Here is a 144,179-nt window from a genome sequence, read left to right as displayed (position 1 = left end):
TCTTCTTTTCTTTCTTTTGGAGAAATGCTTTGAATGGCAGGAAGAGTGGATTGAGGGAACCCAATCGTATTAGGAACCCATTGACCCACTGTATGTGTGTTTACGTGTGTGTGTGTGTGTATCTCTGTCCCAGTTTAGCTGGAACAGGCCTCACTTACACCTACTTCGCATTTGTTCAGAACTTTTTATTTTTCTTAAAGTATTACTATTTATATTAAAATAATCAGGGATGAGTTTGTTAGATCTACTCTTTGTGTTTCCAGGTCTGTCATTGTCTGTCAGGAACACGGTTATACCTTTAAAATAAGCTTTAATAACCACCTACCTTTTCCTGAGTCTGTTCAGATTCAGTATAACAAGCCCCTCCCTTTCAAGAAGAGCATACAGTATGCATACCGATAAAACCAAGTACACTTGGACATGAAAGGCTAGGGATAGTTAACTTTGCAGTTTCAGGTGCTGACAGGAGATGGTTTTGAAGTTGCAGCCTCTGCCAGACATTTGGTGAACTAGTCAACTGTTTGGTGGCACGTGTCACAGTCTGGCAGATGCATGAAGCCACCAGTCAATAGGGTCAATGGGAAATATGGAATATCAAAGGTTAGATGCATACGGTACTTCTGCAGTATAGTGTACTTTAAAATCTCTTGATGTAGTAGTTTGGTCATTTATTAAATGCTGTAAATTACAAATATTTATTTTATTGTTTGGTAAAGCTTTTTAAATTTTGCAATAGACTCTGGGCAACAATGAACTCAAAATATGAAAAGCATGTTTAATGAAAAGTTTAGTACTAAACATCTACTTTTCAAACAAGTAGATATAATGTGAACTTGCACGGAAAGCTTATCAATGGGTACCATTCATCCCAGGAGCCAGAGTAAATCTAATACTCACTACAAAGCGAGAAAACACAATCTCTGAAGAAACATCATCTATTTGAAAAGTTAATACTCATTTTAAGAAGAATGTTCCCAAAGACAACAATTTAATATATACAGCTGATACATTTCGTTCCTGAGAAGCATGAGTTTTCATTTGGATCAAATGAGTGTCCTTCTAAATAGCTGAATTTATTTTCAATCCCAATTCTTCTTGGACACATGTGTAAAGTGAAGCAGTAGCTCTGATGTCAGTTTTATATGTGTCATTATATGCTTCAAATAAGAATTCATTTAAGTTGATTCCAGTAATGCTTCAGATTTTTTCCACCAGCTCACGCAAGCAAAGGAACAATTTTGGAGGTGAAACATCTGACATTTACAACATTACATAAAAGTTGTAAATTCAATTAAAAAGTTCAACATTTAAGATACAATTATTTATTTGTACAATGATAAAATGAATACAAATTTTGGTGGAGCAAGCATTGTGATAGAAACAATGTTGTGGCTAATTTAAGAAACCTATTTTATCAACTGGCTATTGCCACATTAATGCTGCTTAATAAATCATCCCAAAATGCAGTGGCTTAAAACAAAAATTATTTGCATGGATATATGATTAGCTGACTGTAAGAAGACCAGCTAATGGATGAATTCAGAATCAAGAGTGAGATGATGGGCTTCCCTGGTGGCGCAGTGGTTGAGAGTCCGCCAGCCGATACAGGGGACACGGGTTCATGCCCCGGTCCGGGAAGATCCCACATGCCGCAGAGCGGCTGGGCCCGTGAGCCATGGCCGCTGAGCCTGCGCGTCCAGAGCCTGTGCTCCGCAACGGGAGGGGCCGCAGCAGTGAGAGGCCCGTGTACCGCAAAAAAAAGAGTGAGATGACGGTGACTCAGGCTAGGACTTGGGGAGTGATAAGAAGTGACTGAATTTAAATACATGGGTCAGCTTTGCGTCAACTGATCTGGGCTATATTCAACTGCCACTTTATTCTATGTCTGTTTCATCCTTCTTGTGGACCCAATGGAATAGACAAGGACCTGTTCTTCCCATGGTTATGGCAAAGGCTCTGGAGAGCAAGCAGAAATGCTGCAGACTTCTTAAAGCCAGAGGTCAGAACTAGCACACTATCAAATCTATCCACATGCCGCTGGCCAAAATAAGCCAAGGGGTGGGAAGTAGATTCTGCTCAGGATGACAAGGGTGTGGATGCAAAAATTTGGGCCAGTCACTCAATCTACAAACCCTTTTGGAAGCAATAAGCTCTTAAACAGATAAGCTTGGAGTTGGCTGTGCTTATACATAATTGACTGCATCCCATAAAGTACTGCGCTCTATAGTCAAAACAGAGGATGTAGATGTCAAAATTTACACTTTTTAATTTTTTTAAATTTATTTTATTTTTTAATTTTTTTTCTTGCGGTACACGGGCCTCTCACTGCCGCGGCCTCTCCCGTTGCGGAGCAACAGGCTCCGGACGCGTAGGCTCAGCGGCCATGGCTCACGGGCCCAGCCGCTCCACGGCACGTGGGATCCTCCCGGACCTGGGCACGAACCCGCGTCCCCTGCATCAGCAGGCGGACTCCCAACCACTGCGCCACCAGGGAAGCCCTAAATTTACACTTTTTAATATGTTCACAGAGTAAACTACAAAATTTGGAGGAATAAAGCTGATGTTAAATAAACATAAACACACTTCGGCTTTGAAGTATGTGCTTTCTCTTTGCTGCTCATCATCAGTTTGATTTTTTAAAGCATCTGAGACTTGGAAGACACAATTTTGTAAAACAACCTAAAAGGCCTACAGTAGAATTGAATTTCTTAAAAAAAAATAAAAGGCTTCTAAATTGTGGTTGCGTTTTGTTGAAACAAAAAATTTTTTTTTAATTTATGTATTTTAGGCTGTGTTGGGTCTTTGTTGCTGCGTGCCGGCTTTCTCTAGTTGCGGTGAGCGGGGGCTATTCTTCATTACAGTGCGTGGGCTTCTCATTGCGGTGGCTTCTCTTGTTGTGGAGCACGGGCTCTAGGCTCGCGGACTTCAGTAGTTGCGGTACGCAGGCTCAGTAGTTGTGGCTCACGGGCTCTAGAACGCAGGCTCAGTAGTTGTGGCACATGGGCTTAGTTGCTTCGCGGCATGTGGGATCTTCCCAGACCAGGGATCGAACCCGTGTCTTCAGCATTAGCAGGCAGATTCTTAACCGCTGCGCCACCAGGGAAACCCTTGTTCAAAATTAAAGTTGAAAATGTTTAACCAAAATTTTCTGCAAATGAAACAATAAAAAACTTACTTTTAGAAAAGAAAAATTATTTAAAACAATGCTAAAATCAGGAAGGCATTAAAATATATCTGTTTAAAAGCAAAGGAGAAATTGAATAAAGGATGAGAGCTCCAACGGGGTACACAATCTAATTTTTGAATTCTAAAATTGCACTTTGGAATATCGCAAGTTGTGGGATGAATCTTTTGACAGAGGCCTTATTTTTAATGGATAAATTTATAATTTCCACAAAAATTGAATAAAAGACCTACAATTATAAATATGGTAAAACATCAAAAAATAATAGAAAGAGATAACTGACAAGTTTTTTTCTTATAAAATATACATCAAAAAAAGGTTTCCTGAACGGAGGCAAAAAGAAAGCCTGTCAAAATATTTAGGTGAAATATTTGCACAGCTGAATGGCAAAAAGAAGAACTGACAAAATCCTCCATTTAGCAAAATTTGCTCAGATCTTACCAGGCATCTTAACATCTATAGAGAGACTGTTTATTTAATTAAAAATACAATGGTCCACAGAGAAATATTTATATAAATTGTCAACAATTTCAAATTTAGTAAACATAAAATACAACCTCAAAGAATATTGCAGGTAATTGTATGAAAACAAAATAATTAAGACATTTTTAAGAAAAAATGTTGAAAAAATACATTCTTAAGAAAACCACCAGTGACATTATGTAAAAAACCGATTAAAGAACATGAATATGTGCCAAAATTAATTATTCTGCTTATATTTTTTAACGTTTATATAATCAATATAAATAATTGTTAAAATTTTTGCTTTGATGAACATGAATGTATGCTATTTTTTTTTTTTTTTTTTGCGATATGCGGGCCTCTCACTGTTGTGGCCCCTCCCGTTGCGGAGCACAGGCTCCGGACGCGCAGGCTCAGCGGCCATGGCTCACGGGTCCAGCCGCTCTGTGGCTTGTGGGATCTTCCTGGACCGGGGCACGAACCCGTGTCCCCTGTATCGGCAGGCAGACTCTCAACCACTGCACCACCAGGGAAGCCCGGATATATGCTATTTTTATTTTTAGAAATCTTTGCATAGTGTCAGCATTATAATAAAATAATTGGGGGAGTAAGGAGATAAACATTTCAAAAAACAAGGTAATTTTTTTTCATATCTTTAGTTAAATTCTTTTTTTTAAATTTTATTGGTATATAGTTGATTTACAATGTTACATTAGTTTCAGGTTTTTATAGCAAAGTGATTCAGTTATACATCTACATATATTCATTCTCTTTCAGATTTTTTTTTCTCATATAAGTTATTTTGGAGTATTGAATAGTGTTCCCTGTGCTATACAGTAGGTCCTTGTTGGTTATCTATTTTATATATTGTAGTGTGTGTGTGTTAATCCCGAACTCCTGATTTATCCCTCCCTGCCATGTTTCCCCTTTGTTAACCATAAGTTTGTTTTTGATATCTGTGAGTCTGTTTCTGTTTTGTAAATAAGTCTATTTTTATCATTTTTAAAAATTAGATTCCACATATGAGTGATATTGTATGATATTTGTCTTTGACTTACTTCACTTAGTATGATCATCTCCAGGTCCATCCATGTTGCTACAAATGGCATTACTTCATTCTTTTTTATGGCTGACTAATATTCCATTGTATATATGTACCACATCTTCTTTATCCATTCCGGGGTTGATAGACATTTAGGTTGCTTCCATGTCTTGGCTACTGTAAATAGTGCTGCAAGGAACATTGGGGTCCATGTATCTTTTCAAATTATGGTTTTCTCCAGATATATGCCTAGGAGTAGCATTGCTGGATCATATGGTAGCTCTCTTCTTAGTTTTTTAAGGGACTTCCCTACTCTTCTCCATAGTGGCTGTTACCAATTTACATTCCCACCAACAAGAATGTAAGAGGGTTCCCTTTTCTCCACACCCGCTCCAGTATTTATTGTTTGTAGACTTTTTGATGGTGGCCATTCTGACCCTTGTAAGGTGATACCTCATTGTAGTCTTGATTTGCATTTCTCTGATAATTAGTGATGTTGAGCATCTTTTCACGTGCTTTTTGGCCGTCTGTATGTCTTCTTTGGAGAAATGTCTATTTAGACCTTCTGCCTGTTTTTTGATTGAGTTGTTTGTTTTTCTGACATAGCTGCATGAGCTCTTTGTATATTTTGGAAATTAATCCCTTGTCAGTCACTTCATTTGCAAATATTTTCTCCCATTCTGTTGGTTGTCTTCTCATTTTAAAACTATGCAATGTAATTTTTACCCTTTCATTCTCAAAATTATCCCAGACTGAAATTTAAAGTAAATAGTCAAAACTATATGTCAGTAGTATAGGCATGACATGATAGTTGTCTGAACTATGTAGATGGTAGTTGTCAGAGAGAAATGTTGATAGGGTTTAATTATATTTAATTAAAATTAATAGGAGCTGAAGTAGACATCTCTAGATTGTATATTGTGATTAGTGGAACTAGTTAGTATAGTTAGTTGGTTAGTGGAAGTAATCTGTTAATAGTTGGTATTGACCTTCATGGGATTAAAAGAAAGAAAAGATAAAGATACAGTTTGGTAGGAGACTGTTTTCAAGTGGGGAGGATCAAGAGACATTGGGTCTCTTGATGGTGGGCTGAAGCCTCGGAGATGAGGTTTTGATACAAACTGAAGGGCAACATCTTTGCTAATGACCATATCAAAGGCATGTCTCCTACCAAAGGTACTGAGTTTTGTTCATTTGAAGCCTCTGAATGTAGTTATTTTAGGTGTTTTAAAACAGTATTAGGATAAAAAAATACATTTTCTGTATTTATGTTGGTATGACAGACTACTAACAAGTTAATAAACATGAAAGAAAAAAATACTGTTGTTACATGTTAATTTTGTGTGAGACCTAGTCAAATCAACTGAGCCCAGTAAGATAACATAGAGAAAGGTAATTTTATATTTTCATTTACTCAGTAAACATAATGCATAATTCAACAAAAAATAAATCTATTGGAGTTCCGTGCACTAAGGAAATTAAAAATTAACATATTTACATTCTCTATTGATTTATTTTACTACTCGTGAAAAAAATAGTTTTGCTATGTACAAATGTACACGCACATACATATACTGAATCACAGCTCATATACTACCCCAGTTGAAAATGTACAGATACATAAAAAGATGGGGCAATTTGGTGTTTTAAAGTGTTTTACAAAAGACTATTTTAGATTTTAATCTGATCAATTTGTCTGATTATTAAGACACTAGATATTGCTTTAGTTTGTATTAGATTTTTTATTTATGTAATCTTATTATGGTTACTAAAATCCATGTTTTTGTGATTTCTGTCCTTTAGGATCTCCGATTATTTTATAGTTTATCTTATTTATTTGAATATTTTTAAAGGAATTTTCCTGTGTGTGCATATGTACATATTTTAGAAAATCCTTGTGGAAAATAGGATATGGAATTCTTCAATAATATAAAATATGATGTAAATCCTTCAATAATACTACACTAAATAGTAGTTCTAAGACTTGTCATTACATCTCCGGGACTCTGTTTAAACATCACTCTATTGAAGACAGACGTTTAGTCTGGTCAGGTGTCAGTAAATACAGATAATCAAGTGCTTCCCAGATCACTAAAAATGGAACAGAAAATAAGTGACCTAAATGGAAACAGAATTAATTGATTCTAACAAATATTAGAAAGCTAATGCTAAAATTTACATGGGACCTTATTTTCCTGAACCTTTAAAAATATGTCAGTCATATTACTTGATGCACTCATCCTTCATGTCTTGAAAAGTAACCCATTCATTATGACATTAAAACGCAACAGAAACATCCCCTCCTTCTTAGTGAGAATGCTGCCTCCCCACCCACTCCCAGTTCACTGTTCCTCGCATTGTCCATTTCCTTGGTACTTGCCTTCCCTCTCCCACAGCCTTTAACTCTCAGCTGATGCACACCCCACCCCGTCATTCACTGAGAAAAGTTACTGCAGGGGAACTCCCTCACATTCCCAGCAACAAATCTATTCATTTTCTCTGCACTCTTACTTAGAGTAGGAACGAGTGTCCTATCAAGTCTATTCTTGCATGCACTGGCCTCCATGCCCTCTTGCCTTATCAAGAACTTCACTCCTCAGCCATGCCTCCTCTCCCCTACCTCCTCAATCTGTTCATCTCTCCATCAGCAGTCTCTTCCTATGTATTGGCATAATTCTATCAGCATACAGATATTCTCCACTAGTTCTATTTTAAAATCCCTTCCATAACCCCTCATTTCCTCCTGTTACTGTTCTATTTTTCTACTCCTCTTCCCAGAAAACATTCTTTATTTAGCGGCTTTACTTACTCTCCCCGACTTCATTTCTGCAACTCATACATCAAACTACACATATATGACTTCATTCTCCTTTCAACTGACTCTATTCTTTTCAAGGTCACCAACTACTTCCAAGCTGCCAATTCCAAGAGGAATTTCTCTGTGTTTAACCTACTTGGCCTCTTGACAGTATTCAACATGTTGGAAATGCTGTTCCTCTGGAAACCTTCCCTCCTGGATTCCTTGACCTAATAGTTTCAGGCTTTTCCTCCTACCTCACAGTCTCCTCAAAGTCTGTTTCTGATTTAGATCTTCCTAAATGCCTTCCTAGTGTGCCTCCTTCTCTTTTTTAGCCACATCTTCTTCCTAGGTTGCCTTTTCTTTCTCATAGCTTTAGATACTATTCCTGTTCTCCCACATTCCATGTCTATTTTTCCATGTCATACCTATCCTCTAGATCTGAATCCTGGCTCACGAAGTCGAGACTCATGTATTCACCTGCCTATCTAACATCATCTCTTAGATACCTAATTGGTAAGAAATGTTCAAACGTAGCTGATGATTCTCTCCACTAACCTATTTCTTTCTCTATTTTCCCATGTTACGCAATGGCTCTGCCAGTTACTCAAGACAAAAACAAACAAACAAATCTAAAAATCATACTTGATTCCTTTCTGTTCTACACCATCATCCCTAAATCCAATTGATCATCAAGTCCTCCTGGTCCAATTAATTCTAAAATATGGCTTGAATTTATCTAAAAGATGTCAATTGTGATTCTGAACTGCACCAGCCCTGTTCTAAGTTATCTTCCCTGTGTTGCCTAAAATATTACAAAAACTTCTTAATTATAATCCCTGCTCTCATGAACAATTCTTCCATTCTCCAAACTGTATTAAGAGTGATGTTCTAAAATAAATAAGATCATATCACTTATCTGTTTATTCTCCTCTAATTTTTCCCCACGGAGTCTTTCCATGATCAAGCTCCTATGTACCTCTGCAAATACAGGTCCTCTGTGTCACCTCTTGCTTACATTCCATTCTTCAGCCACCTGGCCTTCATACTGCCCTTCCAGTATCCATGTTGCCTTTCTCTGCTTGAAATGATCTTCCTCCCAGTCCTAACCTTCATCTGGCTCATTCTCATCCTTTATATTTCAGCTCAAATGTCTCCTTTTTGCAGAGTCCTCCTCTCTACCCAAACCATTTAAAGTACCTTCTGCCTACTACTCTTTATCTTCTCACTCTGTTTACTTTGCCCTACACCTATCTCACACCACCTGAAAACATCCGACTTTTTGGCCGCCCTGTACAGCATGCGGGATCTTAGTTCCCTGACTAGGGATCAGATCTGTGGCCCCTGCATTGGGAGTGCGGAGTCTTAACCACTGGACCAACCAGGGAAGTCCCCTGATTTGGTTTCTCGTTCACTCTTTATCCATTTGAATGTTCACTTGAATGGAAGCTTCTGGAGAACAGGGACATTATCTCTCTGGATCAGTTTTTGTTTTTTTTTTAAGCCCAGGCCAATGTCTGCCCCGTATAGCGCTTGATAGGTAATTGTTGAATAATATATGACTAAATGAATAGATTATTTATAAAGTATGTTTATTATATGAAAAAGGTCAAGGAGTGTGAAATTGGATGACATCACAATCTAACGCAAACTAAGTGGTCTATACCCTCAATTGTCTAGAAAATTCAGAGAATGTAAATAATGCAAGTACATATGGAACAACAGTACAGCTGAGAGAAAAAAAATAAACATACTAAGTTTAAAGGGACACATTATTCCTTTTTGAAAAGTTACAAAGAAATGTATACATAATTGCAGAAATCTTAGAAAATATTATAAGGAAAAATAATCTAGGAATACCTGCTATCGTATCAACTGGTCAAAACCTCAATTAATGTTTTATTACATAATTTCCAGATTTTTCCCATGGAGATCTACATATGGTCATTGAGCACTTGAAACATGGCTAGTGCAAATGAGGAACTGAATTTTTAGTTTACTTATTTACTTATTTATTTTTAATAAAACTAAAATTCAAATTAAGGCAGTATAAAATATTTTTTTTCCAAACACCACTTTATTATTTGGCATGACTACATTTTGCTTTATTGAAAATACAATGTCTGAATTGAGATGTGCTGTAAATGTGAAATATACATTGCATTTTAAAGACAATATAAAAACTCCAAAAAGTCTTAGTAATAACTCTTCTATGGATTACATGTTCAAATATTAATATTTTGGATATAATAGATTAAGTAGAATTTTTTTTTTTTTTTTTTTTTTGCGGTACGCGGGCCTCTCACTGTTGTGGCCTCTCCCGTTGCGGAGCACAGGCTCAGCGGCCATGGCTCACGGGCCGAGCCGCTCCGCGGCATGTGGGATCTTCCTGTACCGGAGCACGAACCCGTGTCCCCTGCATCGGCAGGCGGACTCTCAACCACTGCGCCACCAGGGAAGCCCCTAAGTAGAATATTTTTAATCTAATCTATTTTTATTTTTTCTGAAGTGGCTACCACAAAATTTCAATTACATATGTGGCTTACGTTATACTTCTCTTGAATATCACTTTATACATATACATCTATATTTATATATACATATACTTACACATATATAGGTTTTTATAAAACATATTCTTTTATAAACTACTTCCTTGACTTAATGATATTGTACAAACATCCTTTGAAGTCAATAAATACAGATCTATATTTAGCTTATTTGAATGATTGTTTAGTATTTCATTGTGTGGAATATTAGATATATTCTTTATTACTGAACATTTAGATGATTTCTAAATTTTCACTTTAAATACAATGCTAGGGACATAATTTAAGGGATGTTTATGCATAAGCGATGGTTATAAAGGCCAAACACCTTCAATGCTAAATTTTAAAGCAATTAAAGAAGGCAAGGAGAAATTTTTCAATAATCATTGAAGTAATGAAAGTAATGGAAAGCAAAAGTAGTGGATTACTATGCATAATGGTGAAAGAATGGATGGAGAATCAGTCACAGTGGGCTCCAGGAGGAACACAAGTGGTGGCAAGAAGAGTTTTCAATGACAATGGGAGCAGTAACAAGCAGAAGACCGAAGTGGCTAAAATCAAGGGCATCAAGGTTATCTGAAGACATTTGGTCCAAATGACCTTACCCAACTCCTACACATATTGTTCTAATAGACTCATGTCCCTACGAATAAAAATTAAGAGATTTTAGGGCTTCCCTGGTGGCGCAGTGGTTGAGTGTCTGCCTGCCAATGCAGGGGACATGGGTTCGTGCCCTGGTCTGGGAAGATCCCACATGCCGCGGAGCGGCTGGGCCTGTGAGCCATGGCTGCTGAGCCTGCGCATCCGGAGCCTGTGCTCCGCAATGGGAGAGGCCCCAACAGTGAGAGGCTCGCGTACTGAAAAAAAAAAAAGAGATTTTATATGTTTCATACCTTCTGCTTATTAAGACAGAAAGTAAATAACATATTATGAAGATTTCTATCAACAACAGTTAAATTCTTTTTTAAAATTCTATTTAAGACAGTTCTAATTTTCTGGAAAAATATGTTATATGATGATTTCATCTCTCTGAGAACACTTTAAAAATAATTTTAGATAAATGAAATACTGCTATTTTTAAAAACAGAATATAAGCTCATGGATATAAGAGGCTGAATGCTCTGGCTGATATCTGTCATTTTTGCCTGACTCTAGAAGATGCTGTGAGTACAACGTCAGAAGACAAAGAGCCTGTGTGGACAGGTACTCTGGTCCAGCCCCACTGAGAACAGATCAGAATTTACCCACCTAGGCCAACCTCAGGGGTTTGCCAAGGGATGTGGAATGGAATGGTTCTCAGACCAGTTCAGGGAGGCCTTTATCCTTTGTGCTCCAAAATGTCAGATCTGCTCCAGGTGTCCAGAATAGGTAACAATATTGTCTCCAGAGAACTTCTAATACTTTCCACATTAGGGGAGAGAAACAGAGTAGAACTGTCTTGATTTTCCAAGAGGTTTGAGTCCAGTATATGCTCAGTGTTTCAGTATTGTGTGAATTACAAATTCCAGTGTTGTCAGGCCACTGGTAGGTTCCTAGACAGAAAAGATTGAAATTTAATATAGAGAAAATTACAGATACAGAAGAAAAAATATTTTATGGTATTATATGGAAATAAAATATAATACCATATTTAGCATTGCTAGAAAAAGTCTCTTAAAATTTGAACCAGTTATGCTACTTACCCCATAAATAAAATCATATGACTTTCTTGGTTAAGAGCAGTACAGTTGAATCTTTTTCATCCATTTATTTCAGCAGTAAGGGTTTTGCCTCCTATGTCCCACATTTCACTCAAGTTAAATAGATAATAAGTAGGACCTAGGCATTGTTAAATTTCTAACAGTTACACCTTTTATATAAACACATTGTAATTCAGTTAGAAGCCATTCATCTCTGCATCATTCCTACAGTGTCATAGAAGCACCAGAAAGAAGGTCTGTCCTCTATTTCTGGCTCTGCCAGTTACTGATTTTTAGCAAGGGTATGTCGGTTAATCTCTGAAAGTTAATTTCCTCATATATAATATGGGGACAGTACATCTTGTGCTACCTACTTCACAGGGTTGTCATGAGAATCAAATGAGGTAAAACATATAAATACATTTTGTAAACAAAAAGAGAGATTATTCTTGGAAGCTTAGAAAAATTTCATTAGTAATAACAATGACAAGTCCTCATTTTGTAAGTATTTCTTTTTTTTTTTTTTTTTTCTGGTACGCAAGCCTCTCACTGTCGTGGCCTCTCCCATTGCGGAGCACAGGCTCCGGACGCGCAGGCTCAGCGGCCATGGCTCACGGGCCCAGCCGCTCCGCGGCAAGTGGGATCTTCCCGGACCGGGGCACGAACCCATGTCCCCTGCATTGGCAGGCGGACTCTCAACAACTGCGCCACCAGGAAAGCCCTGTAAGTATTTCTTTTATTAGGAATCTTCTGATTGCAAGCAAAAGAAATGAACTCAAAGAAGCTTCAGGGGGGCAAAACATGGAGAGAGGTTTGTAATATAAGGATGCAAAATCATCTCTTGGTATATGAAATCAGGAGCACATCAAGATCTTAGGGAAAAAACTGAAACCAGTTACTTCTCTCTTCTCTTCTATTTGCCTGAAGCTTTTTTTTTTTTAATCTAAAGATAGATTTCTTCTGCTTTTCCATGAATGAAAATGCGGCTACCCACAGATCCAGAGCATATATTTTACAGATCCAGCCACCTAAAGACACTGATCTCTTTCATTTCCAACTACAAATTCACGGGGAATCTGGTTATGCTTGGATCACGTGCCCACCCATGCCCTATATTGTGAGCAATGATCAAGGACAAGACAAACGAAACGGCTGTTCAGTGAATACTGCTCTTCTCCAATAGACTGGAAGGATAGACCCTTTCTCCTTCCCTAGAAAAGGGGCTGTCAGACATCAAATCCCTTAGGTATCCACTATTCCCCTTTACTTTCGAAAGCATTTTCGCATGTGAGTGAGGTGAAAAAATGTTTTAATAAACAACATATAGAATTCTCTGAGGGATGAAACTATTTTTGTTGAGGAGAAAAAAATACTTTGGCAAGATATTCGAAAGAAATGTGAGATCTTGAGGGTGTGGGTACCACCTGAGTCCCAAGAACAAAAGAGTGCTTGAGGGTTCTCCGTTCCAGAAAATGAAAGGCATTGGATTCAGCTCTTAAGACAACTGGGGAGGAAAAAGAAGAAAGGAGACAGGGAGGCCAAGAGTCCAAGAAATGCTGTGCATCAAAGCAGCATGGAGTAAAGAAGTTGTAAAAATCTCCCTGGTGGTAGAATAAGCCTCAGCTTCCATCTAACCCAAAAAAGTCCTTTAAGGAGGAAAATAACTCAATGTGGTTTTTAATTGATTCTGTGTAATTTGGGTTATATGACTGCTCTGTAGACATTATGTAAATGAGGGAAGTATGTGTGTGTGTGTGTTGTGTGTGTGTGTGTGTGTGTATGTGTAACTTAAGTTCGTCTGGACCAGATCAGTAAGGAAGAGAAGAAATGTATGCAGAAACGAAAAAGCCCCTTGCTTATGAGAGGCAGAGCATACACCACCCAGGATCTCAAGGGCAGCGAGGCAGCAGCTGAGTCAGGGCTATACATATATTATTCCCTATGATCTGCCCAACAACTTGTCAAGTAATTAAAACACATCATTAGTGTTTGACAGATGAGGAAACTAAAAATCATTTACCCAGTGTCTTATGGGCAATTAGTCTCAGAGCAGGACCGAAGCCTATATGTTTCCTGACTCCTGGGCTCATGTTACTGCACTGAATTTTCTTTATTTCCTTCAAATGTTATGACACTAACAGAACAGGGGTAGCATACCTTAGTGGCAAGAATCAAGAAGACATTGCTTTTCACAAAATGCTTTTAATGTTTTTTAAACGCTTTTAATGAAACCACTAAGATTACCTCTTATTCATTCATCTACTCATTTAATATATATTTGTTGAATTCCTGTTCTGTGACCAGCACTGTAGTAGGTGACAACCCCTTGCTTCTGAGCAAGAATAGTTTGACCAAAGTGAATCTTACAATTGTAAAATGAAAAAGACTAAATAGTAATGGAGGACCATGCAGTTCACAGTGTTTGTGATTTTTTTAAGTACTCTTTGAAATCGCAGTGTCACACAAAGCCTGATCCGGTTTCAGCAGCAGAACTGAATAGTTAAGATTCTGAAACTAACCTCATCAACCCTCATACATTGCTGGTGGGAATGTAATGGTGCAGACACTTTGGAAAACAGCTTGGCACATCCTCAAAAAATTAAACATAGAGTTACCATATGACCCAGCAATTCCCCTCCTAGTATATGCCCAAGATAAATGAAAACATGTATTCAAACAAATACTTATGCACAAATGTTCATATCAGCACTATTCACAAAAGCCCCAAAGTGGAAACAACCCAAATGTCTACCAACTGATGAATGGAAAAACAAAATGTGGCATATCCATACAGTGGGATAATATTATCAGCAATAAAAAGAAATGAAGACTCATACAGGCTACACCATGGAGGAAACTTAGAAACAATATGCTAAATAAAAGAAGCCAGACACAAAGGGCCACATATAGTATGATTCCATTTACATGAAATGTCTAGAATAGGCAACTCCATAGAGTCAAAAAGTAGATTAGTAGTTGCCAAGGGCTGGGGTGGGTAGGGAATTGGGAATGATTGCTAAAGGGCATGAGATCTCTTTTTCGGAGTGATAAAAGTGTCTTGGATTTAGTGGTAATGGTTGCACAATCTTATAAATTTATTAAAAATCATTGAATTGTACACTTTAAAATGGTGAATTGTATACATGGATTATATCCCAATTTAAAAAAAACTAACAACATCACATTTCAAATTGTGTATAAATTCAGAATAATAAAATCATTCTGAAAATGAACACTGACTCCACTGCAATCGCTACTTCCATTGCTACATTTTCCTTTTCATTGTTTTCCTATGCTTGCCGAAATTCCCTCAACCACTATACGTTAAAAAGGAGTAATAATCTGATGAACTTCTAAAGAAGAGCCAATGCCCTTTTTTACCTTACCTTTCTCAATATTCTGGCTCTGTTTTGTGATTTTTAGATACTTTTCTCAGCATAAACTTCTTCTTGTTGTTGAAAAAGCAATTGCTAGTGACTCAACATAGGATAGATCAGTTGTCTCTCTGCTTTGACAATTTTAGAAGCTAAGGGTAAAGCTTTGATAATTATTTAAAATTTTACTTTCTAGGACCAAGAAGGGCTTGGAAGGTGCTCCACCAACGTAGACACTCTCGCTCACCCAGGTGTCCGAAAGGAGCTGTTTAGGAAAGGAACAGGAGCGCGTTGTGAATCAGAGCCCCACTCTGTCAGCAGCTGTGCAGCACCAGGTGTCTGAAGCAGAGCTTTGGTAAAACGATGAGGGTGAACTTGTGGCTGAAGCCTGAGGGCTAAGCAGCACTTCCCAGTCAACACACATTAAACATTTGTGGGCCAACGCACTCAGCATGCTTGTGAAAAACAGTGTACTCCAGGCAGGCCTTGAGCCCACGCACCTACCCAGAGCGCATCAAAGGGCAGAGAGCAGCTCTGCCGAGGCCAGGCCTCCATCTGCCCAGCCCACGGGAATTAGAAGCAGGATATGCAAGGAGAGCGTGGATCCCAGGTGGAAACCAATGTACGTACCAGCACCCATGCCATGTTCCTGAGTTACTGAATTTCTCTTCCTGGGTGTTAAGCGTAGAGTAACAGTGAGCTGGGAATAGAGGGCGCAAGGACAGGCCAGGCCCAGGGTGGGGTGACCAGAGATTTTCTGCCAACACATAAATTTTACCCCCAGTCGCTATTCTCATAGAAGATTTAAGGTCTGATCTTCAGCATTTGACTGACTCTCTATTTTCCTGTGGTTGAGTAAAATAGTCAATTAGTGGTTGAGTACTGTGGTTCTTTTTCAAGGAAAACCTTGAAAATTTCATGCCTTGAAGTTGCTCATACGTTTTTTTTTTCCCCATTCAGTGACCCTGAACTCTTACAAAGAACTCATTTCTTAATAACTTAATATAAAACATATTTTTGTCCCTTTTAGCCCCTAATCCATACATAGCCTAATAAGGTGTTGATAGTCAACGAATGCTAAACTCCTTACTACCGTGATTTGGAATAATATTGCCAATACTGGTAATTAGGACAGAAAAGCAGTAAGTGCTTCCCTGAATTCCCTTGGCCTGGCTCCTAATTCCAGTCCTTATAAACCCTTCTGTTGCAGTTCCTGCTGAGCTGAACAAGAGACACACATGCCAGTTTCACAGTTTAAAGAGAGAGCTACAGAAGAACAGCTGAGCCAGCAGGAAGCATAAACCGCGGGGAAGGTGTCAACATACCTATTTTTTTTTAAATCCAGTGTAGTAAATAAACACATAAACTTTAATAAAGCCAGGTAGCTCTTTCCTTGAGAAGTTAGCTTATGCTTCAAGCTCGGCCCAAGGTTTGCTTGATCCTTTTTTAGAACCGCGTTTTGAAATTTTGGCAAGGTCAAACAAATAAATGGGAGGAAAAAAAAAAAAAAGACATGACCTTATTCTTAGGCTTATTCTCTCACAAAGAGAAGCAGAACCAGGAATAGAGAAGACAAATAGGAATCCCAACAACATTCAAACTTTTTAGCATTGTCCATCACGATACAAATAGATAGTATATCATGAATTTGACTATTATATAATTTCTCCTCTCTGGATCTTACCCAAACCCTTCATCTTGGCCCTCAATGCTCTTAGTTGTCCTCTTCACCTTAATCTCTTCTCTCTCCTATTTTGTGTAAAAGTAAAATACTTAAACTCTTGGATCTGACAAAGCAGAAAGAAAAAGTACTATAATTAGGAGCACATGATGTGCCAGGAACTGTGTTACACTTGATGTTATTTAATCATGAAAACACATCTGCTGATGTATCCAGTTTTGTGGAAGAAACTGAGGCTTACAGCTTCCAATTTAGAATAAAGTTAGAAGAAATTCTGAGCACCTGAGAATGGCCTGCCCAGCTCTACGGGATCTGCCCCACCTCCCTTGCAGCCCTCTCCGTTCTCATTCCCACCACTCTCTGCTTCACTATTACGCTTCCGCCAAACTGACCTGTGGGTTCCTTGATTAGGCCAACCTCAGTTCTATCCTGGGGACTTGGCACTGGTACTTTGCAATGAGAGAGATTGGAATCCTCTTCCCCCTCATCTGGTTCCTTCTTCTCCTCCAATTCTCAGTTCAAAAGTGTCACCTCCTCAGACTGATCTCCCTGAACCCTCAGTTGAAAGCAGTTCTTCCCTCAGAGTAACTCCCTGCTGTAGCCATGAAAGCGTCTCACTAAGATCCCACTTTAGGGGAGTGTAGTTGGCTGACCACCTCCGACTGCCCCGTCTTTAGATCCACTGCAGTGTTCGTATCTGAGGCTGCCCAGAGTCCATCCCTGAGCATCACAGGGATACTAGACCCAGGCCGTTTCTGCCCAAGGCAGGACCCCTCTAATGAGCAGTATTTCCTCAGGAGTCAGGGAAGGGAGCCCGCTTGGCCTGGCCAAGACTTTCTCAGAGTCGTACCATAGTCTGAGACTCTTCCTACCCAATTCTTCTTTCCTTCTCTCCTTCCCCAGATGTCAGAGCTGCATCCCATTTGAAGGTCCTCCCCATCTCTCCCTGCTCTCATTTATCCTTCACAGGCATTTCCCCCAATAAACCTCTTGCATGTCTAATTCTGTCTTGGAGTTTGCTTCTCAGAAGACGTGAACTGGTATACTCTTTTTGTAAAACTCTTTATCTTCATAGCACTTACAACTATTTTTAATTGTGTCCTGTTTAATTGATCCACTTACCTACCTATTTAACATCTCTCTTCTACCATTGCTCCATCCCAACAAAGTAAGTCTTATTCACCCCCTCATTTCCAGTGCTAAGAGCATTGCCTGACTCATGTCAGGTCTTTAATTAATATTGTTGAACGAATGAATGAATGGTATAGAAGACTAGATTTATATTCTAAATCCAGCTCCTTCCCTTTATTTATTTAATATGGGTATTTACTGTGCTAGTGATTGGAGATAAAACAGTAAACAAAAGAGACAAATTTTTTTTGTCTTTTGAATTTATGTTCAAGTGAGCAAAGACAGGCAGCAAACAAATCACAAAAATAAGTTGTGATATGATAAGAGTTATAAAGAAATGGCAGTGCATAGTAAGGGAATGAAGAGTGACATGTGGGCGGTTAAGCAATATATCTCCCTGATAAGGTGGCATTTAACTGAGATGTTGTAAGAGAGTCATCCAAGCAGCTATCTGGAGGAAGAGTGTTCCAGGCAGGGAGAACATAAGTACAAAGGTCCCATGACAAGCATGTTTGGCAAGTTCAAAGAATAGCGTGCAGGTCAGTGAGGCTGAACCACTGAGAGCGAGGAGAATGGTAGGAAGTAATATTTAGGGTGAAAGACGTGAACTTGATAAACCAGGTAAATCCTTGTATGTCATCATAAGAACTTTAGGTGGGATTTTTCTCTAAGTAAGATGGAAAGTAAATGGATGTGTAGTTCTTAGTAAAGGAGTGACAATTCTAAAAGGATGACTCTGGTTGCTAGATAGTAAATAGGAGGGGATAATGGTGGAGACAGAGGGCCAAGAAAGCAGGCTATTGTGATATGCCATCAATATCTCAAACTAGGATATATCAATGGATGGTGATGTTTGGCCAAATTCTGAATATATCTGAAGGCAGAGTAAACAGGATTTCCTCCGGGGGTTGAGGGAAAGGGAGGAATCAAAGATGATGCCAGCTTTTTGGCCTGAGCAAATGGAAGGATAGAACTGCTGAGTACTGTGTTTTCTACCAGTCAAGCTCAGTTGTACAGGTACAGACACAGATAGGCCAAGAGTTGATTTAACCAAATTTGAGGTTTTTCTGTTGAATACAACGGTGGGGATGTTTTGAGGGTATCTGCAAAAGAATGATTATCCTGGCACAAGATGCATAAGTTGCTTAAGGAGAGAAATTATCACATGACAGGGCATGAGGGACAGGGAAAAGGCATATGGTCAATGGATGGAAGGTCTCTGTGGATTGAAGAATTGATGGTGATGAGGTTTCAGAGGGCGTGAGATGGAAAAATCAGAGGTAGAGGTCAGAGAGTGGGGCAGCCATGTTGTTTCCTTAGCATAGTAACAATTTCCTTTTCTACCCCTGCCTAATACTTGGGAAGAGGAGTCATGGCTTAAATGAAACAACAACAAATCCCATACCTACTTCTCCTTCTACCATCCCATGTGTCTACCACTTTCCATGGTTAAAAATTCTGGAAAATTTCCTCATTAATCTCTGCATTCTCAGCACTTACTTACTCCTTAATTTTACATGGTATGGCTTCCACTCACAGCAGTACATCAAAGTACTTTGTTATATTTGCCAACCATCTACTGTTTTTTTTTTTTCCCAAAGTTCTTAATATATACATAGAGCAAAGTGGGGTTTTTTTTGTTGTTGTTGTTTTTGTTTTTGCGGTACGCGGGCCTCACACTGTTGTGGCCTCTCCCGTTGCGGAGCACAGGCTCCAGACGCGCAGGCTCAGCGGCCATGGCTCACGGGCCCAGCCGCTCCGCGGCATGTGGGATCTTCCCGGACCGGGGCACGAACCCGTGTCCCCTGCATCGGCAGGCGGACTCTCAACCACTGCGCCACCAGGGAAGCCCGCAAAGTGGTTTTTAAAAAATTTTTTTATTTTAAACATTTTATCAAGAAGGCACATTTTTTTTTATACAGCAGGTTCTTATTAGTGATCAATTTTATACACATCAGTGTACACATGTCAATCCCAATCGCCCAATTCATCACACCACGGCCCCCCCCCCCCCGCGGCTTTCCCCCTTTGGTGTCCATACGTTTGTTCTCTACATCTGTGTCTCAATTTCTGCCCTGCAAACCGGTTCATCTGTACCAGCCATCTACTGTTGAAATGACAGACTCAAAGGAATTCAGAATTATTGGGATCTTGCCGATGATCTAATTCAACACACGTTTATAGGTAGGGATATTGCAGTTTATATAAGTTAAGGGACTTTCAAAGATAGATATGCAGTTGAAAATAGAGCTTTGAATTGCTCCAAGGTTATTTGATTACCTGCTTAGAGCTTCTTCTACCATAATACTATTTCCAGTTCTCTTTTGTTTATACTTGTCCCTGGGAGTTTTTTGATGCGTTTGAAATAATATATTACCTTTTTTTTTTTCTTAAACCTCTCCCTCCTTTACTTATGAACTGTTATATTCCTCAGTGCCCCCTGGCCTCATGGGCAGTGACTTCAAGATCTACCTGCTTCAGCAGGAAATTGGCATCATATTCACATGTGCTCGCAAACCAGTCTGATGGTTGAAGTCACTGCCTAATACCTTATATGTTTTTCCTCTTCTTTTCCAGTTCTCTTCTGTCATGGCTGCTGTCTGTGAGGCTAAATGAGGGAGACTGAGCATTGCCAGTGGTGCAGTGCCCATCAGGAGCATGTAAATGTCCATACTCAAGGGCTGTCTCTGTGTGCTTTCAGTCCACCGACGTGCTGGTGCCTGGGTGGTGATATGCTCCATGCAGAGACGATGGCCTTTATGTTATCTCTGCCCCACAGTGTTGTAACTTGCAAACCGAAGGGTGCTGCTTGTCTTTTAAAGTCTTTCAGTAATAATTCAATGAGCTTTTGTATTTCAACCTTTGCCCAGAATCTCACAACATCTCTAACAAAAATGGTTTTGGTTTGGGGCCTTTCTAACTATAGACAGGTACGGATGCCATGCTAGCCCCGCTATTCTCCAGTTATTTATAGCCTCTCCCCAAACCAGACTCTCTCCTTACTTAGAGAGCAAAACCCTCAATGTAGACAATGGAAAGGTGTCCACATATTACATCTGCTCCCAACTTAGCCAAAGACACACACTGCCCTTCGGTTGTCTGTGTGTGTGTGTGTGTGTGTGTGTGTGTGTGTACACATCCGGTTGTCCTGACTCTCTCTTCTCTGGTTCGTCCTCATCCCCACATTAATCCATCAATACACCAAGCCAACATGTCTCACGCAAACTCTCCTTTCCCCCTTCTGCTTGTATATCTCATGGCAGGATGAGTAAGAAAACGGTTGAAGAACAGAAGGAGTTTCTGGATTTTAATATCATTTCTCACACTAATCCCATTTGGCTTCTGACTGATACAGAATCTCAAGGTTGTAAGGGATCCCAAAAGTTCATCGATCTCTAGATCTTTCCCAATATATGATCATCCAGTCTAGAGTTTTACATCTTAGTCAAGAATAAACGAGTTTCTGAGGTTCCCTATTTCCTTCAGCGGCAATTGTACACTTTTTTTTTTCACTTCAAGGTAAAATTTGTTGCCTATAGCTTTCTTCCAATAGGTCTTAAATCCACCACCTTGAACCCAGACGGAAGATGTCTATTCTCTCTGATTTATGATATCTCTTCAACCATTTATAAATAGCTATCATGTCACTTTGTATCTTCTCATTCCTGCATTAAATGTCCCTAGTTTCTTCAATTATTCCTTATGACACGGTTTGGGACTTTAAGACCTAGATGCTCTCAGCTGAATGTGTCTCAATTTGTCTTTTAACATATGTCTCTTTCTTAACATATGATGCTCAGTGTTATTCAGCAACAAAAAGAAATGAAGTACTATACATGCCACAACATGGATGAACCTTGAAAATTTTACACTAAGTGAAAGAAGGCATAGACAAAAGACCACATACATGGTTCCTTTTATATAAAATGTCCAGAATGCGTAAATCTATAGAGACAGAAAGTAGATTATTGGTTGCCTAGGACTGGGCGTAGCAGGGAAGGTGGAAAGATTAGGGGAATAATGGCTATAGGGTATGGGGTTTCTTTTGCAGGTAATGAAAATGTTTGAGAAATGATTGTTGTGATGGTCACACAACTCTGTGAATATACTAGAAACCATTGAATGTTATACTTTCAATGGATAAATAATATGGTATGTGAATTATATCTCAATATAGTTGCTTAAAACATATGATGTCCATAAGGGAAAACAGTACTCTGAGGTAGATTGCTTCAACATCTGTATATCAATTTCACTCTCTATAAAATAGATGAGTTAATAGTATTTTTTCCAGCTGCTTGACAAGGTTGTTGAATCATATCTTTCAACATCATAATTATGTAAATTGTTAATTTGAATGATTCTCACCACCTCATATCTGGACTATTAACACAATCCACTTGCTGGTAACACCACTTGTTTTGTTGGGTAAAAGCTTTTTTTTTTTTTTTTTTTTTACACCTATTACCCAGCTCAGGAGAATGTAGGGAACACTTTGTGCCCGTTGTGAAAAAGTCCACCTCTTCACCTTAACATTTAAAGCTCTCTTTCAACTTTGTGCCATACTTCCTATCATTCTTTACAACCAAACTACATTTTGATTATAAAACAACTGTTATTTCCATCATGTACTTTGCACTTAACCCTTTTAGCTGATTATTCCTCTTAAAATATACCCTGTTATGAAGTGAATGTTTGTGCCCCCCTCCCAACCCCATTCATTTGTTGAAGCCCTCACTCCAGTATGATGGAATTTGGAGGTGGGGCCTTTGGTAGGTAATTAGGTTTGGATGAGGTTATGACGGTGGGGCCCCCATGATGGGATTAGTGTCCTTATAAGAAGAGTGAGAGAGCATAGAGCTCTTTCTCTCCACACAGTGAGAGCACAGCGAGAAGGTAGCCATCTGAAAGCTAGGAGGAGAGTCCTCGCTGGGAAACTAAATTGGCTCGTACTTTGATCTTGGACTTCTCAGCATCCAGAACTGTGAGAAATAAATTCCTCTTGTTTAAGTCACCCAGCCTATGGTATTTTGTTATGGCAGCCTGAGTTGACCAACACAAAGCCCTGGAAACTCCCCCTCAATTCCCAGTCATGTCTTCCTTATAAAGTTTTTTCAAAACTTTCTCCTCTTGGAATTTCCCCTCATACTGCTCACTCCATTTTTCTGCATCCTCTCAGAAGTTTAGCTTCATAATAAAGCTAATTTTCAGTTCTTATTCATCCATATGTTGTATTTTAACTCCTCACCAACTTGACAAATCAGAGGGGTAACGTGTATCATTCTGTTCAGCTTTCTTTTGTCCAAAACACAAGTTTTGTAGTCATTTCCACTAGTACTCAGTCGTGATTGCTTCCTCTTTTCTTGCAGTTGGTGGTCCCATACTCCATATGGCGTGAAAGCTTATAGGAAAGACTCACAGATAATCCCGAGTGGTAATATGTAAACACTATGTTGAAAGCTCACTCTGTCAAGTTTAATTCCAGACTCTCTGATGAACATCAGCATTTAGACTGCCAAGAAATACAAAGAGGGTAGGAGGTGATTAAACACAATTTAAAGCTTGTTCCTTTTTGTTGGTATATTACAAAAGGCCATAGGAAAAGTTGAGGCAGTTCTTGAAATTGCAGCTCTTGAGCCCAGCAGGGTTGACTATTGCAGGAGAACAGGAGAGGGCATGTCCAATAAGGAGGAAACTGGCAACCTCTGCTAGCCCACAGGCCTTGCTTAGGAGACCCACTCTAAGGCTGTTCTTCCTGTAGCATCAGCTCAGCCTTACCTTCTTGGAAAACTCAAGCCCAGTTTTTACGAATGTTTTTTAGAAAATAAGACTTCCAGATGGTTGCTCTTTGGTTTCCATCAGAGCAATTTCCTAATTTTTGAACACATCAAAGATGATTTTCTTTGCTACCAACCCCATCTTATAATCAGTTAACATTTCCTGCGATGTCTATAAGGGAAAAGTGTAGTCATACAAGTGACCGGGAGAGACCGGACCTTAAACCTATGCTCATTCATACCGTGCTGGGTGAAATGCCTCCAAGGGCCACAGAAGCTATTTCCCCCAGACCAGGTAGAGCTGGAAGGATGGAGGATGGTCTGGATCAGCTCCATCTCATTTCATGGGTGAGGAAGCCAAGGCCTGCAATAAGGAATGACATGCCCAGTGGCTTATGATTTACTAACATGGTCATAAATATTGGTTCAGAACTTGGCCTGGAAGCTTCCATGTCGCCCCAGAGGAGGTCAGTTAAGGTGTGGAGCTTTGTTTGTGTGGGTGTGTTGTTTGGTCTTATTTAAAAATATGCTCCTTTTTAAAGCTTATCCATTCGAAAATATAATTACCCTGGTACTGTAGAGAAAATAAAACGTTTCTATTGTTTCAATCCTTTAAGGGTTGATTTTTTTTAATGCAAGTAAGAAATATCCGAGAGCAATCTAGCAGTAGACTTTGATGCCCCTGCGTTTCTGAATTCTCAGTCAATGAAAACATGTAAGCCAGGAATATGTCTGAATCTGTGGCAGGAGGGAGTAGGTAGCAGCTGTGAAATCTGCGCTGTATGGAGAGGTTGGGCTAAGTGACGATTATGGTCTCTTCTAATGTTAAATGGCGTTCTTTCAAATAACTTTATCAACGTGTATCTGTTATTTAAAAAAAAAATTATCGTACTTTTCACACTGCTTTAAAAATTCTATTTCATTTAAAATATAAATATCTCTCCTATATCACTAAATATTATTGTATAACTTTTAATGCTGTAGAGTATCCCATCATTTTGGCAATCCTTGGACATTTTGTGGATAATTTTGAAAGTGCGATGAATGGACACAGTATGGAAAAGACTTTCTGAATAAAATTTATGGCACATAAAATTGCATGGATAGGAGAAAAAAATATGCTCTTTGATTCTTTATCTTACATTTTCTCAGGTTTGAGGAAATCCTTCAAAATGTTCTTTGCTTGTGGAAAGGGACGTGAGAGTGGATGGAAGGAGGGAGGAGAGAAGGAAAAAAGGAAAAAGCGGAAGAAAGTTGACCTCCTATCGTCCCCAGACTTTTCTGCTCCCCACTTTACCCTCTCTGCTTTCTCCACGGTTCCATTCCCGGCCCCAGCTCCCTCTATTTCCCTCACCCCTGAAGGCCAGCTGACACGCGTTTACATTTGGAAAACCCTCGCGCGCCTGCCCGAGCTGGGCATGCTCAAACGCCCAGGACTGGCTTTTTTCGGTTTCCAACTTTGGCAGCTCTCCCACCCGCACCCCTAAGGGGCAGGTCCGAACACATCCCTGGGTGTGAGTAAACGGGAAGAAATTATCACACTCCCGCGGAGGAATTAAGGTAGGGGACCTCGCCGCGACGTTCGGCCTTCCGGGGGCGCTCCCCAAGGGCGCGCGCGGTCGCCGGCCCTCTGGGGCTGTGGAGCGCCGGCGTCCGCGGCAGCGTGGGCGCGCGCACCCGTCCGAGGGGGTAATGTCCGAGGGCTCGTGTTCGGGCGCGCGCTCTGGGAGTGGTCGCGGGGCGGCGGGAGGGGCGAGCAGGGGCGGGGCCGCGGCGGCGCGCGGACGCCGAGCAGCGCCGGGCTTCTAGAGGTTGCGGCGCGGCCACCAGCAGGAGGCCACCGGTGGCTGTACCCAGAGCCTGGAAACGCAAGACTTCGGGGCCGCGGAGGGAGGCGAGGCGCGGAGCCCGGCCGTAGGCAAGAGCTGCGCGGTGCTGCTAGCTCCTTTGCAGACAGCGCTTCCCTAGGTCCGTTTCGGAAGTGGGTGGGGGTGGTGTGGCCGGCGTCGGGAGGAATTCGAACGCCGGCATCCAGGAAGAAAGAATTCACCTGTGTTTCAAGGCAGCGCGCCGGACTTGAAGGGAGCGGCGGCCAGCTCTCGCTCCTGGCACAATGGGCTGTACGCTGAGCGCCGAGGACAAGGCGGCGGTGGAGCGGAGTAAGATGATCGACCGGAACCTCCGCGAGGATGGCGAGAAGGCGGCGCGCGAGGTCAAGCTGCTGCTGCTCGGTAAGGGCGGCCGGGCCGGGTTGGCGGACGGGGGCCCCCAGCCGGCCTGGGGCCAGGGAGCCTGGCGGGTGTGCTGGGCGCGGGCTCCTCGGCACTGGGAAGCCCGGAGGGGACGTGCCAAAGCGGCGGAGGGCTCGTCTTGTAGCGCTTGAGGATGCTTTCGGAGCGTGAGCTTGTGCGGCGCGGCGCAGAGCCGAGGCGGGTGCCCCTCTCCCCGGTCCCCTTCCTCTCTGTTCCCTTGGCTGGGGGAAACTCGCCCGCGGCGGAGCAGGGGCTTCACTCGCGTGCCTCGGTGTGGATCCCGCCAGGAGCCGAGGAGCGGATCGCGAGGAGCCCCTTTTCTCTGAAGTTAGCTCAGCTTTGTGAAGATGAAAGGGCACTGGCTACAAGGAAGTAAAAGCACATCCCACCCTCCACCCCTCCCCCGCGCGAAAACCCTTTCTACAAGGTGTCGTATCGCGGTTGTGGTTTCCTCATGTCACGAGTGCCACGTTTTGTGAAATCAGTGCACCTTTTGTGGGCTCTCCGTAGGGTTGAATTGTGTTTTTCTGTTGAACTTCCTGTGGCGACTCAGTAAGTGTTAGGGGAGCACTGATTATATTTATCTTGCGTAAGGAAGTAGGCTATGCTGGACGCTGGATTTTTATTACGGTGGGGACATGGAAACCATCAAAGTTAGGTCACACTGGCTTCAAAAATGATACTCGAGCGGTGAAAACCGTTGTGAAAGGTGTGAGTGGGTCACATTGGACAACAGGATTCTCTTTTCTGCTGCCACGGCTTCAGATGAATGAGATTTGCCAGGTACACGCAAGGCTCTGATTTGTTCTTAGTATTGTACTCCTGGTGAAACGCTCTGTGGAGGTCTTTTGCAGTTGTTTGAAGGGAGGGAACGTAAAAAGAGTAAGCCAGGATTTTGATTAAGGGATACATTAGGAAAATACCCGCAGCTTAAGATTTGTTGATGTGTGAGTTAGGGTTTTCTTTTGTTTGCATCCCCGTACCCCCCAAACACACCCTGTAGGCAGTGAAGTAGGTGAAAGATTTCTCAGAATCTTTATTTGCACTGGCAGCGACTGCTATTATTTTTGTAAGTTACAATAAAACAAATACTATCGCACAAACCTGTTTTCGGTAAGCTTCTGTTTCATTGGTTTAATGACTGCAGGAAAAATGGTGGGTTTTTTCTCCATTACTAGTAGGCTTAGAAGCAGCAAACTTGGCATGACTAAAAGTAATAATGATCTGAGTCATTCTGCAAGTAACTGTGAAATAACTTTGCATTTTAAAGACCTGGTGGTTTTCTGCACCCCCGCGCCCCAACGTAAATCTTTCTCAGTTAATACTGTTTACTTAGGTTTTTACATTAATGAGAAATATTGTCTTTTGAGGAAGTCAGTGTATTTTAGCGTATTGAGCACAGAAGAGACACACCTTTGTATGGAAACGTGTAGGTCCTCCTCTTCCGAATTCAATGTGCTTGCGATAAAAATGGAAAAAAGGGTTGAAAAGTTCTTTTCCTGCAGTTTCTGCACTCCTGCTCTGTTATATTATTTCAGTGTGTTGTGTGACTCTGAGTTTGAGTCAGCCATCCACCATGTTTAAAGCATTGGAAAATGAGTCCTCTGGTGGTGTTTTATGCTTTACATAGATGTCTGTTAGAGAGAGATGGCCTAGGATCAAGGTCCGACAAGTTGGCTTTTGCTTATATTCAGAAGAGATCAGTGTTTCTCAACTTCAGCACTGTTGATATTTTGGGTGGAATAATTCTTTGTTGTGCGGACTGTCTTGTGCATTGTAGGATGTTAAGCAGAATCTTTGGCACCCACCTTTTAGATGCCAGGAGCAGCCCCCATCCACTCGTGACCCAGAAAAGTCTCCAGATATCCCCCAAACGTCCCCTGGGGGCAAAATTTAATCTTGACTGAGAATCACTGTTCTAGACTAACAATTAAATATACCTCAATGTGTAACACAGAACCCAAAGTTGCATCTCTACCACGAACTATAGTGAGAGCCGTCAGAAAGGTGTAGCAGAGTTGCGATTTTCTCAAGTTAGGGAATTTTTTTCTCCATACCAATAACATTAGAAAGCTTTCACAGTGATTTACAAATCTTCAGGTAACTGAATTTCTTCAGCTCTCTTTTCTAGCTTTAGTCTCTTGTTGTTCCCTACACCTTTTCTCTGTAGAAATTCCCGTCACCGCATCCCTGTCTTGTTGGCCCAGCAGTCATCCTCTTTGTCTGTCTTACTCCCATTCTGCTCTACCCTTTTGCCCAGAGTTCCAGCATTCTAGTTCCTATAAACAGAATGTTGGCTTATTCTTGGAATGTTTGAAAACATTTTTCTTTTTCCTAGTTTGACTTTAGCAGTGGAGGGTTGACCTTTGGTTCCTTTTTGGAGGTTTAAAGTTATACGTGTAAGGAGCTCAGTGAAATCAGTCCATGTAAAACACGGCAACTGAATCAGTTGAAATGTGAAATGTAAAATGGTCTCTAGGTAACCTATAACCAATGTCAATTCTGTTTACATCAGATTTTCCTCCTCTTCACTTATTTTTTTTTTCTAATCAAATGATTTTTTTTTTTCGTTTAAGGTATACAGCACATTTAAGATGGTATAGTAAATTACCTGCTCCTAGAATACAGTAGGAGGGCACAGTGATAGAGCCGGCATAGGATACCAGTTACAGTCACTCTTGTTCAGAAAGGGAGAAAGTGGAAAGAAAAAGGAGTGAGTATTCAGTCCTGTGCACTTTCCAAACTACTTTAGGTTTCAAGGCCTACAAATAGTCTTGGTGACGCTGCTTGAGTTTCTGGCCTCTGGACTCTGCCCTTCAAGTCATCCTTCCTTTTCAATCAAAGGTAGCACATGTTTGTAGCAGAGTAATGTTATCAGCCTGTTTCTTGCCTGTATGATGGTGATCTGACAGCATTCTTTCATTTTGTACCCTTTTTTTTTTTTGAGTTTTATTTTTTATACAGCAGGTTCTTATTAGTTATCTATTTTATACATATTAGTGTATATATGTCTATCCCAATCTCCCAATTCATTACACCACCACCACCGCATTAGGTACTCTTTTAATTTATCTTTTCCTCTCCCATTTTACTATAACCGGTAAGAAAAAATCAGGCCACGACTTCAACAATTTGCTTGGAAATCTCCTTGTCTAAATATTCAGATTTATAGTTTACAAGTTCTGCTTTCCACATAACTGCAGGACATAATTCACTTATGCTTTGCCACAAAATAACAAGGATCCTCTTTCCTCTAGTTTCTAATAATATGTTCCTCCTTTCCATCCCAAGTCCTCACCAGCAGCACATGTAAAGTCCACATATCTACCAACAGTCTGTTCATGACCGTATTTAGTTTTCTCTGCCATGTTCCTCACTTTCTTTTGAGCTCTCACCAGGGGAGCCGTTAACATCTGTGTTTTTAACAGCGTGTCAAGGCAATCTAGGCTTTTTCTATCATGGTCCTCAAAATTCTTTCAGCTTCTACCCATTGCTTAATTCTAAAGCCATTTCCACATTTTTAGTGTTTGTTGTGGCAACACCCTACTTCCAGATACCCTCATTGATACCTCATGTATAAATTTAGGGAATGCATAACGATGGTAATTTTATATTCTTTGGTCCCTTATAATTTATGTGACTGTTATGGTAATAGCAAAACCACCAGTTTCTGGTGTTTCTTATTGAACTCATGGTATTTCACTTGAGGATTAGTGTGAACGAATAAGACTTTCCTTTGTTTGCCTCCTCTTCAGTGATGTTTTTCCTGACCATCCAGTCTAAATTAGTCTTCTTTGCTCTCCCTTCCAAATTAGACCGTTTTGAAATCATCATGTGCGTTTACTTTTTGATTGTCTGTTGCATCTCTCCATGGGGATTGGCTCGTCAGAGCACGAATCCTGTCCAACTTGTTTATCACCTAATGAGGTGGCACGTACTAGTCTTTTCATAAATGGTAATTAAATGAGTGATTAATTAAATGATTAATTTTGAGTAATAGTCTTTTTTTATTTTTGTTTTTTAAATTTATTTAATTTTTTATTTTTGGCTGCGTTGGGTCTTCGCTGCTGTGCACAGGCTTTCTCTAGTTGCAGCGAGCGGGGGCTGCTCTTCATTGCAGTGCACGGGCTTCTCATGGAGGTGGCTTCTCTTGTTGCAGAGCACAGGCTCCAGGCACACGGGCCTCAGTAGTTGTGGCACGCAGGCTCAGTAGTTGTGGCTCGCAGGTTCTAGAGCACAGGCTCAGTAGTTGTGGTGCACGGGCTTAGTTGCTCCGCGGCATGTGGGATCTTCCCGGACCAGGGCTCTAACCCTTGTCCCCTGCATTGGCAGGCAGACTCTTAACCACTGTGCCACCAGGGAAGCCCCTTGAGTAATAGTCTTTTAAAGGGAAAAAGTTGCTACATTTTCCTTGGGCTTTGGGTAATTTTAGTAAATTTAGGCCCATTGTATCCCCATTTATATGTTTCTTAGCTTGCTACTTAGAGTAACTAAAGCCTACTATATTATTCCTAACAGAGTTCTGAAAAATAAAATTAATTTGGAGGAACAAATTCTTGCTGCATGATCAGAAAAATATTTTGACTCTTGGTAAATTAAGTGGTGGAGTGAAACGTGATTTTTGTATATTCTGAACACATTGTTTTTAACAGGATTGTTACATTGCTACTCCACATGTTATTTGAATGCTTTGTTGTTTTGAATGCTTTCTTAATAACAAGGCATTAAATATATTCTCACAACCACCATATCTGTCCTACAGGATGATGCGATTATGTGTAACTCTGGCTTTCTGGAGTCAGCAGGGCACCCAGAAGCTCACCATGGTCTGTTTATGTCTTGCCTGTCCTTTTTTTTTTTAAATAAATTTATTTATTTATATTTTTGGCTATGTTGGGTCTTTGTTGCTGCGCATGGGCTTTTCGAGTTGCAGCAAGCCGGGGCTACTGTTCGTTGCGGTATGTGGGCTTCTCATCGTGGTGGCTTCTCTTGTTGCGGAGCGTGGGCTCTAGGCGTGCGGGCTTCAGTAGTTGTAGCACGTGGGCTTCAGTAGTTGCAGCGTGCAGGCTAAGTAGTTCTGGTGCGCAGGCTCAGTAGTTGTGGCGCATGGGCCTAGTTGCTCTGCGGCATGTGGGATCTTCCCGGACCAGGGCTCGAACCCGTGTCCCCTGCATTGGCAGGCGGATTCTTAACCACTGCCCCACCAGGGAGGTCCTTGCCTGTCCTTGTGTGGTGAGAATTGTCATTGGTGGCATTTGTAAAGTGTCTTTCATGTTTTTGGTATCCAGCTATGTCTTAAGTTTACTAAATCCTTAGGAGAGTTTACAGACTACTTAGGGAAAGAAAATGTGTGCATAAAGGTAACTCCTTATAAGGGAAAATGGGGAAGAAGTGGTATAAACAGATACCCGGGGACATGAGCTGTAATATCGGAGTGTGCATTGTTGATCTTGTGGGATGAGGGTGTAGGTAGCATGCCTCTCAGAAATTAAGCAGTTAAGGATCTGTCCATTGCCATCATGTACTTCTCTCTCTCTCTCTTTTTTTTTTTTTTGGCCATGCCTCGCGGCATGCGGGATCTTAGCTCCCCGACCAGTGATCCAACCCGCACCTCCTGCAGTGGGAGCACAGAGTCTTAACCACTGGACCGCCAGGGAAACCCCTTCGTGTATTTCTGAGCAGACTTTTGGATCCTGATTGGTTGTAAGCTCTGTATTATACAGAAACCTGAAATCTAGAGGAGACTTTGCCATCTATAGTTTAGTTTTCTTACTTTTTCCACGTATAAGGAACTTGGGCTGTAAAATGTTTTCCGTAAGACCTTGGGCAAGTTATCCAGTTCTTTAAGCGTCAGTTTTCTATAAATTCCAGATAATAAATGTACTTACCCTATAGGGCTGGGGACAAGGTAAGCTAATGTATCTACAGTACTTAGAGCAGTTGTACCTGGCACAAGTTTTTATTAAATATAAGCTGTTAATATAAATACTTTAGAGGCTCTTTGTGATCAGCCCTCCCTCCCTGCCTCCTTGTGGATAGATCCATTTATGGTCATAGATGTTAAATCCTTTAGTTGGCTCTTCTTAGCAGAGGGTGTGCACACAGCAAAGATTTCAAGAAGTATAAAATCAATTGTAATTACTAGTTTCTGACCCCACCACAGCTTCCTTCTGGGGCTTGGATTTCTGTTAACAGACTCCCCACTGGGAATAGACCAGGTAAATATCTGTGCTAGGTTAAGAATTCTATAGAGCATGAATTTTGAGTAATTAGAAAACTTTACAAATGATTTAAAAGTAATTTCTCTCCATTTTATTACCCATTTTTAGAATAAATGCAGTAATTTCCTGCAAACTTTTATCTTTCTTGAAAATAAAACACAGCTGTTGATATAAGTTACGAAACATTGAGTTGACTCAAATGAATGTGCCATTTATCAGGGGAGCTTATGATTATTTCCTACGAATTTTAAAACTTTTCTGAAACTCCTTGTACTGATAACTCAAAGAGATTACTAATAAAACTCCAGAATTACAATGAATTTACTTTTAAAAGAGAAGCAACATCTCTTGAAAAGTGGTCGTAACCTTGAAATAGAAACAAGCATTGAATCTGTGACAGTATTTATGCCTTTTAATAATTTTTCAAAAGATTCACTTAGGACTTAGCCTTGAATTACCCGGAATTCCTCTGTTTACCTTGCCTTTCTAAGGTACCCTCCAGATTCTTTTTTTTTTTTTCTGGTAATATACTTATCTAATGTACATTATATTTTTTCTTGTTTGGGCCTGTGCCTTTTATTTGATAGCATTTCATGTATTTAAGAAGCATGCAACCTGTAAGGAAACCACATTTAAGATTAATATAATATGATAGGAGTTAGAAGAAAACTGCCTTCTGATCGGTAGTTCTGAAGCTAATCTTTTGAAGCATAACATATTTCTATGCAGTTTGAAAATTGATCCACTTAGTTTTCACAAACTGAGCACGTCAATGTCATCAGCAACCATGTCAAGACATGCCTGCAAGAGATGTGTTGTGACAGTACAAAGCAGTGATGCCGGTCAGTTGAGTTGCTGGAACTGATGAGAAGGTGCCCCCCCAACTCTAGGCCAGCGCTCTGTACTCACCCCCACTCCTTCATCCCTTCTTACCCTCAGGACCTTCCCATCCTCCATGATTCTCTCTACCATCTTCACGCTGCTTTAAAGACTCCTGTGTCCTGCTCCGTAAGCATTCTCAAGACATGCCCAGCATTAAAAGTAATAAAATCCAGACAAAACTGTTCGTACCCTCCTTAAATAATTTTTCATCCCACATTTTGTCATCTAATCTTTTCAAAATATTAGGCTGCATTCCCATCTTTTTCACCTTCCATTCAGTCTTTAAACTGCTTTTTATTTTAAAGTTGTGGACTTTTCCAGTGGTACAGAAGTATTGGGAAATATCACAGACACTCATGGAACACACATCAATATATTTTTTTAAAGAGATGGTATCTTGTGACTTTTCTGTCTCCACTGGAGTTTCTTTTATAATTAGTTTGGGCTTCTCATTCTAACTTCTCTCTCTCGACCTCTCTCCTCTCTCCTGCTTTTTATCTCCCTATTTTTTGTGTGCTACTTAGATATGTCCTAATTACCTTCTCTCTTCAGTAATCAACCAATGTGCCTTTTAACATAATTGAGTCTTTATTTTTAATGCTGACATTTTTATTTCTAGAAACTATTTCTAATCTTTTAAAAATAGTTTATTGTATTTTCTATCTTTTTTAAAAAGTAACTTTGATCAATACTACACTTACTTCATAGTCTCTTTGCAAAAAATAGATTTTTTGAAAAAAAAATCTTGCTGTTCAGCTACTTGTAGGGTCTTGACTGTATCTCATGGTAAGTAAATTGTATCCTCTTGTAATTTTTTTTTGTGAGCATATATTAACCAACACGTGGCCTGTGTGAATCCTGGGCACCCTGGACTGGCTGCAGTTTTCCTTTCAGTCCTGTGGGTGGAGGGTGGAGGGCAGGTTTATTTCTCATTTACCTAACATGGTGTTCCAAAATTGAAGGCATCATCTCTCACCCACTTATTTGCACTTTCTCCTTCTTCCTGTTTTCTTCTTCTTAAGCTCCCGGCACCACCAGTCCTTGACTTCTTATTTGTCTTCACACCGCATTAGTCAAAATCTCCATTGACTTTATTTTCTAAATATTTTAGTTATTTCCCTGCCTTACTTCTTATCATCCAGCAGCACTGAACTTATTTATTCCTGTGCTGTTTTTTTGCCTCCCTCCACCCTTTGCTCACGTGGTCTCTGCTTAGGTTGAGAAGGGAGGCTCTTAGCCCCCTGAGTGCTCTGCTTTCTGCAGCCCCTCAAGCACGTTGCAGGTTCTGAGTTGCATCGATTCTGGGGCGGTGCCATGGTGCTGGGGGAGATGAGCTCAGGTGTTCTCTCGGCAGAACTGCACGTCTCCGCCAGGCTGCGTGGATGTGTTGCTGCCCAGGCGACTTTCTTCTCCCAGGATCCCAAATAGGCCCCTTTGCCTTTAGCCATCTCCTCATCCTCTCTCACGTACCATTCACCCCTGAAACTTTGGCCCAAAGAGGAGATCAGGATAGAGGTGACTCCCTGCCTCCTTTATCCCCATCTGCCTTCTGCAGTTTGCTCCTAGGCCACTGGGTCCCTTGTGGCTGCCAGGGTTACAGTCTTGCCATGTGACGGCTGGAGAGTACACCACTTGTATTCAACCATTTGTATCTAGATGACACTAAGGTACTCTGTCTGCCTCTTTCCCCTTATTCATGTACATGCAAAAGATAAAAAAAAACCACAGTGATTTTCAAAGTATCTCTCGCATTACATTCTCTCTTATCCTTTACATTCCTGCTCCGAAGTTGGTTTTTTCCAGTTGTATGTTCTTGCTGCTCCATATGTGCTCACCTCGTTTTCCTAAAGCAGCTCTTCTTAAACTTTTTAATACACATAGAAATAAGTTGGCATCTTTTAAATGGGTTCTCATTCAGTAGGTCTGGAATGGGGCCTGAGTTTCTGCATTCCTCACAAGCTCAGAGGGGATGCCTTGGCTGCAGACCCACAGTCCAGTCCATACTTCGAGAAGCAAAGACCTAGAGGTGATCCTCCTGGATCTTTTCCATTTATCCATTTCGTAAGTACTTTTCAAGACTTACCCAGTCTTTGCCACATTCATGAAGCCTCCCATAACCTTATTAATAAAGTATTTAAAACAGTGCCTTGCACGAAGTAAGCACTCATGTTTTATACATTCACATGTATGTACACACATATATAATGCCTACCCACTTAGTATTATATAGTTAACTTCTGATGTTAATCTGGAACCTTGTTTTTGTAGGTGCATTTTGAGAAAAAACTATTTGATGTTTTCTTGCACGGAAACATGCGCTTCCTGGAACATGCGCTTCCTGGAAAGTGATCAAAAACTGTAATTAGTGATAATGAATCTTCTGTGTATTTAGTAAGAATTTTTACAGTGGATTGCTTCTTGTGATGATATGATTATTCAGGTCAGGGTGAATGTGACCTTATAATAATGTTTTTATGGACATTTTCATCTGGTAAAGTTCATGATGAAATTCCTTTGTTAGAAGTAAGTAAAAGATGGTTGCAAATTCGGAGCAAGTTTATAGCCATTGCTGTTTGTATACAGTCGCAGCTCTCCTAATCTATATGCACATACAACACATTTTCCACTGCCCTTAAAAGGGAATTCTGATCTTAGAAAACTATCCGTCACATTAATATTTACTGACAGGGACCTACAAAATGTGATTAAATATAGCATAAATGTTCTATAACTTCTGCGTTCATCATAGTATCATTAGTTGGTTGGGCTTACTTTAAGTTAGTTATGACATCTGGTTCTTATGAAATGTGTAAATTCATTCAACAAATATTTATGGAATGCCAGCCCTATGGCCTGCATTTAGGTATCTGGGAATGGAAAAATCTTTGGGAAGAGGAAATTCATTAGAGAAAGTATTCTTTAAGCATTTTACTATTAGATAAAAACAATATGGTTATTTTGGCTTGTTTAGTTATAAGTTTAAGTATAAAACAATGGGTTCTGGGTTTCTTCCCCTCTGCTGTTTGTCTTAGTAAGCCTTTGCGGTAGATCATTTTAACTTTGCTTTGGATGATTGCGTTTTATACGTCAAGTTGAATTTTATTGCTTTTTGCCAAAAGCTATTAAAAAACTTTCAGAGCGGAGAATAAGTAATGAGCTCCACAGTAACTTATACTGTGCAGATAGTGATGCTTAGTATAATTTCAGAACAAACTTCCTGAAAAGTTATCAGTCAACAAATGTAGCCCATTGTAGTTTTAGCAGTCACATCTGAAATAGCTTAAGCTCTAATCTAAGAAGTCTACGAAGAGTGATTCTGAAAAATATGAAACTCTAAACAGACGCTTCCTAGTGGCTACCTTTTGAGAGTCAGCTGAACTTAGGCTTTATAATTCACAGACTTGTGTAGATTTTGAATTTGTTTTGGGGGGGTGTGGATGTTTTTGTTCGTTGTGGACAAATGTTATTTTAAAAAACAGAAACATTAGAAAATTCAAAGAGAATGAGTCTGTCAGATATGCAACGTATTTTTTCTGAATAAAGGTAGCAAATGCCATGAGGAATTTCTAGAATGGATCCATGTACATGGGGGAATAAGTTGAGAGTTGGACTTTAGTATTTTAAGAATCATATGGTATTCTAAAAAATAATTTGGTATCATGGTTTCATCTGGATTCTGAAAGTTAAGATTAGGTATTTAGATTTTATGACAGTTTTAATCATTAAATATTATGTGGATAAGTTTGCAACCAAGAAAGTCACCTTATTTGATAGAATGTTTTGAGTACAAATACAGAGGTATAATTACTTGTCATGTGTTTCCCATATAAATAGTCTGTGATTGAAGAAAAGTTGGTTTTTAGTAATGTATATAGCATTTACATTTGTTGTATTTTCACAGTTTAGTTTACTATAAAGTTTCTAAAACTTGATGTATATGTCTTAAATTGGAGCAGTCAGCCAGAGCACCTAAATTATTAAAAGTACTCTTTGAATGCATTTCTTCTGCTAATATTGGATTATATAATATAGATCCAAGATTGTTTCATACTTTAATGCAGTCTACTTTTACAGTTTCAGTATTGAGATTTTATAAAAGATACATTCTTCAACTTTCTTGGGCGTAAAACGTCCATAAAGTGTTTTTTCTTCCTTCCTAGCTGTTTCTCTAATGTGATATTTAGTGTTTATATATCATTCTCTTAAAAATAAATTGGCATCTGTGCTGATAGGTATAGTAAATATCTGACATGATAAGTGTGTGAAGAATACTTCTGGTTTTAGGTGGGGCTCTTTATGGGCTAGGGAGTGATACTCCTCAAACCAGCTCTTGCAAAGAAGGCATCATTATCGCAGAAGACTCAGAGGAAGCCCAAGGCTCAAACTCTTTAAAGCTGGTGTGTCAGGAACCAAGACTGGTGCCTTTGGTTCTGGAGCTGCATGACATTGCCTCAGTGACTTCCATCCAGCCTTTGGTTTCCTCATTCCTAGAGCTTTTAAGTTCAGCTCAAACCCCTCTCTGCCTCAAACCCTTAATTAGTTTTCCAAAATCAGACAAATCACCTGCCCATCTCAGCTTTTTCCCCAAGCTGTGGATTCATAGGTCTTCGGTAGGTGAATATTGGGCTACCTTTCGGTCAAGTGCTCACTCTTCTCTGGGCTAGGCAGCTGTGGTGTGAGAGTAGTGCAGGGTCATTGAGCCTGCTTCTCAGTAAAGCCAAGAAAAGGGCTGTCAGACTCTGTTTTTTTTTAAAAAAAAAAAGCATGGTGTGTGCTTCCAAATCCTTTATATGTGCACTTTGGACATTTGGGAAAATAAACCTTTGAGTAAGTTTCTTTGGACATTTGGGAAAATAAACCTTTGAGTAAGTTTCTTCTCTTGGTGCACTTTTTAATTTAATTAATTGGCTGCATTGGGCCTTCGTTGCTGTGTGCAGGCTTTGTCTAGTTGCAGCGAGCGGGGGCTGCTCTCCGTTGCAGTGTGCGGGCTTCTCATTGCGGTGGCTTCTTGTGATGCAGAGTACAGGCTCTAGGGCTTGCGGGCTTCAGTAATTGTGGCGTGTGGGCTCGGTAGTTGTGGCTCACGAGCTCTAGAGCGCAGGCTCAGTAGTTGTGGTGCACGGGCTTAACTGCTCCTTGGCATGTGGGATCTTCCCAGACCAGGGCTCGAACCTGTGATCCCTGCAATGGCAGGCGGATTCTTAACCGCTGTGCCACCAGGGAAGTCCTCTTGATGCATTTTAAACAGCTGACATAATTGTGTGTGTGTGTAAAAAACTGTTTTGTCTTAATTGTTTACCTGTCATTAAATGTTTTCTGTAAATTTCAAGTGCACTGGCTACATAATAATCCATTTTATAGATCTGCTATGATTTATTTAATCACACTAATCTTGAAAATTGAGATCTTTGAGTTTTATGATCAGGTATTATGCTGAGATGATCATATTTTATGCATATATCATTGCCTGTATTCCTGATTATTTCCTTAAATTTCTGGCTTAAAAGGTTTGAACAGCTTAAAGGCTTTATGTATACAGGTAAATTGCTTTCCCCAGTTGTTCAGGTTTGTACCCCGACAGGTGGTATGTGAGGCTGCTGTTTCACCTCACACTCATGAGCATTGAGTATTCTCATAAATACTAAAGTACTAAATTGAATAAAATGGCTTCACATTGTTACTTTAATCTGCAATCTTGGATGTACTAAAGGGCAGTAGAAGGGCTTTCTGTTCTAAAGAAGTTAATCCGGTCCATTTTGAGATTCATCAGAACCTGTCCTGTAATGCTCCGCATACTTTTGCATATATTTTTCCTCACTTGTGTGCTTCTTTCTCGATTTTGCTTTTTGACATACATTGCTTGTCTTACTTCAAGTTAAATAAAAAGATTGAGAAGTGTTTAAATTGTTAGACCATATAACTATGCCTTGATATTTGTATATTCACTTAGTTATATATGCCTTCAGGATATACAACCTAAGAACTTTTTCTTATACTATACTTAGTATAAGTATACTTATACCAAGAAAAATATTTTCTGCAATATTGTTAGTAGTAAAAGCAAAATTTGGAAATACCAGAATTTACTCATCTTCAGGAGTGAATAAATAAATGAGCAGGAATGAATAAATACGAGTATATATTAAAAATGAAATATATACAACTATACAACTAATGAAATCCTATCCAGAGAAAGTGAGCATATGATGAATCTCAGTGATAATGTTAAGTTACACATGCAGTTCGTTAAATGATATGCTGTATGGCACATCCGTGTAAAGTTAAAATCTTCAGAACTGTACCAGATGTTTATAGGTACACACGTATATAGCAAAGTATGAAGAAATGCATGGGGAGGATAAATATCACATTCAGAGTGCTGGTGATTTCTGAGAAGGGAGAGGGAAGTGGATTGTAAGAGAGGTGTGTAGTGCTTTATGTCTCATGCTGGATGCACTACACAGGTGTTGATTCTCTTATTTTCTAGGTATTTCTGTATGACTGAAATATTTCATAAGTACACAGAAGTTTTGTTACTGTAGGCTAATTCAGGTCAATTTTGGCATTCTCTTTCTTTGTGCTTTCACATCTGTTATTTCCCAAGCCTTGTTTACTCTCATTTCCATTGCCTTGTCCGTCATCTTCTTTTTTCCATTTTCATATAAGTTAATCTGTTGTAATTCCTTCCTACCTGGACTTCCTACTCACACACTTTCTGCCCTTCATTCTAAATTAATCCTCATGAGTGACAGCTTTCATCTTATCAGTAACTGCTCAGAAGTCTTCAGTAGTTGTGATTACTGACAGAATATCCCCCCGTTTATTACTTTGGTAATCAAGAGCCTCTGCGGTTTGGCTTCCACCCTGCCTTTCCATATTTCCCACGATGATCCCTTGCCAGTCTCTGAGCACTTCACATACTTTCCCATGTTGATACCCTTCCTCATGCTGTTTTTCTTTCTAGGAATACCCTTCCATCCTTACCTATTTCCAGTCCTGCCCATGTATGTTCATGAGTAGAGTTTGGGACAACTTTCGTCAAAATTGAGTAATATCTGGATCCTTAACAAAGAGGAAACAATTCTTATAGATTTCTAATATTCCTAATAATATTCCTAATTCTGTATTCCTATAGATTCCTAACAATTCTTATAGATTCCTGATTTAAATGTATTGCAGTATCACTTAAATATATACAGTTGTGCAAACATGTAATTAGGTGTAAAAAATCATCTTTCTTAAGCAACCACAAAGCAACTCTTAAGCAACCACAAAGCCAAAAGACTTACAAACAAAACCAGGTATACAATTGTCATTAACATTATTTGTTCTGTGCTGGTTGTGGTATGAGTCAGGTATATATTGCCTTTGCATTTGGCATGCCTATGCTACCGGATGCCACAAAATGTCCCAATTCTCTCCTCCCCCTTCTGTAATTGAATTATTGGAAAACCCTCATTTCTGTGGTTCTCCCACCTTCATTGGTATAAATGCTTCGCTGAGGCATCATCTGTGATATCGTGAATCATAAGGCTCCATAGTGTTCCCACCAAGTGGCCTAATTTTGTATGTGAAAAAAAGTATATCTAGACTTCAATCCAGGTATCACCAATAAATATTAAATTAGCTACTATCTGCTCTGAGCTCTGTCAAGTGTTTGGATCCATACACACATCAGACGTGGATCCTGCCCTCAAGGAGTTTAGTGGTAATATAAAGCAAAAGGAAACATTATTTATAGGAGGAATAAATGCTGGGTATTTGAACATATATAGGGAGACACCTGGATTTCAAATTCAGAGCTGTTCATTTAATAGCCCTTAAGCTGTTAAAGGATACAAGCAAAAATATTAGGTCAATGTGTTTATTTTGAGTTGATTTCTCTACTTTCATATTTATGTTCTTCATTCTCCTTTCATTGCCTCTCTTCATTTCTTTTTCATGGACTTGTTTCCTTCAGTTTTCTAGAACTAAGGAAGGTAATTTTAACCTCATGTTACAAAGTAGGAAATTGAGGCTTATACTCGTATGTAATCTGCCCAAGGATATACAGCTAGCAAGTAGCCAGGCTGGGTCTTGGATATCTCTTGATCACATTCCAGGTTCTTAACACTCTTCACATACTGCCTGTCAGTACTTTCTTAGCTTAGATCTAAAGTAAACTACTGTTCTGTTATTTCATGTGGGTTTTTGCATTTGTGAAATTAAAGGGTACATTAGGGGCACAGGGCTTAGTAAAGAGCAGACATTTAGTAAATGTTGGTTGAATAAATTAACAATTATGTGTTACGTTGAAAGAATTAATGACTATAATTTAAAACACCAATATTAACTGATATGCAAAATGAGATGTTTTAGCTAGATATTTGTTAAGGGGAGACTAAATCATACATGTTCATTAAAATAGTGTCAATGTTGAGTATGAGAAACCAACCTCTGGATCTAATCTCGGGTTAGTGTAGATTCAGTCTCATCTCTTCCATCTCCAAATCTAGAGCCGAAGTATTTCAAATGAAAAATTAAATTTATTATTTTTTAAAAAACTGATAAAACTAAATATCCTGAATCTTTGAAGAAAGAGTTAATTACACTTACTATACCATATTTACTAATTTTACTATACCATAGAAAAATTATGGGCTATTTTATTTTAGAACGACTTTTTTCTACATCAGTGACTTTCCCATTAACCAAGGTAACTAAAATACTTAATTTTTAAGAATATGCCACAATGTAAAAATACCCGTCTCATTGACACAGTGGCCCCTGCTTGATAATGATGGAGACTCTAAGAGGGCAGATTGAATATTCAAGCCTGTCATGTCTAATGTACACCTCAAGAAGAATCAAAGTATTCATTTTAACTTTGAGTTCCTTTTTTCTTTGATATAGGCATAATACACAGTTTTACATTTTTAGTTTAAGGTTTTGGTTATAAAATGTATATCTTAAAAATTGGTAAGCATAGTTCATGCTTGTATTTTTCTAACTTTGTAAGTATATTTGAACACTGGTATGTTTAATTATCAAATGGGAATTAAAACCATTTCCATTTCTGCAGGTTAACCAGGAATAACCTGGTTATTTTTGCTCTGATTCTGTATAAGAAAAACAGTGAGATGATTAGTATGTCAGAGGTTCTAGGGCTAGGATGCTTATTCCCTCCAGAATGCTAAAATCCTGTAAATATATAAAGGAGTGTTTCTGGTGAGCCTATTTTGAGGGGTCCTATTAGTTAATGGCCTTAACATTCTGAAATATGGCCCTAGATACTTTACTCCAGAAACCATCAAAAAAAGAGATACATCCTTTGTTCCATGGTCGAGGAGAGGAAAAAATTTTTAATGAGCTGAAAGTAATACATTTTTTTCCCCTCGCGTTTAGAAGATTGTCTAGTTTTCTTGCTCTCAATCTTTTGTGACTTCTATTTTGTTTCCTTTAGTATGATTCCTAGAAATATTTCAAGGAGCCAATTTACAAAGTCTCTGTGGAAATCAGGTTTATATACTCAACTGATTTGATTTTTTAAGGAAAAATGGTGAGGTATACCTTTATTTTAATTGTTATTTTTATGGTTATAATGGCTTGTGTTTGAGTTCTGGGTTGTAAATGTTTTGTTAAGGTTATACTTTAAAGCCTCTATGCAAATACAGTGAATTTTGTATTTGGTGCAGTTATGGTAAACTAGGATTGCATTCTGTGCACGGGGGTTTGAGAAATAAAGCCCTAATCTTCCCCAAATTCTGGGGAGTTTGCCCTGGAAAGAAGGGCAGGGATGGGGTGACAGAACCTGATTCTGTGAACTCTTGTATGCATTCATTTCCAGACTGAAGTTATCTGAGCTTTCATTTTTTATTTGGGTACTTCTTAGATAAATAATCTTGTACCATAATTTATATTCTTTACCAGAGTAACTTTATATAGGTTCATGGTTGACAAATAATATATTTCAGTTATATCATTAAGGTTGTTTTCTTTGTTATAATAAAGCAAATGATGGGTACATTTTATATTTAAGAGAAAACTATAAAATATCTCTTGAAAATGATGTTTTTTCCAAGTTGCAAGAACTTAGAAAGATTTCGATTATTGTAACTACAGCTTTGGCCTCAGCAATAGCTTTCTGGCCTGTGTTCCAGAATTATACGTGGAGTCTAATTGTGAAAGACTTGGACTTATTTATTAGGTTACAGATACAATATTTTTTAAAGTAGATTATTTTTTATAAAATATTGTTTCATCTTTAATGAGATGTACTGCTACAGAAGAAATACCTATTACATGTTATGGGGAAAATAAAATAATGTGCTGGTTATTCTTTATTCAGTTTTAGCCAGTTTTTGAATTCATTTTTAAGCGGATTGCCTCTGAATGTTGTATTTGTAACTAAAGTGCAGAGATTTTCCAAAATTATTGATTCAATGAGTGGGATTATCCAACTTTTGAATTATTGAGCTTTTCTTGGTAAAAGGAAAAGTTTGTTTGTTTTTCCGGTACGCGGGCCTCTCAGTGTTGTGGCCTCTCCCCTTGCGGAGCACAGGCTCCGGACACGCAAGCTCAGCGGCCATGGCTTACAGGCCCAGCCGCTCCGTGGCACGTGGGATCCTCCCGGACCAGGGCATGAACCCGTGTCCCCTGCATCGGCAGGCGGACTCTCAACCACTGCGCCACCAGGGAAGCCCAAGTTTAATGTTTTTAATAGAATTTCCTTAACATGAATAAGGATAAAGCATTCCGAGAGTTGATATTAATCAAGCACATGAATTGTTTTGTTTTTCAATATCTTAATCATAATTGAATTGCTTTTTACTGCATAAAAAAGGAAACAAAATTTTCTTTGCTAGTATTATAAATTTCAGATAATTTCTAATTCTGTATTTCTATCAGACAATACATGTATAAAGCATAAAAATGATTTTTTTGGGGGGGTGTGTGTGCCAGGTCTATAGTAGTTAAAGATTTTAGTGATTTCAGAATTTGGTTGTTGGGGTGTTGTTTTTTTTGGGGGGGGGTGTTGTTTTTGTTCTGAATCATATGATTTCATCAAGGTTAAACAAAAACTCGTATGTGCTTACCTTCCTTAAATATATTTTATGTAGTCTAGTTTTCAAGACTTTGCACTCTTAGTCATTAAGGTGTCAAAGACAGCGAGTAGGCTGGTGTCTTTATTATTAAAGATCAGTGATTATAATTGAGGTTTTGAAATTTTAAGTAGCAATGGCATTCCAGAAAGAATGATAACAGAGTTATTCAGCTAGATGTTTAAGAGAACAATCCAGTGTGTCACTGAGCAGACTATTAGAAAGCGAATGTACATATGAGCAGGCACGTTTGCCTCTTTTCCCGGTGACATTAAAATCAGAGCTGTTGGAGAGCAGTCTTTAGTTGTCGAGGATGCCATGCTCCTTTGCATAATTCTCCCACTTTCCCTCTGTCTTAAATAAATATGCTGTATCGGTAAGCACTTACTGTGGGCTTATCATGTGCCATGCATACTGTTGGCAGAAGTGAAAGAAAACAAGGGAAGAGAAGGCTCTTGTACCCTGTATCTAGTGGTAAGAGATTTAGATATCCTTCTAGGTGAAACAGACCCCCAGGTATAAGTATAGGTATTCTAAAGAAGGGCTTTTGAGTACTGAAATGACATCATTTCCTTCAAATTCCAGGACTCTTAATGAGGTGTTTGCATGCTTAATCAGTATACTAATGTTTAACAAGGTTTCTAGATATATAATTAAACTTTTCTTTTCCTAAGAGTGACATTAAATAAAAAGTCACAGTGCAAGTGGCAAAACACTGTATTCTCAGTATGCACCAAGCTACTCTTGCCAGCCTCAGGAAATCCATCCCTTTTCAATTCCTCCAGGTCCGTCCTGAGATTTGTTAGGGAGAATCAAATCTGCTGTGTCTTTGCTCTTGGCTTCCACGTGAACTCTGTTGTTGCCCAGCCCTTTTGTTGTGGCTCACAGTGGTGATGTCGTCTAAATAGCTGTTGAGGTCAGAGGCAGCCTAGCTTTTGCCACTGCTTACTGCCCACTCAGACGTGCTGGTACTGTCGGTGCCCAGGCTTGAGTTTGCTTTGTCTGTCTCAAGATCTCTCCAAGTCTCTTGTGATGTTTCCCGTGTCAAGTTGAGAGTACTGTCCTGGGCCACAGCTGCTGGCACAGGTTCTGGAGCCTTGTGCTCTCAGATGCTCACAGAGACTTCTGTGAAGGAGTTCTGTTTAAGTTTTACTTGCTTGTTTACTGCAGTGCCCTTGTGCCCTATTCAGGCCCAAGTTCAGGTGGGCTTGGCTGTGTGACATCATGCTAAGAACCATAGCTCTGAGGCTCCATAGTTCTTTGTTATTCAGCAAACTGTTTTTTTTTGTTTGTTTGTTTTTTTCTTTGCGGTACGCGGGCCTCTCACTGTTGTGGCCTCTCCCGTTGCGGAGCACAGGCTCTGGACGCGCAGGCTCAGTGGCCATGGCTCACGGGCCCAGCCGCTCCTCAGCACGTGGGATCTTCCCGGACCGGGGCACGAACCCGCGTCCCCCGCATCAGCAGGCGGACTCTCAACCACTGCGCCACCAGGGAAGCCCCAGCAAACTGTTTTAACATTTTGAATTATGCTTTGTTTCCTGTTTGGGTGGCTGAGGATCTTCAACTGTGATTGTCTCCAGGTCGATTTTCTCCATTTCACTTTTCTGTGCTAAAAGATCCTAGTTTTCAAGCAAGCAGAATTCAGCTTGAATCTCGACTTCAAGACTTTCACTGGTGGGATGAGCATGACACATTTCTACATTTCTGGGGAACATAATCTCCTCATCTGTGAAATTGTAAGAAAATATCTGTCTCATAGGGTTTGTTGTGAGGATTAGGTGTGCATCAAGTGCTCTGCACACGCTGGATGCTTATTACGTGATAGCTAATGTTGACCTTCCTGAGTTGGTTGGATTGCTCATTAATCAAGTGTAAATAAATGAATTCCTCCTGTTACTTTGCTTCATAGATCTGAGCTTAGAGGCGGCTCTACTGCACATCAGTTCCCTACAGCTTCTCTGGAAAATGACTGCTCCTTGTTTAAATGATCCCACCAACACCCCAGAAGTGACTTCTACATATAATGTATTGGTAGCTCGCTGCAGACAATGTTCCTTTCAAATGTGGCGGGAAACATTAGAACTGTTTGCACATGATGTGAGCATGTGACACTCAGCAGAGTCTAGATTAAAACGCAGCAGCTCACAGAGCCCAGCTTCTCTGTAGTTCTCTAGACCTCAGTTTGGTTATTTTAAAAAATAGCATGAATGAACCAGGTGATCTTTGAAGAACTTTTCCATGCTAAAAAAAAAATAAAAATTTGTTATTCTGTAAGACAAGATCTACTTTGCTCAACTTTGTATTTTAGGCAGGTGGCTTGCACGTAAGTAAGATGTATTCTGGTGTTCCCAGCCTGGAATAAGGAAGTATCCAGGAGAAACCTAATACCAGTCAGAGTTTGGAAATTGATCCAACAGCATCCGACCCCTTTTGGTTGTTGCCTTTGAAGGTTTTCATTAAATTTAAAAAATGGATAGTACTTATGATATCCATTTGCAAATCAGACTTCATTTCAAGTTATTTGCCAATGTATTATCTGGAGTGATTTTACCAGTTAAAGAAGAATATGACCTTGAATTGTTATAGCATATTCTCGAGAGCAATGTGAAAATCTATTAAAGGGGATATTTTGATAAAATAATTTGAGTATTTTCTAAGGAAGACAGGAAGTATATTTTTTATATTCCTTACATTTAGTAATACTGTTTTTCAGAAAAGAAAATGTTTTGATAGCTAACATCATAGTTGATATTGTATAGTATATCTTGGAACAGTTTTCTGAATTTCCATAAATCAAGTAAAATGGTTTCTCAGTTAATTACCTCTAAGAAGTGCTGAGTTAGAGTTAACAGGCTTTAAAATGTAGGACACTTCTGAGTCTTTAGTATGCTAATGTGCATTGTGTATATCCTCAAAAAGTAGGTATAGTACGCACTTTGTACTATACAGCCTGGTTATCACAGAACACCTACAGGCATTCTTCATAATATTAGTGTTCCAAGGATATAGTTTGTGAGAAGCTCAGTCATGTAGTTCTTAGCAGTTTATAAAAGTACTGTTGCATTATTACCTCCTTTGATTCTCACAACCCTGTTAGGTATTGTTTTACTAGTCAGGTACATGAATGTTGGAGAAACTGTGGCTGTGTTATAAAGGCATGTATTTACTTAGCTGGAGGTTTATGTTGAGAAGGAAATTTGATCTTAAATCAGCAGTAGCGTGTTGTTTTGAGAAGTATTTTAGCAGTTAATTGAGTACAGCTTTGGTGATTAAAAAGAAATCTGTTAGAAGACATTGATTTAGAGAATGAGAGTTTAAGAATGTCAGCTATTTACCACTGGGCACGCAAGTGAAAATTGCCACTCCTTAATTACGTTTGTGTCAACAAGAAGGAATTTCTTTAAATGTTGTATGTTTTTAAAAGTACATTATGGCTCTGCAATATAAACTCCTTGGATTCTTATTAAATTTAAAAATACATGTTAATGTATAATGTTACTGTTTGCTAAGGCAGGCTGTATTTGTTTCTAAAGTGTGAACCCCACAATCCAAAACACTGAATCATAGACTGATGGGAAGTTGAGTTCAAAGAGATTTTCGATGTCCCTTAGTCCATCTCCCTTTTCGAAAAGCTGAAATTATCCCTGCAACATTCCTACTGGATCATGGAATTGTATAGCATGATTGAAAGTCACTGGAAAGGTGCTCAGTTGTTTTATTTATTAGCAGATGCTTATACATTGCTTAGCATTTTCCAGACAGTGTCCCAGGGGATCTGTAAATATCAGCTTATTTCATTAATAGTTATTGAGTGTCTGCTAATATGCCAGGTAGTTTGCCTGGATCTTTAAGGTATTTTATTAAATCCTACAGCAACTGGCTGAGGAAGTTTGTATTATTATACTCATTTCATAGATGAGGAAACGGATACTCTTCTCATGCATCTCAGACTGAGACTACATACCTGAATACCAATGTTAATACCAAAGGCAGGAAAAGAACTCTCTGCTACCTCTTCTGGACTTGGCTTTGTTGATACACAAGCAAAATCAGCAGAATTGTCTTCAGTTTCATGTTTTCAAAGAGGTTTTGCTCCTGGAGCTGTTATTTCAGTAGCAGTGGTAAATCTCTCCACCTAGAAAAGAAACCCTTCTTTGGTTGAAGGAGTACTTTGAACAGCTCCTCGAGTTTGGGGGAGAGATGTTAAGATAACCGGGAGAAATAATAAATGGTCCTTGTTCAGCCACAGACTCAGATTTGCGGTGGCTGAGCATGGTGGCTGGATTTTGAGAAAGCATATGAGAAGGGAATGGGAGAGGGTTGTGGTGATTTTCAGTGAAGAGAAACAGGGGACGGAAGAATGGATGGTTTGTGGTATGCATTGTGTGATGCAAATCTTATTCCTTGTCTCCCCACAGAATCTTTATTAAACTTTAAAAAAATAATGTGGGAACCTGGATTTGATTTTTAGGCCAAGTACTGACTGCAATTTCATGGGAGACTCAGAGCTGACTCGCTGAGATGACCCAAGGGAGGCTGACACATCTAGGTTCCATGTGTGTCTGTGGTCCTTGTATTCATTTCCCTCTGGCAGTATATGTATCACTTCTCTTTTATATAGCATCTGAAAGGGTTTTAGATGTTTAAAGGACAGAATGGTCCCTACCCTAAAACCTCTCAATATTTTGTTTAAGTTAAATAATTTTTGTTCTGTAATCATCATTATCACATCACCCCCACACACACTGGCATCCTAATAGCCCTTCTGTAGGCGGGCCCACACCTATTTGCAAACCCCAGATATATTTGTACATTAGTAAGTACTTAGACCCTGCTTGATCTCTACACATCCTCTAGTAATATGGTCTGTTTAGGGTAGATTCTCCATCACTATATTTTGTGCTTAGCAAACTTCACTGTTAACACGTTAATTGTATTCCACTAAAATTCATTACGTAACTACTTAGCTCAAACCCATAACACATGTTTGAAAAATTGGACATTTTGAGTCTAAGTTCTGTATTTTACATCCATTTTAACATATGTGAAGACAATTTGTTCTAGTCCTTTATTACTGAATTTTGAGATACTAAGAGATACTGGTTTTCCTTCTATTTTTTTTCCTTACCTCATGATTAAAGTATAAATTTTATAACACATTATTCACAAATAATAATTCATTAATCAACATTCTTTAAATAGATACCAGATACAAACCCACCTAAATGAACTAGAGTCAAGCATTGTATTCTTGTATTGAGCACAAGAATATTATGGGACATTTGTTAAAGCCTTTCTGAAACTAAAGCTACTCTTGGGCTCACATGTAGTCATGCCTTTTTCTCTGTCTAATAATCTCATCAATACAGGACGACTTTTTCTAGTGAACCTTGTGCTACTTCCTCGTGTCAGGGATTTCTGTTCTGAGTGCTCACAGTTTACCTTTCAGTGAGTTGTCTTCAAAATCGTCAGAAATTGATTCCAGGCTTATTTAATTTCTCCACTCCTCCTTGCCCATTTCTTCTCTTCTCTAGCATTCTCCATGATTTCTCAGCTTTCATTTGATGACTTTACAAAGATACCAGCAATTGGAGGAGCAAGAATGGTGGCTTAATAACAGCGGGTTGACATTTTAGAGCATGAGAAACCACCTACCTCCTCACTTGGCCTTTTAAGAGGAATGGAGAGGGATAAGAGAAAAGGATTTACAACAGGTTAGAAAATAAAGCCTATGAGAAAAAGCTAAAGGTGGCATATTTGTCCCCCCAGAAGAGAAAGCTGAAAACTTTACTTGTAGTGTGATGGCCAGCTGTTTTGCATATTCCACGAAGACCAAACAAAAGGAAATGGATTTAAGCTGGATTATTCAAAGATTTATATTGAGTATAAATAGAGATTTTATGATTCTAAATAAATTGTTCATCTCTGGAGTGACTTTTTAGAGGAAGTAGGATTTTTTTCCCTCCCCTCTAAAGTCTCTAAAAATAACAGATTTTCATCTCTCAGTAATGGTGTAGCCTTATAGTGCTTCCCAAGGCTAACAGAGATACTGGCTGAGGTTTACAAGTCCTTTCTGGCCCAGTGATTCTGTCTTTTGACAAATCTCACCTCACACCTAGAGATCTGATGCCTTAGAGCCACTCCTATTTTTTCTCTTTCTGTGAATTAAAGTGCTATTAACATTCCATCATGAATCTGCTAATGGAAAAGTAACTATGCAGTTTAGTGTACTATTCTGTATAAAAATAAAACTCAATATGTTTATGTAAAATATAAATGCTTCATATAATATTTCAGTAATTTAAATGGCAGGAGATACTTGAAAATTGTTTTTAATGACAATCTTTATTTTTCAGTTCACCTTAAGAGTTCTGGCTGGGGGCGTCCCTGGTGGCGCAGTGGTTGAGAGTCCACCTGCCGATGCAGGGGACATGGGTTCGTGCCCCGGTCCGGGAAGATCCCACATGCAGCAGAGCGGCTGGGCCCGTGAGCCATGGCCACTGAGCATGCACATCCAGAGCCTGTGCTCCACAGCGGGAGAGGCCACAACAGTGAGAGGCCCGCGTACCGCCAAAAAAAAAAAAAAAAAAAAAAGAGTTTTGGCTGAACGTTTTTCTGTCTGTCGTGAAATTGAATATGCCATACATTTATTTTTAGTTCGTCTTTCAAATATTTCATTAGTAGGTAGTTTTTTTTAGCTAAATTATTCTACAACTGGAGGTATTTTTCACTATAGTACTTTTTTAGAAACTAGATTACTCTTAAGCTGGTCATATTATCTATCTCAAAAGAACAAATGCTATTTGAGAATATCCCAAATTTTTTCTGGTTTGGAAATAAAATAAATAATAGATATAGTCAAAATATCAAAGTAAATCCATAAAATATTTCCATAACAGTTACTGCACCATTTAGACAGGAAGTGTCATTCCACTTGACCTTCATTACTTTGTACTTCATTGAGAATTAAAGACAGAGAAGGTAAATTAATATAAAACCTTTGGCTTCTGGATCTCTACTTACAAGTGGTGTGACCTTGGGCAATTGGTTTAATCTTTGTTAAGCTTCAGTTTTACCATTTATAATATAACATGGTAATGGCTCAGTGCTTATTAAGATTGATGAAAAATGAATGCAAAATGCTTAGCATAGTGCTTGTCACAGACAATTCCATTGTGAATATTTACATATTGATATTAATTTAGTATTCTAGGTTGACTTTATGATTACTTGGATTGAGTCTCCATTCTAATTTTGTTGCTTTAACTCTATTATAATTTAATTTTAGTCTTTTCAAACTATGTGGGAGTTTGACAGTAATATATATACTTATAAATTTATTTTTAGTTTCATTCCCCCTGCCCCCATTCTTTTTTTTTTTTAATAAATTTTTTTTTTTTTTTTTTATGTCTGAGTTGGGTCTTTGTTGCTGCGCGTGGGCTTTCTCTAGTTGTGGCGAGCGGGGGGCTACTCTGCATTGTGGTGTGCGGGCTTCTCATTGCCGTGGCTTCTCTTGATGCACAGCATGGACTCTAGGCACGCGGGCTTCAGTAGTTGTGGATCGTGGGCTCTGGAGCACAGGCACAGTAGTTGTGGCACACAGGCTTAGCTGCTCCGTGGCATGTGGGATCTCCCCGGACCAGGGCTCGAACCCGTGTCCCCTGCATTGACAGGCAGATTCTTAACCACTGTGCCATCAGGGAAGCCCCCCCCCATTCTTAATGTCATTGGTTGGGGATAAAAATGGATCTCTTCTACACATTATCCTCTATAAAATATATACCTGTGGTTTTTAAAAATGATGTGCTACAGTTCCCAAAGCAGGTTCCAAATGGTCTTTCCAGTCTTCTGGTTTCTAGGTTGACAAGATCTATAAAGGTTGTCATGACAGGTTTATTTGCAATCATTGGGATGTATCACCTGTGGCAGTATGTTGCCTGTGAGAGCCTTTGTAGGACATTTGGTCCTATTTAAAATATCCATGAGTGTATGCGGTCCATGCCACATGGTTTTGGACAGGACCAAATATCAAGGACCTTTTGGCATGGACCGAATAAATGTTTGATGGACTTTTTGGACTAGGACTAAATGTTCCTACAACTATCAAGGACGTTTTGGCATGGATCAAATGTCTTATGAACCAAATGTCTTACGGATGTTTTGGACAGGACCAGATGTCTGTTAACCATGGGAGTTGATGAAGTGGTTGACATCTTATAAACAAAAACCATCGAGAGTGGGTAGGTTAATGGCTTGCTGTGTTCTGGGGTTCGGGTAACCTAAAATTACCTTAGAATCATTGGGAGTTTCACAGACTTCTTGGAGTTAGAAAGAAACTTGGAGTTGACCCTTGTCCTGCCTTCAGCTATTGTAGGAATGACCTTCATCATTCTGCATCTGTGATTGGTGGGCATTCTGCCTCTGAGCACTGTACATGGATGGATGGAAGGAAGAAAAGAAAGTTCTTCCTTGCAGTGCTTGGCGTTCTGTGGGAAACAGACATTTACAATGTCCTTAATGTGCAGCGAAAGTCATGTGGAGTCTAGCTTCTCTTTTCTGTACTTGAGACAGGGGTCAGTGTTCTGAAGTGAAGATGGAGTCCAGTGTCTAACAAAGGAAAAGGGGTCTATATTTTACTTGCTCTAGAGCAATGGTTCCCATCCTTATCAGACCCAATGCCCCCTTTCGTGGCAAATAATTTTAATGTGCCTCATAATCTTCTGAAACAAAATTTGTAGATAATAATAACCTATATTTATATACTTATTAAAAAAACAGTCCGTATAACACTCTTAACTATAAATGTATTAAGAGAAACAAAGTAATTTATACTATGTTTTTCAGTATGTGACTCAGCCACACTGCAAGTGATTATAAAAGTCAGATACTTGTTTCTGCGTGTGGAATCATTTGTAGTTTGCTACGCTTGCAAAGTGCAGTATGTGTGCCGCTGATACATGAGATTGTCAGAAATGGAGCTCAACTTTCCTGAAATTTCTAAATGATAAGGACTTATTCCCTCCATTTATGCAGTAGTTGCTTTCCAGGAAATATCCAGTATATATTAAAACCATGCAAAAAGGCCTTTGTGTTTATATGAGCAATGGCATTAGGTTCTAGACTCAGATTATGAACTTTTTTTTTTTAAGTTCGAGATATCTTTGTGTTTCTTTTTTTCTTAGTACCTGTTTTATTAAGGGTATACATTTAAAATAATATGATCCAGTTACTTGTGTTAATTTTTTCTGTGTGGATACGTTGTCAGTTGATATACAGATAAGCTCACTTGCTTCTCTTTTGTGTTGAATTTTGAAAATATATCAGTGGAGACACATGTACAATTATTTGCCTCAGAACAGTCAACATAATAATTTATATTAATAGATTTCCTAATACTGGGTCATTCGTTGATCCCCAGAATAAATATTGTTTGGCCATGATGACATATTTTCTTAACATTTTATTGGAGGTTTCCAGCCTTCTGCCCTTGTATATTGTGTTGTTTGCCTTCTTTTTTTTTTCTTTTCTTTTTAAATTTTTATTGGAGTATAGTTGATTGACAATGGTATGTTAGTTTCAGGTGCACAGCATAGTGAATCAGTTATACATATATCCACTCTTTTTTTAGATTCTTTTCCCATATAGGCCATTACACAGTATTGAGTAGAGTTTTGTTTTTTTTTTTTTTTTTGAGCAACAGGGATGTCCAGAAGTTCATTAGAAAATTGTGCAGAACACAGGACAATGCGTCATTGATAGGATTGTTTTGTATATTTCAGTAATACACCCAGCTGCTCCAATAACCAAAAATGCTCTCATAAATTTCCTTTACAATGCCCATGAGGCCGCACCATCCTTTTGAGAATCTCTGCCCTGTGCTGATTCCAGTATAACTTTACCAGCACCTTGAAGCCCTGGGAACTTCCTTAGGTCAAAAAATTTACATGAACCTGTGCATGTAAAATGTGCTGTAGAAATCTTTAGTCTTTATTTAACCCCTTTTCACTAATTTACTAGATTTTATTTTTAAATTACTTAGAAATATATTAGAAACAAGCCCCCATGCATAAGAAAACACACCTAGAACACCAGATACTACTTTTTAAATTTCTTTTTTTAATTATGGTAAAATACACAGAGCATAAAATTCATTATTTAACCATGTTTAAGTGTGCAGTTCGGTAGCATTAAGTGTAGTCACATTGTTCAGCCATCACCACTGTCCGTATTTGGAACCTTTACATATCCCGAAGTGAAACTCTGTACTTATTAAACAATAACTCCACATTCCAGCCCTTGGCAACCATTATCCTACTTTCTGTCTCTATGAATTTGACTATTTTGTATACCTTATATAATTGGAATCATGCAATAATTGTCTTTTCTGTCTGGCTTATTTCACTTAGCAAAATGTCTTCAAGGTCTTTCCATTTTGTTGTACGTATCAGAATCTCCTTATTTAAGGCTGAATAAGATTCCATTGTTTGTATATACTACAGTTTATTCATCTGTTGATACACATTTCAGCTGTTGAGTCTTTTGTCTATTGTGCATAATGCTGCTGTGAACATGGGTGTATAAATATCTCTTTGAGACGCTACTTTTAATTCTTTTTGGGTATATACCCAGAAGTGGAATTGCTGGATCATATGGTAATTCTATTTTTTATTATCATTTTTTAGAATCAAAAAATTATATTTTTTAAGTTTAAACTGCCATAACATTTTCCATAGTGGCTGCACCATTTCATATTCCCATGACATCCTTCCCAACACTTGTTAATTATGGGTTTTTGATAAGTACCTGGCCTAATGGGTGTGAGATGGTATCCCATGGCTGTTTAGATATGCATTTCCCAAACGATTAGTGATGTGGAGCATCTCTTCATGTGCGTATTGGCTACTTGTATATCTTCTTTGGAGAAAAGTCTATTCAAGTCCTTTGTCCATTTTTTAATTGGGTTATTTGTCTTTTTGTTGTTGAGTTGTATTTCTCTCTATATATTCTGGATATATTAATCCTTTATCAAATACTTAATCTGAAAATATTTTCTCCCATTCTGTGGGCTGTCTTTTCTTTTTACTGTCTATTAATGCACAAGTTTTAAAGTATGATGAAGTCCCATTTAGCTATTTTTTCTTTTGTTACTTGTACTTTTGGTGTCTTATCCAAGAAATCATTATCAAAGCCAATGCCATGGAGCTTTCCCCTGTGTTTTCTTCTAAGAGTTTTATGGTTTTATCCCTTATGTTTAGACCTTTTATGCATTTTGAGTTAACTTTTTTATATGGTACAAGGTAAGGATCCAACTTCATTCTTTTTTTTTTTTTTTTTAGCTGCGCCCTGCAGCTTGTGGGATCTTAGTTCCCTGACCAGGGATCAAACCCTGGCCCTTGGCAGTGAGAGTGCAGAGTTGTAACCACTGGACTGCCAGGGAACTCCCCCAACTTCGTTCTTTTACATGTTTTTTGGTTTTTGTGTATGTGTGTGCTTTGTTTTGTTTTGGCCACACTGCAAGGCTGCAGGATCTCAGTTCCTCTACCAGGGATTGAACCCAGGCCACAGCAGTAAAAGCCTGGAATCCTAACCACTAGGCCACCAGGGAACTCCTTAATTTACCAGATTTTAAACTTTTCACTTTCAGAATTGTTAGCTATCTCACCATTATAATATCAGTCTTTGTTAGCTATCTCACCGTTATAATATCAGTCTCCTTTCACATACATTTTTCTACTTAATTTTTAAAATATTTTACTTATTTGTGTTATGCAGTCATTTTTATTCTTAAATATAAGCACATTCTTCTTAAATTTTGGAATTATTTTAGCTTTGTCTTCTTTTTCAGTCTTTCTTATTTTTAACCATGATATGTCTTATCTCTTTTTGCACTCGCCCACTTGATATATTATTTACTTGGTTTGAATGCTATTTTTCGAATATTATTTTTATTATAAAGTGATATGTGATTATTATAAAAAGACTTACCAAAAAAAAATGTAAATTAGAAAATGAAAAGCATTCATAATCCTAGTCTCAAGGGATAATAACAATTTTGTGTATATCCTTCTAGATACTGATTGTGTATGTGTGTATTCATACACACATATTTAATCTATCCATACACTCTTACATCCTGCTTTTTTTTTCACATAATGTATCCTGAACATTTTTCTATGTTGACTCATATAGAGCCATCACGTTTTTAATGCTTTTATAAAAATAAATTTATATGGCTATAGCATGATTTGTTTAATCAGCTCCCTGTTACTGGACGTTTAAGTTGAGTATATTCTTTTCATATTGTTAAAATGTATAAATATGTTTAGGACAGATCTCTAAAAAGGATCATAGTGTTTGGATTAGGGTATTTATTGACGCTTTTGAAATAAATAGTCTGTTGCCCTCCAAAAGGTTGTTAACAGTTCTACTCTCAGGAATAGTATGTGAGTGTACTTACACTCCCACACCATTTCTTACAATTTACCGTACTGATTTGGCTAAAAATATTTTATTACTTTTCTTTTTGGTGATTAGTGAGATTATCTTTTTAAGTTTACAGGGCTTCTATATTTCCTCTGTTGCCATTCTCGTGCTTTATTTTTTGTTTATTGTTGCTTACTCTATATTAGTTTGTTGGTTTCATCTTACCTAGTTTAAGTATTTTAAATAATAGTTTTCTCATTACCCTCTTTCTGTAGTTCTTTTCCCAATTCTTGTAGTTTTAACTATTTTGTCTATCAGAATTGAAAAAATAATTATTTCTATCTTTTTAAATATTCCTGGATTTAAAAGAGGGAGCAAGAATCATGACTTAAAGATGACAGTTTTAGGAAGATCCCATATCCTGTCCTACATCTGGCACTTGGGGTGGCTTTTTCCATCCACTTGCCCCTGTAGGAGCCCTCTGGCTCTCCTTAATGAAGCTCTAAAATGACTGTTTAATGGTCTAAAAGCATTTAACTTTTGCAAGTCTAGAGACTTTACAGACTAAAATTTCCTCCTCAGGGAGTATTTTGCTAGTACTAGATTAAGACTAAAGTAGTAGAAATACATCATTCTCTCATAACAGACACCACTAATCTGCTAGGTATAAAAATCTTTGGATTTCTGCTTTAGATAAAATCACTAGTCTTTTAGCAAACTGTGGTCAGAAATGCTACACTATAGAAGGAAAGGTACAACGAAGTTTCCATTTAGAAAAGATTTGGTCTTCTATGAGCAGGGAACCAAGTGTTAGTCAATTTTCAAGACAGTTTCATAGGAAGGAGGTAAATGGAATGTCTGTAATCTGGTATTTAAAATATTTTTTTAAAAAAATTTTATTGGAGTATAGTTGATTTACAATGTTGTGTTAGTTTTTGCTGTACAGCAAAGTGAATCAGTTATGCATATATCCACTCTTTTTTAGATTCTTTTCCCTTATAGGTCATTACAGAGTATGGAGAAGACTTCCCTGTGCTATACAGTAGGTTCTCATTAGTTATCTATTTTATATATAGTTGTGTGTATATGTCAATCACAATCTCCCAGTTAATCCCCCCCTCCCGCCCCCCAGCTTTCCCCCCGGTAGTCATAAGTTTGTTTTCTACTAAAGTATTCTTAAAATTACATTTTTAATTATAATTATTGACTATCAAATTTTTACTAACTTTTAAAATATCTTTATTGAGATATAATTCCCCAACCATAGAATTTGCCCTTTTTAAGTGTAGAATTCAGTGTTGTTTAGTATATTCACATTGTAGTGCAGCCATTACTGTAGTCAATTTTAGAACATTTTCATAACCTCCAAAAGAAACCTGTATCCTTGGGCAGTCACCTCCAATTTCCTCCCCCCCCCCCCCCATCCCCAGGCTTAAGCAGCCACTACTCCGGTTTCTGTTTGACATTTCTGGGCATTTCATATAAATAGAGTCATACACTCTGTGGTCCTTTTGTTTGACCTCTATCACTTAGCATAATAATGTTTGTAGCCTCTATCAGTACTTCATTCCTTTTATGCCCAATAATATTCCATTGTATGGATATGCCGCATTTTGTTTATCCATTAATCGATTGATGGATATTTGGGTTGTTTCCATCTTTTGGCTGTTATGAATAATGCTGCTTTGACCATTGATTTACAGCTTTTTGCATCGACTTATGTTTCTTTTCTCTTGGGTACATACTTAGGAGTGGAAATATTAAATCAAATGGTAACTCTGTTTAACTTTTTGAACTCTCAGCGTGTTTTTAAAAGTCAGTGCACCATTTTATATTCCCACCACCAGTGTATGGGGGTTCTGATTTCTTCACATACTCACCAACACTTGTTATTATCTGACCTTTAGATTCTAGACATCCTGGTACCCACTATGTCAGGGGTCCCCAACCCCCAAGTCATGGACTGGTACCGGTCCGCAGCCTGTTAGAAACTGGGCGGCACAGCAGGAGGTGAGCAGTGGGCGAGCAGAGCTTCATCTGCTGCTGCCCATCGATCACATTACCTCCTGAGCCCCCTCCCCGCGTCCGTGGAAAAATTGTCTTCCACGAAACCCGTCCCAGGTGCCATAAAGGTTGGGGACCGCTGTGCTATATGGCAGGCATCCTGGTGTGAAGTAGTATCCCGTTGTTTTTTTTGTGTTTTTTTTTGCGGTACGCGGGCCTCTCACTGTTGTGGCCTCTCCCGTTGCGGAGCACAGGCTCCGGACGCGCAGGCTCAGCGGCCATGGCGCACGGGCCCAGCCGCTCCGCGGCATGTGGGATCTTCCCGGACCGGGGCACGAACCCGTGTCCCCTGAATCGGCAGGCGGACTCACAACCACTGCGCCACCAGGGAAGCCCCTCCTGTTGTGGTTTTGATTTGCTTTTCCCTGATGACAACTGATGTATCAGTAGTATCTTTTCATGTTTATTAGCTCTTACTTAACTCTTAAAATTTAAGTATACTAAATCCCTAATGGAAGCCCTAATCTGGCATTTACATCCATTAGAGAGGATGAATCAAGACATGTATTTCATTAATTATACACGTGTTTCACATTTAACATACAGAAATTAGCACATCTTATAGTAAGTGTAATATGGCTATAATAAAGACAATTTGAAAAGAAAACCCAGTCGGCATTTAAGAACTTTACTGTTTCTGGTTCCATAGTCCTAGAGCAACCGGTTCAACTAGAAACTAAAGGGTTCTCAAATTAGCATCAAGTAATTCCTTCTCTTACAGATAACCAGACTAAATTTTTAAGTGATGTGAAGCCTCTTTGCTTAAATAAATCTTTTCTGATTAGTGTGCCAATACTTGCCAACCTATTTTATGTCCTAGCCAGTCATGAGGGATTTGATGCATTGTTTATTCTCATTTTTACTTAAAAATATTTCTTTATTTCCTTGCAAAAATTAATTTATTGGATATTTACTGAAGACTTTTTTCTATTACTTATAAATTTTAGGTTTCTGTGTGTCAATTTGCATGGAGTAGGGTATTTAGTTAAAGCTGCCCCATCATTTGATAGTTTTTAGACTCACTCTTGTTTGGTGGAGAGAGCTGGTGAGAAAAAGTAGTGAAGGCTTTTCTTTTATTCATCTCCATGGGACTTTGACCTCATACAGAAACTGGCTATGGCCAGAATGTATGAATTCAACATAATCTTTTATTATTGTTGTTTGTATGAAACCTACAGTTTAAACACAACTGCATAAATCAAGGTGGTACAAGTAATTTTAAAGATTTCCAGTAGTGTAATCCAGAGTTCTGTATTGCCCCATTCCTTCCACACACACACACCTGCTTTGATTGTGATAAGAATACCTTAAATGAGATCTACCCTCTTAACAAACTGTTAAGTGTACAATATTTTTAACTGTGGGAAATGGGGAGTTGCACCATTTCTTTTTAGCTTATATCTTAATGATGTAAAATGACATCTAACAAAATTTTATATAACATATATCTATCTATCTATCTATCTATCTATATATATATATATATGCCTCCTGCTATAAAGAACTGGGGGGAATAATAATCCTATTGACAGATGATGTGTTTTTATAGATTCTGGCATCATTTTATTAATAGGTTATTCCTTTTACTGAGACAGGTTTGCTTCTGTGTAATTTGTTATTGATCTTAATTCAGCCTTCTTGAGTGTCACACAGTATAACTTCTCCTCCCATGAGAGGGCTCTTCAGCTGTTTATCAGACATCCTGTTGTCTCCTGGTCTTTTTCTAAACATTCCTCCCTCCCATCAGCCTTTGCTCAAATGAAGGATTTTATAGTCCTCTACACCTCCTCTCTGGACATAATCCTATTGGTGTCCTTCCTAGGAGAGTGGTTAAAGAGGGTAATTTAGACATTATTGGGCCAGTGAAAAGTATATTAGGGCTGTAGTTATTATACTTTGGAATTACATAGTTGTACACGTTTTGTTTGTACTAACTTTTCTGTAACCTTTTACTGTCATTTTCTTCCTTTCATTCATTGAGCTCTTCCACTGACTTACTGGATACATCAATTTGTTGAGATATATTAGTAGCAGGTATTGATATTTTAAGTAAATGATCTGCATGTGTCAGTCACCCTCTCTAACTAGCCTTTCCTCACCCCAAGACCTGAAGTGTTTCCTGCCACCTTTTCCTCCCCCCATGAGATGGGGGCCACAGCTCTTACTCCCGCTCTCTCTGCCCTCGATGCCCTGAGTTGTGCTTGCCATCACGTGGGTACTTCATATGTTTTGAATGAAAGAAAGTATATTGAAATTGTTCATTTTCTTGACTATCTCTTTTGATTCTGGATACAACTCTCTAGAGTCAGGACCCATGATTTATTCAACTTTGACTTGATTGCCTAACATAATCCTTGACGCATAGATGCTAGAATTCTGGCTGTATAGGTTAGATTATGTTGAAGACTTACATGGCTAGAGAATGATTGGAGGTGTATAGTATAGAAGACATGAGGCTAAAAGGCATGTGGGTCCAAATCCTAGCATCCTTGCAATGCCATGCTCAGAAGTTTTTGGTTAAACAGTTGATACAAATTTAAACATTTTAGAAAAATAGTTGTGGGGGGGAGTATAGAAATTGGAAGATAAAGGTAATTAAATTCTGAATATGTTGATATGCAGGGGGAAGTTTCCTTCGTAGAAATTCTCTGTGCTGATGGGATCAGAATTTACCTGTCTTAAGGGGAAACCCTAAAAAAAACTTCTGCAAATATAACTTGAATATATTGTTTAAGTTGAAAACACAGGTATAATGCCATTCAGCAATCTTTTGATGTACGATCATGGCCTTTTTGGGGGGAGTATGAATCACTGACTGTAGTTCACAGCTGTCTTTTTTGCATATCCAAAATGAACCCCTTGTGTCCAGTTTTTTTTCAATTAAAGATACTTGCAAAGAAATATGAATGAAGAATCCTTTTAGATTTAATTTTTTTGCTTGTCTCCGTTGGACAATTTCTCACACTTACCTAATTCAGTGGCCTTTTAAAATAGCTTGCTTTATTACGTTTTTCCAAGGCATCCAACTTAGTTTTCAGGAGGAAACCAAAACAAATAAAAAACAAACCCAACTCTTTCATTTTGTATATATTGACTGGCATAATGTTTCATTTAAAAAGTTTTTGCTTTTTTTTTAACTTAAAGGTGGAACAGATGGCACAAGAAAGAAAAGAATACGCTTATGGGCTAGCTAAGCAGAGATTTCTGGTTATTCCCCAGTATGCACGGTCCCTCCATATCTATTTCCTAGACACAGAGTTACACAGCTAGCGACTGTATTTCCCAGCTATACTGGTGGCCAAGTGAAGCTAGGAAACTAGGTTCTGGTCACGGGGATATGAGGAGAAATGAGTTACAACTTTTGGGTTGTCCCCTTAAAGAGAAAGCACATTCCCTCACTTCCTCTACTTGTCCCTCCCACTGACTGCAAGTTCATGTGCCAGTGGGATCCTGAACAGATATACCTAACCTGAGTCGGAAGCCATGTCATGAAGGTGGCGGAGCAATAAGATAGAAGGTGCTTGGGTCTCTCACAGTATCAAGCTGACCGCAAGCCCTGGACTGCTTTGTGAAAGAGCGATGGAATTCTTTTCTCTCGTGTTTAAACCACTTCCACTGCCTGAACCAGGATCCTGATTAAAACTTTAAGGTACATGGAAACTTGGCAAAAGCTTGGCACCACACGGAATTGATTTATTCTGAGTTGGTTAAAGTAGAAAAGGGAATCTTCATCGGATTACGTACTGAAGGGAAGTGTTCAAAGTGGTGAAAGGATGATGTCAGCTCACATCAGATATGAGACATGTGGTCATCCAAGTCTGGTTTAATAATTCCTCTGAACAGACTATGGAGATAGTGTGTAAAATTTGAGATGTTTGATAGGGGAAAGTATAATATCCTTGCCTTTTTAATAATATGCTTAAAGATCATTGCCTGTATATTAATAGTGAGGGTTACAAGAGTTGATTCACACTATTTTAATTTTAATTTAGCCTAAAATGAATTTACTTCCTGCTGATTAGCAGGGAAAATTACAAAATGTTCAATGTTGCTTAAGCCTTGGTCCAATCTGATTATTTAAACAGTCTACTTATGTAGCGTTCAGATAAAAATGTTTCATCCCTTGTCATCCTTCCTTCCTGCTGTTCTCCCTAATTGGTGTGGGGCACTGTGAGTGGGCAGGGAGGGAAGAGTGACTTTCTTGAGCTCATTGCAGCGGGAACAGGGTCTAGTCCCTTATATGTAATGCCCTCTTCCTCCTCTGATCGTGGAGGTAATGGCTCTCACCTAGGTGCTCCTGGTATCACAGTTGAAGTCTCTGGTGTTGTAACTCATGGCCTGCTTAGAGCCTGCCTGTTTGAGCTGCCTCAAAGTGCAGGCCTCGGAATCTCTCACCTGAGTCTCTGTATGGCTTCGGGCTGGGTGGTTTTCCCGCCTGCCATACTGGGCCATGTAGCAGGCCTGGTGTCTGTCTGCTCAGTTTTTACTGTCCCTGAGAATTGGACGTGCCTTGGTTGGGAAAATTCAATCCCAGATGCTCCCTGCCTGAACATGGTGTGGTCCTTTGTAGTGCCGATGTTGATAAAGGCTCCACTTGGGAGAAAGTATGGGGGAGGAATGGAGGCGGGATGGTTGTGAAACTTTGGAAGTAAAAGTAATTTGCTGTGATCAGAATGTGAGATTTATGTGCATGAGTGATGAGATGGGAACGTGGGTTGAAACAAATGAGATTAAAGAAGATGATCTTATTCAACTTTAATCATTGGAGAGAGATGACCAAATTTTTATAAGTAAATTGCATAATTTTGATTCAGTCTGACAGTTTAAAAATTTGGAATTACACAAATGTTTGAGGCAAAAAATTGCATTAGTCAGATACACTTTTCAGTGTATTTCTTTCAAGGTACTTTTTATAGTATGAAGATATATATATCTATATACAGTTTAAAACTACTGTATCTGTTTTCCCTCTATGAATTGTGTTTATGTCTTTTGTTATTTAGAGTATTGGTGTTTTTCTTGTCAGTTAATGTTAATTCATTATGAGTTTTAAAAATATACGTTTTCTTTTTTTGTGGTATCTTTGTGTGGTTTTGGTATCAGGATGATGGTGGCCTCATAGAATGAGTTTGGGAATTTTCTTAACTCTGAAATTTTTTGGAACAGTTTCAGAAAGATGGGTGTTAACTCTTCTTTAAATGTTTGATAGAATTCGCCTGTGAAGCCATCTGGTCCTGGAGTTTTGTTTGTGTGGAGTTTTTTTTTTTTTTTTTTTTTTTTTTGCGGTATGTGGGCCTCTCACTGTTGTGGACTCTCCCGTTGCGGAGCACAGGCTCCGGACGCGCAGGCTCAGCGGCCATGGCTCACGGGCCCAGCCGCTCCACGGCATGTGGGATCTTCCCGGACCAGGGCACGAACCCGTGTCCCCTGCATCGGCAGGTGGACTCTCAACCACTGTGCCACCAGGGAAGCCCTGTGTGGAGTTTTGTGGGTTTTTTTGGGTTTTTTTGGGTTTTTTTGCAGTATGTGGGCCTCTCACTGTTGTGGCCTCTCCCATTGCGGAGCACAGGCTCCGGACACGCAGGCTCAGCGGCCATGGTTCACGGGCCCAGCCGCTCCGCGGCACGTGGGATACTCCCGGACCGGGGCACGAACCCGTGTCCCCTGCATCGGCAGGCGGACTCCCAACCACAGCGCCACCAGGGAAGCCCCTGTGTGGAGTTTTTAAATCACAGTTTCAATTTCAGTACTTGTGATTGGTCTGTTCATATTTTCTATTTCTTCCTGGTTCAGTCTTAGGAGATTGTACCTTTCTAAGAATTTGTCTATTTCTTCCAGATTGTCCATTTTATTGCTCTAGTAGTCTCTTATGATGCTTTGTATTTCTGCGATGTCCGTTGTAACTTCTCCTTTTTCATTTCTAACTTTATTGATTTCGGCCCTCTCTCTGTTTTTTGTGAGTCTGGCTACAGGTTTATCAATTTTGTTTATCGTTTCAAAGAACAAGCTTTTAGGTTCATTGATCTTTTCTGTTTTTTTCTTCATCTCTATTCATTTATTTCTGCTCTGATCTTTATGATTTCTGTTAATTTCACGGTTTGTTTGTTCTTCTTTTTCTAGTTGCTTTATGTGTAAGGTTAGGTCGTTTATTTGACATTCTTGTTTTCTGAGGTACGCTTGTATCTCTGTAAACACCCCTTTTAGAATGGCTTTTGCTGCATCTCCTAGGTTTTGGATTTTCATGTTTTTGTTTTAATTTGTTTCTAGGTATTTTTAAATTTCCTCTTTGATTTCTTCAGTGATTCATTGGTTGTTAAGTAGCATATTGTTTAGCTTCCATGTGTTTGTGTTTTTTAGAGTTTTTTTCTTGTAGTTGATTTCTAATATCATAGCACTGTGGTTGGAAAAGATGCTTGATATGATTTCAGTTTTCGTAAATTTACTGATGTTCACTTTGTGGTGCTTACTTTGTGGCCCAGCGTGTGATCTGTCTTGGAGAATGCTCCATGGGTACTTGAGAAGAATGTATATTCTGTTGCTTTTGGATGGAATGCTGTATAAATATCAATTAAGTCCATCTGGTCTAAGGTGTCATTTAAGGTCTGTGTTTCCTTATCGATTTTCTGTCTGGATGATCTATCAATTGATGTAAGTGGGGTGTAAAAGTCTCCCACTATTGTGTTACTGTCGATTTCTCCTTTTATGGCTGTTAGCATTTGCCTTATATATTGAGGTGCACCTATGTTGGGTGCATATATATTTACAATTGTTATATCATCTTCTTGAATTGATCCCTTGATCATTATGGAGTGTACTTTTTTGTCTCTTGTGACAGGCTTTATTTTAAAGTTTATTTTCTATGATATAAATATTGCTACTCCAGCTTTCTTTGCTTTCTATTTGTGTGAAATACCTTTTTCCATCCCCTCCCTTTCAGTCTGTATGTGTCTCTAGAACTGAAATGGTTCTCTTGTAGGAAGCATATATATGGGTTCTGTTTTTGTATGAGACTATACTATAAAGCTACAGTAATCAAAACAGTATGGTTCTGGCATAAAAACAGACATATAGATCAGTGGAACAGGATAGAAAGCCCAGAAATAAACCCATGCACTTATGGTCAATTAATCTATGATAAAGGAGGCAAGTATACAATGGAGAAAAGGCAGTCTCTTGAATAAGTTGTGCTGGGAAAACTGGACAGCTACACACCAGTCAGAATAGGCATCATTAAAAAGTCTACAAACAGTAAATGCTGGAGAGGATTGGAGAAAAAGGAACCCTTCTGCACTGTTGGTGGGAATGTAAATTGGTGCTGCCACTATGGAAACAGTATGGAGGCTCCTTAAAAAACTAAGAATAGAGCTTCTATATGATCCAGCAATCCCACTCCTGGGCATATATCTGGAGAAAACTCTAATTCTAAAAGATGCATGCACTCCAGTGTTCACAGCAGCACTGTTTACAATGGCCAAGACATGGAAGCAACCTAAGTGTCCATTGACGGATGAATGGAGAAAGAAAATGTGTGTGTGTGTATGTATATATGTATATATATATATATATATATATATATATAGCAACATGGATGGATTTAGAGATTATCATATTAAGTGAAGTAAGTCAGATAGAGAAAGACAGGTATCATATGTTATCACATACGTAATCTAAAAAGCAATATAAATGAACTTATTTACAAAACAGAAATAGACCCACAGACATAGAAAACACACTTATGGTTACCAAAGGGGATAGTGGGGGAGGGGAGAAGATAAATTAGGAGTTTGGGGTTAAGATATGCACACTACTATATATAAAATAAACAAGGGCCTATTGTATAGCACAGGGAACTATATTCAATATCTTGTAATAACCTATAATGGAAAAGAATCTGGCAAAGCATACACACACACATAAGTGAATCACTTTGCTGTGCACTGGAAAAAAAAAGAAATCTACATTTTGATACTCATTAATTACTGATAGTTTTCCCTATTCTGTAGTTTGCCTTTCTACTTTATTTATGGTAGTTTTTTAAAACATTTGTAGGTTTGGGGACTTTTTAGTTTGTTTTATATTTGCTTGTATATTTCAATCTAGACCACTTTTTAAAGAATTGTCAGCATGAAGGCCTAGCTCTGTATCAGAGAAACCTAACCTGACTGTGGCCTAAAGAAGAATTTCTCTTGTGTAACGGATCCAAGGTTAACTAGAGCTGGGGTGCTCTGCCTCACATGACCATTCAGGGACCTGAGTTCCTGCCCTCTCATTGCCCTACTGTCCCTGGACATTGTCTTAATTCACATGGTTGGAACAAGACTACAGGGACACCCATTTTCTAGCTCGTACGTAGGAACAGGAGAGAGAGCGTCCAAGGCTGCATTTTCCTTTTACACACATCGTGATTTGGTGAGAAATGGGGTGAAGTGGCTACACCTAGCAGCAAGGAAAGATAAGCAATGTAGTCTCTAGCTGCCATGTTCCAAGCCACTACTCTTATTACAATAGAAGAAGGAGAGAACCTGTTTTTTTTGTTGTTCTTGTTGGGTTCGTTTGTTTTGTGTGTGTGTGTGTGTGTGTGTGTGTGTGAGAACCTGTTTTTAAGGGGCAGTCACAAGCTTCCACCCACTTCTTTGTTTCTTCTGGTCTTCTGACAGAATTCTCCCTTTCCACAATTCATGTAAATATTCAGTTACATTTTCTTATGCTTTCTTCATGTTGTATATTCCCCTCCCGCTCTCCTCCCTCTCTTCCTGTCATCCAGCTGGTGAATAAGTGTCTTGTGCTCCTGCCATAGGAGTTAGCTTTGGGGATATCATGGTGACAGAAACCAGGGGCTCTCTTCCGTCATAGCTCATAGTCCAGTGGGTGAGAAAGACGTTAAATCTGGTTTTGGGAGGGATCTGTGGACCCTGGGAGCCCTGAGACCATTTTCATAGTAATACTAAGATGTTGTTTGCCTTTTCTATTGCGTTGTTTGCTCTAATGGTACAAAAGTAGTAATGGTCAAACTGCTGAATCATGTCAGTAGCATGAGATTGTACCAGTAGTCATTGTATTCTTCACTACTAAGCACTTGTGATTTAAAAAATGCTGAAGTCATAAGCATGATGATTTTTATCAAATCTTGACCATTAAGTACATATGTCTTTAATATTCTGTGTGACCAAATGGGAAGTACTCCCAAACTACTTTTGCATATGCCAGAGCACGTTGCTTGTCGTGAGGAAGAGCAGCTGTGTGATTGATTGAGTTGTGAATTGAACTAGTTGCTCTTTTCCTGGAATACCATTCCATTTTCACTTGAAAGAAAGACTGATAGAAAAATATGGTTAATCCGACTTGGGGATTTGGCAGTTAGTCAGTTGTCACTTCAAGGAAAACAGCAAACAGTATTTGTTGCCAATAATAAAATTTGAGCTTTCAGGCCAAAAAAAAGAAAAAAGAAATTTAAAAACCATGTCCCTACCACTGGGAGCTTGATATCATCTTATGACCTAAAGCTTTTTCTGGTGAAATTATGTATAATATTAAAAAGGCAATTTAAAAATAAATGCTCTTTTTTTTTATATTGAAAATATGTCAACATTCAGTTCTCCATAAGTCAGTGAACTAATTTCCAAATAAGACATGGGTAAGAGATCCATTCCAAGTACAAGATAGACCAATGGATTTTAAGCTACCAAAGTTCACAGAAATGCATTATAACCAAACTTTAAGCTACCCTTTTCAAAGTTTGGTATAGAATCAAAGAAGACTATCCACAATTATCTGCAAATGCTGTTAAAATGCTCTTTCATTTTTTAACGACATTAATATGTGGAAATGGATTTTCTTCATTCAACCAAAGTAATACATTGTATCATATTAAATGCAGACATAGATAGGAGAGTTAAGCTGTCTTTTAATAAGCTATTTGCAGAAATGTAAAACAATATCACTTGTCTCACTTTCAGGGGGAGGAGGGAAATATAAATATTTCATAAAAATAATAGTTTGTTATAGCTCGTCAGCAACTTAATCACTATAATAATTCTGATCGCAAACAAGAAAAAAGGAGGAGACCTTTCTTCTACCTCCCTTGTTCTCAGAATCCCTTGGAGGGATTGTTGTAACACAGACTGCTGGGCCCCACTCCCCGAGCTTGAGTCAGTAAGTTCTGGGTGGGACCTGAGAATGTACATTTCTTAAGTGTTGCTGATACTACTGGTCCTTAGATCATGCTTTGAGAACCACTGTTCTAGCTGTTTCTTTGGGTTTACTGGACAAACCTGATTAAGCTGCCATTTGAGGAAAGATAAGTAGTACAGGTGTAGAGATCATGGCTGGAAGCGTCCTTAGTTGTCAGAAATTTGGGAATTAATTAAAAATTAAGCAGAAGAGCATGTCAAGAATTATTCAGTACCTGAGACTTTACCCTACTTACAAACTAACAAGTTAGCTTACCCCAGTTTCATTTTTCTTTTTTTTTTTGGGGGGGGGTGGGAAGGGGCGTACACCACGCGGCTCGCAGGATCTTAGTTCCCCAACCAGGGATCGAACCCGGGCCCATGGCAGCGAGAGCATGGGGTCCTAACCACTAGACTGCTGGAGAATTCCCACCCCAGTTTCATGGTTGCTGACAGAAGACATGAGAGGCCTGGTTCAGAGACAAAAATGACTTTATTATAGCAATTGCAGTTGCCAGAGTATCAGCCTTTATGGCGATTTACCCAGCCCCAGTTCCCTAAGGGCAACACGAAGAGAGCCATGGCTGCACAAGCAATGGGTTATGTTGCAGTAGAGGAGCCCTTAAGTTGGGGATCCCCAGTATTTTTTTCATAATGTGCAGTAAGCCCACCTGATCTTTGTCCCAGAGCATGTTATCTTTACGATGGTAGACAACAAACAGACCTGCTCTCTGTTCCAGAGGGAAGCATTATCTCTTGTCTTCTAAGACTATTCTCTATATAATAAACATCCTTGAAAAGATGGTTGAGAATAAAGGCAGTCGGTGCCTCTGCTCACATATGTTCAGAAATGTGACAGAGACCCATGGAGAATTGTAGGGCAACATAGGAAAAGTTGAGAGTTTGTATATGTTAATTATTTACTGGTCCTTAATAGTAAACAGCTGAGCAAAAACAGGAGCGCAGTTAGACTTGAGTTTTAGACAGTGCAGTGTATGGCCCCCTGATAAAGGAAAACCTTTCCCTCCTGTGTAATTCTAAATTATTTTCACAAATGTGTGTAACTGTCATTGGGAACAAAGTTCCTTATGCTTTATAGGTCTTCTATGAACTATAAAAACAAACAATTTTATAACATAATGTATATGAACATTTAAAAAGTAAAGTTAATATGAATTTAGTAAGACAATGATGGTTGGATTGGCCAAAAAGTTCGTTCGGGTTTTTGTAACATTACAGGAAAGCCCAAACGAACTTTTTGGCCAACCCAATATAAGTCACAATAAATTGTACTTACAAGTATGACTCTTGGATTAAGGCATCCCTCTTCTACAGTGGGCTGTATAATGACTGATTTTCCCACATCTTTTCTCTGTCTGAACTTCTGTAACTTTCTTTTGTAAAGCACGCAGTAATTATCATTTGACCTTTACTTGCTGCAAATGCATCATTAACCTCCTTTGTTTTCCCTTCATTAGCTAAAGATAATTAAAGTAATACTGTTTGGCACAGGGTTAGTCCAAAACTCTTTTCGGGTCCATGTGACAGAAAGCAAACTCATAACTGACTCATAGCTTGGAAATCAAGTTGAAATTGTCTTCAGTTCTGACTAGAGTGATATATTTTCTCCTTTTCCCAGGTCAGTCCTAGTTTATGCTTGTGCCCCCTTTAACTCTCAACAGTGTTTCCACTCTGGATGGTCAATTGTAATATGACTCCCTAAATATGACTATATCTAAAGGCTCAAGGGTTGCTGTCTGGCTTCTCTTATCCTAGTTTTCTCTCAGTGTTGCTTCCCTCTGTTTTGGCCCCATCCTTTAATGTTGTTTTCCATGATGTGATCATGGAAAATGACTTCTGTGGGCCAGATTTCACATTATGCTTTGCAGTGCTGTGATTTTTTTTCTTGATAATCTTCACATTATCTTCACATAAATGGCCAGGGAAAATCTCTGGCACCTAGATCTCATTCTTTTCTTGGAGGAAAAAAAAAAAAAATCAGTGTATCCAAAGTGATTATTTTGTTAAGTTTTTAGTATATTTTATGTATATTATACATAAATATGTTTACATATATTAATTTGTAAAATGTTCTTTTTGATGGTTTGTATAAGATGTATAAGCATAGGGAATTTTACTCTCAAACACAGCTCGGATTGGCCTGCTGGAAACACATGGCCCTTTCTTTGGATAGAGGGTCTAGTGATTGACAGCCAAACCAGATAGAGTGATGGATGGATAGATTCTCAAGCAAGGTACAGTGTTTGGCACTTGCTTGAGTATCTCAGGACCTATAAACACAAACTCAAATATAGATCCTGAAATTCAGTTAGATAGAGGCATTCAGATGACGCAGCATTTCTTAAATTATTCTTGTTATACAAATAAAAACACTGAATTAAAATTTCTTGCAGCAAACTTGTAGACCCTGAAGCGTATACTTGTGGCCCCCAGTCCTCCATCCTTCCTTACCCTCACCGTGTGAGTCCTGAGGCTCGACTTGTAGAAACATTGATCTCTCAGTTCAATTAGTTCCTTCTGTGGTCTCTTTGACTAGGCTGCCAGGAAAGAGCTTCCTGTGTTGCCCACAATTCTCCTTTCTTTTGTCCTACCTGGATGCTAGAGTAGTCGTGTGTGTGTAATCATCCTTGTGCAGTGTAATAGTGTGATCCCCATCTCAGACATGAATGGCTCGGGGAGTAATTTTATGGGGAGTTAATATTTGGAGAAAGGGGATCATTTGGGGGAATCTAGATTGTGCTGTTTACAGTCATTATTTTTATATCCCAGAATGTCAGATATAGCCTATAAATACATATATATTTATATAAATGTAAGTCCAGAGCTTCTCACGGCTGAATAATAAAGATTTCTAGACTGTTCCCATGTTGGGGAATAATAATTAAAAACAAAGTCTTCTCCCAACCCAGAAATCATCTTCACAAAGGTAGTGGAGAAAGAAAACATTTTTTTATTGAATGCATTGCATCACAAGCAGTCCATTAAGAGACTGCAAGACAGAAAGGTATGTCATCCACTTAACATAGCCAAGCTGATTCAACCGGTTACGTACATGTTTTCGAGATAAATGACAACTAGTCCCTAAATGAGAGGCTTTACAACACCTTATGTCACACACAGTTCATCCTAACTTTGCCTGGTAATTGAGGTAACCATCTTTTAGCTAATTGACCTTATCCAGAAGAGAAAGAAACTTATCTTATGACAAGAGGTAGTTTTGCAACTTGGAGCAAGACCCCCACCCAAGGTAGACTCCTACCTACCTGCAGAAACTGGAAGATAGGGGTGCTATCTCCTGTGATGTTTACCTTTCAAAGAGATGGTTCTCAGGTTCTTGAGAAAGACATTCTTGATCATGAAGCTGACAAAAAAGGCCTGTTTAGTTTTCAAAAGGATATACAGTTGTCCCTTGGTATCTGCAGGGGATTGGTTCCAGGACCTGCCACAGATTCAGCTAACCTCAGACTGTGTAGTGCTGTATGAATTTATTGGAAAAAAAAAATACACGTATATGTGGACCCATGCAGTTCAAACCGAGGTTGGTGAGGGTCAACTGTATATACATTTCAAAGAGGAGAAAGCACTTACATTTAAAATTTTTCTAAAGTAAATGTCCTAAGAAAAAGGGAGGGAAATTTTCCTTTACTTTCAAGGGGGATAATTAAGCCTCTTATCTTTAATTAGTATTTGCCTTTGCATCCTCTTTATTTGCTTCTATCTTAAAAATAAGGACCTTGATCTTACTAATCTTACAGTAGCATTATGATAAACAGAAGCGCCTTTAAATGCACTTGTAAATTTGGTTTTATTCCAGTTTAAACTGAACTGTTATTTAGTCTTATTGAACGTAAAAGTGGTTCAATCGTACGTAAAAGTTGGGCGTTTTTAAAAGTGGAGTAGTGGCGTCAGGAATTCAGCATAAGGTGACTTTGACAAAATCACCGTTTTAATGCCGAACAGCCTTGATGTTAGGCAGCTGAAACCAGGAAATAAATGATATAAATGTGAACCCAAGCAAAGTTGGATAAAGAATATTCTTCCGGGGGGTGGAGTATGTGTTTTCTGGGGTCAGAGGTGTTTTCTTTTTTCTTTTAAACCTCGCCACAGTTAAACTTCCAAATTTCTCTAGACTGCCCCTCAACAGAAATCAGGGGTGAGCACGATTTGATTATCATTTTTATAATGGTAACTTATATAATTCTGTTCAAGGACTTATAATCTAGCCATGGGGTTACTTTACTTAGACCGTGATTTGTTTTTAGTCTTTCCCCTCCCTCATCCTTCTACTTGTCCTCACTGGATACATTTTGCTTTTCCGAGCCCTGTTAATAAGCGGCCCTGCGTGTGTAGCCCGGAGCCGCAGGTGGGTCCCTGTCCGTGTTACTGTGGTGATGCTCCTTTGCCCTCCCATTATCTGTGTGGTGCATTATCAGGTGCCCAGCTCCACTTCACACACCTGCTGGGCTCAGTATTTACTCTCAGATATGCAGTTTTCCATCCGCCACTTCCTCCTTAAAGAGAGGTCTGGGGGATCCCCCTCAGTGGCTTTATGGTTCCTGGCCCACTGTGGCGACACTGCACACATTCTTGCCCTGGGGAGCTGCATCCTCCCTTCCCACTACCCTAAAGTGTCGTTCATTTCACAGCGACCAGCTTGTCAACGGTTACTCTACAGGCCACCTAGTCACCTTGACCGTCTCAGCTTTGTGACCGCAACGGTCCCACGCTTTGATCTTTCCTGACTGATACGTGTTACATATTCCTTGTTTCTTCTTGAAAGCAGGGTACTCTCACTCTTTTAATCTTGCCTATGGATTGAACTGAAAAGCAGTAGCTGCCTTGCTGAATACTGCTAGGAAAATTTACCCTTTTCTCCTTTCTCCTGCCTCCACTACCCCTGAGGGGTTTTTTGTTTGTTTGGTTGGTTGGTTGGTTTTGTTTTTTTACAATATTGCTTCCTGTCAGTCTCTCAGACAGGACTGTGCTGACTGAGATTTCTGGAGGACAACCTTTAACTCTTCCTGTACGCTATGTGGAAAGAATACCAGTGTTTAGAATGCTGGAACCATAACCGTGCAGCATTTCTAATTTTCCTATTAGGAGTCTCTGCATGGAAGTAAGAATTGAAAATTCTAATTATATAAACTGCTAAATTATGAAAGTTTTTTCCCCAGTATTTCTGTCTTTAGGAAATCTGGTCCACAGAGAGTACCTTGTCTAACTAGCAAAGAAATTAGGTAGAAATCCAGCCAGTAACACTGCCATCTACACTCTTTAATATTAAACATATTTCAGGATTTTTTGGAACCTCAAGCCATTGACCAGATGCTCACTGTGGAGTAAGCTCAATGTCCCATGTCACCAACTATTCTATGAGACAGGAAGTGAGTTAGAATTTAAAGATAATGTCTAACATTAGGAAAACTTGCTTTTTTCTCATTAAGATTTAAAAATTCTCATCTGCCTCCATAGAGTTCAGCTGGGAACCATCTTATTCTTTACTATTTCTGATTTTCCCCTTGTATGGCTCTCAGACCTCACGAGCTTGTATCATGTGAGCCTTTCTCTGAACCTCTGAGTTGTTTCACTAACAGAATGGGCCATGGGTGGCTCTTCATCGACGCTCACTGTGCATGTGGAATCACCACCCCGTGAATGGATGTTGGGATCTAAAATGTCCTATCAGCAAAACACTGCTGCTGCTGAGTCAACTTGCCGTGCCCTAGAGGCACAGAGGGCCCCCTGAAGATAGCCCTGCTGGAGACTGCCGAGGGTGTGTTCCTTGGGTGGGCTTCTCTTGAATTAGAGAAATGTGTGAGCCATAATGGCTACGATTGTGCTTTTCATAGAGCCAAGTATATGGCTTGTTGATTAATATATAATGGGTTGTTTATCTTGGAGTTGTTTGTATTGGCAGTTGCCCTGCCAAGATTCAAAGGCTGTCTGTAGATGAATAATGCCCTCACTGTTTATTCAGTGCCCGCTTTTCTACTTAATATGCAGCTATCTTGGGAAAATTTCTTGAATATCAAATCACAAGTAAAATTTAAGCAGTTCCCCCCCCAGGTTTTCAAATAGGCCATTTAACTATGACTTATTCTCAGATGCCTCTGATGATTTGGATGTGTGTAGCTGGAGGGGCAAGGCGAGAAGGGAATGAGGCCCAGAAGTTTGCCGTCTAACTGATCTGTCACAGATAGCTTGAATACATTCAGGTACATTTCTGGTTGATGGTGTGTCTAGCCCAAGTTAGCCGCTGAGCATTCAAGTAGAACATGTTCAAAGGGAGAGGCAACAGGCATCATAGCGGGAGTGGGTCAGGAAAGACTGAGGAAGGGGGTAGGTTTGGTGGTTGATACAGCATCACCAGCGGAGCTCTAGGAAGCAGAGCAAATTACACTTTGGCAGGAGGAACAGTATGTTTGAAGATTGGTGGCGTCATCAGCAGTAGGTGTTGTCAGTACTGTAAGTTCAGTGACACTGGAGCATAGAGCATGTAGCAGTGGCTCTGGAAAAATGGGAATATGAGGCCTAGATAATGAAAATCCTGAGCCCTGTCTCTCAGACAGAAATATCAGCTCCATGATCTGTAGCCCTGGTCAAAGACAGTATGAAGCCAAACAGTAGACTTGTCATACCTTCCTTGTTTTGTGTCCTGTGCTCAGATGTTCACAGTATCTAGAGGGCTCTAATTTTATAAAGGGCCATTTTGTTAGTGATATTTTCGTGTTATGATGGCATAATTCTAGAGACTCAAATTGTGAGGAGAGAGTGAAGGAGAGTTTTGAGAATGGGTTAATGACAGGGACTAAAAGAAAAACATAGGGGGAGACATTTCTGCCATACCACTGCATCCCCAGTGTTAGTGAAGCGTGCCGGCTGTGTGTCACTTGTTCAGTAATGGTGGTTGACTATATAATGCGTGAGATAGCTATTTTATTATAACGTAATATTTAAAAATAATTTTCGTGGTTTCTTGGCACCACTGGTCTGTCCACTTCACATGAGGCAAAGGTTGAAATTATGATAATTGGCCAGAAAGTTAAATATCTTCCAGTGGGGAGCAAAAGCTTGAGTAAAATTTATTTATACTGCTTCAGTGTAAGCTATAGAAGAAAGAATTTTTTTAATACTTCAGGGAATACATAAAAGCATCGATGAAAGCATTTTTTTTTTTAGCTGAGTTTAAGGATTATGATGTAATAAACAGATGGGACTTATTTTTAAGAAATTTTCTGTATGTTTGGAAACCAATAAAGATCATTTTGATATAAAAAATTCAATCACAGATGTAAAAAACAAACTTGGGGGAAGTGGGGGGTAGATTGGGAGATTGGGCTTGATATATACACACTACTATATATAAAATAAATAAGGGCCTACTGTATAGCACAGGGAGCTCTACTCAATACTCTGTAATGACCTATATGGGAAAAGAATCTAAAAAAGAGTGGATGTATGTATATGTATAACTGATTCACTTTGCTGTACAGCAGAAACTAACACAACAGTGTAAGTCAACTATACTCCAATAAATTTTTTTTTTAAATTAACTGTAAGAGACAGAGAGAGAGTGTGTGTGTTGGGAGTTGGATATACATAAGTGATAAAATTAGAAATCCCTCATTTATTTCCCTTCTTTTAGGTGCTGGTGAATCTGGGAAAAGTACAATTGTGAAGCAAATGAAGTAAGTAGATTTAAAACATGAAATTTTTTTATGTTTAAGTGTACTGTTCCATCAAAGGAAGTAAGTGTTAACTTTTCTCTTTTTGTCTTGTTAGAATTATCCACGAAGCTGGTTATTCAGAAGAGGAATGTAAACAGTACAAAGCAGTGGTCTACAGTAACACCATCCAGTCAATCATTGCTATCATTAGGGCCATGGGGAGGTTGAAGATAGACTTCGGTGACTCGGCCCGGGCTGTAAGTTCCTAAAGTCCTTGGAGCAGACCTGATGAGTAAAAAAACAACTTGCATGATTGACACCATATTGTATAACATAGATTTATCAACTGTCTCAGGACCAGAAGGATGGTAGTGAGTGAAGTAGGTCAGAAGCTTTAGAAGTGAGTGAACTAAGAATACACAGGTTTGCATCATCTTCCCTTTCGAGCTAGAATACTTTCCTTATCCATAAGATGATTGGGACCACTCAATATCCATTGCAGTGTTTTCTGTATAACATGGCATATTGGGCACCTCTGTACCTCCATAGCAGTTTTTAGTAGTTACTACTGAGTTTAGTATACTGCCTGCACTGGCATTCTTCAGAATTTGTTTTTATGATTTGGAGTGCTGAGATGATCTAATTATTTGCGTTCATGCCCAGACTAAAAAGCAGTCTAGTCTCAGATAATGAAAACAGTATACAAGTCTGCTAATCTTTGGAATCAGAGAATACTGGCTATTAGAAAACATCTTTCAGAATTTCACAGCTAGGACCTTAGGAGACAAGCTAGTTTCACCTCTTTATTTTATCAGTAAAGAAACTGGAACCCAAGACATTACATGAAGGAAAGATTACCACACGGTGGTAACCAATGCAGTGTGCCTGTGCTTCCTTGTTTGGCCCAATGTGTAACTTATTTTCAGTTTGATTGGAAGTAGCCCCAGCCAGTCCATAGGGTATTTTCTTTTTCTCCTTTTCCCCCAGTCCCAGTTTGCTTGCTTAATCTGTTTATTTCAAGTTTTATTATTATTTTATTATGGTTTAATTCTTCACTGATTCTTTTTTTAATAACTGATGTAAAACTTGACCTTCCCAGAAACCTTTAACTGAATCTCTAGATTAATTTTTAATATTTTTGTACAAAGTAGATTTATTATTACTGCTACTACTGTTACCCCTTTTTATAGTTCCCTTTTATTTTTATGTGTTCAATATGTGTGTGCTATCTCCCTGATAATACTGTGAAGATTTTTTGCATAGAGACCGTAACTTGTTGTCCTCTTAATCTCTGCTAGGTTTTTATTTTTACATAGATGCTCAATTTGTCCTTAACAGGAAAAATAATGAATGAAAGCAACAGTAGAGAACATATATTGGAGAAGTCTGTAAAGCAAATCTGGTTTATTTTTTATAAGTTAATCTAATATTTCTTTATAAGTTGCTAGGCCATATTAATTTACTAAGCTTTTCCTTTTAAACAGATTAAAAAGCTTAGTGTGATGAATTAAAATTTTCAAATAGATTTCAAGATCATTTTTGATACTAATTCATAGCATTCTTCTAAATTATCTGAAGTAAGATTTGATCATATCCAGACAATTTTTGCCTTGTCAGTACTATGCATTCAGGCTGTAACTTATTCATTTATCTTTTATTCATTCAGCAAATTTTTTTTGAGCTCTTAGTCTTACACAAAAGAGAGCTACCCTATGATAAAGAATTGAATAAATTGTACTCTAATTCCAATTCATGTGTACAGTACTCTGTGTTCAGATCTTACATGTGATTATTAGAGAGAGAGGTTTTTGTAGCCTCCATTGTCTGAGGTAATGATGGGTCAATGCAAGCTGCTTTTTATGAGGTCTTTTTATTTTCATATTTTTCTCTCAAGGAATATTGTCATTTTCTGTCCTTTTTGGGGCAGATTTGGGCTGTTTCAGGACTGACTGGAAATAACTGCTCTCTCACCACAAGCTTTTTTTTAAAACTGGTTTTCTGATGCTTTGGAATCTACATGGGGGCCTGAGCTGGTCATTTTTGTTTCACTGGTTCTAGTTTCACCCACTCTTTTTAGGCTCTCTCTATCTGTCCCCGGGTCCCTTGTTTTCTTCCTACCTTCCGACTGTTACTTCTGTTACCGTTAGCCGTTGTTAACTCTTTCACATGAACATCTTCAGTCTCTCTCATTGGTTCTGATTGGTCTACTCCGTGTCTTTGTTGCCTTGCCTCTACGCAAATCTTGTTTTTCTATTTATTTTTTAATAAATTTATTTATTTATTTATTGGTGGCTGCATTGGGTCTTTGTTGCTGCTTGCGGGCTTTCTCTAGTTGGGGCAAGTGGGGGCTACTCTTCGTTGTGGTGAGCAGGCTTCTCATTGTGGTGGCTTCTCTTGTGGAGCATGGGCTCTAGGTGTGCAGGCTTCAGTAGTTGTGGCACGTGGGCTCAGTAGTTGTGGCGCGCGAGCTCTAGAGCGCAGCAGGCTCAGTAGTTGTGGCGCACGGGCTTAGTTGCTCCTTGGCATGTGGGATCTTCCCAGACCAGGGATTGAACCTGTGTCCTCTGCATCAGCAGGCGGGTTCTTAACCACTGTGCCACCAGGGAAGTCTGCAAATTTTAAAATACTATGAGGCTATTGAAATTGTGCTAAGGAATACAAAGATGAATTAAACATGGCTTAGACAGGAGGAGGGGACTTTGAGCTTGGTATTGGAACATGTCTTAAGAGTTTTCTCGCAAAAACAAGGAAAAAGCATTCTAGAAAGAAGAAACAGTATAGAGAAAGGCTGAATATATTTCTTTTTCTACAGTATCAATTCCTGGAAGTATTAGCCTTTTAAGTTGAAGGATAACCAGATATTTAAGTTTGATAGGTACCATAGTTTTTTCTATTTTCAGAAAAAAACACAAAGTGAATAATCTTTTCTAGCAACCGTGCATCAGTGTCAACTTTCCCAGAGTGTCATTAACTTAGATACATTAACATTTTAATTTTTTAATATCTTAGTGAAAAAATATCTTTCTTTTTTAGTTTTTATTTTCCTGATTTGTAGTGAGGTTGAGAATCTTGTCTTTTTGTATCTCTTCTGTGGACTCCTCTTAGTATTCTTTACTCAGTTCTGTTAAATTCCTTGTCCTTTTCACACTGAATCTCTTTGAATATTAGGGATATTACTTCTTTATGTTTTACAAATGTTTTTATTCAGCATATTTCTTTTACTTTTTTGAAACAGTATTTTTCTTGTTACAGAACTTTTAATTTTCTTCAGTTGTGACTTCTGTGTTTTGTGCCTTGTCAGACATTCTTCAGCTTACAATTAGTTTTTAAAAATTATCTTCCTTTTTCTAGGTGGAATCTAAGTATATTTTATAATCTGATCATCTCTTGCCTACAACCATGTATTAAATACTCCATTCCTGAGTGACTTGAAAATGCTACCCTTAGCATTAAATTGAGTGTTTTTCTGAACTCCATTTTTTTAAATTGATATATTCTTTTCTTCCCTAGCTCAGTCACTTATTTTCATAATTAAGATGGAAATAATAATAACATCCACCTTACAGCGTTCTGAGAAATAATGACAAGCCTTTACTACATGCCTTGGTCATAATCGATGCTCAGTAAATGTTTGTTATTGCTGTTGTTATTTATAATGATTATACTACTATTATTTTTGTCAGAGTCACATTATTTTAGTTTCTCTTGCTTCATAGGATATTGGTATCTGGTAGGGTAAGTGCACCCATCCCATTGTTCTTTTTTAACCAAAATATAAAGGCTATAATGCATTTCTCTTCCAGATAAACTTGGGAATCAACTTAATTCCTCACATCCCTTTTGAAACAAACAAAAAAAGCCTGTCGGTATCTTGATTGGAATTACATTTTACTATGTAGGTTAACTGGGTGAGAACTGACTAAAAGATGTAAAATTTTAAGAGACAGTGACAATTTTCTGTGGTTTGCTTCGTATTTGGCAGCTACCAGATATGCAAAGCAGATTACACATTAGTTATTTAAAATAAGAGGAAACAAAACTGTTTTCAAGGCTGGCATAGAGCAATCAAAATTTGTGCCTAATATCCTTTCAAAACTCTTATAATGCGTGTAGTCAATCTGTGGATGACAGTTTATTGATAAATTAGATTATTTTGTTTTTAATAATGTACAGTTAGGGAAGTGTTGAACAGGGGCCGATCAACATGTCACTGCATCACTTAGAGTTGTGCTGCTCAGAGTGTGGTCCGTGGACAGTGCCTGCACACAGGCATGTGCACAGGTGAGTACAGAAGTAAAGGAAGCGATTAGACCAACTTTTACAGCAATTGACAGAGTAATTTATATATTAACTCTGATAGTTTACAAAAATGTATTTATATTTTATGTCGTTTAAATATTATTTTTCCAATAGTATTAGTTTTGAAAGATTGGAAATAAAAGAAAATGAAACAAATAAAACACAAGACAGATCTTTCATCCCAGAAAGCTTGAGAAGCACTTCCTTGGAATAAGCTGGGCTGTAAGGAACAGAAAACCTTGCCTAGAATTGACTTAAGCTCCCTTTCACCCCCAAACCTCAGCGTGCTCCTGCATAATGGCACTTTTCTCTTCCTCTAATTTTAAAATTAATTTCATTATTTAGTTAGATTATGTCTCTGCCAGATTGCTTTTGAGAAAGGCTGTGTCAATTTACTTTCCTAGCAGCAGTGCCTTTTCTTAGCACTCTGGGTAGCCAACATTTGGAGTCTGACATGTTTAAAATATTGGCTAATTTATTAGTAAGTTTTATTTTAATTTAACTTGCATTTTCAATTTTTTAATATAACTATGCAGTTTTCCATTTCTTTATTGAATGTTTTTATTTCTCTATGTTAGTGGCTTATTTTATCCTTTATTCATCTACGGATTGGAGTCTTGGTGTTTTGATTATGTATTTGGCTTGTTTGTATGTACTTGTATATTAACCCTTTGTCCACATGTCCCTTTGTCCCTTTCTCTCACATTTGGCTTATTGCCTTTAATCTTAGGTTGTCATTTAAAAGATTTTCCCCTATTATTTCTTCCATTGTGTTTAAATTTAGAAAACCTTCTCTCAACCAAAGATTTACTGAATATTTGTGCTATTTTAAAAGTTTTTTAGGGAGTGAATTTCAACATCGTTTCTATGTTAGTTTTTTAATCCCTCTGAAACTCTGTTGTATGCATGGAATAAGGATCTGCATTATTTTTTTTCCTCTTCATATGGCTATCTAATTATTCACAAGTGTTTTTTTAATAATTGTATTCTTTCCTACTGATGTATCTTGCCACCTTTGTCATGTAAGTTCACATTTGGGATTTTCTCCCCCTGTTGATCTGCGTTAATACTAGATGTTCTACATATTGTATGTAGACTTTTAATATCTGATCATTTCAGCCCTCTGTCCCCAGTATTCTTTTTCAAAATGTTTCTAGTTATTTCTACTTATCATTTTTCCAGATGAATGTTTGAATTATTTATAGTAGTAGTCTGGTTTATCGTTGAGAACTAAGATGAAGAAGTTATAATATTACGTTGTTTTTGATTCTGAGAAATACTGATTTATATATGTGACAAAGTGATACTAACCTTCATTTGAAATGTATTATATGCCTCCAGCACAGTATTTTTCTGCTTTGCTCAGTTCATGTATTATTTATTACATGTTTGTCTATCTTTTCACAATAGGTTCTATTGTGCATACAAAGAACAGTTTAATGTTTATTTTATTAATTTGAAAATTAAAGCTATATAGTTATAAGATTCATATATATATACATAAAAGTTATATTTGTGTAACATACTTATTATAATTTCTCTTCTTGACATAATGAAGCTCATGCTCTCTGCAATTTAGTCAAAAATTAATTTAGATGATTTTACTTTTTTCCCCCACCCCTTCCCCCTTAAGCAGTGTTACGGGGGAAAAAAAGAAAAACAACTTCCTCTTTCCTTGCCTCAGTCATTTTTACTTTGGTTACAGTTGTGTTTTTAGAGAAAAAAAGTTTTACATTTGTTTATTTCTTAAAGCAATTCTTTAACATCTGGGATTGGCACCAGCCGCCATGGAGAGGTGACTTCACTAAAGTTCTCAAGATTTCCTTACCAGTACACTAACTTTGGTGAAAGCAGTGTAACTGGCTTAAATTTATAGGAGTGATTGTATGCTCTAGAAATGTGGTAGATTAAATATGTCAGTAATTCTCATTGTATGTGGTGTTCGGTATTGTTGCCTAATGTTATTAATGAAATAATTATCCTAAAGCATTGAAACAAAGGATTTCTATACCTGTATCAATCATGACATCAGTACATTATCCCTGTGGTCAAAAATTCAAAGGTGCACTATTTTTTTTGACACTCCTTTATCATATTACTTAGACTCTATTGTAGAAGGGCTTTCTGATGTTTTCTATTGAAACACTCATCTAGCCTTTGCTTAACAATTTCAGTCTCTCACTCTCCCTCCATTTTTGTGTTTTTGGATAGCTTTGGTTGTGAAAAAGTGTTCTTATTGAATTGAAATCTGATGTCTTTTGCCCTCAGAATTCTTTTTCTGCTCTGTGCCTAAGCACAAAGTCAGTTCTTTCTTATTTGATGATTCCTGATATATCAGAAGACAGCCATCATGGTCCCTGAAAGTCCTCTCTTCCCCATAATTCTCACAAAATAGGTGACGGCTTCAAATAAAATGTGTTGTCACTAACTAACAGGTGCTCCCTGACCATCACTGTGTGAGAAGAGGCTATTATGTGTCTCTTGACAGGATAGCATTTTCTATCTCCTTTCTGAGTTCCCCAAACATGCAGTTATATGAACTAGAATTTACATTCTTTAAACCGTCTTATTTTCATTTAGTTCTTAGTCATTTGAAGACATACTAACTCGGCTACATCCGAGGATTTTTTTCCTTGCTACTTGCACATAATTGCCTGGCAAATAAATTTCTTTTTAACACTACAAAAAGAGTTCCTGTAAACTGCTTTACTTACCTGTAGCCCTTTAGTAATCCCTACCCTTTTTCGACACTATGTCATACTGTTTTAGCACACTCAAGTTTGTCTTTCTTTCTTAAATGTTCTTAAGTAACATCTTAAATGAATCTTGAAAAGACTTCAGTCCATGACAAGATAGGATTATTGTCATCATTCTGCAGTTGTCAAATTTATCTTGTCTTAGGAAGTGGCTGCTTAGTAATTGTTGACTAATATGTGGGATTGGGTGACTACCTGTGGAACGTTAAATAAATTGCACAATCTCTCTATGTCTCAGGTTCTTTTTAAACAAAACAAAAAATTAGGTAGAATAATTTCTAAAGTACCTTCCTGCTTAAATGTATTACTTCAAGCTCATCTGCAGACATCTGAATGTCCTGCTAATGACATGGAGATGAGTATTCCAGTTCGTTTTTTAAGGAAAAGAGACTTCTTTACATTTTGTGAAGAGGAGACATTTTTGAATGCCGCAGTTTATAAATAGAGCTTCTACAGTTTCCCAGGTCTCTTCTTCAGGCTTCTTTCCTGGAAAGTTTGAAGAGAACGTGATCTTATGACCCATATCAGAGGGCATTAGTCTTTTCTGTCAACACATTTTATGGAAATTGAATAAATATATCATAATGAAAGCTTATTTTAAAGCTCACTTAAGTGAAAAGCACTTTTCTAAAATGGTTGGAGAAAAGTACGTTTGATGTCACTTAAAAATAAAAATAACCAAATTTAGAAATTTCTCATGTAAGTCATTTGGAAAATTGAATAACTGTTTACTGGAATTCGGTAAATGGTGCTAAAAACGACTTGAAATTGTGTTTTGTTGGGGTTTATTAAGGACATGGTACAAGTGTTACTTGCTTGCATGCATTTCTCTTGTGATTTACTAAAAAGGGAAACATATGCTTGAATAATAACGTTCCCATGCTGAGTGACTTAATTATTTCTCACGATGGGTTCCATCTGAAAAGAAAATGTTTCACGAACTGGCAGTAGAATGAATTTATACTGTCAGCTAGTACCCTCTGCTAGCCCATGTCACCAAATGCTTCCCTTCTGTATGCCTTATCATAATGTGTGCCATCACTTTGTGAAGAGCTACTACACCACATTGGAAAAAATGCCCCTAGAGAAAAATTATGGACTGTATCCAGTTAACATAAAGCCGCATATCTCAGGCCAGAAAGAATCTTTGTGAAGATGGTAACTTCACATATCCCTTACTTTTGTATTAACTGTGTTATTACCTGAAGACTAGAGTTGTGTTATAGAGCACTGTAGCTACTACCTATATGTGGCTACTGAGTATTGGAAATGTGTCGAATTGAGATGCATTGTCCGTATAAAAGAAACACCACATTTCAAAGACTAAATATCTATAGTAATATGAAATATCTCAATAAGTTTATATTGATTACATGTTGAAATGATATTTTATATACAGGTTAAATAAAATATATTGTTACAGTTAATTTTACTTTTTTTTTTTACACTTTTTAAAATGTGCTATTAGAAAATTTAGAGTTGCGTCAGTGGCTCATATCTCTTTTGGACAATTCTAAAAATTGTCCAAATTTTGTCTAAATTTGGAAATTTAGAATTGCGTCAGTGGCTCATATCTCTTTTGTGGGCTTGATTAACTATGGATCAGAATAACTAAATATTGTAGCCTCAAAACTTAAGCAAAATTTAATTAAATTTATGTGTAGTATTCCTTCATTTAAAAACTTTGCATGCTCTCTTCTATATGTGTCATGAGTATTTCTACTCCAAAGCTGTGTTTATTTTGTTTCCTTGCCTGGATTAACAAACAGCTGTCCCCATCTCCTGGCCCATTGATTTGAAGGTATACATACTTTAAGGTCTTCTGAAAAACCTCACACCATTCTGTGGAACTATTCTTGCTTTATCCCACATTGATTTCTCCCTTCTCTGAACTTATTTTGCATCTGTGAAGTATATCACAAAGCTAACATTTAATTAGATTCTAAAAATAACCTCTAATGGTGTTAATGTGTTTTTTAGATTAGAAACATTTTGGTAAGGGAGAGGCAAAGCATACATTCTTCTGTTTTCTCAGAAGGGTACAACAGACTGTCAGTGGGTAGTTGGTTAATATATTCTCTCATGAGCTGCAAGTGTCGTCATTCTTTCAGCTCCTTAGTGCCTTGATAGCTGTTACTAATATCACAAAACATGGACTCATGATTTAAGATTATGCTTTTTTGATTAAGCCAATTTTTTAAGTGGTTCTTTTAGAGAAATCTAAGTTATGACACCAATAAAAGGCATAAAGGAAATTCACTATTGCACTTTTTGTCATCTATAATATACTTTATCTGTAGTGTCTGGCTTTTTACTTTTTAAATAAAAATGGACTTTGAATCTTCAGGATGATGCCCGCCAACTCTTTGTGCTTGCTGGCGCTGCTGAGGAAGGTTTTATGACTGCAGAACTTGCTGGAGTTATAAAGAGATTGTGGAAAGACAGTGGTGTACAAGCCTGCTTCAACAGGTCCCGAGAGTACCAGCTTAATGATTCTGCAGCATAGTAAGTAATCATAACTTCAGAACTACACTATCATGAATAATTACTTGGAAGTCAGGTATACCTCCAGGTCACTTTTAATGCAGAGTTGGCTGACACATTCTTAATACAACTCAGGATATTTAGGATGACAGTATTTCAAAACTTCTGTCTTTTTTGTGTGTGTTTGTAGGTAGCAAGGCTCATATTTCCCTTGTGTTCAAAAGTTGTCTCAAGGGACTCATGTAACTAATTGAAACATGCCGAATGGAGCTGTTTCCAGTATATTTCCAAGAAAGTAATTGGAACTTGCAAACATTCACTCTGAATTTGGGTGTATCTCTGGTTTACCTGGGGCTAGCCAAAGGGGAGGGTAACTGATTTGTGTGCTTTTTGTTTACTAAGTGCCTGAGAAGTTACTTGTCCAGTGACAGACACAGAGTACTCAGTGACACAGAGTACTCAGGTAAATGATTTAGTTGAAAGTTGTCAACTGTATGTGCCCTGTTGCATTGGACATTGTTTACAGATATCTAAGTCTAGTTTTTTAGAAGAAAAATCTGCCCTGATTTTCCAGGTGGTGGCTCCAGAAAAGTCTATAAAGGAAGTTTTGATAAAACCTAATCAGGGAGCTTTCTGTTTGATGATCCACGTAGAATTTAAAAAAAAAAAAAAAAAAAAATCAAGGATTTGTTTCCGTTACTTGGCGCACACACTCAGAAATGTCAAAGATGATATGACTAGAGACATGTGCCTTGCACTCATTTTACTTTCCAAAATTACTCAGTCTTCTTGACAGAGCTATTGGCTCTTAGGAACACAAATGAGGATTAAATAGAAGATGACAGGTATTAGAAGGTCCAGGTAAATACACCTAGTTTGCCACAGTGGAAAACCAACGGGCTATGGCTCCTGAGGACCTTATTATCGTATAGCATGTCATGTATTGCACATCAGAGTACTCAGTGTTAGGTAAATGATTTAGTGTGAATGAATAAGTAATACAAATTACTGTGTAACCCGTCACAGTTTTTATAATGCTATATTTCTCAATATGTATTTTTAGTGTTTTACAAGTGTATAAACATATAAATTATTACATACATAGTTTATATATGTGTATGTAACATCTTCTTATTGCTGTGTGGCCCATCTCTCCAACTGGTGTCCTCACTTCTACAAGGAAATACTCTTCGACTCAATGCGTAGGCCTTTGACTCCCTGTTAGGTATTCGTGATGTGATGTATTTTTTTCCATACTACTCACAGATTTACATTTATTTTGAGGTGATTTGACTTATATTGAGACTGTTTGATTCCTTTTTTATCTTTGCCACTGCACTGTAAATTCAGTAAGGTCTGTTTTTCCCAGTGTTATATCTCCATTGCGTGATACATGGTCATCACGCAATATGCCCTTAAATTAGTAAACCAAACTTTACAGAAGCTAGAAGAGAAAATTAGAAAAAAAATTCTTAGGGCAAGGACACAGCTCTTAGTGCTCCATACTTGCTTTGGCACCACCAGAACCTGCAGAAAGATCTAAGTGGAAGTCACTCACGGTGAGAAGGTTTCTCTGAGCTGAGCCCAGCAAGGGGAACTATTTGAATAATTAAGGGGTGCTTCTCAGGGACAATAGATTGAAGTTCCTTTCCCCCTATCTTTCTGGACCGCCCTCAGTATATTTACCAAGACCCTTTTTCCTGTGCACAGTGCTTGGACACGCTCTGAAAGAAACGTGTCACTTTGGCTCCCCGTTATTTCATTACTGGTCGTTCTGATCTTAAGATGGCAATAATGGAGCCATTTTCCAAGAATGAAGGGAATCATAAAAATCTTTTTTCTCTGTGGTAGTTACAAGCTATCTTGATTTCTGAATTCTTGACCGGAGATAGGGGATGCTGCCAAGCTGCCCATTATGACCATCTAACCACCAATTTACATTTTAAATTTGTGATCTTTTAAAACAATTGGAGTTTTTCACAATGCCTGTTTTTCTTTTTTGTCCTGTTGAAATATAAATGTGCATTATTTTTAGAGGCTAATAGAACTGTAGCAGTTTTAAGCAAAGAAATGTACATAGAAGTAATCAGTAAATTTTAAATAAGAATAGCTCACTATTTCAAAGGGACAATTAGTAAAATCTAGCCATGGCCTGTTCGTTTGTTTTTTAAGTCAGGTTTTCTTACAGTAAGGTGAATGTTATATATATGGAACTAAAAACACAGATGAAGTACTAGGGGATTATCACCAATGCAGTAATACATTGATTATTTTAAATTCAGTCAATATAATACAGATAACTCAAGCTATCATATCCATGTATTCTGGTATCAGCTTCTGGTATCAGCATCACATACATAGACTTAACTGTCTAAAACATTTTGATTACTAATTCACAGGATAGCTTTCCAACCCCATCTCCAGAAATAAAATATTTATTGAGCTCCTTTTGTTTATAAGACCCCATTCTAAATGGCTAAGGAACAGTTTCAGAGGATAACATCAATTAAAGTTGCAAAAGTTGGTGCCTCTCTATAATAAACCTAGAGTATCGTCTAAATTATCTTGGACTCTTCCACTCTAGTATTAGAAAACACTTCAGTGATGCGCCCCACATTCAACTGACCTTAGGATTAACTGCATGCATAGCCTACTAGTGGACTTACTTTCTGAGATACAAGACGTGACTCTTCCTACCTCCACACTGTTCTACTGCTTTTCCTGATGTGAATGACATTCCCTTTTATCCGTTGCACCTGTCAGATTTCTATTTATGCCCTTCACTATCCATGAAGCCCTCTTGAACCACTCAGGTTCACCTTAATCTCTCCATACCTGGACTGTAACATTATTGATTCTACTACATAAGTGGACACAAAATGAAAGAATTGCATGGTACGACACCACTACATTTTTATAGCACAACATATTTTGCATCATTGGCAGAAAGTTGAATGAGTGACTGAAATCAATGAGAAGTAAAATATGAATACTGATTCATAGAGGCAGTAAAATGTAGAGTATAGGAAGGAGCATGTGTCATGTTTTCCTGTATGTTACTTAAGGTTGGTTGAAAAGGAACAATATTGAATTCAGCCTTTGGCCAGAGGTTTCCTCACTACTTAGGAAGGCTTTCTAATTTCTCAGCAAACGAATAATGTCTGGAACATAAACACAGTGCTACATCAAAGAAGTGTAATAAAGAGTTTTAAGGGACAAATTCATGGTGTGCCGTGAGTTTGGATATTCATAAAGTTATTACTTTGTTTTCTTTTCCAACAAGGAGAATTACTGAAATATTTAAGGAACTTTGTGGCTGGAGAAGTATAAAAATTTTCATTTCTGTGAGAGTTGTGTAAGATATAGACTTAAAATTACATCATTCCACAGAAATATAAAAACTTCAGTAACCTGGAGTATTGCATGCATCAGAATGTTTTACTCTTTGGTTTAGATGATCTTTATTGACAGTGTTAGCTATTAGCATATTGTTGTTTATTTTTTCAGCTATTTGAATGACTTGGACAGAATTGCACAACCAAATTATATCCCAACCCAACAAGATGTTCTCAGAACCCGAGTGAAAACTACAGGAATTGTTGAAACCCATTTTACTTTCAAAGATCTTCATTTTAAGTGAGTATCTTCAAAACATATGATTTATGAATTTAGATACAGAACACATTGTTTAAGGAAAAAAAGGTATACTAATAAAAGTTTTAAAATGTTTAGAGTTTGAAATTACAAAAAATGTTTCACACCTGATTGGACAGAAGAATTTTGGGCTGAAAGAGGTCAAGAAACATTCAGGAGGAATATTTATATTTTTATTTAAGAAAAAATAGCCATGCAAATTCCTTTTGCCTATATTTTTCACAGTGACTCAAATAAAAATAGTTTTTGGCTTTTATTTTTAAAAGAAAGAACTGCTCTAATATTTTATATTTTGGGAAAGTGTTGCCATCCAGTTTTAGGTTTTACTGATAGAATATATGCTTATTTATGGAAATATTTTTAAAAGTTACCTTTTTAAAATTTTTCACGAAGATTTTTATTTATGCAAACTCATGTTTGTACTATTCCATGATGAAAAATGTTCATTTAATTTACAGTGTACTATAACTTAACTGAAGTCTGAACAGAGAAGCACTAAGTGGTAGCCTTTAGAATGAAAGGGAATCTGGAGTTCATTTTGTCTAGTCCGCTCATTGTGTAATGAACTGGGCTGAGGGAAGTTCATTTAAACATTGCATTCAGATTTACAGAACTATGTTTTTCTTTTTCCAATAAGTAACAGTTTTCAAAGTAGGAGAAAAACTGCTGAATTTTGCTTCAGTTAACTCCAGTGCTCTGAAACAGTATGATAGTAAAGCAGAATTTCTGAAACCATCTTAAAGAAAGGCTCCTAGTGAAAGATTAAAAACAGATATTCATCAGCTCACCTTGTAAAGAAGCTCAATATTACAAGTTGTGGGGAGCACAGCTAAATATATGCAACTATACCTCTGATTCTCTCCATAAGTATTTTAAACATAATACATTTGTTACTATCATTTATCACTACATTATCCCACATTCAGTGATTAATGTAATTAAGTTTTCCAGAAAACTAAAATTTAATTTCAGTTTTCCCTGGCAGCTGCCCTCCAAAAAAACAAACATTGCCCTGCTTTCTTAAACAGAGATATAGATCATAATTAGTTTATCTGACCGTGTAACTTTTGGTACTGTAACCATGGTACTGTTTTGCGTTTGCTTTTAATTTTTTTCTGTTTTTTTTTTTTTTTTTTTTTTTTTTTTTTTTTTTGCTGTCAGTGGGCTTTTTTTTTTTTTCCTTTCCCTGCTGGTATGATCTCTTATTGAAATCTTATAGTTTGCTTACTATTTGGAGAATATTAAATAACCAAACTGAGGAATATTAAAATAGTATTATTTTAAATAATCTGATTTGTCTTATTTGATAACTGTTGCCAGATGTATTTAAAAATTATAAAGTTATTTTAATTATAAGGAAATTCACTATTAGATTTTAAGCTTTATTGGGTCTTTTTTTAATCCTAGTACACCTTAAATTCTGATTTTTTTTGGTTTCTATTTACCTTGCTTTAAGATCATATTCTATAGCAAATTTAAATTGTTACGTTCAGATGATGACTTTATTCTAACCATGAAGTTTCAGGAGAAAATGCATGGGGTTAGGGTTAGCAAGTAAGGATTCTGGACATAGGCCCCTGGTTAGGTAAGGGCAAACTTGTTTAAGATTCTTAACAGACTGTTCCAATCTTGCTCATTGTCAGAGGTTTATACGTAAAATGGTTACTGTCTATAAAAGGAAACAGAGAGGTGTGAGCTCTGTAAATGATGGGAAACGGCAAAGGTAAATGTCACATCAGTTATTTGGTGCTTTGGGCAATCTAACTGTGTAAAATTCAGTTTCGTTTTTCAGTAGATGCGCCCTAAACATTCGCTTCCAGACCATACACTTCACTTCCAGCCTAGGTTTCTCAAAGTTGCGATTTCAACATCAGGAGTTGTCTGTCATCATGATCCTTCCAGGAAGTCCACTTACCTTGCTCTATTTAGTCTCCTTGGGTGAGGTAAAATTTCACAGGATGTTTTTAGTTACTGTTTTCACTCGCTGACTTACAGATAAACATAGGTCTGTCAGGAACTTCAAATAATCTTTGTCTTATTTTGGATTTGAATTCTGTTAAATTACTATCATTGCTAACGTATGGTTCCAACTTTGCTTTTTATATATTAAGTGAGCCTCAGAAGAATGAGGGCAAAAATATGCTTAGAATAATTCTACTGGAAACTCGAGTGTGCTTATCATTTTGTGTGTTTTGTGGTATCAATTCATTGTCTGATTTTTAACTGCTGATATAAAATTTCAGTTTCACTTATTTTTTGGTATGGGAATTAACAAATTCAAATTGAGGCAATAAGGCATTATAACTTAACAATATATATTATCACCTCTGTGACTAGGCATTTATGGAAAGTGTCTATGAGGATTATTTTGCTTTAAAGGATTAACAGTTTTATCTTGTTATATTTTTACTGAATATAGAATTAAAGCATCCCTTCTATTAGAAAATCATCATAACATGTTTCTATTCCCTTTCTTTAGTAATGTAATGTGCAATTGGTTTTGGGGTGGAATGTCATTTATGGGGTTGGTATTTATATATGGTCAACTAGAATTGTCTCAGTCTTGGTCACAGTAGAATTAGATGACAGTCTGAGGGTAAGACAGCATAGCTCAGGATAGCCAATATATCCCCTTCCATCTTCCCTCCCTCCCCTTGCTCCCTCTAAAAAGAGAAACCTAAGCAAACGCAATTTCACTCCCTATTTGATACTAGTCAAAAGTCTCATCTTTTCATATGAAGGAGAACATACTATAATCTTGCTTTGTTTTGGGTTAAAGAAATAGAAGTTCAGAATTTGAAGATAATTCTCCTGTATTTGTGAAATAATGAAAATGCTCTGTGCACAGTCTGATCCTTTGTCATATTAGTTCTTAGTCATTTTTGCTCCTTGACTTATGAATTAGGCCAGTGATTCTCAAAGTGTGGTCCCCAGATCAGCAGCATCAGCTTACCCACCTGGTGATTCTAATGCACACTAAAGTTTGAGAAGCAGTGGCTTAGATTAAAGGTTCTTTATGACCAGTATATGAATGACCCTCATTCATTTCTACATTAAATAAATTGAAGATTTCTTCTGTATTCATATTACTTGATTATCAAGTTAAAGTGCTTTTATATTTAACATTCCCACAGCATAACTGTAAGGTCTAGATCTTCAACATGGTAAAACTAACCTATTATTGATCCATTATTTTTGTGTATGGTGTTAGACAATGTTGTAATTTCATTCTTTTACATGTAGCTGTCCAGTTTTCCCAGCCTCACTTATTGAAGAGACTGTCTTTTCTCCATTGTATATTCTTACCTCCCTTGTCATAGATTAATTGACCAAAGGTGTGTGGGTTTATCTCTGGGCTTTCTATCCTAGTCCATTGATCTATAGTTCTGTTTTTGTGCCAGTACCATACTGTTTTGATTACTGTAGCTTTGTAGTATAGTCTGAAGTCAGGGAGTCTGATTCCTCCAGCTCAGTTTTTCTTTCTCAAGATTGCTTTGGCAATTCGGGGTCTTTCATGTTTCCAGATAAATTTTAAAGTTTTTTGGTCTAGTTCTGTGAAAAATGCCATTGGTAAAAAATAGTTGATTGAAAGCGTTTTGAAAGTTATTGATTGAAAGTGTTTTAAAATATTCTGTAGACACTGTTCATTCTTTCATTCAACAAATGTTTATGAAGTGTGTGTGTTTGTCCAGTGGAGGGGATATAACATGGCCAAAACAAAGTCTTTGCCTTTATGTTGTTTTAGGGATGGGGGAGGAGAGGAGATGAAATAACTATTGAGGATTCGGGGGGTGATAATTGCTACAAAGAGAAATAAAGCAAGATGGCGGGGATATACTAGTTTCCTAAAGCTGCTGTAACAAATTACCACAAACTAGTGGCATATAACAATGGAAATTTATTCTTTGATAGTTGAAGCTAGAAGTTTAAAATCTGTTTGTCAGCAGGACTGTGCCCCTTCTGAAGGCTCGAAAAAAGAATCCTCCCTTGCCTCTTCTTAGCTTCTGGTGGTTGTCAGCAGTCCTTGGTGTTCCCTGCCTTATGGTCATATCACTCCAGTCCTTGGCCTTCTTCCCTGTGTGGGTCTGGTTCCTCTTTGCTTATTAGTTCACTCCTCAGTTTCTCGCCTTCATCTTGCATTGTACGTTAGCAGCAAGGAGAACCAAGGTTGTACCTTGCATTCTTTGCTTGAAAATTTTCTCAGCTAAATCTAAATATCCAGGTTCATCTCTTACAAGTCCTACCTTACACCCAGCACTAGAATAGTTAAGCCAAGTTTTTGCCACTTTAAAACAAGGATTACCTTTTCTGCAGTGTCCAATAATATACTTCTCATTTCCTTCTGAGACCTCAACAAAAACATCTTTAACATTCATATATCTTTCAACATTGTGTTCACGATGATATATATTCATTCTCTAAGATAGAAGCTTTTCTGCCATCCTCTTTACTTCCATCTAAGTCTCATCAAAATCACCTTTAATATCCGTATTTCTAACCAACTATCTTTCAAGGCATTCTGGGCTTTTTCTGTCAAGTAACTCAAAATTCTTCCAGCCTTTCCCTATTACCCATTTCCAAAGCCACTTCCACAGTTTTGGGAATTAGTTTTACAGTATTACCCCACTCTGGCTACTAAAATTTGTGTCAGTCAGGGTTCTCGCAAGCAGCAGAACCAGTAGGTTCTGTGTATTTCAAGGAACTGGCTTAACGTGACTGTAGGTGCCAGCGAATTGGAAGTTTGTAGTGCAGGACAGCAGGCTCAGATAGAAACTGATGTTACAGTATTGAGGCAGAATTTTTTTTTTCTTCTGGGAAACTTCAATTTTTGCTCTGAAGGCCTTTCAACTCATTGCATGAGGGCTGCCCACATTATCAAGGATAATCTCCTTTACTGAAAATCAACTGACTATAGATGTTAACCATAACCAGAAAATATCTTCACAGCAGCACCCAGATTAATGTTTGATTAAATAGCTGCGTATGATCGCCTAGCCAAATTGACACATAAAACCAGCCACCAACAGAGGGATAATATGGGACAGCGTGGGTTTTGTTGTTGTTTTACATGGAGTGGTCAGGAAATACGTGACATTTGATCAGAGGAGTTAGCTAAAATATATTATCTTTTTGGTAAAGTTGTCTTCAAATTGTGTTCCTTGGCAATTTAACAAATGGGTAATCGTTTTAATTTCTTTTGTTCTTGTTTGATCTTTATTACCAGCTGTCCTTTTTGTATCTTACCCATTTTAGTGTGTAGTAGAATCATTTTGTTATATAGCATACTTAAACTTAATGAACAATTTACTAGCTAGACTAATAGAAAGAATGGCACTTAAATGATGATAAAAGTAACAATACTAGTCACTTTTGTAATGAGTACAGATCTTATGTACTCAGATTTGGTTTATAGGCCAAAACTATTCTACAGGGAAAATTCTTTTTGCCTGAGAATTAAATAGGGACTATTTTAATTAGTGCAGTATCTAGATAAATGGAGCCTTTAAAAATGTACCAGTTTGCATAGTGTTTCCATTATGTAAGTGGTTATTTCTAGGTTGCATAACGTAATCTATGTGAATTTCAACTTGTGCTTAACTTAAACTCTTACAAGGAAAGGAGGAAGATTATTGTTTTTATACTGTTTGTGTTACTCCCCTGTACAGTAACCTACAATGGTCTACTGTTGTGTATCATGTAAAAATTGAGTTTTTTCAGTCCTAATTTTCAGACTATTCAGTAGGCCATCCATTTATCTCATCTCATTTTTTTTTTTTTTCTATACCATGGTTTTACTTTTTAATTTAGGCAGCTTGTTTGCCCCTGTTTAAATATGACTTGCTTGCCCAGCTTCTGTTACCTGGGATGGTTTCTCCTTTACATGTGCTGTATTGCTTCTGAGAGAAAACATTTTGTAGTTGGATGAGGGGACCATGTTCTCTGCCTCTAATGTTCTGTGACTTTAGCAAATTGAATATATTCTATTATCTCTGCATTCTTATGGTGCTGCCCCTTCTTTTGTATTTGTTTTCATGTTCTGTTCTAAAGTGTTCTCATATGTTAATGAATGTGTTATTTTTTTTAGGGTATTTTGGGTTTTTTGTTTTGTTTTACTGTGAGATAAAAACAAAATGGTTTAAAAACCAGCAGACTTTTTTTACTTTGTGAAAATCAATTTGTGACATTATATTCCTCCCATAAAATCCTTTTCTCCTTTCTTTCCATCCCACATTCCCTATGCGATTTGGAGCTTTTTTGTTGATTTTTATAGAACTCCTCAGAGCCTCTGAACATTCAGCGTGATGTCAAACTCATTATTTTTCCTCTTACAGAATGTTTGATGTGGGAGGACAGAGATCTGAGAGGAAGAAATGGATTCATTGCTTTGAAGGAGTGACCGCCATCATCTTCTGTGTGGCACTGAGTGACTATGACCTGGTTCTAGCTGAAGATGAAGAAATGGCAAGTAGAACCACTTTTAAAGATTGAGCATGGCATATGAAGAGCTGGAGATGTTGCCAAGAATTTTTCTGTGAAAAATTCTTGAAGAATTCTTACTAATGCCTAAATTAATTGAAAGTTCAGGCTGTTTTCTCTAACTTTTGTTTAGTATATTTCCCTTTTAGAATACAAAGAACAGATGGATCCTGAAAAAAGGGAAAACACAAAAAGTTAATCTCACCTCAACCCTAGTTGCTTAATAACTAGGCATTTATGAGATCTGGTATCTACATACTAAATGAAAATAAAGTTAGTTCCATTATAGTCCAAGGCTTATTTTTCTTATTACTTCTGCCAGCTCAGTAATCCTTGATCTCTGTTATACTTTGCTACTGTCATGTAATTTTCAGATGTGTTTCAGTGTACCATTAATCTGGGGAAAATATTTTTAATTAGAAAAAAGCTATAAGTGTCAGCTTCTTTTATTAAAATAAGTTATATACAATTATCATGCAGTAGGTGTAGTGCACATGTTCATTTCTGTCATTCTGGCACTATAAAATATATTAGTGCCCTTTTTGAAACCACAGATACTGGAAGGGCAGGAAACAGGAATTGGAGGTTTCCTTCCCTCATATACCATTATATTTAGGGTATTGGGCTAATTGTGTTTCAGCTTTTTCAGTTTAATTTATTAATCTTTAGAAAACTCTACTTATCTTTTAATGGAAACTTCAATTCACTCTGTAATAATGAGGTCTCCTTTGAAACGTTTGCACTTTGCATTTCTAGATCTCAGGGTCCTGCAGCACAGTGACACGCTGCCGGCACTCAGCAAGTACTGGTTGAGTGATGAGTGATGTAGACACTCATCTTGCCTAAAATCAAAGTGTGTGCTTGTTCTTAAATGGCAAAAATATGTTTTTGTGGGATGTTACCTATTTTTCAGCTAAGTTCTATTGTATTACCATACTTTTTTTTTCCACGCTCATTTTTTAAAAGTAATATTTCTTAAAATCCTTGCCATTATGACAAACTGGCTGTATTCTATTACAGAACCGAATGCATGAAAGCATGAAGTTGTTCGACAGCATATGTAACAACAAATGGTTTACAGATACATCTATTATACTTTTTCTAAACAAGAAGGATCTCTTCGAAGAAAAAATCAAGAAGAGCCCTCTCACTATATGCTATCCAGAGTATGCAGGTATTTTACTTTCTGTAGATAACTTGTCAGCTCGTATATTTCTAAGTGAACGTCCCCTAAGGCAAGATTTCAGTTGTCGATTTGAATCTTTTGGCTTAGTAATTCTTAACCTTTAAGAGAAATTATTTATCAAACTGCATTCAAGCACAAGTAGTTCCTTGAGTTGGGGGTGAGATGATTGAAAATAACATTCATTTTAGGGAAAAGCTGTTAGATAATTTTCTATGATGACTCCAAGTCTTCATAAACTTACGGTATTGATTGGTTCATCCAGTTAACAGATCTTATGTCAGGTATTGTGTGATGCACAATAAATAAAATGTGTCTCTGGTCACTGACTTAATGTCAAAGACAGAGGTACTCCTAAACAAACAAATACACAATAGCAGTGCAGCACACGAGTACAAAGGAACATGGATAGTAATTGGAAGGGGGAAAAATTAGAAAGGAGTCTGTGAGTTAGCTAACTCCTCAGGGGAGTCAGGAAAGGTTTCACAAGAAATCCAGGCTTTGGTAATGAGACTGTTAGTGGTACTTTAATTTTACTACTGTGTAAAATGGTCTGCAGTGAGAAAAGGAGACCTGAGATGCAGTCCTGGCTTTTCCATAATTAGCTCTTTGATCTTGAACAAGGCAGTTAATGGGGTCTCACTACCCCATCTGTGAAATCAGAAGTTGGGCTAAAACATTGGTTAAGTTTAGTTCCTTGGAACACTTCCCTGGCTGCTATTGAAAGTGGGTGCAAGGAACAGTGATACCCCCCACCCCCTGCCCCCCTCCACACTCAACTTCTCCCTCCCTAAGGCAGAGTAATTTAGCTTTCATCTGTTTTGCATATTGGGTTTCTGAATAAGGCTTTATTTTATTTTAATGAAGAAAGTTCGATGCCTAAAAAAAAAGTTTGACTACCAATAGTTTATCTCATCTCTAAATCTAAACATTATGAAGCTTGGTTAATTTAGCTTGATACAAGTTACCCTCACTCCATCCTCACTGTTAAAAAAAAAAGGTCTCAAGAATTTTTTTGGTTGAAAAATGTGAAAGTGAAATATTACATTTATTGCATTATTTTTTTAACATCCTTATTGGAGTATAATTGCTTTACAATGCTGTTAGTTGCTGCTGTATAACAAAGTGAATGAGCTATACGTATACATCTATCCCCATATTCCCTCCCTCTTGCGTCTCCCTCCCACCCTCCCTATCCCACCCCTTTAGGTGGTCACAAAGCACTGAGCTGACCTCCCTGTGCTATGCGGCTGCTTCCCACTAGCTATCTATTTTACATTTGGTAGTGTATATATGTCCATGCCACTCTCTCACTTCGTCCCAACTTACCCCTCCCCCTCCCTGTGTCCTCAAGTCCATTTTCTACAGCTGCGTCTTTATTCCTGTCCTGTTCCCAGGTTCTTCAAAACCACTTTTTTTTTGTTTAGTTTTTTAGATTCCATACATATGTGTTAGCATACAATATTTGTATTTCACTTTTTGACTTACTTCACTCTGTATGACAGACTCTAGGTCCATCCACCTCATTACAGACAACTCAGTTTCATTTCTTTTTATGGCTAATATTCCATTGTATATATGTGCCACATCTTCTTTATCCATTCATCTGTCGATGGACACTTAGGTTGCTTCCATGTCTTGGCTATTGTAAGTAGAGCCACAGTGAACATTGTGGTACATGACTCTTTTTGAATTATGGTTTTCTCAGGGTATATGCCAGGTAGTGGGATTGCTGGGTCGTATGGTAGTCCTATTTTTAGTTTTTTAAGGAACCTCCATACTGTTCTCCATAGTGGCTGCACCAACTTACATTCCCACCAACAGTGCAAGAGGGTTCCCTTTTCTCCACACCCTCTCCAGTATTTATTCTTTGTAGATTTTTTGATGATGGCCAATCTGACTGGTGTGAGGTGATACCTCATTGTAGTTTCGATTTGTGTTTCTCTAATGATTAGTGGTGTTGAGCATCCTTTCATGTGTTTGTTGGCAGTCTGTATATCTTCTTTGGAGAAATGTCTGTTTAGGTCTTCTGCCCATTTTTGGATTGGGTTGTTTTTTGTTTGGTATTGAGCTGCATGAGCTGCTTGTATGTTTTGGAGATTAATCCTTTGTCAGTTGCTTTGTTTGCAAATATTTTCTCCCATTCTGAGGGTTGTCTTTTCATCTTGTTAATGGTTTCCTTTGCTGTGCAAAAGCTTTGAAGTTTCATTAGGTCCCATTTGTTTATTTTTGTTTTTATTTCCATTTCTCTAGGAGGTGGGTCAGAAAGGATCTTGCTGTGATTTATGTCATAGAGTGTTCTGCCTGTGCTTTCCTCTAAGAGTTTTATAGTGTCTGGCCTTACATTTAGGTAAGGGGTTTCTCTGGATCTTTTGTGTTTCCATACAAATTGTGAAATTTTTTGTTCTACTTCTGTGAAAAATGCCGTTGGTAGTTTGATAGGGATTGTACTGAATCTGTTGATTGCTGTGGGTAGCGTAGTCATTTTCACAGTGTTGATCCTTGCAATCCAAGAACGTGGTATATCTCTCATATCTCTCCGTCTGTTAGTATCATCTTTAATTTGTTTCACCTGTGTCTTATAATTTTCTGCATACAGGTCTTTTGTCTCCTTAGGTAGGTTTATTCCTAGGTATTTTATTCTTTTTGTTGCAGTGGTAAATGGGAGTGTTTCCTTAATTTCTCTTTCAGATTTTTCATCATGAGTGTATAGGAATGCAAGAGATTTCTGTGCATTAATTTTGTATCCTGTTACTCTACCAAATTCATTGATTAGCTCTAGTAGTTTTCTGGTAGCATCTTTAGGATTCTCTCTGTATAGTGTCATGTCATCTGCAAACAGTGACAGTTTAACTTCTTTTGTGATCTGGATTCCTTTTATTTCTTTTTCTTTTCTGATTGCTGCGGCTAAAACTTCCAAAACTATGTTGAATAATAGCGGTGAGAGTGGACAGCCTTGTCTTGTTCCTGATCTTAGAGGAAATGGTTTCAGTTTTTCACCACTGAGAACGATGTTGGCTGTGGGTTTGTCATATATGGCCTTTATTATGTTGAGGTAGGTTCCCACTATGCCTGCTTTCTGGAGAGTTTTTATGATAACTTTGTGTTGAATTTTGTCACAAGCTTTTTCTGCAACTATTGAGATGATCATATGGTTTTTCTCCTTCAATTTGTTAATATGGTTATCACATTGATTGACTTGCGTATATTGAAGAATCCTTGCATCTCTGGGATAAACCCCACTTGATCATGGTGTATGATCCTTTTAATGTGCTGCTGGATTCTGTTTGCTAGTATTTCGTTGAGGATTTTTGCATCTATGTTCATCACTGATATTGGCCTGTAGTTTTCTTTTTTCATGACACCTTTGTCTGGTTTTGGTATCAGGGTGATGGTGGCCTCATAGAATGAGTTTGGGAATGTTCCTCCCTTTGCTATATTTTGGAAGAGTTTGAGAGGATAGGTGTTAGCTCTTCTTTTAATGTTTGATAGAATTTGCCTGTGAAGCCATCTGATCCTGGGCTTTTGTTTGTTGGAATATTTTTAATCACAGTTTCAATTTCAGTGCTTGTGATTGGTCTGTTTTTATTTTCTATTTCTTTCTGGTTGTGCTCTTCTAAGAATGTGTCCATTTCTTCTAGGTTGTCTCTTTTATTGGCATAGAGTTGCTTGTAATCTCTCATGATCCTTTGTATTTCTGCAGTGTCAGTTGTTACTTCTCCTTTTTCATTTCTAATTCTGTTGATTTGAGTCTTCTTTTTTTTCTTGATGAGTCTGGCTAATGGTTTATCAATTTTGTTTTTCTTCTCAAAGAAGCAGCTTTTAGTTTTATTGATCTTTCTGTTTCATTTCTTTTTCATTTAAGTCTGATCTTTATGATTTCTTTGCTTCTGCTAACTTCGGGGGGTTTTGCTCTTCTTTCTCTAATTGCTTTAGGTATAAGGTTAGGTTGTTTATTTGAGATGTTTATTGTTTCTTGAGGTAGGATTGTATTGCTATAAATTTCTCTCTTAGAACTGCTTTTTCTGCATCCCATAGGTTTTGGGTCATTGTGTTTTCATTGCCATTTGTTTCTAGGGTTTTTTTTTTTTTTTGCAGTACATGGGCCTCTTACTGCTGCGGCCCCTCCCATTGTGGAGCACAGGCTCTGGACGTGCAGGCTCAGCGGCCATGGCTCACGGGCCCAGCCACTCCGTGGCATGTGGGATCCTCCCAGACCAGGGCACGAACCTGTGTTCCCTGCATCAGCAGGCAGACTCCCAACCACTGCGCCACCAGGGAAGCCCTCTAGGTGTTTTTTGATTTCAGTGATCTCTTGGTAGTTTAGTATTGTACTGTTTAGCCTCCATGTATTTGTATTTTTTACCGACTTTTTTCTGTAATTGATAGCTAGTCTCATAGCATTGTGGTTGGAAAAGATACTTGATACGATTTCAATTTTCTTAAATTTACCAAGGCTTGATTTGTGACCCAGGATATGATCTATCCTGGAGAATGTTCCATGAGCACGTGAGAAGAAAGTGTATTCTGTTGTTTCTGGATGGAATGTCCTAGAAATATCAAGTCTATCTTGTTTAATGTGTCATTTAAATCTTATGTTTCCTTATTTATTTTCTTTTTGGGTGATCTGGCCATTGGTTAAAGTGTGGTGTTGAAGTCCCCTACTATGATTGTGTTACTGTCGATTTCCCCTTTCATGGCTGTTAGCATTTGCCTTATGTATTGAGGTGCTCCTGTGTTGGGTGCATAAATATTTACCATTGTTGTATCTTCTTCTTGGATTGAGCCCTTGATCATTATGTAGTGTCCTTCCTTGTCTCTTACAACATTCTTTATTTTAAAGTCTCTTTTGTCTGATATGAGAATTGCTACTCCAGCTTTCTTTTGATTTCCATTTGCGTGGAATATCTTTTTCCATCCCCTCACTTTCAGTCTGTATGTATCCCTGGGTCTGAAGTGTGTCTCTTGTAGACAACATATATACGGGTCTTGTTTTTGTATCCATTCAGCCAGTCTGTGCCTTTTGGTTGGAGCATTTAATCTGCTTACATTTAAGGTAATTATCAATATGTATGTTCCTCTTTGCATTTTCTTATTTGTTTTGGGTTTGTTATCGTAGATGTTTTCCTTGTGTTTCCTGCCTAGAGAAGTTCCTTTAGCATTTGTTTTAAAGCTGGTTTGGTTGTGCTGAATTCTCTTAGCTTTTGCTTGTCTGTAAAGGTTTTAATTTCTCTGTCGAATCTGAATGAGATCCTTGCTGGCTAGAGTAATCTTGGTTGTAGGTTTTTCCCTTTCATCACTTTAAATATGTCTTGCCACTCCCTTCTGGCTTGCAGAGTTTCTGCTGAAAGATCAGCTCTTAACCTTATGGGGATTCCCTTGTACGTTATTTGTTGTTTTTCCCTTGCTGCTTTTAATATATTTTCTTTGTATTTAATTTTTGACAGTTTGATTAATATGTGTCTTGGCATGTTTCTCTTTGGATTTATCCTGTATGGGACTCTCTGTGCTTCCTGGACTTGATTGACTATTTCCTTTCCCATGTTAGGGAAGTTTTCAACTATCATCTCTTCAAATATTTTCTCAGACCCTTTCTTTTTCTCTTCTTCTGGGACCCCTGTAATTCGAATGTTGGTGTGTTTAATGTTGTCCCAGAGGTCTCTGAGATTGTCCTCAATTCTCTTCATTCTTATTTCTTTATTCTGCTCTGCAATAGTTATTTCCACTATGTTATCTTCCAGGTCACTTATCTGTTCTTCTGCCTCAATCATTCTGCTATTGATTCCTTCTGGAGTATTTTTAATTTCAGTAATTGTGTTGTTCATCACTGTTTGTGTGCTCTTTAGTTCCTCTAGATCCTTGTTAAATGTTTCTTGTATTTTCTCCATTCTATTTCCAAGATTTTGGATCATCTTTCCTATCATTACTCTGAATTCTTTTTCAAGTAGACTGCCTGTTTCCTCTTCATTTGTTTAGTCTGGTGGGTTTTTACCTTGCTGCTTTATCTGCTGTGTGTTTCTCTGTCTTCTCATTTTGTTTAACTTACTGTGTTTGGGGTCTCCTTTTCGCAGACTGCAGGTTCGTAGTTCCCGTTGTTTTTGGTGTCTGCCCCCACTGGGTGAGGTTGGTTCAGTGGGTTGTGTAGGCTTCCTGGTGGAGGGGACTGGTGCCTGTGTTCTGGTGGGAGGGGCGGCGTACGGTGGTGTGTTTTTGGATATCTGTGAACTTAGTAGATTTTAGGCAGCCTGTCTGCTAACGGGTGGGGTTGTGTTCCTGTCTTGCTAGTTGATTGGCATGGGTCATCCAGCACTGGAACTTGCTGGCCTTTGGGTGGAGTTGAGATGGAGATCTCTGGCTTGCTGGCTGTTGGGTGGATGTGGGTCTTAGCGTTGAGACGGAGATCTTTGGGAGACCTCTCGCTGATTGATATATTACATGGGGCCAGGAGGTCTCTGTGGTCCAATGTCCTGAACTCGGCTCTCCCACCTCAGCGGCTCAGGCCTGCCTCCAGGCCCAGGCGCCAAGTCCCTGTCAGCCACACGGAGACAAATGGCATCTTGATGCCGCGATGCTGAGTGTAGTTCCAGGGGAAGGAGCTTGCTGGTGCTACTCTTGCTGCTCCGGGTGACCGCTGCCTCTGTTAACAACTCCACTAAGCCTGAGGGTCTACAAGCTGCAGGAAGATGAGACCACCCGGGGCAGCCTTCAAGCTGTGATTCTTGCCACGATCCCTGCTGTTGCTGTCATGGAATCCGGCTTCCCCCACTGCTGCCCAAGTCGCAGGAATTTGTTTCATTATAAACAAAATTTGTCAATTTTGTATTCAGTAAATTGTACTGCCTTTTCACAGGCAGTGTTAAAACAACCATATGATATCAGTGCTTTCACATCCCACTTACGTAGGTGAGAGCACTGTGATTTAATGAAGCAATAGAGTCCAAATCCAGACCCAAGTCTGTTGCACTCCTGCGTCCAGGACATTAACAACCAGAATACATTTAATTATATGTTTTCAATGGAGGCAAAGCAGGAGGGTCTCCCATCAGTATGATCCTCCTCTCATTACTACAGCCCTTTCTATGTATCGCAAAGTTACACTTTGAAATAATTGCACAGAATTAACTTAGTTTTGTTTTCTTTTTGAAAGTCAGTGTCCTAAGTCACCTTATTCAGAAACATTTTTAGTGCTTTATAGGAATAAAATTATTTATAGTTCTAATTCCAAGATCGAAGTTACCCAGAATCAAGGTGGCTCCGTTTGGCCTTTACTTTCCTGTCTTTCAGTTCATCTTTGTCATTTTCTATTGTGAAGTAGCCCTTTTGTGCTAATATTATCAGAGGACCCAAATCAATCCTCAGATATTACATACTTACAGGGATTTTTAGAGCAGCCAAGAAGATCGTTGTTAGCTCTTTTTTTGCCAGGTACGCATTGTGTTCAAAATGTTTCTTGTATGTTGTCAAGTTAATAAGAATCACTGATCTCAGGCTCTGTGAGCAAGGAGAGTATTACATAATTCTTTCATAGTCCCAGTGTTAAGACTATAATTAAAAACTTCATTGCACACGCTAAGTATTGATGCTGTCAGCTCTTGTTGCACCCTCAGCTCTTAATCCCTGTGGCTATGTTTGCTATAGGAGAACCCATTGTAGCCTCCAAGCTACTCACTTGATTGATCCCCTACCTCTCTCTGCTCCTGTCTTCTCCTCTTTTTATCTATTTACATTTTGGCATTTCACCAGATTCCATCTGTAGTCTTATAATCTTCTAGCACTCCATTCTTTCATAGTCATATTTATTCTCAGCATGATAAATTCAGTTGTCAACTCTAATTTCTCTGTTGAGACTCAGGCTTGCATTTCCAACTGCTTGTTGAATCTGTCCATGTGTTTTAGCACCTGAGACTCCAACTGAATTCATGTTATTCTTTTTTATTCAAATCTCCTTTATCTCCCTTTGAATTATATCACCAGCCACCCAGTTCTCCAGTATTGAACCAGATTATCATCTGTACTTAACCTTTATTCAAGACAGTTCTATCACGTTAGAAAATATCTGTCACCTTCCCCCTAGTCATTCTTTTCCAAAACTTAAAATCAAGTTGAGGAATGTATCTTGTAGTTCTAGGGATTCAGTAATCTAACTAGCTGCCCACAATAGCTACAGCAAATTGAGCCATGCACTCAGGGCAAGCTGTTTTCTCAAAACATGTTTTTAATTTAGAGGTTGTATTAGCTTCTGTGAGTCAAGAAGACATTGTTTATTGCTTTAGAATTTCAAAGTACCAACCTTATTATGATTTAATAAGTTAAAATTTGATTTGTAGAGTATATGGTTGTCTGCTAGCAACTTAAGAGATAAAATTTAAACTTATTTTGACAACTTAGAGAAAATGGAAAAAATTCACAGAAACTTACAACCTACCAAGTTTGAATCATGAAGAAATAGAAAATCTGAACAGCCTATGTTAGTAAGGAGATTGAATCAGTAATCAGAAACCTCCCAATAAACAAAGTTCATGACCAGATGGCTTTACTGGTGAATTCTACTAAACACAAAAGAATTAATTGTTAGCAGTCCTTCTTAAACTCTTCCAAAATTGGAGGCATTCTCTCCTTTTCCATAACTCATTTTACCAGGCCACCATTACCCTGTTACCAAAACCAGGCAAGTATGCCACAAGAAAAGAAAATTACAGGCCAATATCCCTGATAAACATAAATGCAAAAATCTTCAACAAAATATTAGCAAACTGAATTCAGCAGTACATTAAAAGGATCATTACACCACAACTATGTGAGATTTATTCCGAGGATGCAAGCATATAGTTCACTGTCTGCAAAACAAAATGAAGGCTAAAAATCACACGATCATCTCAACAGATGCAAAAAAAAAAAAAAGCATTTGACAAAATTCAACATCCATTTAGCATAAAAACTCAACAAAATGGGTACAGAGGGAATGTACCTCAATATAATAAAGGCCTATAGCTGACATCATACTCAACAGTAAAAAGTTGAAAGCTTTTCCTCTAAGATAGGGAATAAGACAAGGTTTCCCAGTCTCACCACTTTCATTCAACATAGTATTTACAAGTCCGATCACTGCAGTTTAAGCAAGAAAAAGAAAAGGCATCCAAATCAGAAAGCAAGAAGTAGAACTGTCACTATTTGCACGAGACATGGTATTATACATAGAAAGTCTCAGATTCACAAAAAAACTTAAAACGCATAATCAGTGAATTTAGTAATGTTGCATGATACAAAATCAGTATACAAAAATCTGTAACACTAGTAATGAACTATAAGAAAAACTGAAACAGTCAGAATTACAGTTGCATTAAAAGAACAAAATTTCTAGGAATAAATTTAACCAAGGAGAGGAAAGGCCTGTACACTGAAAACTAAAACATAGATGAAAGAAATTGAAGAAGATACACATAAATGGAAAGATATTCCACGCCCATGGATTGGAGGAATATTAATATTGTTAAAAAGGTCCGTACTACCTAAAGTTGTCTAACAGTGTCAGTGCAATCCCTTTCAAAATTCTAATGGCATTTTTCACAGAAAGAGAATAGTCCTAAAATTCTGAATCACAAAAGACTCCAAAAGCTAAAGCAATCTTGAGAAAGAAGAACAAAGCTGGAGGCACTGTGCACCCTAATTTCCAACTATATTACACAGCTACAGTAATGAAAACAGTGTGGTATTGGCATAAAAAACAGACACATATATCTGAGGAACAGAATAGAGAGCCCAGAAGTAAACCCATGTATACATGATCAAGTAATTTATGACAGATGACCCAAGAATATACAACGGGGAAAGAAGTCTCTTCAGTAAATGGTGTTAGGAAAACTGGACAGCCACATGCTAAAGAATGAAACTGGACTGCTTTCTCCACCATACACAAAAACAAACCCAAACAGATTAAAGACTCGAACGTGAGACCTCAAACCCTTGAACGTAAGACCTGAAACCATGAAATTCCTAGAAGAAAACACAGGCAGTAAGCTTGACAGTCGTGATTTTTTTTTTAAGTTTGACACCAAAAGCGAAGGCAACAAAAGCAAAAATAAGTTGGGTGATATCATCAAACTAAAAAGCTTCTGCACAGCAAAGGAAACCATCAACAAAATAAAAATGCAGCCTAAGGAATGGGAGAAAATATTTGCAAAACATTTATCTGATCAGGGGTTAATATCCAAAATGTACAGTCATCCCTCAGTATCCTTGGGAGATTGGTTTCAGGACCTGCCATAGATACCAAAATCTACGGATGCTCAAGTCCCTTACATAAAGTGGCATAGTACAATTGGTCCTCCATGTTTGCTGGTTATAAACCCACAGATACAGAGGGCAAGCTGTATAAAGAACTCATACAAGTCAGGAACAAAAACACAATTTCACTATTAAAATGGACAGAGGATCTGAATAGACATTTTTCGAAAGAAGACATACCAGTGGCCGACATGTCCGTGAAAAGGTGCTCAACATCACTAACAATCAGGGAAACGCAAATCAAAACCACAATGAGCTATCACCTCACACCCATTAGAATGGCCGTTATCATAAAGAAAAGAAATGCCAAACGTTGGTAAAGACGTAGAAAAACGGGAACCCTTGTACCCTATTGCTGGGAATGTAAATTGGTGCAGCCATTATGGAAAACAATATGGAGATTCCTCAATAAATTAAAAATAGAACTACCATATGACTCAGCAGTTCCACTTCTGGGTATTTATTTGAAGAAAATGAAAGCACTTTTTGGATAAGATACATGCACGTCTCTGTTCATTGCAGCATTACTTAGAGTAGCCAAGCTATGGAAACAGCTGGTGAAGTACAGGGGAGGGAAAGCACTGCAGTAACACAGGTGGTACTTTGAATACAGGTTTCCTTCTGACATGGAGTGAGCCTCAGATGTGGAACAGAGGGTCTTAGAATGGCTTTACCAAGCAGGCTGGGTAACAGAGGACCTTGAAGTCCAGGCATATAATTTTGTGTTATTACTGCAAGAGGCAGAATTAACAGTTTTTTTCAGAGGAACATTTTATTAAAGTATCATATGTATACATATATGAACTATAGATATAAAGTATATAGATACTCACATACTTAGCACAAATGTGAAACTTACTGAATTTTAAAAAGTGAAAACACTGATAATATGCACCATTCAGGTCAAGAAATAGAACATTTCCAGGTCCCCAGAAACCCTGTCATGCCCCTCCCCAGTCTTAACTGATCAACTTCCATCCACCCACCTACTCACACAAAGAGTTAACCACTATTATGACTTCTGTCTTCATCGATTAATTGTGATTGTTTCCAAACTTGTTTTCTAAACATTAGTTGTTTACAGTATATACTGTTTTGTGTCTGCCTTCATTTGTTCAACAGTATGTTTATGAAGCTCATCTATAGTATTGTGTGTAGCAGTAGTTCTTTTATTCTCATTTCTCTATGGCAGCTCATTGTATGAATATATACCAGGATTTAGTAGCCAGTCTACAGTTAATGAACTTTTGGGTTGTTTCCTAAAGTAGAAGTTCTGCTGTTAACAGTCTTTATGTGTCTTCTAGCGAACATATGTATATAGTTCTGTCAAGGACACACCTGGAAAACTGAACTCTTGGGTCACAGAGTATGTGTGATTATCTTTAGATACTGCCAAGTATCAAAGTGTTGTACTCAGGAGTCTTCAGTCACCTGAAAGCAGAAGTGTGTCATTCACTTTTTTGTAACCTCATAGGCATAAACCACATTGTAGACCCTTGTACAGTTTTTGAATACAAAAATTGAGAAATGCTAATTAATGTATATATAGGAAGGGGAATAAAAAATACCGATCAGCATCGGCCAACATTTCTTGATCCAGCCACTAGGCTTAGAAGTGAAATAGTGTGCTGCCACCATGTTAGGATGTAGAGTATAAGGGGTTAGAAAAAAAGGGACTCTGACAGTTGGAGATTGAGGCAGGAACAAAGATCATGGGGAACATGGAATACCATGCTTTTCTGTTTTTAAGGGTAACTTATAGTCATTACAGGGTGATTAACATTGGGTATTTTTCACTTAGAAGAAATAGTTTATCTTAGTCTCGAAGGGCAAAGACGATTATAGAGTCCACATATTTTACACATAAGAAACTGATGTCAGTATTTTAAGGTCCATGTTGCTTAGTGGTATACTCATTTTAACTTCGCCTTATGTTTCTTTCCTTTTCCCATATCAGGCTCAAACACATATGAAGAGGCAGCTGCATATATTCAATGTCAGTTTGAAGACCTCAATAAAAGAAAGGACACGAAGGAAATATACACCCACTTCACATGTGCCACAGATACCAAGAATGTGCAGTTTGTCTTTGATGCTGTAACAGATGTCATCATAAAAAATAATCTAAAAGATTGTGGTCTCTTCTGAGTTTTGCAGTAAATGGTAAAATGCATTTTCAAACCAAATGAGTACTTATATGTGGATCTCTCTACACTAGAGTCTTGCAGCAACACAGAATGTAGTATATGGGAAATGCATCTGGGACCTGACCAAAATTGGTTTTTTGTTGTTGTTTTTTTTAACTGGAAGTAATGGAAGGTCCTTTCTTAAATGTGAGAGGTGGTCCTGCAGTGTGAAACTAAGGGCAGTGTTAAAGCTGGACTCTAGTGTACTGATGACTTCTGTGTAAGTGTAAATATGCAAATGTATGTATACATGTATTTATGACTTTAGTTTTCCACATTACTTTTAGGTATTAAGAGTGGCAACTTATGATTTTAGCGTGATGGCTTGGGAAATAACAGAAATATTAAGTACTTTGTACTGAAAGACTATTATGTTTGCCAGTTTTAAACAGCTTTATTTATGTTCATATCCTGTAAATTTTTAAGTACAGTCATTAATATTAGGACACATTGCAGCCCTGTCTTGATTATATGTATACTTGTAATCATAAAAATGTTATTTGTACAAACATTGCACAGACTATTTTAATAACATGATTTGTTCTTTAAATTTAATGTGTTTCATTGAAACGTTCTTGAAGTGGAGGAGTATACCTGCCTTTGGATCAGTTAAACATCGTATGCATTTCAGTTTTTCTTTTAAGAATGCATGCTAATCTGATTCTACATTAGATTTGGTTTGAAAACAAATTTCAGATTTTTGAGGATATACTTACAGACTTATTATAAATTCTTAATTTTTATTCGGTTGGTTTGTTTTCACTTTGAATTTTAATATTTGGATGGTATTCATGCATTGCCTTAAAGGTGATGCCAGATTTTTATACACTTATTTATAACTAAGTTTAGGTGGGTGTGAGAGCATTTTTGTGGGTAAAAAATAAGTTAGCATAATGAATTTTGAGACATTCATTTGCGTATTTCCTTTGGGAAATCCCTTGTACCTACTATACATGATAGCTCCTTGTTTAGAAGATAACAAGAAAGATCTTTGAATATTCTGCTGATGATAAAATGCAAGCTTTAAATTCATATATGTAAGTAACTAGTTTCAAATTTAATTATCACGCTATGTTAAAATTACTTTTTTCCCTTAGATTATTCAAATTGCCTCCACTTGCCTGAGTTTGTATTATTTCTTTTTAAACTGTGCTATTATTTCTGAGAATGAAATGGGCAATTACACTTAGAAAATGAGTAGCAGGATTTAATTAAGTCAGTGATTGTGTGTATCCTCAAGTAAGTGTTACATTTCTGCTAGATACTGAATTTTGATAGTCATTTTTAATTATTCATGGTGTGTCTCTATGACCTTGTTTCAGCAAAGTGAATAGCATTCCATACCCTACTTCTCTTTTTTACTCATCTTGAAAAAGTTAGTCTTTCAGTAAGCTTCATGGGTAAGTAGTTTCTAAATTTAGTTGTGTGCTCTCATTCTGTTGAAGTCTCTTTGTGGTTGTGTGTGTGTGTGTGTGTGTGCGCGCGTGTGTGTATAACCGTTTCATTTTGGGGATTTGTTTTTCTTCTCTGTAATGTAGAGAAATTCAAAAATTTCTTAACAAAATTCTTCAAATGTGTTAGTTTAGATTCTTTATGTGCCTTTGAGGAAAGATATGTTTTCATTAATTTTATGGATGGAAGACCTGTTGTATTCATATTATGAAGCTATGAAGTTCAACTATCCTGTAAATCAATTTGAATCATGAGAAATAAGTTTAAAACGCCACAAGAAGCACATATTGGTGACCATAATTGATGAATTCCTGAACTTTAGTCTGTGTAATTGTGTTACTAATAAAACCTAATAAATTTGAATTTTTAAAATTTTACAAACCTGTTGGCTAATACATGTTTTGCGTTAGCATTTAAGTATCAGTCTATTGTGTGTTCTTCTTTCTCTGTGTTGTCCTTCTGCAATTTCATCTACTCCAGAAGCTTGAGTTTTCCCTGCCCCAAGTTTCCTCATGAGATGTGGTACCACATTTGGAATTGCCTGCTTGATACCCCCTTCTGAGAAGTGACTGCCTGCTCCAATTCAGTATGTGCAAACCAAATTCATCATTTTCCCTGCCAACAAGTTCTCACCCTCTGACTTTGTCATTGCACCATCATTCATTTAATCCCTCACTGGGGAATTTTTCAGCCATATAAGTCACCATTTGCTCACAAGTCTACTTTCCCAGTGCCTCGCATGTGTCTTTTGTTTGTTTTCTCTTTTCCATTCCCACTACCACCTACTGAATTCAGTTCTTTGCTTAACTTCCACTTAAAATGGCTTATTATATGCCCCACTTCCAGTTTCTCCCTTCTTTAATCCAGGTTACTTATCCTAATCTATAACTCTGGCTGCGTTATTTTCTGTGCGTTGGCTCTGACTTGTCAATAAAGTGAAATCTAACTTAGCCTTCCATTCCAGGCTCTTCATCATCTGAGCCCACTTCACTGCGTCCCCTCTCTCTCCCTCACATTCTAATAATACTTTGTGCATAGCCGGGGCTTTCCTTCAAGTATTGTACTACATACTACCTGAAATATGCTCAAAACAATACCTGGAACATGGGAAATGTTCATTCAGGTCTGTTAATGTTGTTATTTTTATTTCTTAGCACTTTTGTTTGTGGTCTCTTTTATTTTTATTTTTTTTGAGGTACACGGGCCTCTCACTGTTGTGGCCTCTCCCGTTGCGGAGCACAGGCTCAGCGGCCATGGCTCACGGGCTCAGCCGCTCCGCGGCATGTGGGATCTTCCCGGACCGGGGCATGAACCCGTGTCCCCTGCATCAGCAGGCGGACTCTCAACCACTGCGCCACCAGGGAAGCCCTGTGGTCTCTTTTTTAGATCAACTGGCATCTGTTCTTCAGCCCGCCCTCCTGGGAACGGCATGGTTCTGATAGGGCTGCCAATCACAGTGCTTACCTCCCTGGACTGGGGAATCACTGGGCGAGCACCCCAGCTGAACCAATCACACAGTCCTAGTTCCCATTCCCAAAGTTCCTAAAGCTCTTCTGGTTTCTAAAATCCCCTTCCATCTATTTCAGTACCCTTCTAAAAAATACTTTCATGCTTCATCTCATTCATTCAGTTTCAATCTTTCCCCCCCCAAAATCCATACTATAAAATGCGTATGTTCTTACTGAATGCCAACAGTAACTGTGAGCTATATCAAAAAAGGCTCAGAGAGGTTAATTAACGAGCAAGATGAAGGTTTCAAACCTATGACTTCTGACTTCATGCCTATCAGAGAACTCCAAATAATGCTACCTTATTTCCAGAAAATGGCTAAGTAGTCTTTTAACCATTCCCACTCTCGCCTTCTGAGTTTATCTGAATCATAATATTTTTAGAATAAAAATACTTAAGATAGAACAACGCTGTACACATCATTCTCCATAATTTGAAACTATATTAGAAAACTAGAGTAAAGCAGTGTTCTTTTGGCATAAAAACATACACATAGATCTGAGAAACAGAATAGAGCCCAAAGATAAACCCAGGCATATGTGGTCAATTCATTTACGGCAAAGGAGCCAAGAATACACAATGGGGAAAGGACAGTCGCTTCAATAAATGGTGCTGGGAGAACTGGACAGCACGTGCAAAAGAATGAAACTGGATCATTATCTTACACCACACACAAAAATGAAACCCAAAATGGATTAGGGGCTTGAATGGAAGACCTGAAACCATAAAACTCCTAGAAGAAAACATAGGCAGTAAGCTCCTTGACATTGGTCTTGGTGATAATTTTTTAGATTTGACACCAAAACCAAAGGCAATAAAAGCAAAAATAAGTGGGACCTCATCAAACTGAGAAGCTGCTTCTGCACAGCAAAGGAATCCATCAACAAACTGAAAAAGCAGCCTGGGGAATGGGAGAAAAAAACTGCAAATCATGTATCTTATGTGAGGTTAGTTAATATCCAAAATATACAACTCAATAGCAAAAAAACAACCTGAATACAAAATGGCCTGAGAATATGAAGTTATTTTTTCCATAAAAGACATAAAGACGGCCAAGAGGTTCATAATAAATTGCCCAACATCACTAAGTATCAGGGAACTGCAAACTAAAACCACAGTGAGCTATCACCTCACAGCTGTTAGAATGGCTATTCTCAAAAGACCAGTAACAAGTGTTGGGAAGGATGTGGAGAAACAGGAACCCTTGTGCCCTATTGGTGAGAATGTAAATTGGGGCAGTCACTATGGGAAACAGGATGAAGGTTCCCCAGAATATTAAAAATAGAACTACCATATGATTCAGAAATTGTACTTCTGGGTATTTATCCAAAGAAAGTGAAGACACTGACTTAAGAAGACATGAACCCTCACGTTCATGGCCGCGTTATTTACAATAACCAAGACAGACAACCTAAGTGTCTATCCATGGATGAATGGATAAAGAAAACATGATACACACATATACAGAGGAATATCAGCCATAAAACAAAATGAAATCTTGCCATTTTCGGCAACACGGATGGACCTTGAAGAGGACATTATGCTAGGTGAAATAGAGAAAGAAAAATATCGTGTATATGAATCAAAAAAAAAATTCAGCTCATAGATGCAGAGAACAGATTGGTGGTTGCCAGAGGCGGTGTGTGGGTGGGCAAAATGGGTGAAGAGAGTCAAAACTACAAAATTCCAGCTATGAAATAAGTCATGGGTGACTATAGTTAATAACTATAGTCAGTTAACTATAGTTAACTAACTATAGTCAGCATGGTGACTATAGTTAATAACACTGGGTAGCATATTTGGGAGTTGCTAAGAGTAAATTTTAAAAGTTCTCATCCATCACAAGAAAAATAATATGTAACTATATGGTAATGAATGTTAACTAGGCTTATTGTGACCATTCTGCCATATATACAAATAGCAAATCATTATGTTGTACACATGAACTAATATAATATGATCAATAAAAATACATAAAAACTTCAAACAATATATATGATACTTATTATATCTTGTATCAAAGCTATTTATGTTATCAATACCCATTAGATTTGAAGGCACTTAAGGGGACAAACAGTGATGGGCATTTTTACATCACTTATTGTCTACAGAACCACCCATGGTGCCTTGTGTAAAGGAGTTTAATAATGTAATCTCTATTACAGATGTTAGCATTGTCATTGCTTAATGTGTTATTTTAGAAGTTGAAAGTAGTGGGGGTGGCCTAGGCCCTGGCATTCAGTCTGAGTTCAAACCCTGGCTCTATCTCTTATTAATTGGGTAAACCTGGGCAAGTTATTTAATTTTTCTTGGCTTCCTTTTTATCATCTGAAAAAATAGGGATTAAATAATCAGACCATTAAAATTAAGTTCACATGCATGTTCAGTACTTGGAAGTGAGCCTGGCATGTGGTAAACATTCAGTAAGTATTATTGCTATTTGACTATAAAAACTATTTAATTTGGGGGTGCCTTTAAAGTCATAATCAGTGCTTAACCAGCAGCTGTTGATATGAGCTTTGAATGAAATGTCTCCAAACAAGCTAACTATCATAATTGATCTTTATAGTTAAAACTTCAGAGTGTCTCACATTGGTAATGATATCGGAAAAATGTGAGAAGAAAAAAAATGCATCTCCTTAACTTCAGGACACTTCTGTTATCTTTATTTTTTTTTATTATTTGCGTTATTTATTATGATGTTATTTAACGTAACCAAAAATATGCGAGATTTATGTTATTTTAAAGTTCATTTGGGAAATTTTCTCTTGCTTCTGAAAACCCCCATCTTAATAATTAAAATGGCATTTATATCAAAACTTTTATGTTTTACAACTCCATTGGCCTGTTTCCTAGGCATTTTTCCCTTAACCAATAACTGCTTGCTTTGGTGTCTGTTGTGATGTGTTCTATTATTTACTTGGATTTTTTAGTTACTTTAAAAGTTATGAAACACATTTCATCAAGTCCGGAAACACCCAAATATGCACAGGCAGGAATCTGCTGCAACCTAGCAGGCCAGGGCTGAGGAGGCCTGAACTGGGACAGGCCTACCGTGTTATAAATATCGAGCACCATATATAAGGTCAAATATTTTCAACTTCTTTGATTCACTGGCCATCTTCCTGGGTCTCCATACCAACAAACTGAATGGAAACATTGCCAAGGGATAGTGTTCAAATTAAGAATGCACTGTAACTGATTAAAAATGAGATGCTAGTATTTAGCAAACGATGCATAGACGATCAGTCAAAGCAGATTTTAACTATTATTTCAGCAGGCGGTAGTGCCACTTTTAGCAAAAGAAGGTACCACATCCTTCTGAATCGCATAGTGCCTCACCTGAAAGTAAGTACATGGAGTAGAACTCTTGAGAACCTAAGAATCCAAACCAAAGAAATTCCTTTTCCAACACAGGTGTACGATTTTGCAGTTAATTTTTACTAAATTGACATATTTGTACAATTTCATTGTAAAGCTAGTCTTACAAATAAGCCACTATGAAGACTGGATATTACCTGGAATTTTCTGTCATGCCCTCTTGAATTTTATTTTCTGTGAAAATATCACAGTAATTTCAACTTTGATCCTTTTCCTTACTTTTGAAAATCAAAACTGAGTGAAGTCAAAGCTACTTCTAAACAATTCTGTCTTTAATTTTCATTGAATGAAATAATCCTGGGTTCTGGTTCAAGAGGGTAATATAGGAAGATCCTGAACTTGCCGCCTCACATGGACACACTGAATTTACAGCTCCATGTGGAAAAATTTCTTCTGGAAAAAAACCGAAAAACTAGCTGAGCAACTCCTACACACTGGGCAAATGAGAAAAAACCCCACATCGAACCAGGTAAGGGAAACTGAGACACAATTTTGTCATAAAACCCAGCCACGGGATGGCAACACACAATCAGAACAGAACTCAAAACCCCAGGCTTCTCCCTGACGAGCAAAGGGTTTGAACCCCACATTGGGCACCCCAACTTTTAAGGCCTGCACCTCAGAGATGAGCACCCAAAACATCTAGCTTTGAAGCTAGTGGGCTCACGTCCATGAGACCCACAAGATTATAGCAAACAGAAACACTTCTCAGAGGGATGGAGCACAGACGCACCAATGCCACGGCCCATGCACAGGGGCAGCCGACTGAAAAGCACCCAAACTTTCTGTGAAAGAAGCTTTTATGCTTATCTTAAAGCATGGACCTGAGAGACAGGCATCTAATGTAACACACATCTAGGGACCTATTGAAATACTCTCCAGGGACAGAGGACAGTGGGCTCCGTCTGCCTTGTTCCAGGTCACACGTTATCTCCTGGAAAGGAAATTTCACCCTCATCTGGTACCCCAGTTTTTGCAGCTGCTGCCCAGGGGACACCTCTAGAATGCCTGGCTCTGGTGGCCAGTGGGGCTTATACTCACCATTCCCAGGAGACTGTCACAAACAGAGAAAGAGTTCTTAACGGGCTACCATCCCCAGGGCCCAGCCAGAGACCAGAGACTGCTGTGCCCCGTCTTTCTGTGAAAGTGCTACATTAGCTCATCTTCATAGCTGCAGCCTGAGGGGCAGGCTGCTTATTAAACACACATCTAAGGGCCAACTCTAATCCTCTCCAGAGACTTCAGAAGGCTGGCACTCTCTTTTCACTATCCCTCTGCTGAGCTCCTGAGTGACAGTACCTGCCAGAGGGGAGCTTGTACACACGTCTGGTGGCCCAGTTTTTCTGTCTGTCAACCAGGGGATGCCCCTTGACTGCCTGTCTCTGGTAGCAAATGGGGCTTTCATTCATGGGTTTCATGGGACTGTAACAAATGGAGAGAGAGTTCTTAGCTGGTTACCACCACCAGGGAACAGCGCAGACAGCAGATTGAAACACACCCCCAGTCTTTATGGGAAAGAGGCCTATTTGCTTGTCCTGGAGCTGCAACCTATGGGGCAGGCTTCTGACTTCGCATATATCTACAGGTCTACTGAAGTGTAGGGGAGGGAGGCCAAGCAGACACCATCTGTGTGCTTCCCTCTGCCTCACTCCAGGTTGCCAGTATCTCCTGGAAAGGGGCTTGCACACTCATCTCATGCCCCAATTTTTGCAACTGCTTTCCAGAAGATGGCTTCAGGTTACCTAGCTCTGATGGCCAGTAGGATTTATGCTTGTGGTCCCACAGGACTATATATATTTTCATATTTTAAAAGCTGCTGCCTATTAGAATAAGCAAATTTAGTAAAGTTGCAGGATATAGAGTCAATATAAATGTCAACAAAAATCTGTTGCCTTTCTATCACTAATAACAAACAATGAGAAAGAGAAATTAACAAAAACGAATAAAATACCTAGGAATAAATTTAACCAAAAAGGTGTACACTAAAAACTATAAGACACTGATAAAACAAATTGAAGAAGACACAAATAAATGGAAAGATATTCCATGCTCATGTATTGGAAGACTTAATATTGTTAAAGTATCCATACAACACAAAGCAATCTAAAGATTCAATACAATCCCTATCAAAATTCCAATGGCATCTTTCACAGAAGTAGAACAAACAATCCTAAATTTTGTATGGAACCACAAAAGACCTCAGACAGCTAAAGCTATCTTGAGCAAGAACAAACCTGGAGGCACACTCCCTGATTTCAAACTATAGTACAAAGCTATAGTAATCAAAAAGTATGATATTGGCATTAAAAACAGACACATAGATCTGAGGAACAATAGAGAGTCCAGAAATAACTCTACATATCAATTTATGACAGAGGATCCCAGAATATATAGCAACAAAAGGACAGACTCTTCAATTAATGGTGTTGGGAAAACTGAACAGCCACGTGCAAAAGAATGAAACTAGACCATCTTACACCATACAAAAGAATTAACTACAAATAGATTAAAGACTTGAATGTAAGACTAAAACCATAAAACTCTTAGAAAAAAACATATGCAGTAAGCTATGTGACAGCTGTCTTGGTGGTGGTATTTTAGAATTGACACCAAAAGCAAAGGCAACAAAACAAAAATAGACAAGTGGGACTACATCAAACTAAAAAAGATTCTGCATGGCAAAGGAAACCATAAACAAACTGGAAAGGCAACCTACAGAATGGGAGAAAATTTTGTAAGCCATGTATCTGATAAGGTGATAATATCCAAATATATAAAGACCAAATATATAAAGAACTCATTACAATTCAGCAAAAAATACACACAATCTGATTTAAAAATGGGCAGAGGATCTGAGTAGACATTTTTCAAAAGAAAACATATAGATGGACAACACATCCATGAAAAGGTGCTCAAAGTCATTAATCATCAGGGAAATTCAAGTCAAAAACCAGAATGAGCTATCACCTCATACCAGTTGAATGGGTATTATAAAAAAGACAAGAAATAACAAGCATTGGTAAGGACGTGGAGAACAAGGAATCCTTGTGCACTGTTGGTAGAAATGTAAATAAGTGCAGCCACTGTGGAAAACAATGTCAATTATATCTAAATAAAAATAAGTAGAATAAGGAATAAATGCCTGATGTCCTTCCACCTTTAAAATTCTATTTGTCTGTGAATAAAAATGTACTCATTCAAGGAAAAAAAATATTGGGTTGGCCAAAAAGTTTCATTTGTTTTTTTCAGTAAGATGGCTCTAGTAGCACTTAATTGTCTTTAGCTTCATTCGAAACAGTTTTGTTAGACTGTATGCGACAGCTGTCATATCAGCGTGCATGTAAAAAAACACATTAAAATTGGTGAATTTTTGTGTAGCCATTTTAATACTGAAGATGGAAGAAAAAAAGCAACACTTTCGGCATATTATGCTTTATTATTTCAAGAAACGTAAAAGAATGGAACCAAAATGCAAAAAAAGATTTGTGCAGTGTATGGAGAAGGTGCTGTAACTGATCGAACATGTCAAAAGTGGTTTGTGAAGTTACGTGCTGGAGATTTCTTGCTGGGAGATGCTCCACGGTCGGGTAGACCAGTTGAAGTTGATAGTGATCAAACTGAGACATTAATTGAGAACAATCAGCGTGATACCACACGGGAGATAGCTGACATACTCAAAATACCCAAATCAAGTGTTGAAAATCATTTGCACCAGCTTGGTTATGTTCATCGCTTTGATATTTGGGTTCCACATAAGCTAAGCAAAAACACCTTCTTGATCATATTTCCATATGCGATTCTCTACTTAAATGTAATGAAAACATTCCATTTTTAAAACAAATTGTGACAGGAAATGGAAAGGGGATACTGTACAATAATGCGGAACAGAAGAGATCATGGGGCAAGTGAAATGAACCACCACCAACAGCACCCAAGGCCGGTCTCCATCCAAAGAAGGTAATGTGTATATGGTGGGATTAGAAGGGAGTCCTCTATTATGAGCTCCTCCCTAAGTTCTGATTCATCCGCCATATTCACCAGACATTGCACCTTTGGATTTCCATTTATTTCGGTCTTTACAAAATTCTCTTAATGGAAAAAATTTCCATTCCCTGCAAGACTGTAAAAGACTGTAAAAGGCAACTGGAACAGTTCTTTGCTCAAAAAGATAAAAAGTTTTGGGAAGATGGAATTATGAAGTTGCCTGTAAAATGGCAGAAGGTAGTGGAACAAAAGGGTGAATACGTTGTTCAATAAAGTTCTTGATGAAAATGAAAACTGTCTTTTATTTTTATTTAAAAAACAAAGGCACTTTTTGGCCAACCCGATAGTACTGAATTGTTGATTCTGTAGCTTGTGGAATGTGGACCATCCCAGCAGCAAATTCTTTTATCTAATTTGTGGTGCTCATCGTGCAGCATTCCACTAGAATATAACGCGTTTCCCCTTTTCACAAACATAAGTAACCTGTTAATATAAGTGACCATTTCTCATAGCAATCTACTTCACAAGGCAGTTAACCTCTAATTAATGGAACTTTTTTGCAGGCTTGGGAATATATTTTACTCCATTCTTAAATTCCCTATTATTTTAGATTACCAATTAGTTTTAACTGTGTATAATTTTTGTCGAAAGGAAACTCATCTAACATCTTCTGGACAAAGGTAGAGGGGAAAGCATGGAACCAATATAAAGTGCCCTTTCTTCTCTCTGAGACCCACCCCTGATCTCTTACACTTAAGGCTTCTAAGTGCAGATTTGAAACAACAAAGTTCTTTGTCTATTTTATGTATAGTAGAGAAGGAACTATATTCAATATCTTGTAATAACCTGTAATGGAAAAGAATCTGAAAAAGAATATAGATAGTTGGATGGATGGATATACATATATATGTGTGTGTGTGTGTGTGTGTGTAACTGAATAACTCTGCTGTACACCTGAAACTGATACAACATTGTAAATCAATTGTACTTCAGCTTAAAAACATATATATATATTTATTTATTTATATAGGAAAAAACCCCAACATAGTTCTAAATTGAGTCCCTTGAAAAGTTTTACTAATATAATAAGGATTCCTTCAACACGATAAGCTTATACATAAGTTTCTAATATATTACACATAACCTGTCCCTTCTAATATCGTAACTATACATAGAAAATGCGTATGTAATACATTTCCTTCGTATCTGCTGTGTCCCAGGACTTCTCACGGTGCTTTACGAATGCTCCCATTTAGGCATCAGAGAAGTCCTGCAATGTCATTAGTCAAAGTTCCATTTTTCAGATAAGGAGACAAATTAAGAAAGGTTAAGTATCTGGTGTAATGCTGAACCCCTGGCAAATGGCAGAGTGGGAGTAAAATCCAGGGCTGAAAGTCATTTGTTAGCCATGGCTTCAGAATCCAGTCACATCAAGAGGTTTTTTTCCCTAAGAGTGCCGCAGGGTGTTGTGCAGTGTGTCCCAAATAGTGTTGCCTAAGCAGATGTGAAGTGTGCCTGGTGTACATTAGCGTGTCCATGGCCGTGAAAAGTCCTTCAGTAAAGAAGCCCCTGTGTGTATTAACCCGCTGTTTTACAAACCTAGAGCTGTGCTAACACAGCAGTCACCATCCATATGTGACTCCAGGGCACTTGAAATGTAGCTGGTCCAAACAGAGGTGTGGCATGAGGGCAAAGGCACACAGGAATTCCAAGATTTATGCGAACAAAGAATGTACACGTTAAATTAATATTTTGGATATACCGAGTTAAATTAAATATATCTTTAAAATTCCACCTGTTCCTCCTTACTTGGTTAATGTGCCTCATGGAATATATAAAATACTCAAGCATCTTGCATTATCTTTCTACTTGGAAGTGAAACACTGATTTTTTTCTTCCACAACAACTCTATTTGCATTCCATGGAACAGTTCCCAAGTTTAAGAGAAGCAGATACCATGGATAAAAAGCCAAGACTTGAAGACTACTCCAGTTATAAAATGCTATGGTTTGGTTTGGTGTAATATGGCTTTTACCTTCAGGGGAAGGGGGTTGGCTATCTCATTCTCACTTCAAATATGTCAGCTGTAATAAAAGAGAGCAATACACATTTTAAATCCATACTCTAAAACTAAAACTGAGTTTTTCAAATAGCTGTATCTTTATTTTTAGTTCCAATAAGTGGAATAGGAGTAGATGCATCAGGGCACTGGAAAACTACTAAATCCTGGTTTACAAACCCATCTCTTTAGCATTCTTAAGCCAAATCACAATATTAGTGTTCTTTTTAATGTTGTTACTGTGTTGTGTTTTGTTTTTTAATATTTTTCAACTCCCCCGGCCAAATTCCTTTCTTCCTCCACACCTCCCACAGGACTGGGCCGAGTACAGTCATGCATTAAAAAAGCTTCTGAACTTTTTTCAGAAAGAGTAGCTCCCTGGAGGTGTGGAGGAGGACAGGAATCTGATATTCTGCAGGGCTTAAATCAAGATAGGACACCAAATATTCCAAGGTCTTAGATGCATGCTTTGTATTTCTCATCAAGACAGAAGACAGCAATAAAATCACATCTCTTCTAAGTTTCAATAAAATCACATCTGTTTCTCTGTATAATTGAAGCTTTCTAGATTCTCAAACTTCCCTCAGGATTTGAGTTCATTAATTGAATAGTATCAATCTGAGAAAGATTATTTTACATATATGCATATTTTAGCCATACTTCTAAGGAGAGTATACATACATAAATCATTCCATGAGAAATATAATGTTTTCTACTCAGTACAACATGTACCAAATAAAACTATACTGGGATACGTGAATAATTTCATTGGTAAATAGTTGAAATTATCAAGACACATTTTAGAAATATGTTTAGTTTGGGGTTTTTTAAAGTTTGGAATAGCCTAAATGATTAAAGCTGATTTAAGTTGCTCTAACAATTATAGGAAGAAAAAGAATAGGTTTTATAGTCACTTAATTATCATTTAATTAAATGATTATGTATCCATTAAAGGCATTAATATTCAAGTAAATTTATATTCATTTTTTATATCAAACAATCTAATGTTTGAAAGAATCCATCTTTAGGAAATCAAATCATGCTCATACACAAGTCCTATCTTCATTCTGGTAAGTCTGTTTCTACCCTCCATATCACTAAATGAGTAGACTGCATTTACCTTTACTTAAATACATCATTGTTCACATTGGAACCATTATTTTCCATAGGAAAAAAGCAGCATCATTCCTCTACCTAATTTCTTAAGAGTCCAACTTTATTTTTTAGGCCTGTGATTTTTCTTGGCATTAGTGTGTGGATAATCAAAATCAATGGTTATTCTGTTTACCAAGCAGTAGAAGACGTCACACATTTGGCTGGCAGTTCCAGGCCACAGCTCTTTCTCAACATGACTTGCCGCAAATTTGGCAAGAGTTCATCTAATAAGCCATATAAAAGTACCATATTTTCTAATTAAATGTTACCTCTCTTTTCCTTGAACCTTTGGCAAAAATGTCCTTTCTGTTTAGTTATTGTCAAGGACAGCTGGAAAGCATTTGACCTGTTAAACCAGCTCCACTTAGAGACACTATGGTTAATTGCTAATCAAAAAGCAACTTAAAAATGCAGGAATGATGTCACCAAGATGGCAACATATGTCCTTCCTGATTTTGCTCCCTCTCATGAGAAAAACAACTGACAACTATTCATGGACAAGACACCACTGAGAAAACCCTAGAACACAGGGGTGAGACTGAAGCACACCCTTGCAACACAGAGACCAGGACAGACTGCATTCGAAGGGTCAGAGGAGCCGCTACATGCTGACCGCATTGCCCCTCCCCTAGGCCGCCCAGCACCCCTGAGCCTACAGTTCCTCCAGTGGGAAAAGAGAGGCCAGGGTGGACATCCACCCGCACTGTGGGTTATTTCTTGGGAGCCCCAACTCCAGTCTCGCCCCCTGGAAATTAACTGGTGGATCTTCCGGGCTTGACCACTTAGAATGTGACTGTGATGGAGAAGGGAGGAGGGGTTTGCAACAAACCAGCACTCAGATCTTGACAGACTGACTGACCCAACCAGCAGCTTTGCTCATCTGCAGAACCAAGATGGTGGTGCAGTCAGACCAGGGAACTTGGTGGGATGCAGGTCTGCCTGATTCAGGTACTCAGATAAGGACCTTGCTGGCTCTGGAGCCTGGTCTGCCCCTACCCAGGCTGGGGGAGGGGAAGTGAGGGTCTGAGTCGTAGCCCAGTGCACTGCTAAGTATAGTTCCCAACCCTGCCTGACTACAAAGCCTTGTTGTAGCAACTGGAAATTTTCACAGCCCAGCAACACGTGAGCAGAGAGTCTGTCAGGCAGAGCTGATTGTTTGCAAAGCCAAGTCAGTGGCCTGTTTCAGGCAGAAAACTTGGTGCATGGGTGAGCTTGAGTCAAGACCACAAACAGAAAGCCTTTCCAATCTTGGAGCCAATTTTCCCACTCTACCTGGGAAGGGAAACTAATTCATGGCTCCACCCCTTGCTGAAGATAGCTTTCAGCTCATCTGATCAGGCTTAACTAGAGCACATGGGAAGCTGCACAGCCCATCCAACATCCCTGCTTACAGTGGCACCTGAACAGAGTGTCCAGCCCAGGGCTTTCTCCCTTTGCAGAGCAAAACTGATGTTCTCGTCTAGCTAGGGAACTCAGGGCATAGTCTTGCTTGATTTAGGTCCCTAAACAATGAGCCATGCAGGCCCTGGGGCCCCTTCCGCTCTCCCACCAGGGCAGGGAAGCTAATTCATAGACCCACCTACTACTGAGTATAGGACTCTGTCCCAACCATCTAGTAAGCCTGACTAGAGGACCCACGCAACTGCAGAACCCATCCTTCAGACTTGCTTGGGCAGGGAACCGAGAAAGCAGTCACAGTCGTGGAACCAACTCTTCTCAGCCAACAACACACCTGCCCCAACCTCATACATTGGGCAGTGGCCTCACCCGAAAACAGACCCTGATAGCAAGCTCCATCTGCCCAAGGATGTTACAAGTAGACACATTTAGAAGCTCAAACTGAGCTGACTGGTGAAGAACTATCTGCCAAAGTGAAGCTGTAAAGTCTGAAAGAAGAGACCACTTACTCAGATGTGCTGATACCAATGAAAGAAATCAAGAATCACAAAAAATCAGGTAAACATGACAGCACCAAAGTAAACTAATAAAGCTCCAATAAGTGACGCTAAAGAAATGGAGATCTAGGAACTGTCACACGAAAAATTCAGAATAATTCTCTTAAAGAAGTTTAGTGAACTATAAGAACACACAGACAACTAAACAAATTTGAGAAAATAATACATGAACAAAAGAAGTTAAACAAATGCCTAGAGCTGAAAAATAAAATGACTGACCTGAAGAACTGAATAGAGAGCTTCAAAAGCAGACTTGACCACTCAGAAGAAATATGTAATATGGTAGTGGTGGTGATAATTCACTTACAATTCTAAAAGTTAAGAAACAAATGTAGCAAATTAACCATAACTATAATAATATGTTATTGGATATACAATATTAAAATATGTAAACTATAACATCAATAACCTAAAATGTGAGTGTGAGGAGAAGTAAAAATGTAAAGTTTAGGCATGCTATCAAAGTTAGGTTCTTATCGTTTAAAATAGGGTGTTATAATTTTGAAATATTTATGTAAGCTCCATGGTAACCACAGGGAAAACCTGTAGTAATTACACAAGAGAACATGATAAAGTAGTCAAAGCATACTGATACTAAAAAACACGAAATACAAAAAAAGACAGCAGGATAAGAAAAAAGAAAAATGAATCTATAAAACAGTCAGAAAAAAATTAACAAAATGGCAATAGTAAGTCCTTACCTATTAATAATTACTTTAAATGTAAATAGATTAAATTCTCCAAAGACTTAGAATGTTTGAATGGATAAAAAACAAGATCCAATGATATGCTGCCTACAAAAGAGTCACTTTAGCCTTAAAGACACACACAGACTGAGAGTGAAGGGATGAAGAAAGATATTTCAAGCAAATGGTAACCCCCGCCCCTAAAGCAGGCATTGCTACACTTACATCAGACAAAATAGACTTTAAACTGAAACTGGTAAAAAGAAACAAAGAAGATCATTACATAATGATAAAGGGGACAATCCCTCAAGAAGATTTAACAATTGTAAATATTTATGTACCCAACATCAGAGTGCCTAATTATAAAAAGCAAAAACTAACAGAGTTGAAAGGAGAACTAAACACCAATACAGTAATAGTTGGGGACTTTGATACCCAACTCTCATCAATGAATAGATTATCCAGACAGAAAATCAACAAGGAAATAGATGTGAATAGCACTATATACAAAATGGATCTGGCAGACATACAAAACATTCTATTCAACAACGGCAGAACACGCATTCTTCATAAGCACACATGAGACATTCTATGTGACAGACCATAATGCTAGGCCACAAAACAAGTCTTAGTAAATTCAAGAAGACTGAAATCATACAATGTAACTTCTCTAACTACCATGGTATGAAACTAGAGGTCATTAACAGGAGGAAAACTAGAAAACTCACAAATACATGGAAATTAAATAACACTCTCCTGAACAACCAAGGAATCAAAGAAGGAATTAAAGAGGAAACTGAAAAGTATCTTGAGACAAATGAAATTGAAAACACACATACCAAAACTTATGGGATGCAGAAAAAGCAGTTCTAAGATGGAAGCTCATAGCAATAAACAGTTACATTAAAAAAAAAGATCTCAAATAACCTAACTCTATGTCTCAAGGAACTAGGGGAAAAAGACAACAACTGAGCCAAAGTTAGCAGAAGGAAGAAAATGATAAATTTGGGCAGAAATAAGTGAAACCAAGAACAGGAAAACAATGTAAAAGATTAACATAACTAAGAGTTGGTTCTCTGAAAAGATGAATGAAATCAACAAACCTTTAGCTAGACTAACCAAGAAAAAATGGACCCAAATCAACAAAATTATAAAGAGAAAGGAGACATTACAACTGATATCACAGAAATACAAAGGATCATAAGAGGCTACTATGAACAACTAAATGCCAACAAACTGGACAACCTAGAAGAAATGGACACTTTTTCAAAATATAAAACGCAAGACTGAATCAGGAAGACACAGAAAATACAAACAGGCCAATTACTATTGAGGAGATTGAATCAGTAATCAAACATCCCTCAGTGAAGAAAAGCCCAGGACTAGATGACTTCATTGTTGAATTTCACCAAACATTTAAAGAAGAATTAATGCCAATTCTTCTCAAACTCTTCCGAAAAATCAGACAGGAGGAAATACTCCTAAACTCATTTTAGGGGGCAAGCATTACCATGTTACCAAAGCCAGAAAAGGACTCTCAAGTAAAGAAAATTACAAGCTAGTATCACTGATGAATACATATGCAAAAATCCTCAATAAAATACTAGCAAACTGAATGCAGCAGCACATTTAAAGGATCATTTACCATGATCAAGTGGGGTTTATCCCTGAGATGCAAGGACAGTTCAACACACACAAATCAATAAATGTGATACATCACCTTAATAGAATCAAAGAAAAATAATATATGATCATCTTAATAAAGAAAAAGCTTTGAAAAAAATCAATATCCATTCATGACAAAAACTCTTGACAAATTAGGTATAGAAGGAATATATGACACACCCACAGCTAACATCATACTCAACGGTGAAAGTCTGAGAAGTTTTCTTCTAAGATCAGGAACAAGACAAAGGTGTGTGCTTCCACCACTCCTATTCAGTATAGTAGTAAAAGACCTGGCCGGAGCAATTAAGCAAGAGAAAGAAAAAGAGGGGGGGGAAGGGAAGGAAGAGAGGTAGAGAGAGAGAGGGAGGGAGAAAGGAAGAAAAAGAGGAAGGAAGGAAGGAAGAAAAGAAGAAAAAGCATCAGAATTGCAAAGTAGGAAGTAAAATTGTCTCTATTTGCAGATGACATGATTTGATATATGGAAAATCCTAAAGTCAGCACCAAAAAACCCCGTTAGATCTAATCAACAAATTCAGTGAAGTTACAGAATACAAAATAAACATACAAAAACTAGTAGTATTTATACACAGTAACAATGAATTATCTGAGAAAGAAATAAAGAAAATGATCACATTTACAGTAGCATAAATCAATAAAATATCAATACTTAGGAATAAATTTAACCAAGGAGGTAAAAGATCTCTACACTGAAAACTACAAGATACTGATGAAAGAAATTGAAGACACAAATAAATAGAAAGTTATTCTGTTTTCATTGAAGAGAAGAATTAATATTGGTAAAATGTTCATACTACTCAAAGCCATCTATAGATTCAATGTAATTCCTATCAAGACTCCAGTAGCATTTTTTTAAACAGAAGTATAAAAAACAATCCTAAAATTTATATGGAACCACAAAACCCAAATAGCCAAAGCAATCTTGAGAAAGAAGAACAGAGTGGGGGACATCACACTTCCTGGTTTCAAGCTATATTATAAAGCTATAGTAATCAAAATACAGTACTGGCATAAAAACAGACACACACATCAATGGAATAGAATAAACCCATACATATACAGTCAACTAATATTTGACAAGGGAGCCAAGAAAACTCCACAGAGAAAAGACAGTCTCTTCAATAAACAGAGCTGGGAAAATTGGATATTCATATGTAAAAGAATGAAATGATCACCTATCTTACACCACTAACAAAAATCAACTCAAAATGAATTAAAGACTTAAATGTAAGACTGGAAAGCATAAAACCCCTAGAAGAAAACATAGGCAAGACGGCATCAGTCTTAGCAATGATTATTTTTGGATACGACGCCTAAGCACAGCAACAGAATCAAAAGTAAACAAGTAGGACTGTAACAAACTAAAAAGCTTCTGCACAGCAAAAGAAGCAATGAACAAAATGAAAAGACAACGTACAGAATGGGAAAAATATTCGTAAACCATATAACAGATAAGAGACTAAAAACAAAAATATATGAAGAACTCATATAACTGAATAGCAAATAAAACAATGCAATATAAAAATGGACAAAGAACTGAATAGACATTTTTCCAAAGAAGATGTACGAATGACCAACAGGTACATGAAAAGGTGCTCAACATCACTAACCATCAGGGAAATGAAAATCAAAAACCACAATGAGATAACACCTAAGGCCTGTTAGAATGGCTATCATCCAAAAGACAAGAGATAAATACTGGAGGGGATGTGGAGAAAAAGTAGTCCTTGTGCACTGCTGGTAGGATTGTAAATTGGTACAGCCACTATGGAAAACGGTATGGAGTTTCCTCAAAAAATTAAAAATTTAACTACCATATGATCCAGCAATTCTACTTCTAGGAATATATTTGAAGGAAATGAAAACACTATGTGGAAGAGATATCTGCACTTCCAAGTTCATAGCAAGCATTATTTACAATAGGTTGGAAGAAAGCAACCTAAGTGTCCATTGATGGATAAATGGATAAAGAAAATGTGATATGTAAACACACAAAATAGAATATTATTCAGCCATAAAAAGAAGGCAATCTTGCCACTTGAGACCTTTGATGTTAACTGTGGTAAATGAAATAAGTTAAGCAGAGAAAGACAAAATCTGTATTATCTCACTTATTTGGAGAATCTAAAAACAAACCAACACTACCCCCACTCCCTGCCACCAAACCCTAACCAAACTCATAGAAAAAGAGATGAGATTTGTGGTAACCAGAAGTGGGGGGAGCAGGGTGGGGGAATTGGATAGAGGTGATCAAAAGGTATAAATTACCAGTTATAAGATGAATGAATACTGAGGATGTAATGTACAACGTGATGACTATAGTAAACCCTGCTGTGTGGTATATTTGATAGTTATTAAGACAGTAGATCCTAAGAGTTCTCATCACAAGCAAAAAACCCTTTTTTTTTTCTTTCAATATGAGATGATGGATGTTAACTAAACTTATTGTAGTGATCATTTCACAATATATGTAAGTCAAATCATTATGCCATATGCCTTAAACATAGACAGTACTGTATGTCAATTATATATAACTCAACAAAACTGGAAAATAAACAAAAATGTGTATGTTCCTTCCAATAACTCTCACTTCCCCAAATCAATTCTAATAATTTATTAGATGACCAGGGGCAACATTTTGTGTGCATACCTGTTTTGTTTTTTAATATTTGCAGTAGATAGAACACAAATTATTATACTGAAATTATTGTTTATTTCCTAAATGCTTTTTTCTATTAAAATTCAGAATTAGGGGTATAAGCATGTGAATCTAGGTGTCCCTTACTTTTCAAATGACTATTTACACCTTCTCTATGAGAAGTCCTATTTGGGGGCAATAGTGATAAAGAAACCAAACTGTCTGCAACTGAATCCTGGTCCTGCCACCTCCTATTGTGTGACCCTGAGCACGTTAGCCTCTCCAAGCCTCAAATAATTTCTCTCTAAAATGCAGATAACATAGTGCCATCCTCCTATAGTTGTTGCAAGGATTAACTGAGTTATTACACGTAATGTGACTATGTACTGGAGATATACTAAGTATGATGGAAGATTCAACTACTATAACGACCATGATAGTGATGGTGATGATGGCGATGATGATGCAGGCAATGATGATGATGGATATGTTATGGAGAATACATATACTTTACTCCTGTAGGTGAGGAGTAAAGCTTCTCTTACCTCTGGCAGAAGGAGGAAGGAGATGTGAAGAAAGACAAGAATTTACTGGTAATTTAAATACGAGACAAAATGAGTACTGCAGTGGAAATATATGTAGGGTGACCATATGTCCCAGCACTGTTCCAGTTTGTCCCTGTTGTAGCATAATTATTAATTTCATCCCATTGCACCTTCAGAATTGACCTTCACTGTAAATAAAAGCAACCTGATAGGAGAGGCCAGGGGATAGATTTAAGGCCTCAAGGAGGAAAAGACTTTTGAACTGACCCATAAAAGGAATGGTTAGAAAAGGAAAGCCATTTCTCTGTTCCTTGCCAAGCTTCCCCTAAAAGGGAAATGGGCAGGGGAAGGTGAAGTTTGCAGAAAGCATGAAAATTTCAGATGAGACTGTATCGGTTTCCTCTTGCTGCTGTAGCAAATGACCACCAAATTAGTGCCTTAAAGCAATGCAGATAATCTCTCCTACAATTCAGGAGGTCAGAAGTCTAAAATGGGTCCACAGGCCTGCGTGTCATCAGGAGGCTCCCGGCTCTGTTTCTTTGCCTTTTCCAGCTTCTAGAGGTTGCCTGCATCCCTTGCCCTGTGGCCCCTTCCTCCACCTTCAAGACCTGAAGCCTAATCTCCTCTCTGAACTCAGCTTCCACCCTTACATTTTCTATAAATGTTCTGACCCTCCTGCTTCCCTCTTCTAAGGACCTTTGTGATTACATGGGGCCCCACCTGGATAATACAGGATCCTCTCCTGCATTTTAAGATCCTTAATGTAATTACATCTGCAAAGTTCTTTTTATCATGTAAAATAACATATCCACAGGTTCCAAGGATTAGAACATAGACCTCTTTGGGGAGCCAATATTCAGCCTACAGAGACTTGCTGTTTTCATTGCTCTGGTGTCAAGAGCATAGCACTTGGAACCAAATATTATCCTATTAAAGATGAAAGATTCAATATTTTAACAATCTCAGGCACATGGCTGAGTCAGCTAACTACAATTTCCAACACCACAATAAGGAACTCATTTACTGAGAAAACAGGGCTCCAAACTTCAATGTGACTTTTAAAATGAATACCTTTAAGATAGGGGGGAAATCCATAATAAATAGTGAAAAACAAGGTTGACTGGATGTTTTCTTGACAGATGAAATGGAAAACTCTAAAAATACACGTTTAACAAAATTTAGATTACATTTCAATTGTGCTCTAATTTGTTGAACAAAGAGTAAAGCAAAAGAGTTGACTCTTTCGGTATAGAATTTTACAAAAAAATGTGTAAGAGTATAACTGCCTTTATATTTGGTTTTTGTGGAATGATCTTAAAGAATCCTTTCTACAAACATATTTGAGAGCATACCAAATTTCTCCAGCAACTGTCTTAATAATTCACCCCTGAAAAATCTATTTTGTTATTCTTATAAATATTTCCCTTTATTTGCTAACAATTCTTATTCTGACAGATTTTCTTTATGGGATTTCTTTATAGTATTTTTCCAACATTATTTTCATCAATTGCATTAAATATTAGAGTCTCAATGACATTGGTAATTTTATTTCATAGCTTGAATGGTATTTGCATAGAACATCAGGCCATAAAACACAAATACAAAATTAAAATCTTGGATGGGTAAAGACATTGCTGTCATGGGTGATCAATGTAGTGCTATTAACAGAAGAGGGGTGTTTGAGCACAGAGTGAATCAAAACCTCTAAATGAAATTTTCATCATATGATGACTTTTCCTTCCGTATGCAATATTTTTTACTATGGGGAATTCAAATATGTAATGAATACCCAGGTAACTAATTCAGGCTTTTACCTGCATAGAGTTGTAATAATTTGGAAAAAATATACTTGGGACTAAAAATTACAGTCAAGTTGCCTTTAAAAATTTTGTTCCTTATTTTACTATTATATTAAGTGCATTTAATAGAGGGGTGATTAATTTCTAACAATTTTTTTCTTACATGTAAATTCCATGAGATCAGTAATTATGTCTATAGTTTACTATTATGTCCCTAGCATTAAGATTCTAATATAGAGTGGGGACTCATTCAGCAGTGGGGGAGAAAGCATGACATAAAAATTTTTAAAAGGTGATTATGTTGAGAGAGTACTCACTAAACTGTAATATTTACCATCAAGAATTTGTATTATCCATATCAACAAAGAATCCATTGTAGAAAGTAGGAGAATCCAATTAAAGTATTTTGTGAGCAATATGTAATGTTGAAAAAGTATGTTTAACTCCTCTTTTTCTGTGAGAACATTCTTTGTCATAATTCAAACTCCATATTTCCCGTAATTTTCCCACTGAACATAGTATTATCCAAGATAGGCATTTGAAAAACAGGGAAATTTTTTGTCAAACAAATTTGGAAATAAACAACATACTATAATCTTCCTCTTAGATTTTCACAGACTCTGATATGTCCTGCTAGAAAACAACACATTTTTGTTGTGAAGCAGAAATTAACACACCATTGTAAAGCAATTATACTCCAATAAAGATGTTAAAAAAAAAAAGAAAACAACACATTTTTTATAATATCTGCTATACTTAATAAGGGAGGCTCCACCCCCCTCAAATACCTACAGGGACACAATGAGTATATTTAGAACTTGTTTGGAAGTACTTCTTTCTCTTTTTCTCTTCTTCCTACCTAATCTTTCTTTATTACTTTGAGCTTTAAGATTTTGCAAGTAGAGAATAAAGTTAAAAAAAATCAGGGAAGTAGGTGAAGAAAGGAAGAGAGAAGGAAAAAAGAAGTTGGAAGAGGTAAACAAGAGGCATGGTTGCCTGGAGAGGAGACACTTGGAGATAAATCTGTGGGAAGATGTGGGGGTCCCGTCATCCACAGGAAGCCTTTCACGTGAGGAAGCTCTCCGATCATCTGATGACACGGTTACAAATATCTGTGGTTGTTTGTAGAGAACATTTAGGGAGGAGGTGATATTTTGGTCTTTCCTCTCTCAGGAAGCCCCTGAGATCCTTATGCAAATAGTTCTTCATCTCCCTACTTAAATGATTTTTTGAAAATTTTTTAATTATGAAATTATATATATGTGTGTTTGTAGATGGGTGTGGGCAAAACATAAAATGCCTATGTTTGGTTTAAAGAAGAATAAAACAAACACTTTTTTCTCTACATTATATAAAGTTAACAATGTCTTTGGAGCCTCCCATATGCCTGTCTCTGATCACAGTTCTCTCCATCCTCTCAAGTGCTAACTAGGACCCTGCAGTCTGTGTTTATTATTCCCTTGTGTTTATTAATTTACCACACATGTACATATCCTTTAGCCATATATTGTTCAGTTTTTCACATTTTTGAAATGATGTATATGGCCTCAAACTGCATGTGTTCTTCTATGACTTGCCTTTGTTGTTGTTCAACATTGTTTGTGAGATTTATCCATGCTGGCATGTGTAGCTCTTTGTCATTTATTTTCACTGCTGAATTTTAATCCATTGCATGGCTGTATCAAAATTTATATAGTCATTCTCCATTGCAGGACATTTCGACCATTTCCCCTTCTTCTGCCAATACCGCCATGAACATGCTCTTCTTGGGCATATATTTAGGAAGTGGAATTAGTGAGTACAAGCAAATTCACATCTTAAACATTGCTAGATGTGAAATTGTTTTTCAAGGTGGGTGTGTAAGCAATTTGTACTCCTACCAGCATTCTCTAAAGCTTACAGATTACTCACATCCTCAAGAGCACTTGGTATTGTTAAACTTGAAGCCAATTTGCAGCAGGGCAGCAAAGTTTACTCCATGATCAGCTGCCAGGAGGCAGAGCCTGTGGAATTTTGAGCTCACCCTCTAAGAACATCTCTGCGGTCTTGCTCCCTTGTGAGTCAGCATGAGTTGAGACCCAGCCACTGTGGTGTGGTGTCCTGTTTTAGGAAACAATGTCTGAGAAAATATTTATCTAAGATATGTATTCTTGAAGCTGAAAGATGGTCACAACTCTATGCTGATCAGTTATCAGAAGTGACAAGGGCACCCCTGCAGGAGGGGAGAAACATCATCTGACTGGGTGAAATGCCCATGACCAAACCAATGGTGGATGTGGGTTAATCTGACTGTACCAACCTCTTTTCCTGTTTGGTGTCTGGAAAAAGAGCTAATCTCACTTGTATTGGGTAAGCCCCTTTGTTCTTAGAAAATTCAGTGAGGGGTGGGGCAGGAATGTAGGGGGACATCTTAAAAAAAGAAACAGAGGACCTTATTCTATATAAGGAAACTTGAGAACTCAAACAACTAACTGGAAAATAAGAAGTGTGATTTTACTTAGATTGCAAGCAAGTCAAACAGGTGATGGTAAATTCCTCTTACCTCCTATTTCATACTAAACCCAATTTAAACTTCTCTGGCAAGCTGCACCCTACCCCAGCCTTCTTGTAATTAGCTAGCCTTATTTCTTACAACCTTGTCCAAAATTTCACCTTGTCTTGTCAGTTTGGTCTTCTCACAACCTTACGAGATATTAAGGGGGAGGGGGTGGAGTCAAGATGGCCTACTAGGAGGATGTGGAATTCGCCTCTCCTCACAACTAGGGCACCTACCAGGCACTGGTGGGGGACCACGGACACCTGAGGGGACGGGAGGAACCCCCAGCAACTGGGTAGGATGTGGAACATGGGGGAAGTGAAGCGGGAGGAGTAGTGGAGGTGGGACGGGACTGGCACCCCTGAAGGGCAGCAGGGGGAGGGGAAGGGATCCCACGCCCGAAGGGGGATACTGGGGAACCATTGGGAGGGCAGAGGATCAAAAGGGAGTATGGCCAGGTTTTCCCTGTCCGCTTGGACCCCAGGAACCTGTTGAGACCCCAGGCCTGACACTCTGCCCACCTAGGCCCCCTCCAGCCGGCGGGTCCTGAGGGAGTGGAAGGGAGGGAAGGGGGAGCAAAAGTAAAGGCCGGACCTCTGGGACCAGCACCGCTTAGGGGTGGCTGGGGGAGGGAAGGAGTTCCTACACCCAGTGGGACACACCCATGATTAGGGGTCCAGCGGCGATGGGGGAGACCCTGGAGGAGACAATGGGACAGGGGCATGAAGGAACGGAAGGGAACGGGGCCAGAGCTTTCCCTGTCCACTTAGGCACCAGGGAACCTGTTGGGCTCCCAGGCCTAATCCTCTATCCTCGGAGCCACCCTCCTGCTGGGCAGAGCCCAAGCTCCACCCCTACACCCGCACCCAGGGCCCTACCTCTACACTCGGAGACCCCTTCTGAGACCCCCTCTAACGAGCTGGGCCTAAACCCCACCCACACACCCTCACTCAGGGCCCTACCTGCAAACTCCAGAACCCCACACTCCAGAGGCCCTCCTTTCCCCTTCTGCGCAGGTCCTAAGCAGAGGCTCTGCCCCACACTTGAACATCGCGCGCCTAGGCCCCGCTCCACACTCAAACATCAACCCGCGTAGGTCCGGCCCTACCCTAAAACCTGCCCCTGCCTAAGTTCCATCCCCTGCCTAAACTTGGCCCCCAGAGCCAAGGTTTTCTTTTTTTTTTTCTTGTTTCCTCTTATAGATTAGGGCTCTGTTTTACCTTGTTGATTCACTGTTGTTGATTCTTTTATATTTTCATTTTTCCTGAAAAAACTTTTATTCTTCTAATTTTATTTTATTCTTTATACTTTGTTAGTGATCTCTCCTTTTGGCTTGTTCCCCGCCTCCCCCCCTCCCCCTTTTTCTGCTGTGGTTTTATTTTACCTTGTTTCAGTTGTTTCAATTATATTTTTCCTAATATATATATATATATATATTTTTTAAAGAAGATATTGGGGGTAGCAGTTTATTAATTAATTAATTTATTTTTGCTGTGTTGCGTCTTCATTTCTGTGTGAGGGCTTTCTCTAGTTGTGGCAAGTGGGGGCCACTCTTCATCGCGGTGTGCGGGCCTCTCACCATCACAGCCTCTCTTGTTGCAGAGCACAGGCTCCAGACGTGCAGGCTCAGTAGTTGTGGCGCACAGGCCTAGTTGCTCTGCAGCATGTGGGATCCTCCCAGACCAAGGCTCGAACCCATGTACCCTGCACTAGCAGGCAGACTCTCAACCACTGCGCCACGAGGGAAGCCCCCTAATATATTTTTTATCTTTCTAATTTTATTTTGTTTTCTGTTCTTTGATATTGTACTGCTCCTTTTTTTTCTTTCTTTCTTCATTTTTTTTTTCGCATGCCAAGGAGCTTGTGGGAACTTGGTTACCAGGCTAGAGGTTGGGCCCGAGCTCCTGCGGTGGGAGCTCTGAGTCCAAACTGCTGGACTAACAGAGAACCTCAGATGCCAGGGAATATCAGTAGGAATGAGGCCTACTGGAGGTCCTCATCTGAGCACCAAGACCCAGCTCTATCCAACTGCCTGCAAACTCCAGTGCTGGACGTATCAGGCCAAACAACCAGTAAGACAAGAATATAGCACCACCCACCAAACAAAACAAAACAAAACAAAAAAAAATGAAATGAGAAAAAAATTACTTACAGATGAAGGAGCAAGGTAAAAAGCTACAAGATCATAAAAATGAAGATGAAATAGGCAATCTACCTGAAAAAGAATTCAGAGTAATGATAGTAAAGATGATCCAAAATCTTGGAAACAGAATGGAGAAAATACAAGAAACATTTAACAAGGATATAAAAGAACTAAAGAGAAAACAACAGTGATGAACAATACAATAAATGAAATTAAAAATACTCTAGAAGAAATGAATAACAGAATAACTGAGGCAGAAGAACAGATAAGTGAGCTGGAAGATAAAAAGGGTGGACATAACTGCCAGGGAGCAGAATAAAGAAAACAGAATGAAGAGAATTGAGGACAGTCTCAAGACCTCTGGGACAATATTAAACGCACCAACATTCAAATTATAGAGGTAGCAGAAGAGGAAGAGAAAAAGGAAGGGTCTGAGAAAATATTTGAAGAGACTATAGTTGAAAATTTCCCTAACATGTGAAAGGAAACAGTCAATCAAGTCCAGGAAGCAGACTCCCATACAGGATAAATCCAAAGAGAAACACATCAAGACACATATTAATCAAACGATCAAAAATTATATACAAAGGAAAAATATTGAAAACAGCAAGGGAAAAGCAACAAATAATATACAAGGAAATCCCCATAAGGTTAACGACTGATCCTTCAACGGAAACTCTGCAAGACAGAAGGGAGTGTCAAGACATATTTAAAGTGATGAAAGGGAAAAACCTACAACCAAGATTACTCTACCCAGCAAGGATCTCATTCACATTCGATGGAGAAATTAAAACCTTAACAGATAAGCAAAAGTTAAGAGAATTCAGCACCACAAAACCAGCCTTACAACAAATGCTAAAGGAACTTTTCTAGGCAGGAAACACAAGAGAAGGAAAAGACCTAACAAACCTAAAACAATTAAGAAAATGGTAATAGGAACATATATATCGATAATTACATTAAATGTAGATGGATTAAATGCTCCAAACAAAAGACATAGACTGGCTGAATGGATACAAAAACAGGACATGTATATATGCTGTCTACAAGAGACCCACTTCAGACCTAGGAACACATAAAGACTGAAAGTAAAAGGATGGAAAAAGATATTCCATGCAAATGGAAATCAAAAGAAAGTTGGAGTAGCAATTCTCATATCAGACAAAATAGACTTTAAAATAAAGACCATTAAAAGAGACATAGAAGGACACTACATAATGATCAAGGGATCAATCCAAGAAGAAGATATAACAATAGTAAATATTTATGCACCCAACATAGGAGCACCTCAATACATGAGGCAAATGCTAACAGCCATAAAAGGGGAAATCAACAGTAACACAAGTTAGTAGGGGACTTTAATACCCCACTTTCACCAATGGACAGATCAACCAAAATGAGAATAAATAAGGAAACACAAGCATTAAATGACACATTAAACAAGATGGACTTAATTGATATTTCTAGGACATTCCATCTGAAAACAACAGATTACACTTTTTTCTCAAGTGCTCATGGAACATTCTCCAGGATAGACCATATCTTGGGTCACAAATCAATCCTTGGTAAATTTAAGAAATCTGAAATCGTATCAAGTATCTTTTCTGACCACAACGCTATGACTAGATATCAGTTACAAGAAAAAAACTGGAAAAAATACAAACACACGTAGGCTAAACAATACGCTACTAAATAACCAAGAGATCAGTGAAGAAATCAAAAAATACCTAGAAACAAATGACAATGAAAACATGACACCCAAAACCTATGGGATGCAGCAAAATCACTTCTAAGAGGGAAGTTTATAGCAATACAATACTACCTCAAGAAACAAAAAACATATCAAATACACAACTAACCTTACACCTAAAGCAATTAGAGAAAGAAGAACAACCCCCCCCCAAATTTAGCAGAAGGAAAGAATCATACAGATCACAACAGAAATAAATGAAAAATAAATGAAGGGAACAATAGCAAAGATCAATAAAACCAAAAGCTGGTTCTTTGAAAAGATAAAAAAATTTTAAAAAAATTGATAAATCATTAGCCAGACTCATAAAGGTAAAAATGGAAAAGACTCAAATCAACAGAATTAGAAATGAAAAAGGAAAAGTAACAACTGACATTGCAGAAATACAAAAGATCATGAGAGATGACTATGAGCACCAATAAGATGGACAACCTGGAAGAAATGGACAAATTCTTAGAAAAGCACAACCATCCGAGACTGAACCAGGAATAAATAGAAAATATAAACAGACCAATCACAAGCACTGAAATTGAGACTGTGATTAAAAATCTTCCAACAAACAAAAGCCCAGGACCAGATGGCTTCACAGGCGAATTCTATCAAACATTTAGAGAAAAGCTAACACCTATCCTTCTCAAACTCTTCCAGAAAATAGCAAAGGAGTAACACTCCTAAACTCATTCTACGAGGCCACCATCACCCTGATAGCAAAACCAAAGAAAGATGTCACACACACACACACACACACACACACACACACACACAGAAAAGACTACAGGCCAATATCTCTGATGAACATAGATGCAAAATTCCTCAAAAAAATACTATCAAACAGAATCCAACAGCACATTAAAAGGATCATACATCATGATCAAATGGGTTTTATCCCAGGAATGCAAGGATTCTTCAATATACTCAAATCAAACAATGTGATAAACCATATTAACAAACTGTAGAATAAAAAACATATGATCATCTCAGTAGATGCAGAAAAAACTTGTGAAAAATTTCAACACAAATTTATGATAAAAAGTCTCCAGAAAGTAGCCAGGAGGGAACCTACCTCAACATAATAAAAGCCATATATGACAAACGCACAGCCAACATTGTTCTCAATGGTGAAAAACTGAAACCATTTCCTCTGAGATCAGGAACAAGACAAGGTTGTGCACTCTCACCACTATTATTCAACATTGTTTTGGAAGTTTTAGCCACAGCAATTAGAGAAGAAAAAGAAATAAAAGGAATCCAAATCAGAAAAGAAGGAGTAAAACTGTCACTGTTTGCAGATGACATGATACTATACATAGAGAATCCTAAAGATGCTACCAGAATACTACTAGAGCTAATCAATGAATTTTGTAAAGCAGCAGGATACAAAATTAATGCACAGAAATCTCTTGCATTCCTATACACTCATGATGAAAAATCTGAAAGAGAAGTTAAGGAAACACTCCCATTTACCACAGCAACAAGAAGATTAAAATACCTAGGAATAAACCTACCTAAGGAGACAAAAGACATGTATGTAGAAAACTATAAGACACTGATGAAAGAAATTAAAGATGATACAAACAGTAGGAGAGATATACTATATTCTTGGATTGGAAGAATCAATGTTATAAAAATTACTGTACTACCCAAAGCAATCTACAGATTCAATGCAATCCCTATCAAACGACCAATGGCATTTTTTACTGAACAAAACTTTCACAATTTGTATGGAAACACAAAAGACCCAGAATAGCTAAAACAATCTTGAGAAAGAAAAATGGAGCTGGAGGAATCATGCTCCCTGACCTCAGACTATACTACAACGCTACAGTAATCCAGACAGTATGGTACTGACACAAGAACAGAAACATAGATCAATGGAACAGGATAGAAAGCCTAGACATAAACCCATGCACATATGGTCACCTTATCCTTGATAAAGGAGGCAAGAGTATACAATGGAGAAAAGACAACCTCTTCAATAAGTGGTGCTGGGAAAACTGGACAGCTACATGTAAAAAATGAAAGTAGAACACTCCCTAACACCATACACAAAAATAAACTTAAAATGGATTAAATACCTAAATGTAAAGCCAGACACTATAAAACTCTTAGAGGAAAATATAGGCAGAATACTCTATGACATAAATCACAGCAAGATCCTTTTTGACCCACCTCCTAGAGAAATGGAAATAAAAACAAAAATAAACAAATGCGACCTAATAAAATTTAAAAGCTTTTGCTCAGCAAAGGAAAACATAAACAAGATGAAAAGAAAACCGTCAGAATGGGTGAAAATATTTGCAAACGAAGCAACTAACAAAGGATTAATCTCAAAATATACAAGCAGCTCATGCAGCTCAATAACAAAAAAACAACCCAATCCAAAAATGGGCAGAAGACCTAAATAGACATTTCTGTAAAGAAGATATAGATTGCCAACAAACACATGAAGGGATGCTCAACATCACTAATCACCAGAGAAATGCAAATCAAAATTACAATGAGGTATCACCTCACACCAGTCAGAACCGCCATCATCAAAGAATCTACAAACAATAAATGCTGGAGAGGGTGTGGAGAAAAGGGAACCCTCTTGCACTGTTGGTGGCAATGTAAATTGACACAGCCACTATGGAGAACAGTATGGAGGTTCCTTAAAAAACTACAAATAGAACTACCATATGGCCCAGCAATCCCGCTACTGGGCATATACCCTGAGAAAACCATAATTCAAAAAGAGTCATGCACCACAATGTTCACTGCAGCTCTATTTACAATATCCAAGACTTGGAAGCAACCTAAGTGTTCATTGACAGATGAATGGAGAAAGAAGATGTGGCACATATATACAACGGAATATTACTCAGCCATAAAAAGAAACTAAATTGAGTTATTTGTAATGAGGTGGATGGACCTAGAGTCTGTCATACACAGTGAAGTAAGTCAGAAAGAGAAAAACAAATACCGTATTCTAACACATATATATGGAATCGTTAAAAAAAAAAAAAAAGGTTCTCATGAACCTAGGGGCAGGAGAGGAATAAATACACAGACATAGAGAATGCACTTGAGGACAAAGGGAGGGGGAAGGTAAGCTGGGACAAAGTGAGAGAGTAGCACTGACATATACACTACCAAATACAAAATAGCTAGTGGGAAGCAGCTGCATGGAACAGGGAGATCAGGTTGGTGCTTTGTGACCACCTCGAGGGGTGAGATAAGGAGGGTGGGAGGGAGATGCAAGAGGGAGGGAATATGGGGATATACGTATGCATACAGCTGATTCACTTTGTTATACAGCAGAAACTAAAACAATACTGTAAAGCAATTATACTGCAATAAAGATGTTAAAAAAATAGAAAGCAAAAAAAAAATAACCTTACAAATACACTATCAATATTTCCTTTTTCCTGGAATTACCTCTCCTCATTTTTTTCTTGGTATAAGTAGTCTGAGGTTACACTTAAAACTGTAACTTAAATCACAATAGAAATAAGTCTCCATCCACCTCACTTACAGAAATATTAATATTTGTAAGAGATTCCTTTTTTTTAGAAATTTCCAACATTTGCTTGTAGCGAATTATGAAATATTTGTCATTGGTCTTACCCTTCAAGCTCCAAGGGAGGAATACCTCAAAGCTCCTAGAGGTTGACCTCCATTTCTAAACCCCTTTCTCCCATCAGCTGACCATGGCCAATGTGCCACTACCAGTGATTGTTCTTCCCAGTGGTGCAATGGGACATAAAGTGTCACTGCTAACTTTGCTGGAAGTGCTAGCAACTCTTCAAGTCTGTGGCTCACCTAAACATCAATCACCTCTTCCTGAATCCCTAGTGCCATGCTCCCCAAGATCCTAATGAAAACTTCTGCCAGAGGCCTCAGCCATTTCTTATCTCTTTCTTATAAAAAGAAGGATGGTCTGGGTCGGAGACAAGATGGCGGAGTAGAAGGATGTGAGCTTACATCTTTTTATGAAAACACTAAAATCACAACTAATTGCTGAACAACCATTGACAAAAAAAGGCTGGAACCCACTAAAAAAGATATCCTACATCCAATGACAATGAAGAAGAAGCCACAACAAGATGGTAGGAAGAGAGCAACCACAATAAAATCAAATCTCATACCTGCTGGTTGGGTGACCCACAAACTGGAAAATAATTATATCACAGAAGTTCTCCCACAGGAGTGAAAGTTCTGAGCCCCATATCAGGCTCCCCAGCCTGGGGGTGTGGCAGTGGGAGAAGGAGCCCCCAGAGAATCTGGCTTTGAAGGCCAGCAGGGTCTAATCACACAAATTACACAGGACTGGGGGAAACAGAAACTCCAGCCTTGGAGGGAGCATAAAGGGTCTTGGGCACACCAGGACCCAGGGTAAAAAGCAGTGACCTCATAAGATCCTAGGCCAAACCTACCCGTTGATATTGGAGGGTCTCCTGTGGAGGCAGGGGGTGGCTGTGGCTCACTGTGGGGACAGATACTGGTGGCAGTAGTTCTGGGGAGTTGGCGTGAGCCCTCCAGAGGCTGGCATTTTTGCACCAAGACCTGGCCCCACCTAACAACCTGTAGGCTCCAGGACTGGGACACCTCAGACCAAACAATCAACAGGGTGGGAACACTGCCCCACCCTTCAGCAGACAGGCTGCTTAAAGTCTTCCTGAGCATACAGCTGCCCACTAAACACACTCCTTGACACGGCCCTGCCCACCAGACGGACAAGACCCAGCTCCACCCACCAATGGGAAGGAACCAGTCCATCCGACCAGGAAGCCTGCACAAGCCTCTTAGACAGCCTCATCCACCACGGGGCAGATAGCAGAAGCAAGAAGAACTACAACGTTGTAGACTGTGGAATGGAAACCACAATCACATAAAGTTAGACAAAAATGAGACAGCAGAGGAATATGTCCCAGATGAAAGAAAAAGATAAAACCCCAGAAAAACAACTAAGTGAAGTGCAGATAGGCAATCTACCAGAGAAAGAATTCAGAGTAATGATAGTGAAGATGATGCAGGACCTCAGAAAAAGAATGGAGGTATAGATCGAGAAGGTCCAAGAAATGTTTAAGAAGACCTAAAAGAACTAAAGAGCAAGCAGAGATGAACAATACAATAACTGAAA

General features: G+C 38.1%; 1 protein-coding gene across 3 annotated transcripts; it reads left to right on the top strand.

Annotated features, from left to right (window-relative positions):
* The first annotated feature begins 25,218 nt into the window (after positions 1-25,218).
* GNAI1 (G protein subunit alpha i1) lies at positions 25,219-111,612 on the top strand. 3 transcript variants are annotated; one of them, XM_049714947.1, is made up of 9 exons: positions 25,219-25,236; positions 25,739-25,907; positions 76,435-76,477; positions 76,572-76,713; positions 85,859-86,016; positions 89,503-89,631; positions 95,982-96,111; positions 97,147-97,300; positions 109,551-111,612. In XM_049714947.1, exons 2-9 carry the CDS (start codon positions 25,790-25,792, stop codon positions 109,739-109,741), a joined length of 1,065 nt encoding a protein of 354 aa, XP_049570904.1. In that variant the 5' UTR covers positions 25,219-25,236; positions 25,739-25,789; the 3' UTR covers positions 109,742-111,612. The 3 variants fall into 3 exon arrangements, with proteins under 3 accessions (XP_049570904.1, XP_033295749.1, XP_033295743.1); XM_033439858.2 differs by having other exon boundaries at positions 25,226-25,365; XM_033439852.2 differs by lacking the exon at positions 25,219-25,236 and adding an exon at positions 25,456-25,644.
* Positions 111,613-144,179: the final 32,567 nt, after the last annotated feature.

The sequence above is a fragment of the Orcinus orca genome, chromosome 9 (assembly GCF_937001465.1).
Source record: "Orcinus orca chromosome 9, mOrcOrc1.1, whole genome shotgun sequence".
NCBI classification, from domain to species: Eukaryota; Metazoa; Chordata; class Mammalia; order Artiodactyla; family Delphinidae; genus Orcinus; species Orcinus orca.
Note: the sequence above shows the minus strand (reverse complement) of the source record. Positions and strands in the feature narration are given on the sequence as shown.

What these genes read in the sequence shown, in the direction of transcription:
- GNAI1 (XM_049714947.1), top strand. Translation starts at nt 25,790, where the DNA reads ATGGGCTGTACGCTGAGCGCCGAGGACAAGGCGGCGGTGGAGCGGAGT. An exon ending in ACAATTGTGAAGCAAATGAA is followed by an intron (nt 76,478 to 76,571) that starts GTAAGTAGATTT and finishes TTGTCTTGTTAG; the next exon opens with AATTATCCACGAAGCTGGTT. An exon ending in TAGCTGAAGATGAAGAAATG is followed by an intron (nt 96,112 to 97,146) that starts GCAAGTAGAACC and finishes ATTCTATTACAG; the next exon opens with AACCGAATGCATGAAAGCAT.